Here is a 139,787-nt window from a genome sequence, read left to right on the forward strand (position 1 = left end):
TATTCCTGGCATGCGGAATATAACCACCTGTCTGTTCATACACTATTTCCCAATCGATGCACAGGACACTGCCAAGGGTGGTTATTTGGGGCCAAGAGCCCAGTGGCTGTGGAGTCGAGGTTGAAGGGAAGTTGTTGTAGACATGGAAACACACTATGAAGTAAAAACCAGTGTTCAAGCCCCCTTACATTAATGCCGCCAATGTCACTGGCTTCTCGCAGCAGCCTGACAAGGGGGAGCAAGCATGCTGTGGCCTGTTTTGAAGGCAGCCCTGACCCGACAGTAGTCACTAGCTCTGTTGCCTGGGGAGCCCTATGCTCAGGCAGGGTCCTCCACCAGGTGCCTGGGCTTGGCACTCTGGCGCCATCCCAGCTCCCTGGGGCCCTCCACAGCATTTGCCAAGTTACATCCAAATCATTCACTCAGGTGCACACCCAAGCTTCTGAAGGAGAGTGGGGAGTGAGTTTACCTGTCTTTGAAAGCACAGTGATCAGCGCTGTCTCCGAAATCCAATGTTACATCAGAACCAAAATTGTCTCCAGATGTTCGCAGCCAAAATTATCGCCTTCTATCCTACACCCATCTTGAAGTAGGACATGACCAGATTACAGCATTAATGTCTGGTTTATTCTGCCAAGCCTCTGTCAGCTTCCATGTTCCCTTGTGTGAAGCGGGGAGCTGTAGCCGTCGCTGCAATAATATTCTGCAGCGCAGAAAGAGCAGGCAATGCTTCGCAGAGGCGCAGCAGTGCCTGAGACACAAGGCAAGCGTATACCCCTGAACATGCTTATCAAAATATCCTCCCAGGCCCTGGCTGGTGTAGCTCAGTGGATTGAGCGTGGGCCTGTGAACCACATGATTGCGGTTCGATTCCCAGTCAGGGCACATGCCTGGGTTGCAGGCCAGTTCCCAACAGGGGACACGTGAGAGGCAACCATACATTGATATTTCTCTCCCTCTCTCCTTCCCTTCCCCTCTAAAGATAAATAAATAAAAATCTAAAAAAAAATTTAAAAAATATCCTCCCAGATTTTGAGCCAAGTGGGTGAAGTTATAAAGATTCTACAAACACATATACACTACTGTATGTAAAGCCCCATGTGGACCATATTTACATTCCATTGTCAACCACATCAACTCACTCTGTGGGGACCTACAGGGTGTATAACCCCTGGCTGCTTAGGAATCACTGTTTCCCTTGCCCAGCAATGCAGCGTTGTCGAACAAGAACAGCCTGTTATTGTTTTAAAACGTGACATCTTGCTCACTCTAATTTTTTCCACCAAATTTACTTTTTATAAATATTATCTTTATTAGTACTTTTTTTTTTCTTTTGGTGGCCACATAAGTTTTGCAGCCAAGGCAAGCACTGTCCTTACCTCCTCTAAAATTCCAGACTGAGTATCTGGTAAGTTATTCTGTAAATGGTGGGTCTTCTAAAACCTGCAGGGAAGGACCTCTTTCTTCTGCCCTTATGTCCTGAGCTCCTGCAGACCTAGGCACATGCTCCAAAAGAACAAATGGATGACCCCACACCTAGCTTGGTGCTATCCACATGGTCAATGCCATCTAAGACTTGAAATATAGGTGAATGATGCAGGCTACTAGAATATACAATCTAGCCTCCCCCATGCATTCTGAGCTGTGGTCAGAGACTGTGGTGGCCATTTGAAAGGTGCAAATGGGACCATCTTATCCTGATGTCTATCCAAACGGATGGCCTTGGGTGAGGTGACAAACCACAGCTTTGAACACCCTCTGCATTTTTGCGGTAGAGTTGTTGTCCTGGGCGCTGTCCATTCTAGGAAGCCTGGGAAGACAACCTGGATAGCACTAAGGGCCAAGAGAATCATGCTTCCCCTAAGGAGGCCCTCCACCCTTTTCCTCTCCAACAGTAAGCACTGTATAATTGACAGCGCCTCCTTTTTCTCCTAGGGCACCAGGAAACTCAGGTTGTCCTAAGGCAGTTCAGTATACCCGTCTCCCCACATTGAGTGTACCGGTCCAGGTTCAATAACCCAGCTCTCCAAGGATAGGGAGTGGGGGAACCCTGGTTTGTAGTGTTTGTAGAATCTCATGATGTAAATTCTCCCACCACGGCTGGCTTCAGGCTACTGGGTGTGGAGTTGGATACAGCCTCTCCCCCGGACCGAGGCAATGGAAGTAGGCTGCGTGATTGCAACTGAACGAGGGGCACCTTCTCCCACCCTGGTCTTTGGGAAAAGCGGATACTTATCCAGGTGCTTTGGGTTGGAAAGATGAGTTTGGTTGAGTTGCTCTGCTTCTATGTGGTAGCACAAGTTTCTGTTTATATTTGAATTCATTTGAATTAATCACATCTAAAATCCAGTCCCTCAGTCACATTAGCCACCTGTCCAGGTGCGCCGCAGTTCCGTCATCACAGATAGTTTTATTGGATGGTGCTGTAAAGCAGTTATTTTCAATTCACTCCCAATTTATTAAATAAAACAGTTTCTGTTTATTACCCAGGGGATTCTGCCTGTAATTGCAGGAAAGGAAAAGCCATCTGGCCAGGGTGTCTGCTGGCGGGAAAGGTAGATCCCAGAAGGCTGCACGCCTGTAGCCACAGGGCCAAGGCAAGATGCTTCCAATGCCACAAAAGGTGAGAAGGTAGCATCCGACGTGCTGTTTCAAAGCAAAAATTGAGACGCCTGATAAGAGCACACACATGTTGGGATAAACGACCATGTCCTTCAAAAATGAGTGCTTCTGTGGACAGCTGGATAATGACGACTCCCCCACCTCACAGGCCAAAAGAGACGCTGCAGCTGTGGCTAGGTTGTAGCTCCTGAGATGGAGGAGTGATCCCGGGTGACGTCATCACAAGGGCCCTTACAGGAGGGAGGCAGAGTCAGAGAAGGAGGTGCGACTACAGAAGCAGAGGTCACAGAGACAGATATTTGAAGATGCAGCGCTGCTGGCCTTGAAGAAGGAAGGAGGGGCGTTGAGCCAATAAACACAAGTGGCCTCTAGAAGCTGGAAATGGCTAGGAAGGTGACTGTCCCCTGGAGCCTCCAGAAGGAATGCAGCCCTGCTGACACCATTGTGTTAGCCCACTGAGACCCACTAGACACTTCTGAACCCCAGAAATATAAGAAAATAAATCTGTGTTGCTTTATGCCACTAAGTCTGTGGTTACCCGTTGCAGCCACAACAGTCACCTAGTAGAACCCTGACTCATTGATTCACTGGCTTGTGTGCAAGGCTCGAGGGCTAGCCATGCTTTGTGGTGACCCGGTGCCCTGTGCTCAGAGCTTACAGTCCATCAACGGTGGGCAGGCTCTGATGCGGGCAGTGTGGGGCTTTCAAAGTGCAAACTGCCAGTGATGTGAGGAAAAACAAACACCGCCACACACGGTCAGTGCACCCGGGGCAGCTCCAGTAGACAAGACCTGAGTAAAGGTACAGCAAACCCAGACTTGATCAGCAGTTGATAAAATAGAGCTGCTTATATGCAGATATGTGCAGTAGGGCTGAAGAGTGTCCCTCCGAATTCATGTCCACGGCAAGCTCAGAATATGACCTTATCTAAGAATCTTCGAGGTGAAATGTATGGGGCCCATAAATTCAAGGATTGGTGTCTTCTTAAGAGAAAGGGGCCCTGGCTAGTGTGACTCAGTAGATTAAGCATGGGTTGCAAACCAAATGGTTGCTGGTTCAATTCCCAGTCAGGGCACATGCCTAGGTTGCAGGTCAGGTCCCCAGTGGGGTCCGTGGGAGAGGCAACCACATATTGATGTTTCTCTCCCTCTCTCTTCCCCTCTCTCTAAGTAAATAAATGAAAGCTTAGAGCCCCCAGAAACTGCAAGGGGCCAGGAAGTACCCTCCTAGAAACTTTGTGGAGGTGGGGGATGCAGTCCTGCCAATGCCTTGATTTCTGCCCTCTGACCTCCAGAATGACAAAGAAGAAAATCTCTGTTGTTTTAAGCCACCTGGCTTATGGTAATTTATTACGGCAATCCCGGGAAACTAACATGAAAGGGGACCCAAAAAACAGGGAAACAAAAAAAAGTGGTTCAGGGTGAGATCAGGTGAATAGGGAAGGTGGGGCACAGGGGTCATGTCATTTTTGGTCAAAAACTGCCAAATACTCAGTGCAGTATGAGCACGTGCACTCCTAAATCACCCATCATGAAATGGGCAAACACGCTGAGAGTCTTCAAAAAACTTCATTGAAGCTAAACGCAGCCTCTCATAGCAACGCCAGCTGGTGTACTGATGCAGATGGGTTCCCGGAGCACTCACCTCGTGGGGGAAGCCTGGACTGCAAGGGGTCCGCCCTCCAGAACATAATTTTGTTTTTTCTTGGGTCCCCCTCATATGTATGTATTCATGCATGTATGTATATATATGTATGTATCAATCAACCAATTTCTGAACCTAATCAGGCACAATGTGCCTGTTTTTCATGGAGTAGTCACAAAAGCTGACAATATCATTGGCCACAAAGAAAACCTCAGTAGGTTCCAAAGAATAATAAACACACACACACACACACACACACACACACACAAGCAGGATATTCTGACTATTTTGCAATAAAAGTAGACATTAATAACAAAAATTTGTGAAGACCTTTAAATCTTGAAAAAAATTTAAAGGCATTGTTAATAAATACTTCTTGGATCAAAGGGGAAATACAAAGTGAGATTATAGAATTTCCTAGGAATAATAATAATGAAAACTCAACATATTAGTTAACAAAGAAAAGTTTATAGCAGGGGTCCCCAACCTCCCTCCTTCTGGTCCCGTCTGCAGACGCCGCTTACATTACTGCCTGAGTTCTACCCCTATCTTCCCACCTGCCCCCTCACACCCCTGTGGAAAAATTGTCTTCCACGAAACTGGTCCCTGGTGCCAAGAAGGTTGGGGGCCCCTGGGTTATAGTGCTAAATTGGTTTAAAATAAAAATAAATGCAGCCAACTCACACAACTACAAAAAGACAGTTAAGTAAGACACACATACAGACACACACAAATTGGAAATGAAGAATTAATGAAAATAGAACAGCATTTCATGAGTTATAAAATAAACTACAGGATGACTAACAAAACTAAGAGCTGGTTCTCTTTTAAAAGGAAAAATTTTTAAGTTAACCCAATAACTAACCTCCTCAAGGAAAAACAAAGGAGGAAACACAAGTACAAAAAGCTGGAAATTATGATGGGAAAAGACCCATGATTGATTGACCCATCAATCATTTCCATCAAAATGAAGGAAATTACAAAACATTCCTCTGTACAGCTTTCTATGAATAACTTGGGAAACATAGATAAAATGAGGCATTTTTAAGAAAAATAGAACTTACCAAAATTGGCCTCAAGAGATAAGTATAAAAAGCTCAATTTCCATAGAGGAAATAGAGAAAATTGTTTAAGGAGTCCCGAGTGGAAAAAGCATGGACCATACCCAGGTGTTTCCACAGCAGAATTCTCCCAAACTTCTCTTATCTGAGCCAAGAAAAAGAATAAAAATGGGCATGTTGGTTTTGTGGAGTATAACATTGATCACCCTGGCTGATAATACACTGAAAATAATTACAGAGTATGAATGCAAAAATAATAAATAAATCACTAGCAAACCAACTCCAAAGCACATTCCTATCTGTATATCATGACCAAAGAAGTTTATTTTACAAAAGCAAGGATTCTTCTCCATTAGGAAGTCCATTGATATAATCAATCATGTTTTTAGAGTTAAGGAGGAAGATCATATGAGCATCTTATAGAGACAGAGAAAAGAAATTTGAAAAAATCCAACATCCATTCATGTTAAAACACACCATGTTGTTAAAAACACAAAATTAAATAGACAAAAACCTGTCAAGAAATATCCAAAATACATGACAAAACAGTAAAGCATTCCTGACAGACACAAAATGAGTCTTCAACAAATGGAAATAAATCAGTTAAAAGAATTCAACATCATAGGATGTTAGTTCTCCCTAATTTGTACATTTAATGCAATTCTAATAACAATGTCATCATTTCCCCTCTGAAGCTAGATAAGTTGATTATGAAATTCCTCTCAAGGAATGAATAAGCAAGGATCACCAAGAAAACCCCAAAAAAGAAGAAAGGAAGGAGGGCCAGCTTAACAGGTATTAAAATGTACCTGTAAACGCCTCTAATTAAAGTAGCGTCGCTCAAAGAAAAGCACACTGACATCTTATTGCTCAGCTCTGCACGTGGCAAAGTCTCACTAGTGTGATAACATTATACTGGTGACATTGTGGGGAAACTGTTGCATGTATTGCTAGTGACAACGCAAAATGGTCCGCCCCTAGGAGGGAAAGGTGGCGATACCTGGCTGAATGCCGCATGCATTTTCCCTCTGACCGTGGGACCCCACGACAAGGCATCTATATACCAGAAACCCTGGCGAAACCATGAAGAGATGCCTGCACAGGCTTTGCATTGCTGAAGTCTTTTTAATAGCAGAACACCAGAAATACCAGGGATGGAATAACTTGTCCCCTCCACTAATGCAGAGTGCAAAGGCAAAGACAAATGGAGACTGTACATATGGCTCTGGGGATGTGGGAGCAGGTCAGTGGAATTTGTGTGGGGGATGAATATGAATTTGGGGGAACCAGAGGGCAGATGGTAGTGGTCGAATGATGACCATCCAAAACTATGCCCATCTGGAATGTGTGGATGTGACCTTATTTGGAAAAGTGACTTTGCAGAGGTCACCGAAGATTTGAAGATGAGATCATCTTGGATTAACTAGTGGGTCCTAAATCCAAGGACTTGTGTTCTCCTAATAGACGGAAGAGGAAAAGGGGGAGATAAGGAGGAGAGGGCGGTGTGGAGACGGGGGCAAAGGTTCAGTGATGGCTCAACAAGCAAGGGATCTCCAAGGACAAGGTGGCGGGGCGGGGGGGGGGGCAGCCCCAACACCTGGAAGAGGCAGAAAGGAGCCTCACCCAGATCCTTCGGGCAAGCCCTACCGAAGCCTTGATTTCAGGCTTCTGGGCTTTAGAACTGTTGACAATATTGAAGGACAAATACCATATGATCTCACCTTTAACAGGAAGCTAAACAACAAAACAAACAAGCAAGCAAAATAGAACCAAAGACACTGAAATAGAGAACAGGGGGACAGTGACCAGAGGGGAGAGGGGAGGGAATTTCAGGGGAAATAGGGGAGGGATTTAGAGGAACAAGTATAAAGGATACATGGACAACAACTGAGAAGGGTGGAAATGGGAGGGGGGAGCAGGGGGTGGGTGGGATGGGAGTAATAGACAGAAAACTACTTGAAAAATAATTAAATAAATTTTAAAAAAAAGAACTGTTGACAATAAATTTGTTGTTTTAAGCCACCAAGTTTGTGGTAAATTATCAGAGCAGCCAATGCAGATGTTGGTGGGTTGTTGAGATAGATCTTTAAGTGACAAAAGCCAGATGGAGAAAAGTCTGTTTGGTGTGATACCATTTATTACAGGGGAGTGGATAGAAACATAGACGTGTGTATATTCCTATATGTATGTTCACATGCATGTGTGTCCATTTTGTGTACATGCTTGTACATGTGTATATGTACATATATATGCATATATTAAAAATATGTGCAAGGAAAAAAATTAAAAATAATGCAAGGAAAAATATTTCTTAAATGATCTCCTGTAAGGACAGGGAAGAATAGGGTAGCGGGGTAAGAATCAACACTAGGCCCCATTGGTATGCTTTGTTTTATAGGTTTGCCTTTGCAACCATGTCACTATTTTACATAATTATAAAATTGTATTTTTTAAAGATTTTATTTATTTATTTTTAGAGAGGGGAAGGGAGGGAGAAAGAGAGGGAGAGAGAGACATCAATGTGTGGTTGCCTCTCGCGTGGCCCCTGCTGGGGATCTGGCCAGGAACCCGGGCATGTGCCCTTGCTGGGAATCGAACCTGTGACCCTTTGGTTCGCAGCCTACACTCAATCCACTGAGCTACACCAGCCAGGGCCATCATTATAAAATTTTAAATCCAAAAGAAAATGAAATATGTGTGTGTCTGACTTAGAGCTGAACCACACAGAAAAGAAATATTCCAAGTTATGTTAAAACACAGTCATCTGATGACATATTCCTAGTGAGATATGCCTTAAGGTCAAAAATAACTGCAAGAGAAATGTCAGTTTTCAGTAATTATGTGTATCAGTGGTCATATTGGTACCATGGTTCGAACACGATTGTGTGTCTGCATGATATGGGATAAAGCAAAGGAGTAATTGTGTGAGATTCTCTATTATCCTTTTCTTTGAATCCTACCTTGAAAAAAAGTATTGTCTACTGAAAAGACCTAAAAACAATGACCAACCCAGTGGCAGTGAGCACCCCACCACCGAACGACCAAGTGTCACTGGAGGTGATCATTTCCAGGTCAGAATCATCTACCTGGTCATGCAGGGTAGCAACAAAGCCATCCGAGACTCCTGGGCCCAAAGCGTAAAGGCCCACGAGCCCGCCAGGAGAGGTTCCGCAGCCAATGACAGGGGAATTCGAGCATGATTAAGGATAACCACTCCAGTGGATTGAAGCACACCAAATATATTGTAATTCATGGGTTAATGATATTTTTTTCAATCCCCCAAACCAAAACCAAATTGGTCACCACTGTACACCACTATGCAAACAATCCATTGTTTTTGAAACAGGCTGTCAGGGCCCAGAGGGGAGAGGGGAGAGAATCATAGGGGAAAAGGGAATGGACTCACATGAACAAGTATAAAAGACACATGGACAATAACTAAGGGTGGGAGGTGGAAAGGGGAGGGAGGCAGGGAGCATGGGGTGGGGGGCGGGCAGGGTTGGGATTATAGGACAGAAACCTGTACTTGAACAAGAATTAAATAAAAATTATATTAAAAAAAAAAAAGACAAGAAGCGAGCATTTATCTTGCTTCTCCCACACAAACTATCACTGGGTAACCAAATAGATGAGGAACCTTCTCTTTACAAATGTATATCCAAGTAAATAATATTAAGTTTTGGAAAGATGATAGAATTAGAACTATCAGCATTTTGCAACCCTTAGTGAATTAATGGATCAAGGTATTGACCGGTGTTGCAAACATTACAAAAGAGACATTATAAGCCGCCTGTCGGAGGAGCATATGGATGTCTTGCCACCCATTTCCCCCAAAAGAAAGGGAAAAAACGTGAGCTGGAAAATGGACCAAGCTCCCAGATTCAACAGCTTTTTTCCAGTATTTATGTATACGAAATAAAGTTCAGAGGAACAGGAATATAATCAGCAAAAGTCCAGAATGTGGGGAGTAAGAGGACGTGTACCCCCGTTTCTTCGACAAATGACACCTGTGTGTTGGGGGGCTGATCCTGTACGTTAAAAATAGACAAAACTCCAATGACCCACCATTTCGCACCTACTAGCATGGCCATGATTAAAATGGCATCACAAGTGTTGGCCAGAATGGGGAGACATTGGAACCTTCAAATACCGCTGATGGGAATGCAAAATGGTGTAACTGCTTTGGAAAACGGCCTGGCAGCTCCTCACACAGCCCCACACAGAGTTATCATATGACCCCGCAATTCCACTTTTAGTTTCAGACCCAAGAGAAATGAAAACATCTGTCCGCACCAAAACTTGAACACGAACGATCACAGCAGCATTATTCATAATAGCTAAAAATATCCATTTGGTAGATGCATAAACACAATCTGGCTCCTCCACACAATGCAATGTTATTCCGCAGGAAAAATGAATGAAGTTCTGACACGTGCTGCAACAGGGACCAGCCCAAAAAACGTGATGCTGAATGAAAGAAGCCAGACACACAAGGCCACGTGTTGCAAGATTCCATTGATTTGCAATGTCCTGAACACGCAAATCCAGAGACAGAAAGCAGATTAGTAATCACCAGGAGCTTGGGGAGGGGAAAATTGGGCATGAATGGTAGTGGGTACAGGGCTTTGGGGAGAATGATGAAAAAGTTTTAAATGGATTGTAGTGATATTTGCACAGCTCGGAATATACTAAACACTGCTGAATTATATGCTTTTACAAAAGATTTTATTTTTTTACTTTTAGAGAGGGGAAGGGAGATAGGGAGGGAGGGAAACATCAATGTGTGGTTGTCTCTTGTGCGCCTCCCACCAGGTACCTGGCCCGCAACCCAGGCACCTGCCCTGACTGGGAATCGAAAGGGTGACCCTTTGGCTTGCAGGCTGGTGCTCAACACTGAGCTACACCGGCCAGGGCTGAATCACATGCTTTAAAAGGGTGAAATGTATAAGTGAGTTCCATCTCAAGAAAGGTGTCACTGAGAAAACCAGGTTGGTGGTTGCCAGAAGCAGGGGGCGTGGGGTGGGAGAAATGGGTGAAGAGTTTAAAAAATACACAAAGATTTAAAAATCCCAATGTAACAGACCATATTTGGATTCTGTTGAGTTTAAAAAAGAATGATCTATGAAACAACTGGAAAGGTGACCCTCGGACAGTTAATGACATTGAATAGTGAATGACATGATAAGGACAGGGGAGGCGGGTGGAGGTGTAAACAAAACATCACCCACAAGCAGTCCATACTGAAGCAGGGGATGGCTGCGTGCATGTTCATTTTACTATCTTCATGCCTATATTTTTATGTTGGAAAGAAATGCTATGTATTTTTATATATTTGTCTCTGTAATTAAATTTTTCTTTGAAAAAATCACACATTTCCATTTTGTTCTTAAGGCAGATTAGTTTAATTTTTATAGAAGAAATAGTTTCAAGCAATACAAATGACACAATTAGAACAGAGATGACTACTGATTAGAACTTATTCCCACAACAGGTTACTGATTACAGCGGTGACAATTTAATGATCAATGAAGTGAAGATCAAATTCCCTTTTCCCCATCTCTGGACTACGACTGCTCACAAACATGGCAGACTGCTGTTTATCACAAGGCATAACATAGGCAAAGCTAAACAGAAGATGAAACTACCCCTTAAGACGACAGGGCTTCACTTGTCTGCCGCGTGGGTGATCGGCTTGGGCAGGGTGGCAGTCTTCACCACTTAAAAGCCGCAAAATCGAGTCATGAGCGAGAGAAGCCACTCAGGTGCTCAAGTCCTCCTGTGTGACCACCCCAGCTGTCACTGGCTATGTGCCCTTTCGGGACAGGACAGTAGGGGATGGGGGAGGGCCACCACAAGATTGCCTCGGAAAGATAGCAAAGCAGGCTCACGTTGGCTTCTGGGTTTCTTTTTAAAACCCTCGGGTGGGGAGGCCCTCTGACTGTAAATCTGTGCGTGCTGGGCAGTGGCATTTATTGGAAACCCTTGCTGGAGAGCTTTATGCGTGAGCATGGCAGGTTTCCCCCACAGTGCCACGTAATGGGGGGTGGCAGAAAAGGTTTCAGCCCACAGGCACACTGAGAGGCAGCTTCATGTGGCGGCTGCTGAAAAGAACGGCCAGTCCACGCAGCCAGGGGACTCTCCCGGGGGAGGGGCTGTGCACCCGAGGCCTTGGTGACTTGCCGCCCCCACCCCAGTCCAGCGGCAGACTGTGGTTGGCTCAAGTCTCCCAGCTGGGGCACAGAGAGGGCCTGCCGTTGTCCTCGCGCGCTCGGCAATGCTGTCTGCCGCAGGACCACAGGGCTCTGCGTGCCTCTCTCTCTGTTGTGGGTATGTTCACAGAGACGTTAGCCCAAAAAACAAAACAAAACAAAAATCCAGCGAGACTCGAGGCAGGAATACATAGCAAAAGATGACAACTGTGAAAAGCATAGAGGTTTCAGTCTTAACCACCACTGACAAAGTCCATTGCCCGTGACAGGTCGCGTGTCAATGAAATGCTTTTACAAAATTCACTTTTAATAAATGCAAAAAGGAAGGTGGATTATACAAGGGGGACAATTACAGACTAATGAGAAGAGAGACGTTGATTAAAAGGTGGCATTTCCAAGGGAGGGGCAGAGAAATCTAGGACGAGGAGGTTCTCTTTTCTATTTTATTTGACCACCTCGTTTCCTTCTCCGAGGCCTCAGAAAGGAGAGTGCATTCCGTATACAATAAATATGCATGAGGCAAAATAGGTATATCATTTGGCATTTTAAGAGAATAATGGTATTTTTTTTTAATTACATAAAACTTTTTTTTCATGAACTACTTCTAAGATTTGTTAAGAAATATTAGGTACATTCCAGTACCAGGGAGAAGGACTATGATTTAAATCAAATGAATCAAACACTCTCCTGTTAACTTGGCTGGGTAACCGCAGTTACCCGTGGGCGCTTCCTTCCGCAGGAAAGCGCCTTCAGAGGTCATCATGTCTATGGCAGAACTGCTGTCTACATCAGCAGGCTCACTGACTGATGCGAGGGCGCGTTCCTAGGTCCCTTTCACTTTCCTTCATGACAGAGCAGTAGAACGGGAGCCCCGGCACCGCCTTCCTGGTCGGTCACAGTCAGATGGGGCGCACTGGAAGGGCGGGCGGCTGGGTCCGGCACGGGGCAGGGTGGACAGCTGCCACCAACAGGCAGGACCCAGGCAGGGCACCGGGGGCTCTGTGGGGAAACGCGGAGGGGGCACAGAGCTGTGCGTGCGGACACAACACAGAAATGAGGGGCTCTCAGCACGCAGTCACCGTGGGAGACAGGGCTCTGCGACGCACACGCATGCACGTGTGAACTGCGACTGAGCCCCCAGGTGGGATCTTAACAGAACACGAGTGTGACAGTGGACAATGTACATGATAAAGGCACACATGAGAAGCTGGTACAAGTGACAAATGTAGCACAAAGTATTTGCATTTCCGTGTCAGAAACAAAACCGGCCCCAAAGTTCCATTCTACTGCATGACAAATACTGAAGAACAAAATTTCAGTCTTAAAATACATCTTAAAGTCAGTATTTTCCTTCAAGGAAAAAAAAAGTACTATAAATAAATTACAATACAGTGAATTTGCCTGAACTCACTTCGTTTCTGTCTTCCAGCCTTTAAGTCAAATAAAACAGCGTAAAAACTGTACACTCTTAACATGATAGTTGATCTTTTATAAAATAACTTGTCTTCAGAGATGTCAATTTCACAACAAGGAAAAACCAAGCCCTGTTGCCGTCACTATTATAAAATATATATGTATAGATATGTGTTTTTTTACAAAATGTGTATATTAATAGCTTTGCACAAATATTTTAAAGACAAATTTAGCTAGCCTAAGAACTTCATGCAAACAAGACAGGGAGATAAATACTTCATGTGTACAAAGCACGGCATCAAACGTCATCGGCGGGCAGAGGCGGCACGTTAATCCTTGGTCTGGTAAAGAACGCTATCTTCTCCCTGGGGTTGGAAAGGATCACGGGTTAGAAGCTGATATAAAAATGCACTGAAAGCCGCCAGGCAGCTCCCAATAGCAAGCACAGCTTTTCTTACTCACAGAACAAACTGAATTTAAATCCGAACAACACTACTGTTTGAATACAGAGCCTCGAAAGTGAATGGAAGTCACAAAGCCCCCTGGGGGCAAGGATTTATCTCTAGGGCCTAGAACAGCACCTGGTATATAGTAGATAGTAGGCACTCAGTGAATATCTGCTTTATTAATAAATTAATGAATATAAGGTACACAGTTGGAGTCGTTCCAAATCATAGTTGAAGGACTTTGTTCTTTATGCTGGGGATGTGAAAATTCAGGGTATAAAGAAATTAAGAGTAAAAGTCGGGCACATGTTATTCAGCTATAAAAAGGAAGTTCTGAGACATGCTACAACGTAGATGAACTTTAAAAACATTATCCTCAGAAGCCGGGCTTTGTGGGACAACGCCCAACCACCTGAGCCACTCCAGTCAGGACTAGAGTTGTTCACTTTAAATGCTTAATTTTATGCTATGTGAATAGATTAAGGAAAACTCATCTATGCTATTCAGATTCAAAACAGTGGTCGCACTGGTGTGGGAAGCCTGAGGTTGTAGTGTCTGTGATGATTCCCCGAACTAATTCACAGCTACAATGTGCACACTTCCCGGTATGTACATTATGCTGCAATCAGAAGGTAACGAAAAAGGCCAACGTGCTCCCTAGATGTGTATGTAAGTAAATCAACGTGTCATTTTCAATAGAAAACATTTGGAAAGAAGTGGGGTTATAAAATAGAATATTCATGTGCATTATATCCACTAGGTGAGCCACGACAGCCAACAAAGATAACAGACTGTGTGGCAACGCGGGCTATTCCATTTAAACAAAGCTAAGTGCACAACTGAACCCACATTATGATTATAAGTAGCATGCAAAAAAAAGTGTCTAGAAAAAAAAAGATTGGAAGAAAACATGAAACTGCTAATAGCAGTGGGGATTCCTGTTTCGTGGGGTTCACAAGGCTTTCATATTTCTGATGACAAGTAAGACCGTAAAGAGCAGGATGGCGAGGCATACGCCCTCCCTACCTGAACGTCTGCACTTGGATGGGCTCTTTGTGGTTCTGCCCACGCAGCTGGCAGACCCCTTTGGAGGCCTTCTTCAGCATCTTCTCAGCTGCCTGTTCTTGATGGAAGTCAAGTTTGGTCTGTCTCGTCTGGCAGGATTGGATGAACAAGACGTGTTACTACCACTTTAGGGAAGGACGAATGAAGCCACTCCCAACTCTGGGGACCCAGAGGGGACCCACTCCCCCCCAGGGAATCTTCAGAGCACCTACTCAGGATCCCTGGGGTCATGGCCTCAAAGACACGGGACACAGAACACCCCATCACAAAGGAGGGAGTGGGGGTGCTGGCAGGAGGAACCCCAACGCACCCAGCGCAGCAGCTGCAAAGCATCCAGGTGCGTGTTGGTGCTGCCCGAACAGAGGGAGAAACCCAGCTCCTTAATACAAGTGCCCGGATCGCTCAGGTAGTTTTCTCATCTGAAATGCTTACTCGTGGGCCACCAGCACTGGAGCAAAGGGCAGTGACAGTGTGACCAGGCCCTGGGCCTCTTACCTGCCTCTCTGCTTCCTTCAGCAGACTCCGGAATCGCTCATCACGCAGCACCCAGAGTGGGAGGTCGGTCTGGCCTCGGAGCTGGGCATCTTCCAAGCGCTGCCTCAGCTCCCGGAGGGCACAGATCTCCTCGTTCAGCTGCCTCTGCCGAGTTCTCGACGCCTGGAGGTCCAGCTCCAGGTCCAGGGAGGTGCGGGCCATGAGCTCAGCCAGGGATGACCTACAGGACTGCAGGCAACTACAGCCATGAGCACATGTGCTAACCAAGCATGAGAGCATCACATAGCCGGCTAGAAGCTGGCACCTTTTAGAAGGTTCTCCCACAATGAAAGAACACGGGTGAGCCAGTAATATAAAAGCTCCCCTTTTTAAAGTTTCTAGAAGTAACCCCCAGGGTAAGTATAGATAGACTCCATGTTAGCTTACACAGCACACACCTGCTTATAGCGAAGGGTTCGTCTTTCCAAAGTGTTTCGGACAAAGGGGGACTTCCGGGGCAGTGTGGAACTGTCACTGTCACTGCGATAGAGCTGCACCAAAAAGAATGAGGTTCACAAACACTTTCTTGGAAATTCAAGATTCCTTCCCTCTGCACTCTGAATCAGATTATTTTCTTTCTCCTCATAGGCACTCAAAAGTATTTATGAATTGTCGTTCTTTTACCAAGATTCCTGGTTTCAGTAACAAGACTTTTCAGTAAAACAGAAGACAAAGAAAAACAAGCCAATTAAGCATACCAACACTCCCCACTGCCCGCCAACCCGGCCCGCCTCGTGTCTATCAACCAAACCACAGGAACTTTCTAGGCCGACTGAGTCCACAATATTTCTGTTCCACCAAGAGCAACTGTGACTTGATATGATGTGTGATGCTCATGAAAGCCAGCACTGTCCTCAGCGCTTGGCACTCTTCGTCATTGTCATCTGCTGTGTTCCTGCTTTTGGCAAGAGCTGGAAAAAAAGTGCTTCCCAAAAGTGAGCCTCGTTCCTGCAGCGGACACGGCAGCGGCCCTCGCGCCCGCTCTGCCAGTCAAGGGGAGAGGTCTGCCTCGGAAAAGGAAAATAAATAACGCCTTCTTTATGGGAGCCAAGACATTATGTATTTCATTTGGTGGCGGGTTCTCACTTCAGGATCAATGTGGATCTGTGTGGAAGCCAAAGTCCTGGCCTTCATGGCCTTATTTTCCACGCCAATTAACCCAAAACACTCAGGCAGAACCGCGGCGTGGCAGCTGCCTCGCCTCATCATGACAAATACATATATGAAAACAAAGTGGCCTCTGACAGCGCCGTCAGGAGACGCGTGCTTTTAGGCAGGGCACTGAATGCAGACAGGCGCTGGACGCCTTCCTCCGGGAAGGAAAGGCTTTCCTCCTCCACCTCTCCTTCGCAACGAGCAGGCTTGAATCTGCTCCGCAGCGTTTGGCAAGAGTCTTAGGAAGGCCTGAGGATGGCCGTGGAGCTAGCGTCTGCAGCCGCCCGATTCACCAGCACTGGCACGCACAGGGCTGAATCCTTTTCCCCCCCGACTTTAAAAAGTTCCGTCACCTCTCTGAATTCAACATCATTCAATGCAAAAGTCCACATACTACCGCAGAATCTGTACATAGTGAGAGAACCCCTGAAATGGACTGCTCCTGAGCCTCTGAGCCGATGCTGAATTTACAGCCCTATCGAACCGAAGTAGAACTGGAAGGGCAGGTTGGGGAGTGACCTGTTGAGACTGCACGACCTCAGCGAGGCTTTCCTGATGACTGTTTCCCAAAGTGGTATTTCTGTGCGCCTGACATGCCACAACTTAGGAGGAAGAAACTGGTCTTCTTATCCGATCTTGCACTGAGGTCCTGTGGGGAAGGTGCCTCCCACTGCGGAGCAGACAGAAGCAGCAGGGCCGGGAGCCCGAGAGAGGAGCGGAACCCTGATGGGGCAGGGGTGCCTGGGCTTCACTCTGTGCACCCAGGGCAGCCGTACAGTCATTTCCGTGCAAAGAAGAGCAGCAAGTCTCACAAACGTGGCAGGAAGGCAGCTGTGGCCCCCTAGGCGCCACCTCCTGCTGTTCAGTGTATGCGGTAAAGGATTAACATCACCCCAAGAAAGGTCACTACTCAGCTCCTGGGAGGTCACCTGAAAGGCCCTGGAATGTGCTGCCTAGGCATCTTTGGGGACCTTGGGCCAGGCTACACAGTCTCTGCTGACAATGCGATTCACGGTAGGGGCCTGTTGCCATCAGCTTCACCTCTGGAGGGCCTGGAGACCACAGTGCGCCACTTCAGCCACGTAGCAATGGACCAGGACAACATGGCCAACCCCACAGAAACCCCGCACACCAAGGCTCAGGTGACCGTGCCCGGCGGGCAGTACCCCGTGTGTGCTGTCACCGCTGGGAGAGGTATAAGCTGTCTGTCTGCACAGCTCTGCTGGAGAGACCGACCAGAAGCTTGTGCCCAGTGTCTCCTGAACGTAGCCCTACGTGCCTCTTCCTTCTGCTAACTTTGGTCTATACTCCGTCACTGTAAACGATCATGATCATGAACATAATAATGGCCCTGCCCTAATGAAGCCAGCTCCTTGGCAGTCCCTTCAAGTCCAATTCAGAGGAGTGGAAAGGGTCAAACTTCTCCCCAGTCCAGTGTCCCTTTCAGGGCACTGTGTCGAAATCATTTATGCTTAAAAAATCCCTTCTCTGTCTTCGTCTGTGCGGTCACTATCACACTGCCGCTACCCGCCAACCTCCAAGATGCTGTCCCTTCTTTAAGAACCACAGTGGATTGGGTCTCCCTCTCCAGTTATTTGAGGTTCTCAACCCTGTGAGCACACTACATCCCAGAGCTCCAATGTCTAGGCCCCAGCATGACCAATGACAACCCCTGGGGGTGGTACCCAGGCACTGGCATTTGGGAAGGCCCCCAAAGTGACTGCGCTGCAAGGAGCAGCTGGGCTGGAGAGCCAGCCCGCACCTCCTGCCATCACCTGTGGGGCACAACTCTACACGTAGGGAGGCAGAACCGGCAGCCCCGGCCCCCGGGTGTTCAGGGCTGCCATCCTCCCTGGGCCTCCCACATGGCTATCCTTCAGCACTTCCGACCCAAAGTGAGCTGACCTGCCGATCTCAACCCCAGGATATTCCGTTCCAATTGATGAACCCTTGGACTGACGTACAAAGGAGGTACCCTGCTTCCTGACCCTGAGTCAGCGCATACATAGCACTGAAAGTCTCATGGGAAGGGGACTGGAATTCAGAAGAAATCCAGTTAGCTATGTATGGGACAAGGTAGGGCAGAGGACAGCAGCGTGGACTTCCTATCACAAGGATGCTGCTCACTGACTGGGATTAGCTATGAGTACACCTATGCCTTTTAGCATAAAGAATAAAAATAAAAACACAAGCAAGGGAGGGGGAAAAGCAAACTTTTTTTTTTTTTTGGTGGCAAAGGAATTCCAACTTACTCTGCAAACATACTGGCTTCGCGCCCCAGGCGAGAAAGTCTGGGAACGGACAATGGTGCTACTGCGGACAAAAGGTGACCCTCGGGCCCTGCGGCTGGCCCGCTCCTTCGGAAGACTGGCTACTTCTTCTGGGAAGAGGTCTTCGGTGTTGGTTTCCTTATCAACCTAGACAGTAATTCATTATTACCACCACTTTTTCTAGAACACAGCAGTAAACGTTGTGCGCACAACCACGTCCTTGCCTTCTCTACTTGGAACTCTGACTGCCATGGGACACTGAACACACCTGAAACTGAGTTTTGGTTATCTCCCAACCCGTCCTCCTCTGACAAGCATCTCTACTGGTCAGTTTTCATGCAAAAAAAAAAGCCTTTGTGTCCTCCTGGACTCTTGTCCTCCTTTGCACACCCTGTGTCTGGCCCAAAATCAAGTCCTGCTGGCTCTATATTCAAGATTACGCTTGTTGTGACCACCTGTCACCTCCATCTGGGTCACTGTGGTCTCATGCCCAATGAGTGCAGTAGGCACCTCACCCATCTCCTCCATTCCGAGCCTGCCCCCTTTCCATCTCCTCTACACACAGCACCCAGGAAGACCCCGCTAGAGCTGCAGCCAGATGCAGCCATTCCTTTCCTATGACTATATGGAAAAGACCTGAAAACAGGATTTGCTACTGAGAAAGGAAAGGCTGTGTAGGCTGCCCCAACCTGATCGGTAACCAGGGGAACAGCAAATTCCGAGCCGAGGCCTTCCGTGGGGCTGGTCACGTACACTCTCTAACAGTCCCAATTACAAAGATAAATGACTATAGGAGGCAAAGCCTGTTCTTTCTACATCCTGATAAAGGTTTCAAAATAATTGCTTCCAGGCCCATTCCCATGACTCCCTGACTCCAGACACTTGATGACCCCACCTTATCTGCACATTCCCTCCGCCTGAGGTCGTCCATTTCCTTGAATGTATGGGACTTACTCAAACTGCTGACACATAGCTGTCTTTCTGTGTCCTCCTGCCCACAGAAGCTCCTGTCGCGCGCTTGTCTAAAGCTGTTTCAAGGTTTCTTGGAACTTTGCTCTCGGGCATGTCCTCAGACCCACATAAAAGTCTTTTCTTAAATCTACAAAGGTTCAAGTCTCCTTTTCGTGGACAAAATAAGTATTTGCGCACGAATGTTTTCACAGCAGCATTATTCAGATAGCCGAAAGGTGGAAACAGTCCAAACATGCACAAACAAGTGAGCAGATAAGGCACTGTGGTGGGCCCACGCAGAGGAAAACTGCTCAGCTGGGCACAGGGCCGGAGTCCTGAGAGACACCACAATGCGCGCGGATGAACCCAGAAAGCATTAGGCTGAGTGAAAGAAGCCCAACATAAAAAGCCACATATTATGTGATTCTTTTTACACGAAACATCTAAAATTGGCAAATCCAGAGACACAGAGGCAGATTGGTGGTTTCCAGGGGCCGGAAGGGAGGGAATGGCCAGTGCCTGCTCGTGGGGACGGGGTTTCACTTTGGGGGTTCACTGCTTGGAACCCAGCAGAGGTGGTCACTGCACGACACTGAATATCTGTAATGCCACCAAACTGTTCACTTTGAACTGGTGCATTTCATCTTATGTGAATCGCATGTCAATATATGAGAAACAAATCAACCAAAAAACTGAAGTCAGATCATGTCACCCATGGGCTCAAACCAGCCACTTTTCCACAGATTTGAAGTGTTTTAAAATGAAAAGGTGGAGGCGTGGGCCACGCCACACTAGCTTCCCACAGCCTCTTGCCGTGATCCAGGCCAGTGCTTCCAAAGGGGCTGGGAAGTCAGACAGCAGCAACCCAGCAGCCTAGCCCTGCCGTGTACGCACCCCGGCCTGGAAGGTGCCAGGGCGGGGGGGGGGGGGGGACGTTGCACTTCCAGTATCTGCGTTGGGGCAAGCTGTACAGGTTGGGGACAAAGTTTCAATTGAGCCTTGGTAAGTTATCTTCCAATTGCACTGGTTCCCTTAGACATTTGTCACTGCAAGCCTGAAAGATGACCTCCCTAAAGATTTGGGGATGAAAAAAACTAAGGTCAGGTGAAGAGAAGAGGCAAAAGGATGCTTTGCTGTTCTTACCATCCTGAAGGGAGAAAAGCAAGTGTCCAAAACTGCGGGACCCCCCCAAAACAGCCTGCGCCTGGCTGGCCCTGGAGGCGGGACTGGGTCATCACCAGGTGGCATGTGAAAGGGTTAAACGCAACCCTTTTTAGTTGTAGTTGTCCTTTCTTTTCAATTTGAAGTTGACACACATTTCTATGAGCCTCTTTATTGATCTTAAGCCAGTGCCTGCTTTTCCTTGGCTCACAGCAAAGTAACGCCCTCACTACGGGCCCTAATTCAACAGCACTGCGCATTTTAGACCACACGCCCGCAGCCACTGCCAACGTTTCCTCCGTCGCTCAGCCAGGTGTGGCGTTTTACTACTCCTGCCTCTGAGTCTCTTGGCTCCGCTCTCCTGTAGCCCTTCTACCCACCGATTCCCAGGGTTTCAGCTGAATGGCACGGGGCGCGTGTGCTTTCCTGCCAGGCACGGGGTGACGAAGCATGTGGGGTTCCAGAGACCCCCTTGACCTTAACTACTTACCTTTAGCAGAGGGGGCTGAGGTTTCTCAGGGCCATAAGCATCTGCCTGTCCTGCAAACGGCTGTCCATGGGTGGAGTCCACAGTGGTGCGGCAGGGCTCTGGGTGCGGGGGGCTGGTCTGGGTGCAGCTGCTACAGCCGCTGTCCACCGAGTCGGCCTGCCAGCTCCTAAAGGTGCATATTGCAAAGCCCACAGAATGTTCACCCAAGGGACAATTCCCTGCTGCACGCAGAGCACAGCAGCAGAGACGCCCCATATTCGCTTCCAGTCTTCGCAGATAGCTGCTTCTCTTATAAAAGTGCACTTATGTTTTCTAGGAGGACAATGCTACAAGGACTTTCTTGAAGAGACTCTGTCTGTCCTCATCCCCCAATCGCACCTGCTGAAGATGCCAGGGTCCTGAAAATCCCACCCCAGGCCTCTCACAGCTTCCTGCCCAGCCCTGAACACAACACTGTCCCCCTCGGCCATGTACCTCCCTCTATAAAAGAAATTCTTCCCAAATAAATCCAGGAAGAGCTACAGGAAGAAGTGGGAAGCTTTAGAAATAGGACACTCTTTATGGAAAACCATGGAAGGAAAGCAACACGAAAGTGCCTCTGGAAAGGTTTAGACAGAAGCCAGTCCACTAGAGATGTTGGGCATTGCAATTATTCTCCTCTGGCAGGTGGGTCTGCACTGAATCCGGGGTTCACCCACAGGCCACTTCTGGCAAAACGGAAAGGAACGTCACATGGTTGCACTTAGATGAAATGCCCAGAGCAGGCAAGTCCTCAGACACGGCCAGCAGATGGGCAGTTGCCAGAGGCCGAGCCAAGGAGGAGTGGGGGTGACGGCTAATGGGTATGGGGTTTCTTTCTGGCCTGATGAAAATTGATTATGGTGATGGTGGCACAACTCTGTGACTGAACGAAAAACCACCGAATTGTCCACTTTAAATGGGTGAATTGTATGGTAAGTAGATTGCATCTCAATACAGCTGTTAAAAAAAAAACTTAAAGGGACCTTATTGTATTCACTCCTAGCAAAGTGGAGTCATTCAATAGTCCCGCTCTTTAAGAGAAATCCCGGCACAGAAGGAGAAGGTGAAAAGCCTACACGGAGAGAGGGGAGAGGGGTCAAAGTTCTGCCCTCATCCAGATCGGCATTCAGTTTCCCAGGAGAATCCCCACTTCTCTGATTGAGAAAAGCAACTTGCACCCAGAGGCTCCCAGAATCATGGCCGATGAACATAGCGCCGGCCTCATCCCCGACAAAAGGCACGTCGCCTCGCTGACAGTTCCAAGGAGCCTTACCGCTCAGATACGGCCTCCACCTGCTCCTCCTTCCGCTCCACGTCCAGGACCTCCTCCTCCGTGTACTCCAGCTTCACACGCTCCTCGGCCAGCTCTCTCTCCACGGCCTGCAGCTGGGCTGTGGTTCTAGCCAGCAGCACCGTCACCGCGTCCTGAGGGAGGACGGGGACATGTGTGAGAACCAGCTCAGACCGGCAGGCCCAGGGCCCAGCCCTCAGTAAGGTCCCTTCCTCCAGGCTGGCAGCCATACTTCAGCTGTTCTCCAGTGGGAAGAAATCCACCCCACTGTTAACAGCTAAAGGCTCAAATCTGAAATCAATAAATGTGCCATTCACGATCATGAACACGTTTGTGTTGAAAAACACTATCACGAATGGCCATGTACATCTACACCTTCCACTTTCATGACTTCCCTTATACGTCTGCTGCCTCACTGCTACGTTCTAATACTACATCTATACAGACTCTTCTTGGAGAGGGCCTCCCCCAGGAAAAGCCAGTCCCACGGCCAGGAAGCAGGAGGGAGCTGCTTTGTAGGAGAGACACACGCACCGTCTTCCCAGTGGCAACAGCGGCGGCTCCGGTGGCTGCTGCGGCGGCGGCAGAGGCAGAGGTGGCGGCAGCAGGGGCAGCAGGGGCAGCGGTGGCAGCAGCGGCGGCGGCGGCGGCCACAGTGGTGGTGGCAGCGGTGGCGGCAGCGGCAGAGGAGGCGGTGGCGGCGGCGGCAGCAGATGTGGTGGCAGCAGTGTGCACAGGGTCCCGGGCCCCACTTTTCTCAGCCCGAGAACTTTCCCTCATCCTGGGCAGCTCAGGGCTGGTGAACACCTGGACTGGGTACCAGCGCAGCTGCATTTCACTCAGGCTGTTACAGTCGGCCAAGTTAATTTGAGCAATGCCCTGCACGGGTGATTTAAAAAAAAGGCAGAATAGGCACAAAGTGATTTCACCTTAACAACCAATGGGAATCTTCTAAAAACATCAAGGTCACCCCCTTGATCCTGATCAAAAAGCAGGTAAGATGTTTCATTGCCCTTCAATTGACTGCAGTAAAACGAAAGTGGTCACAGAGGGGCCTAACGGGGATGGGACAGGCTTCTCGGTCGCTTGTTCAGCCTAATCAGAAAATGCTGGAGGGGGACCAGGGCCAGAAAACGGCCAACGGAAAATGGTGGGCTGGGCTCAGGGTCTGCCACGTGATGGGGCTGATGCTCTCGGGAATGTCTGCGAGCAGAGAGGCCTGGCCGAACCCTACAGTCCCTAATTCTGCGGCTGAGGGGCCAGAGCCAAAGGACAATACCCCAGCCTTGCAGGGAAACCACTCTGGCCTCCAAGTCTGGCCGGGCAGCGGGTGGCCAGGGGACTGAAGGCAAAGTGCCAGGGCAAAAATACAGGGCCATCCAGGTAAGTCTGAACTGCAAACGAGCAACTTTTTAAAAAAGCATCAGTATGCCCCAAATACTCTATGAAACATGCTTATACTAAAAAAGTACTTATAGTTTATTTGAAATTCGAATTTACCTGACCACCCCATATTTTTATTTGCCAAATTTGTGTACCCTACTTAGTTCCTTCAACTAAACATGGGGATAATTTAGAAGCTGCTGAATAGGAGGTGTGCAAGTATTCTTTGAGATAATATATTTAGAGTACAAAATACATGATAAGATAACTGGTTTTGTCAGGTTTTTGTAGTCCCAGTTACAGAGACCCTTCTTAACATGCTGATTTCTGAGCAACCCATGAATGGAAACCAGAAGGAGGGGACAGAGAGGACAGGGGAGGAGGGAGAAAAGCAAAGACACAAAGAGAGGAAGCTAGACTAAGACTAAGAAAGAGAAAGAGAATGAGGAAAGAGGGATGAAGAGAGAACAGGAGACAAAGAAAGACGGACTGATGCAAAGACAGAGAAAGGAAGGGGGGAGACAGAGAAGGGAGAGCTCGCACATGCGCAGGCCATACCAGCAGTTCTTCCTGCAGCTGCGGATTCACTGAACACACATACAGTTGAAGGGACTTCAACGTGCTTGAATGCACAGGGATTCTGAAAACATCGTTAAATACCAGGGGGGACTGGAATTCCACAGACTTGGAGCAGTAAGTGTCTGGTGTGCCAGAGTCCAGCGATGGCAAGTAGACACGGACATGTCTGCAAGCAGAGAGGAGAAAGCAGCAGACATAGTCAGGCTACGGACGCTCTGCAGACCACTCACGAACGCAGGTGCGCGCTCACAAGGAGCTCTCTTTGAACGCCCATGGGCAAAATTGCGAAGTCTTCTGGAGAAAGTCCCTTTCTCCGCAAAGAGTAAGGCCAAGGAACTTACATGCCCCTAGAGGTTAGAGGGAAACCCAGGCACAAAGAAAAAGACTTCAAAGGCAGTGGTCAGGCCTCAGGGGAGTCAGGCAGAGGTTCTGCTCTCCCGTCTTTTGGGGTAGACATCTGCACTGACCTCCCCAGCATGCCTTGGCTCCCTCTTCAAGCTCTGCCTGCCTAGCCCTTGGGGCTGGGTCTCCCGCCCCGTCTTCCCCAGCACAGATGCCGGCACACTGGGGAGGCTCAAAAATACTGGTGAACACACCAAGTCCACCATGGGGAGAACAAAGTCCCCGGAAGCCCTCAGCCACTTCCACCCCGACTGCTTCCGAGGCCTGTAGAAGACTAGTTTATGAAGGAGACTCACGGAGGGGAGTATGCCCTTGGACGTGAACGCATCATTCCAGGTGTGCTCACCCACCTGGGTAACCGGGACCTCCATCCAGCACCCACCTTCATCTGTGGAGCTCACAAAGGTAGCGCCTCTCAACTGGTGACAACTCGTATTTCCTTTTCCTCCCCTTAGACAAGGAGCCCTGTTTCCCAGCCAGAGGCCTCTTCAGGCACCTCATTGGATCACAGAGCCAAGTGGGGCTTCATTACCACCCAGCCCCGTGACCCGAATAGACAACTTAAGCCCAAATGTAGCCAAGACGGGCACTTGGCACTTTTTTGGTATCCCCACAGCACGTGGGCAGCCCGGCTCCTTTCACTTTGTCTGCCTCAAATAATAAAGCAGACTCTTCTTAAAATTACAGCCCTGCTCTTAAAGACAGACATTCCCTGGTTTTGTTGTCAACTGGGGTTCCAAACTGGTCATGTCCCCAACCCGAACTGCCAAGTGGAGCAGGCCAGCGAGCGGCAGTGCAGGGAGCAGGCCTGGGAGTCCACGGGTGGGAGACGGGACGTCCACTGGCCCAGGAGCTCACATTTTGCAGTCTTCCCTCACAACCACCCCGGCGAAGTTCTTTAGCTGGAGCACATTCACGAGGAAACATTCGTTGCCACTGTCGTGCCTAGAAAATGAAACACTAATTCAGCAACCACCAACTCCCCAAGGTGCATAAATGCTTCTGACTGACCTACAGCAGTGGCCCGCAACTCAGGGTGGTTCTGCCACACCCACCCCTGAGCCACACGTGCCATAGATGGAGACACTTTTGGTGTCACAACTGGGCAGAGGATGAGCTCCCGTCATCCGGTAGGTGGAGACCAGAGATGCTGCGCACCACCCCACTGTGCACAGGACAGCGCCCACAAAAGAATGGTCCAGTCCCGAATGACACTGGTGCCAACACTGAGAAACACTCAACTGGGATGACAAGAGTGAGCAAAAGAAAACTGAGGCCGTGAATGTCCCGCCTCGGTATAGTCTGAACACTATTGAAAGTAACTAGAAACCACAAGGCCACGCACTGCACACCAGCTAGCTGGTTACCGACTCTGGGGAGCAGGCGCAGGCCTGCCGTCTGCGCGGCAGTTCACACGAGCAACTCTGCACAGAAAAGCGAGAACCTCCCCAAGACCCCACCTCGCCGGGGGCTTTTAGTGTTTCTACATGATGGCCCCGAACCTTTGGCTCCATGAGGTGACAGTTCTCAGCTGTGACTCTCAGTGTGGGGGGACAGCCATGGAGCTGCTCTTCCCCAACTCTCCTTCCTACCACCTGTGTCCCCTCACCTGGGACTGCCGTAGTGGCCTCAGGGTATCTAGGCCGGTGAACAGCCTCCAATAGTGTAGGTCTGCCCACCCGTCCCTCCTGGTCCCTGCGTGGAAGTGTGAGTCGCTGGGCAGGCCCCAATCTACTGTAGGTCACCGTTACAGGCGTCAGGGGAGGAGCCTTCTACACTCACCAGAACCCCACGTGGATCTGGGGCCCTTCGACAACACAAGTGTCTCCATGCACAGGCTGCTCGGCATCTTCACTCCTGAGCACAACCAGAAAGGCACAGCGGTCACTCCACAGGCAACCGGTGACCGTGGGGTTAGCACATGTTCTGTCATGTGAGGGGTGCTTCATACTGAGAGAAGGTTTACTAAATGGTGACATAACTAAATAAATGCTTCAAGTGACTACAGGTCCCCAGGTCCATGACACATCTCACTGGGCACCTGCCTCTGAACTGGTATGTTTTCAAAAACAACTTTGCATACCTTTCCAAATCACTTGTGATACTTGGAACAAAGTTCAAGGATGGACTTCTAAGAAGTTTGCAATCAGTGAGATGAAACAATGACGGTAAAGATTCCAAGTAAAAGGCACCTCCAGATCCTAAAGGCACTTTGTCACTGTAAAGACATTCCTCTAGCTTGGGAAAGGAGGAAGTTCATTTCTAATGAGCGTTCTTTCTAGAAAAGCAGGTCAAGCAGGTCTCTCTTGTACATGGATTCTCCTTTTCTAGTTCTGCTCAGTTTAAGAATTAAACCTACCAGGGCCAGAGAGAAAAGCCCTAGAACCACATGATGAGGGCCAGCCATTAGACCCCACACAGAAGCCAGGGGAGTTTTTTCTTTGCAGGTTCTTAAGGCCCAACCGCCTGTGTGGAGAGAAGCCAGAAAAAGCCCCACCTGGGGACACACCAAGTCTCAGTGTGCGGGACTCTCAGGATGGGTCCCTTTTGCGCTTACCAGTAACACTGTAGGATGGCTGCTTAGGGAGAAAGAGATAATAAGATCAGCTTCGAACCTTTTGCTTGGAGGTTCAAAGACCCCACTATCCGTGGCCAGCGAGTAATCCGACAGGCACGCAGAAATGCGGCGCGCTCTCCTCTCCAACCTCTTGGCGCCGTCTTCTCGGAGAGTCACTGCTACAAACAAGAGACACAGGTCAGGCGCACCCAGCACGGGAGGCCAGGGACGACTTCTAGGTCAAGTACATACGCGGTCACTGTTCTCCAGAGACTCTCCGTATGTACACACATGTGATTAAACATGCCGTGCTCAACACTTTTTCAAACACTGAAAAATCAAAGAAATGCACTTCTGCCTACTTCTCTGAAAGCTCCTGGAACTATTACAAATCTCTTTTCACTTCCTAAATGAGAAGCAGAGAGCATGAGATGTCAGTCGGGAGCCCCTTCATATCGCGCTGGGAGACTGTCACACTCAAACGACTAGGAGAGACATGTTACCCCCAACGCAGGCAGCAGCCGCCTCTCCAAGGTGGGGCAGGTATTTCTCATTTCCTTCTTTATGCTGTTTGGCATTTTCCATGTTTTACACAATAAAAAGATACTAGCATTTTGTAATCACAAAACACAAAAATTTCTAAGTAGACTCTAACCAAAATGCAGTGACTTTCAAGTCAGAGGATGCAGCTGACCACAGACGCAGCCTTTGAAAACATGCCCTTGAACGTCCGTCCATCCAACTGCACTGCACTCCGTAGCCCAGGTTTGCTTCCAAAATTGTTTTCCTGGGATTAGAATGCAACTGTTTCTATGCCATTTCTTTTCACCTCACATCATTTTTAATCAAGAACCAAAGATAACCACTGATATCTTTCCTTTCAGCATTTCCTCAACTGTTTCTACTCCTTCCCTCATAACACCAAGTTCCTTTTAACAAAACCATCACCAGACAGGCCCATCATCTGTCACTATGTCCCCGGAGCGCCTCGATGTGCAACGGAGCCCCACTCTGACACGGCAGTGCCTCCTGTTCACAACACACCTCCTCCGTTGTGTCTGCGCTTTTCTTCAGCCATCTAAGTTCTAGAAATGGAAAACCTAGACATCTGTGCCCCCCCTAACTTGAGGGAAACGGTGAGTCTACATATGGCCATTGCCCTTTTCAATCAAATTACTATTCATTCACACACCACTGAAATCCGCACACTTCCAACAATACACAAAGCAGATGCAGCTATGGCCCTTGGTCCAACTGCAGACAAAAGCTGACCTTCCAAAGACCTGCGGGGCCAGGCCTGGGGACTACCAGCCCCTCTTCTAGTCTGGGCCAGAGCCGCCCCCATTCTGGGGTGGCCGGAGGCACGGACTCTCAAACTGAAGGTCAGGATTCCCAAGTGCCGCTCTTCTTGTCCCTCCTGCCATCCGGAAGAACCCGAAGTCCCCAGCTCTGAACTGTAGATGGAAACCCTCAGTTTAATGAACAGACCCTAGCAAATAAAAACTGCTGTTTCCACTGGCAGCCCTAACACTTGACACAGCTCCGACATGGCTTTGTGTTCCTTTAACACTGTGAAGTTAGCACTTCCAGTTAACCTGATGGTGTGACTCTGACCAAGTTTCTCTCTCATCGCAAGGAAGGTGGATGAAGAGACAAAGGAAATGAAGCAATTACTCTCCAGTAATCCCAGGATCAGCCACTAAAACCACGGAGCGACAGGAAGCAGAGCGGACTGAAGGAAGTGAGGCCAGCAGGTGCCCTGGGTGAGGACAAAAAGCGCACAGCAGACTCCCCTGCCCCCCACATGTACCCCACCTGTCAGCTCTCAGGCTTCAAGGCAATGAGATGGACCATGGGCACAACGCCAATGAACTCAGGAGTAAACAGCCTTCCAAACGGCCACTTTTAAAATCTCTACCTTTTTCATCATTAAAAAACAGACACACAGACACTGAGACCTAAGGCCATCAACACTGCTTGACAGAAAGGAAGAAGACAGAATGAAAACCACATTGTAAGCAAAGCTGCCACCTAGCATACTAAAAATAATGAAAGCAAAAAAAAAAAATGAAATCCGCCCTAGCTGGTATAGCTCAGTGGATTGAGCACGGCCTGCAAACCACATGATCGCGGTTCGATTCCCAGTCAGGGCACATGCCTGGGTTGCAGGCCAGTTCCCAGCAGGGGACTCACGAGAGGCAACCATACATTGATATTTCTCTCCTTTTCTCCTTCCCTTCCCCTCTAAAGATAAATAAATAAAAATTTTTTAAAAAATGAAATCCATTAAAAATCTAGGGGAAAGTATACAGAAAAAACAGTTTGAGCTTTTCTTTCTTATACAACTTTAGCCGGCGTGACAAGTACTAATGTTGAAATAATAATGACAATCGTTGAACTTCGTTGAAGTACAACTATGAGCTATGCCCTCTTGGTCACACCCCAACCATCCTGAGGACATCGATTCATTGCCCAAAGATGCGCCAAGCCTGACCAACAAGGTAAAGGAGAATTCCAAGATCACTTACAGTGAGCGTTTCTGTGGAGTCGCATGAGAAAAAGAGATAAAAGCACAACGTGAAAAAACTTCAGAATTTAAGCCAATAATTTTAAACAGTATGAACATCATAAAAGCATCAAGGAGTAGATAAGCAAACTCAAGGTTTTCATGGCTTTAGATTAGCAAATACCAATGGAAAATAAAAACTGGAAAGTATTTCAAAATGATGAAACATTTGATTTTTAAAACTCAGGGAAGATAAAACTGTAGTCAAATGTAAAAAATGTTCCAGATTACAATCTATTGCCGTACTTCCCTGTACCGCCTTCTGTTCCTTGAAACTGATTTAAGAGAAATTATCCCTAGGGCTTGTCTTGTAAGTTTGAGCAATTTTGAATGTTATCTTCCTAAAATTGTATCTGACTAAAACTTGCTGGAGGTCAAATTTGGACTGTACTGTTCTTAGCCAGACTGGAATGGAAAGTCAGAGGGAACTATGTGACCTCGGGCTTCATAAACGAGGGGTGGAGTAACATGGTGAGTGCTGAGATCCTCACTGCTGACTTGAGATCCCCTATGCTGACTCTGGGGTCAGGCATGCCCCCCAGAATCAGGGAAGCAAAAAGCCACTCTGCGTCCAAGTCTGAAGCTGGTTACCCAATCCAGCCCTCTGGGAGCTCCCACCAGGACCCCTCTGCTGGGTCATTTCTAGTCTGTAAGGATACAAGTCAACTGACAGTGTCATAAAGGAATATGCCACCAGGTGGCAGTATGTGACCACAGCACACACTAATACCTTTCAGTCTAACAAGTTGGAAGTCTTACAATGTCAGCCACACAGGGGAAAGAAAAAATTAAGAAATCAGGATTAGAAATTAAGCCAACTCTTCCCTACCTTGTCTTTCTCCTGGCCCAAAAGGGCCCTTGGGCCAAGCGTGGATTTTCTGCATAATGAGATTGACACTCCTGTATCTCAAACCTTTAAAGAGAAGTTTGCATGGAAGGCGGGGGCACTGAGAAAGTAAGCTTAAGTAACAACAGATTAATTCAGTCCCTATTTTGTATTTTCTTTTGAGAATGAAAGGAGTAAGCATGGAGCCCTGAACTTGTGATTCTAACAAACAAAGCCAATAAAGATCACCTGTTATGTGTACCCTGTGCCTGGGGATATAAAAGGTGTGTTTGCATACACAGAGGGGAAGACACAAAGTGATACAGACGCCCAAAAGCCCCGGAGCTGATGAAATGCATGTTAACGGAGACCATTCTTCATATTTATATATATGTAGTAACCAGCGTGGTTCTATATAAAACCTCATGGGTACGAGAATGGTGGGGAATGGAAGGGCCCATAACGATCACCTCATTCCAAGGCAGGGAAGCTAAGACTCAGCCACATCCAGGAACGCGCTCAAGGTCACCCAGGGAGCAAGCCAACAAGGCAGGAGACAGATTCTGGGTCTCTAAGCTGCTAGTCTAAAAACTGTTTCCACTACACTGCTTGCTTGAGGTCAAACTTGGTTTTGTACCCACGTTTTATTTCAGCCCTTTACTGTGTTAAACTATTCAACACCACATGGCCAGGGTTTCTGAGCCTCAATACTAGTGACACTCTGTGGTGGGCGCTGTCCTCTGCACTGTCGGGTGTTGAGCAGCGTCTCTGCTCTACCCCTCCACCACCGCTAGATGGCGGTGGCACCTCCCTACCAGCCCCCCCTGCCCCCCAGGTTGTGAACACCAAAAATGTCTCCAGACAGAGATTGCCAAGGACCTCCCTGGAACAAACCGCCCCTGCCTGATACCCATTGTGCTATACTAATTATCTGCTGCTCACCTAACAGAATGCTTAAAGCGGTTTTGGTGTGCAAATAAGGCCATCAAATGGGCTGAACTTCAGGAATGAGAGAGCTTATTCTCAATCTTCTCTCAAACCTGAGGAAGTTAAAAGTTCCTGGAGGTTGGCTTAGAAAAGCAAAAGGGGTCAAGATGAGGAGGGCTGAAGCCCAGGCCCTGCTTAGTGCACAAGCCACCGGCCGGAATATTCTCCAGAACAGCAGTTCCGTTTTCTACATGAACTATAAGCTAACAGGCCCTGGTACTGAGTAGAAGTTAACAGTGACTGGAGAAATGAAGCTCCCCGTGGCTACACGTTTCTCAATTTGAAGACCACCAGAGAAACTGAGCCAGTATGCCAATTATTTTCATCTCCACTTTGGAGAGATAGAACTACAACCTTCAAAACTATGAGGACGAAGGCTTAAGAAATGAAATCATAAAGACAAAGGAAGTAGAGCTTCCCCCCAGGTACAGGCAGAGGCCAGTGTACGTGCGGGTCTGGAGCAGCACACAGGGAACATTCCGTCTGGACACGCCCTGAGGGCTCACTGAGGCCCTAGAGCCTGTCTCTCAGCCCCTCCATGTGGAAGACTGTGTCATTCTTCCCCTCCTTGTCAACAATTAAGCACCTCCTGAAAACAAGCCTGGGAAAGACTACCTTGCCAATTTGGGTGACCTTTCCAGGATACAACCAGCCAGCAGCCTCCCTTACCCTAGCTATGGTCCAGGAATTAAAGCTCGCTGTGTCATTGAAACACCAGCTGGCTTCAGGTCCCTTACACATGACTTCTTCCCTAAATTTGAAGCCTCCCTCCCAGGTCCAGGAAAACCCACAGGGCTTGTCTATACTTACTTGTGCCGGTGGCAATGGCAGCCACTTGGGGTCCCCGCTCACGAGGTCCTTCCCCATCAGCAGGGGATGCATGCGGCGGAAGGGATGCCGCGCCCTGCAAGTCTTCCTCTCCCAGAGCAGAGGCCTGAGCCCGCAGTCTGTCCAGGGCACCCAGGCTTGGCACCTCCAAACCATCCCCCAGTGGGGCCAAGGGGGAGTCGCGAGAGGCTGGGAGGAAGGGTGTATCCAAGGGCGAGCTCGGGGGAGACAGGGAGGACAGGGAGGAACGGGAAGACAGGGAAGCCAGGGACTGTGGTGTATCCAGGGAGCGCCTCTGCTTGTGGAAGCTGGAGGGAACTGGGGGCTCTGAGTAGGGAGCATCCCGTCCCAGGGTGTCGAAGGGAATCAGATCAAAGCGCAAGAGCTGGCTGCACTCAGCGTCAGGTTTTTCATACTGTGGCAGGCCATAGATGTCGGTGAAGCTGACAGAACTCAAGGAACCCCGGCTGGAGGCCAGCGAGCCCCGGCTGGAGGCCAGGGACCCACGGCTGCTCCCCGAAGACATGGTCAGGGTGCTGGCAGACAGGCTGAAATGAGAGAACCCATGCCCTGAGGAAAGCAGCCTGAAGGTCAGCACTGGAGCCCTGCCGTTCGTGGCAAGGCTGAGCGGCGAGTCCGTTCCGGGTGGAACAGACTCCTGCCTCATTCTCGGTGAAGAAGAGCATGTCTTGAAACACCTGCGAACGCTGTAAGGCACCTTCTTTAATATTTCCTTTGTTTTCTTTGAATGTCAGTAGAGAGCAGTAGTTAACATCAAGAAATCCTGTCTGAGTTCAAGGTCCAGCTCAAAGGCAGACTGGTCGAGTCCATGGCCAAGTGATCTGCCCTTTCTCAGCTTCCCACTTTCTCACTGGGAGCTGTGACAAAAACAGTCCCTCTCACCTGAAACTCTTACAAGGAATAACTGAGAAAAGTATAACAGAAAGCCCTGACCATTACACTTCACGATACAGTAAGTACTTGAAAACATGAGCTACCATGGAGCATCCAAATTTTATTTTACAATATCCATAACCCCCAAAATACTATTCATAATGGTTTTTAAAAACCCAAAATAAAAAGGTCTGTCTCCATATATGTAGATGGATACACACATTCGGAGGCTGTGAATTGCAAAATCCTTGAATAAATGTGACTTCAGACTTGTTATTCTGTAGCCAAATTTGGTCTCCTCATATTCTTTGAATCGTATATTAGCAGCTCCTCTTGAAATTGCAACGTGCCCACTTTTGCATTCTGTGTTTCCACCCCTTCTGTTTCTAAGTTCTGGTGGAGAAAACCAAGCTAAAGGGAATTATGAAGCTCCCGGACATGTCTTTATAACATAACATCCATAACATGGTAATGAAGTATACTTTCCTCTTTTAAGGGTACTTACCTCTTTAACTGGGACTGGAGATAGGATGTTAAGCGAGTAGCCTCTTCCAGCTGCATAAGTAGGCAATTCCGTTTTTCCTGAAGTAGAATCCTGTAGGTAAGAAAATAGCCTATTGGCGGACTTCGAAGACATCAAATATATTTTCCTAACAAGAAATTCAACTATACATTCCATCCCCCACACGATTTCGGTTTGAATGGCTAAATACTAAAAAGCACACCGAAGTCATAAATGCCACAATAACAGAGGCTGTTTTCATCTTGCTAGAAAATGCACCACCGGCCCCCTGAACAACGCCTGATACGCTGCAGGAGCTCAACGGGTGGGTGGACAGGTAGACGGACAGAAGGTAAGGCACACACTCCCTCCACTTTCTCTCTGCTTGGCAAGGAAGCTGGCCAGGCAGTAGCTGCCCGGACAGACACCCTTCTCAAGCCACACACAAGTTTGCCAACGTAGCTTTTCGGGTTAGTTCTCCACTAGAAGCTGCGTCCTGCTCCTGGAAGTCTGGAGGCCGAGCGCACCTTTCCGTGGCGCCCTGCACAGACGTGGCGCGGGCACGCTGGATCTCCTCCTCCAGGCGCCTCCTCTCCCCCTCGAGCCGGGCCACGTCGGCCACAGGCCTCCTCTGCTGGACGATGAGCTGCAGCTCCTGAAGCAGGGCTTCCTTCTCCTTGATGAGCTGCAGCCGGTCCCTGTCGGCCTCGGCCATGCCTGGCCAGGACTCGCTATCAAGCTGGGCCAGTTGCTGCTGGATATTTGAGACTCTGCAAGAAACAGAAAGAGAAAAAGGCAGGAACTTACACACCGTCTTCACTTGTTCTCAGCACCATCACAGATTCTAGCAACTCATTCTACTAAGTACATACTGAAATTACTGCACCGAATGACCGTGAACTCATAGAAATAAATTTGAAAATACGTGTATAAAAATGAGTGTAATTACCCTGCATATGAGACTCGGGGTGACCACATCGTGCTTGTTTCAAAGAACTGACAAAAAGGCTGGCAGTCCTCCACACACCCATGTGCTGTGTGGTTTCAGATTCGTGGTTTCCTGCCTAGTCCTGTCCCAGAGCAGGAGGGAGCTGGCTCTTTGCTCCCCATCTCCCATCACCGCCAGCTAAACACCACTGCACACAGGAGAGGGGCTTCCTGCTTCCTGCCCGCTCAGCCGTGCCTAACTGCCGACACCCACCGTGAGAAAGTTCAGGAGAGACATGCACCCGTCACAGCGCTCCTAAATGAGAAGCCCCGAAGCCCGGTGCTCTACGGGCTCTCTCCTGCCCAGGAGACCTTGACTGTGTGTGAAATTCCAAATGCCGTGCAGACAGCAGAGAGTTGACTAGGGCGGAACGCATGGAGCAGTGAATGGACATACCAGCAAATGTATGGAAGGGCGCGAGTCAGCCCTGGTGAGTGTGCGCGTGGGCATGGCGCAAGCTCCTCCATGGTGCGCTGCCAGTGCAGCGCAGTGAGCTGCACCAACTCTGTTCGCACCACGTCCTCAAGGTGCAAAATACCGACTCTATCGTCATTTTCCGTGGGCCTACATGTCCGTGTGTTTGCCCGGCAAACAGACTACACCATTTTCCATGTCCTGGGGTGTTGGCAAAGGCAGATCAAGTGAAATAGATGTGGCTCATATTTTCAGAGCATCCTTTCAAAGCAGGGGTAGCATGTTTTTAAGTTTAAGTGTGGCTAGACATGAGCATTATCTATTTCCAGGCAGAAACAAGGAATGCCAGACTCAACCGGAACCCAGCGCTATGGAGGACGGAGGTTGGCGTGCATGCCCAAAAACCACATCCAAAGACTTCTCTGAGGTCACAGAGAGCTTCAAGGGCGGCCAATGTCAGGGGCACACAGTCCTGCAGCCTCTAAGGCAGCAGTTCTCATGGTGGAGTCCCTGATCCACAGCCTCTTCGCCACCTGGGAGCTTGTTACAACTGTGAACCTCAAGCTCCACCCAGACCTGCTGACAGTGGCACTCTGGGGACCAGGTGGGGCACTCTGGCTTTTGACAAGCCTTCCAGGTGCTTGTGATGCCTGCTTAACTTGGATACCCTCTGCTTTCAGGCAGCCGGACCTGATCTGGAGGATGCTCATTGGCCTTGGGGCCCTTCGGAACTTGCATTAGGCACCATGCGATGATCCTCCCCAAAACAGGAATGGCGAAACTGCTCCTGAGACTCCCAGTTCCCATGCCCGGGGCACATGTCACTAACCAAAGCTGGCATCCTGCCTGCTGGGCCCAGACTTCAGAATCCTCCTCAACATTGTGTTCCCTGCAGGTACCGACCATCAACCAGCACTGGCCCGTGTGTTAATGCCTGTCAGCCAGCCCTGAACCAAGGCGGTCTCCTCCTGAACCAGACATGAGCATGGGGGCCAGGCAGCCTGGCCAGAGGACCAGGCAAGATCCCGTCCTCAAGTACCAAAGCAACCAGAAAACCCAGAGTCGACTACTTTAAATGTATGCATTTACTCACCTCTGATTCCCCAAGAAGGTAAAGAAAATAGTTGAACGTCAGTAGCTTTATTAGACAAGTTCTTTTCTAAGTTAAAACTAATTTCCTGCAAATGTGTTGGAAAATGGTGCCAAATCATGTCACTGAAAAAACTAATGACAGAGGCAGCTGAATAGAGTTAGGGATCCAACTGCGCTTAGGCGTCCACCTCTGTCTAATTAGCGTAATGAAAATTTATGGCCATCATATAACCGGAGCCCGAGGAAAATACACTCCAAGCAGACCCATAAATAAGTTAGCGCCAAATCAGACACTATACCCAATGAAATTTCTGAAACATTCTACTATAGATCAGGACAAGTCGAAGGTAAGGAATAAATATTAAAATGATGAAGAACAATGAGCAAATCCATTGTGTCCTCATAATTTTTCACTTCCATTTAGTGGACCCACGGGAAAGCCTATCCAAGCCCAGCTAAAGTTAGCACCATTACCCTGTAATATATACTGACTCTCAAACATACACTACAAGCAGCCGTATTTTTAAAGCACTCCTTTTGAGGTTTCTGAAGTTTACACATGGGATCAAGATTCCATTTGAGTTGGGTCCAGGTTAGCCGCTGTGCTACAAGGATTTGAGTTGCTGAGGGTGACGGAAGAAGCAAACCTAGATAATCCTGCTCTTTCCCAGAAAATCTCAAGGAAGGCCCACTATCAGAACAAAGAGTGAGGGGGGAAAGAAGGAATTGCATGAGGGAGGGGAGGCAAAGGGCAAATTTCAAAAGGTCTGCCCACTGCAGGCACCAGAGAAGTCGTACCGGGGCCCAACTTAAACACTGTACTGTAACTTTCCACAGCTTGAGAGGAAAATATGCAAGGACATATGGTGAGGGACAACCTCGGGAGCAGAAACAGAATCTGGAAGAAGCTGAGTTCATGCAACCCATCTGGAAAAGCTGTTTGGGCTGTGCTGAACACTAGGCAAGCATTTCTGTGCTTAAGACTAGTGCTTTTTCAAAAATAATTCCATTTACCAAATGATGCAAATGGCTGTCCACTTCAGAGCCATATATGACTCTGGGACAATGCTGGCACCCATTGCAAGCTGCAATTTCTTTCCCTGTATCTACCTATGCTCTGGAGGCAGACACCCAGCGCCTGCTCTCGGCCAGGTCGAGAGAGACACATGTGTCCATCTGCACTGGAAGCTAAAAGCCCTAGAAGAGCTTTCTTGTACATTCACCAAGGGACAGGCAAGACAGCTTTGCCTTTAAAACAACATGCCTTGTCTAACACACCACTGGCCCGGAGACAAGCCACCCTTGAGGAGCAACCGCCACGGGTTAGGTTTGCTGGAGGAAACAGACTCGCTGCCTAAGGCTAAGGCTAACGCAGTTCTGACGCCCCTTCTGCTATATCCATGCCGAACAGCTGACCCCAGGATTGGAACCCCAATCCTGGACTACCATCATTCCAATTGTGGGTAAAACAAAGGAAAAAATGTCCAGAATGGTCCTTTTCTGAAATATCACTTCAGTGAAATTAAATACATGGGAGCAAAGCAAGGTCATGATTCAAGTTTACAAAAAAGAAACTTTTCCCAGTTCATTTTTAAAGAGAACTGAGAGCCACTTAAAATTGGCAAGGGTTCTTTTTTCCCTACAAGTCAACTGTATTTTTATTGATTCTTATTTTCGATAGGTAAGACATTTTATGGCCTATATATAATCTCTCACAAATGCCTTCAAAAGCTTTAAAATCTATGACCTCGTGCTCACGGCAGTGAAGAAATGAAAGCAAACCGTCAGTCAAGAATTCAGGTTTCATATTTATTATGTGATTTCCAAATTCTATTCCCTGAACAGGTCTAATGTGGACAGAACTAAAATAAGAATCATTTTTCCTTTCCTAGTTTTGCCCAAACACCTTTTCTGTTACAATCCAGGCACCATTAAACTGTGAATGGAAACCTGCATTTATACTGCAGACGTTACTTGGACCTTCACAATTCACATGAAAATCTTAAATATGATTTGCATTTCTCCAAGAAAACATGCACTTTCTATATTACACAGTTTGGAGGCATTTCTACACAGCCAGAGCAATCCCTAATTATTTGACTTACGGCAAATTCTGCAGTCTACTACATAATTTCACATGTCCCTAAAATACTGCTGCTTTCTGGAACAGAAGGGGCAGTCCAGGCAAGCCGCGGGCCCATGTGACAGTGATGAGACGTGACGGATCCCAATGCCACATTCCAGGACGCAGTGTCAGCTTAGAGCCTCGGGCCTTCAGACTTCAATTACAGCTACGGATTTGATACTCTAGGTTTCTCTCCTTAGTTTTCTTTTTGTAAATACCCATTTAAATAAAAATTTATAACTTCAAGAAAATCTCAGCTGAGATCTAAGATGAACGATGGAATCACTTCAGCTGATTGAACTAAACATCGATAAGCTAGCGTCCATTCAGCTCAACTCTTTATTCTACACTGGAAATCTGAGAAGTCTGAATCTAGAATACACGGCACAAGGGTCTACTAATACCCCAACATTCCTCCCTGCCCTCACATCTTTTCCCCTTTGAATGTACAGATCTTCGGAGAGCAACTTCCTTAAATGAAAAGCAGACCGTCTGCAGGCTTCTTTCTCTTGGCCTGAATGGGGAGAGGGAGCCACGACGTCAAGGACCCTTTCCTTTGTTTCCCGTAGCTGAGCCCCACCCCCAAAACCCAGATACACAGTCACTTGAGAAATGAAGAAAAAATCCAAGCGACTGATCAAATTCCACTGGAATCCTAACACTACCCTGATTCCTGACAACGGATGAACAGCAGGACCCATCCTGGCAACAAACACTAAGACACAGAGAAACTGGATGGGCCGAATGTTTTGTTCCTCTCTGGACGGCGAGTGTTTCTATGGAAACAGCTACAGTTTGTGCACAGTTCTGGAACAAGTGCTCTTAGGTTAAAAATAAGGAGCTATCTGCGTCACCAGGATTGCTTCAAGAAGACTCGCTCTTCCAAATTGGCCTTGAAAAATTCTACAATTTTTAACCAATAAAACCTAACCAATATTCCCATCCTAGAGTCTGCCTTGAGAATCCAAACTGATGTTCCTGAAGGGAAAGGAAGCAGCGGTTGTGCGAGTGCATCTCACATGACCCAGAGTTAAGAACACAAAGCTAGTCATGAGAGTGCTGGTTGGGTCTGGAGAATTCTCTAGAAATCACACCACCATTTGGAATTATGAGTGGCATTTCCACAAACACCCTCTAAATTCAAATATACATGGAACCTCTCACTGTCCACAACACTGCATTTTGGTGATTTCCCAACTGTGGAAAAACACTCACATCTAGATATACAAGGAAAGACTTCTCTGATGTACTTAAACACAGAAACTTCTCCTGCTTTAGAAATACCAAAGCCACCCTGACCAGGTTGCTCAGTTGGTTGGAGCGTTATCCCATAAACCAAGAGGTCGAAGGTTCAATTCCTAGTCAGGGCACAAGCCCGGGTTGCGGGTTTGGTCCAGGGCATGTGCAGGGGGCAACCGATCTGTCTCTCTCACATGGGTGTTTCTCTCCCCCTCCCCTTGTTCTCCCCTTCCCCTCTCTCTCTGAAATCAATAAGCATGTCCTTGAGTGAGAATTAAAGGGGAGGGATGGGGGAGAAAGGGCAAAGCCCTGGAGGTTCTGCAGAGGGGGTCGTATGATTTCTGATGACACTGAGCCCATCTGCATAATCCAGGATCATTTCACCATCTCAAGATCCTGAATTTATCAATCCCACCTGCAGAGTTCCTTCTCCACCTGCCCCTGTAGCCCCACGTATCTACAGACAGTAGAAATTTAGGAGCAAGACAAGAGCAAGATGTCTCAACTGCAGTGCTACTGATGCTCTGGGCCGCCTAAGTCCCTGCTGTGGGATTGTCCTGCGTGTACTGGGTGTTTGGTAGAGTCCCCTGGCTCCACCCACTCAATGACAGCAGTCACGAGAACCAAAAATATCCCCTAGGGGCCAAATATTGCCCCGTTAATGGCTGAGATTCACTATGAACAGAGGAATGATGGGGTCTCACATGCTTTGAAAGGATCACTTATCTGGAAAAAAATTCAGACACGGCAATTTAAACAGCCCCAAATCACACACAATTACAGTGAGCTGCACCACCAGTGCAAAACTGCACCATTGTGACCAGGGAAAGCATATGACAGCGGAGAGAATGTCTCCGCCCATTATATTAGTAAAATTTACAAAGAACAATGATATTTAATGATGCTAAGGAGACAAAGAAACAGTACTCTCGATCGTCATAGGTGGCAGTGTGAAGTGGTTAAGTCATTCTGGAAGGCAATTTGGGGACATCTATGAAAATTTTCTATGCACGTGTCTCTAGACCCAGACAGTTCATTAGTAAGTATCTGAGGAAACAGTCATGTCTGCAAGGCTGGGTCTGTTAACAGATGTGCTGTTTGTGAAAAGGAAAACCTGGAACCATCGAAATGTCCATCCATTGGCCGGTGGTTATCACGTGACAGAAGCTATGAATCACATTTAACTACACTGGTCTGAATTTAGTTAAATGTTCACATAAAAGACTGGAAGGTTTCACACTCAACCGTTAATGATGGCAGGTGGGATCAGACAGGGGAAGACGGATGACCTCTATGACAGTGCCTTCGACAAAAACAAGGTATGCATGTATTATTCACATAATAAAATTAAAATACATGTGGAGATATACACATATATGCAAACATGCACATGTTATGTGTGTACAAGCACACATATATACCCTGGCATATGTACTCATATCCAACCAGGAGTAACCCCACTCCCAGGCAGAACCCCTGGGCTCCTCACATATTTTTGTTAGTTGTGAAGGACTTTATCTCCCAAAGATATTAAAGACCACATGTGTGGTCTCTAACAGACTACACCACAGAAACCACTTGATTTCTTCGAAACACCTGCAACAGGGCAGGTATTGAGGAGACATGCAGTCTCTCAGTCCCTCAGCAGCTTCTCTGTGTGGATGAAGCTAGTGGGGTCGCCCACACAGATCAGCCATTGGGAAATCACACAGTGATGGCCCCGCTAAGATGCCACAGTTCTCCAGCACAGACCAGGGGTCCTCAGCCTTGGCACTGGTGACATTGGGGGTAGGTCATTCTTTGTGTGGGGCATCCTGGAAACTGTAGGATGGTGAGCAGCGTCACTGATCCTCACCCACCAGATGCCAAATGCACCTCCCCCGGAGTTGTAACAACCCAAACTGTCTGTAGCCGGAAGTCCCCCAGAGAGCTCCCCTTGCCCCTGCTGGGGACCACTTCGAGTGGGGAAGAGCAGGCCGGGCCGCCCCAGGACGTCTATACGGCTCAGCCCAGCAAGGCATTTCTGAGAGGCTCCCACTGTCCCACAAAGGCTGAAACACTGGGGACAGGACCCTCTTCTGTAGCTGCAGTGTTTTTCAAACCGAGGTTCCAGCAATCTTGAAATACCTCTTTTCATTTAACAGATACGAGGAAGTGCACTGTCCTCCCCTGAATAAGTTTCTCAAATACTCAACTGTTTGCCCAAATGTATTATCTCCACATACCATCTCTGGAAAACAAAGAAATCACTTGCTATGTTTGGTAAATGTCACAGCGAAACACGTAACAATTATGTTCCCGAGTGTAGCAACCACCTAGTTTCTGCGTTTTATACAACACAGCAAATTCCAGCGCCCACATTGTGCACTTCCAGAAGAAACATGTGAGAATGAGCAGAGGAACACTCGGAAGGGACAACCGCCTGACAAACCCCAGGCAGCTCAGGGGGGAAGGAATGAGCCTAGATGGGGAATCTGAGCTCGGAGATAAGCAGCGCGGCCACAGGGGCTTGGCCACGGTCCATGGGCAAATGGAAAGCCCACCACGGATACCTCGGGAAAAGACGGGAAGGATGGGGTAGAGGCCTGGGCAAACAAAGGCCCATGTCAGTCCCAGCCTGCCCTCCAGCGGGGAGTCAGATGATCGGCTTTTGTTGCTATTTTTACATTTTCTAAAAAGGCAACAAAGTGGATTTCCAGACATCCATGAATGATACAGTATACTGAGCAGACCCAACTACTAAGCTTCCAGAAAGGACCCCCTCACCCCACTTGGCATTCCACTCCTCTTCCCCCACCCCCTAAGTCAAAAGAAACTTTAAAAAGATATGCTTTATAGGTTTCCAAAGTACATATTTTTGAATCATTTGGTTTTAAGACTCTTTCTAGAATGCAAAAAAAAAACCCCACAGTCTCTAAAAGGAGGACACGGATGCTGGGCCAGGGTCAGGCTGTTGGAACCAGGGCCCCGCACACATGGGGCACGCTGAGAGTCCCGTGCGCCTGTGAGGGCTACACACCATCTCTCAATTTGGCCCGTGCCCTATAGTTAGGACTGGGAGGGGGACTGGGAGGGAGACTGCGAGGGAGGGAGGGAGGGAGGGAGGGAGGGAGGGAGGGAGGGAGGGAAAGACAAACTTGAAAATGCACAAACAAGGACAAGTCTCGATTTTCAAAAGGCCGATGATTCACAACACAGGTTAACGGAAATAATGGCCTTTCAATTCTCACTATCAGAATGAAATGGATTAGGTCACAGGCAGTAAACACAAGGCCCATGGGCCGAAACCTTGTTTTATCCAGCCCGGCACCTTGTTTCTACCTGGTGGCAGCACCAAGCTCCTCGCCCCTAGTTAAGGAGAAGTTACATTTATTTATACGGTCCTAAAATTACATTCAACCCTTTGAAGGCAACTGTGAGGCTGATGTGGCCCCCGGTGAAATGAGTTGGACACCCCTGGATTAGGTACTGCCAGCACCTGTTGACCTAATCCTTATTAAACTGTCTCTCAAACCAAGATACATGACTTTTGCCATTAACCTATGGAGTTAGAAGCCACATATTTAAGAGAGAAAACCATTTTGCTTCAGGCAGTCTGAAGGACTGACGCTCAGATAAAAGGGAAGGAGGGAGGGGTACGAAGGGAGGGAAGGAGGCAGGGTGGTAGGAAGACAGGGGGCTAGGGAGTTCCGAACTACCCGACAGGATAAGGAAAGCCAAAAAAGTCTCTATTTTTATTCAATCATATCTTTATAACTCTTTGCAATTTTGAGAGTTTGACCATTTTAAATGGACATGAAATTCTGTCTACAAGGAGGGACCCCCCCCAAAAAAACAGAATTTATTTACAAAAATTGTGTATTCATTCTTACATGTTTAAACTTCAGTCACCATCAAAGCACTCTCCATCTGATGCAATACACCTATTGAGACATTTTTTCCACTGCTCACAACAGTTTCTGAACTCATCAATTTTGATGCCCTTTAGTGCTTCTGCCCTTGTTTGTTTCACCTCCTCCACATGAGCAAAACGTTTCCCTTTGAGAACCGTTTTTCATCCAGAGAAACAAAAAAAAGTCAGTCGGGGCAAGATCAGGTGAATAGGAAGGGTGGGGCAGGGGGGGTCGTGCCATTTTTGGTCAAAAACTGCTGAACACGCAGCACTGTGTGTCCAGGTGTGCTCGTAAATCAGCCATCATGAAATGGGCAAATGCATTCAAACACTCTTCAAAAAAAAACTGCTGAAGCCCGAACGTAGCCCCTCACACCACCACCAACTGGTGCACTGATCCAGATGGGTTTCTAGAACACTTGCCTAGCAGGGGAAGCCTCTACTACGAGGGGCTTGCCCTCCAAAGGATAATTCTGGTTTTTTGGGGTCTCCCCTCGTATGTCTTAAGAAGTTCCTTTATTTTTCATTCTATCAGACACCCCTTTCCAATAAGAAGGGGACAATGACACAGTGGAATGCCAGAAAGTCTTTGCACAGGAGAAAGCAGGAAAGCAGAAAGCAAGATTTGAAAATGGAGCTTCTTACCTCTTTTTGGCTTCCTCGTACTGCCAATTAAGCCTGACTCGGTCTACAAGTCTTGTCTTATCGTCGAAGACAAACTTTCCAAAACAGAGTGGGGTGGGTGGGGGAAGGAAAGCATATTAAAAACATACTTTCAAAATAGAAAATTCATTTCAACTTTTAGCAACAATGAGGAATATCTGAATTTATCTTCCCATTTCCACTGCTCAAAGGTCTGGAAGGAAACACACCAAACAGTACTCGGTGGCCACCTCTGATCAGTGGTGCTGGGCGACTTTTGCTTTCCCAACACTGGTGGATTTTTTTTAAACAGTGAAAGTATACTTATTTATTGTGTCCTTTCAAACAATAAATTAAGTTTCCAAAGAAATGTGGAACTACTTGATAAAAATTGGTACAAAGGCAAAAGAATTCACCACATGTGCCGCAGATTCTCAGGGACCGAGGCAGTTCGCCACTGGCTCGGCTCAGCAGCACAACCAGCCATTCTCCGCGGCCGTTTTCACAGAACCAGGAGAGAACCCTCACACTAACCTGCTCCTCTCAAACTGGTTAAGAGTCTGTAAATTCTAATTCTAACCTCATGATAAGCAGCAATGACTGAGTCACACAATTCACTGAGTCTTGTACTTCTTTCCTTCCTGCCTGCCAACATCTCTGGACAAAAATGCCAGATATTTTTGACTTATAGATTCTTCTCATGGTCACCATACTCTTTAAACCAAAGATGCCTGGTCACAAATGCCCGATCCTACTTCAAAGAACAATGAGGGCAAAACTGAAAAGAGGGCCAGTCCAGAACATCCAACACATAAGAAGACATTATTTAAAATATTAGATTCCCCTCAAAGAGGCACTACCTACCCAAATTTGAAAATATTAGATAATTATTTAAAACCCAGAGGTTTCTGTCAATGGTCCTTCCCTTCCTTTTTCCCCCTCTTTATTTAATTTGAGGGAGGGCATTCCATTCCATTGATATTGCATCTTGACTTAAGCAGCCCAAAGGAAAAGAAGCCATCCAAGCTGTTTTTCCATTCATAACAAATAAATGATAAACGTACTCAACGGCATTACAGCAGTAGTGTTTTCAAGCATTTGTGGCTAACTCAAGGTTTCACTAATCAACAAAAAAGGGCATTATGAAATTCTTTCAAGTCCCAAACAAAATTAATTTTAATTCAATTCAATTTCCTGCCACTGTTTTAGAAGAGTAAGAAATAGCACCAAAGTACAACCCAAGGCTGATACAGCCACAAAGCCTTGGAAAATCACTGGTCTAAGCCAGAGATCAGCAAACTAAGGCTGGAAGGCTCCATCCGGCCTACCACCTCTTTTTTATAAATAAAGTTTTATTGGAACACAGCCCCACCCATTATTCACATATCGCCTATGGCTGCTTTTGTACTACAACACAGCTGCGTAGGTGCGGCAGAGACTGCATGGTCTACAGGGCCTAAAGAGTTTGCTATCTGGACCTTTACAGAAAAAGTTAGCTGATTCCTACTCTAGAAAGTCCTATGTGTATCAGAAAAAAACATCTAAACTCAACTCTCGAAAGCATTCTGCCATTTTCAAAAACCCAAATCACAAAAGTTAGAGGGAATAAGCAATTAAATGGTATCCCAGGCCACTGAACCTTCACAGCTGGATATGAGATTTTTTTCCTTCAAATTTAGTGTCACAAAAGCCAAAACATCTCTGAAGAGAAGGTACAAAATTAAAGCAAATGAGTGATGGCAACCCAAAAGCAGCCCTTCTCTCCCAACCCACCGGGTTCTCCCCCTGGGGAGCATACCTCTCCGATAATGTCCGTCTGAGACCCAGCATCGCAGAACTGGTGAGACTCGCCAAGAGCGCCCTGATGGTGAGGGGGCTCTTGTGGGTCGGTCAGAGAAAAGTTATTCCTGAACCCATCAGTGAGCTTGGCCAGGCTCTGCAACAGAACGAACAAGCCAGTTGAACAGAGATGGTAACGTGCCTCTCTTTCTAAAAGCAGCTGATTCACTCCGCTAGCAGGTCAGCCGCTTCTTCACTGGAGGGCTGGCCGCCCCAATTCCATTCCATTAGATTTAAAAGAAACGTCCAGCACTGCATGCACCCGTAACAAAACACTCAGCGATTGAAATCAGATAGCAGTTGAGTCCTCCTGGCACAATGTAAATAATATCGAGAACTGTGGTACCATTCTTATTGTTTTTCAAAATTTTGTGTCTCCTTTAAAAAAAAAAACAACAAAAAAACCATTCCCTCCAAAAAACCCCAAACTCCTTGAACCAGAGAGTAGATTCCGAGAAAATCAGTCTCTTTGGTTCTAAGCTACCTGGTTTGGGGCACTGTGTTCTGGCAGCCCTAGGAAACTCATATGTGTTATTTTAAATATATATGTATACATACACATACAAGATATATGCATACATAATATCATATATACACGTACATCTTAGAATACATATGAACTGTACATATGATAAATACAGAATATGTTTTAGTATTCTATGTGCACAGAACACTATGTACATGGTATGAATGAAGGAAAGAGAGCCAAGTGGCGGGCAGACGGGCAGGGCCCTGAAGAGCTCTGCCTCTCACCTGCATCAGGTCCCGCCTCTCCTTCTCGCCTGTGCAGATGGCTTTCTTGATGGTCCGGAGCTCATTCATTATAGCCTGTGCCTCATCCAGTTTGTAGCTGGTGTGAGCATTTGACATCTTACGGTCAATCCTGGTTAAAAGAGTAAAATATTGTCATTCTATGCGAGATGATCGCATTCATTAAACATTGTCAAAACCTCAAAAGCTTCACAGAAAGGTAGAAAGCAAGGTTTTGGCAAAGGAGGACAGAGACAGCATGGAGCCCCCTTGTCGTGGTGGACAGAGGTGAGACTTGTGCCATCGGGTGAGGACGACGTACAGCCAGGGTCCCCCTAGCGATAAGGCGACGAGGTCACCAGCCTGAACAACTGCCTGAGATTTTAAACTCCCCTCTCCGAGAGGAGGATCAGGTCTTACTCACTTATCCCCAGCATCTGGTCAAAACCACCTACTAAATAAACATACAACTGAGTTTTGTGTGCAAGGAGGATATATGGGAAACAGCAACAAGTAGTGACCTTTCACTAAAGATGCCTTGTACAAAAGTTGAAAACTTATGTCTCCTTTATGTATCTCTTTCTTTTATCTCATGCTGGTTCTAATTTATCCTTCTCTCTCGACTACATACCTCCTCAATTCTTTCCTTCAATTCAAACATTCCTTCCTTCCTTCCTTCCTTCCATTCAAACTTCCTTCCCTCTCACTATTCCTTCCTTCCTTCCTTCTCACCTGCCCGTGTGCACAGGCCTGCTTCTGGGTAGCAGAAGGACAGGAATGACCAAAATGAGGCTTGGCTCTGACCTTCCAAGAGCACGCAACGTCCTGCCCCATGCCCTTTGCCACATCTTCCATACCTAAGTCTTGAGTCTCAGAAGACCTCAGGGCTAAAGAAGTTGGAACCCTTTGTTCCGGAAATGGAATGCATTCCTCTGGAAAGTCACTAGCGCACATAGCAGGTTCCACCTCCACCATTACACTGCTTCTGGTTCTAAGTTACTGCCCCTATGTTAACTGAAAATCTAGATCATAATGGCCAGTCCAAATGCCCTTAATTTCTACTCGCAGGAAAGCATCCTGGCATGCAGGTGAGGACAGGTGACACTCCAGCTCTACAGTGGGACCCTGGGCAAGTCAATTCACCTCTTTAAACCTCAGTTTCCTCATCTCACATGCAGATACTAACAATGTTTCTCCCATTTAATACGAAGGTGTAAGGAAAGAGCTGATCTGGCAGAAGCCCGATGTGTGATGTTTGTGGTGATTATTGCTATTATCAGGACAATTCTGGATCTACTTACTCATGGGAGTAAAAGTAAATAATTCACCAACTCTGGTACTTTATTATCATTAACAAATTCCTGGCCACATGCGTCACAACTCACAGCAAAACTCAGCACCGGAGCTGATCTGAGCTGTCAGCGCCCTTGGAACGAGAGAAGGACAAATAGAACAAGCAGGAAACCATCCCCTCCCTTTGGAAATGGGCTCGGGGGCTCAGCGGCGGTGCTGTGACTGCCATCAGTTTCAAATCAAATATTTATGAAAACTGTTCCCAAGTCCTCTTCCACAGACAGCGGATGCAGGCGCACCATGGGACCCCACACATTAAATGGGGACATCCCTAAATCCCAACATGGCCTGGCCATGTGTTTTTCCACTTCAGCTTTTGTAGGAGAATCAAGAGTCTCTAACGCAAGACAGAAATAAAAGGCCATCCATCTCACATCTGCCAAGGAAGTGGCCTGACTTTTCTTGCAGAAAAAAATCTACTCATTTACATAATAATAATGTCTTCTTGTATTCATCTTCTGATCAAAGGCTTCCCAATACATCTCATTTATGGCATAAACCACAACCCACATAGGCTGATGAACTTTGTAGAGAAAGATGACGGCATTTCCAGACTGAAAAAACAACACAAACCTAAGGCCAGAAAAGTCTGATTTGTCTGCAACAGTCAGGGACCACGGCCCCTGCTCACCAGGTCTACCGGCTGCTCCAGAATGAAAACACAGCCGAGGGCTCACCACCCGACACTGACACCCAGATGGAGAAGTGAAACTTCACTGCCTTAAACGAAGTTGTTTCCATTGCCCGAAAATCTATGCTAGTCCAATAGCCACAGACACATAGCCACCGCTCAGGCTGCACCGAGGGATGCCAGCTACGTGAGCCCCAGCTTTGTACTTAAGTGTTGTGATTTCCTTTTCACTTTGAGCATCTATAAAGCCTAAGGGTGGCCACGAGGAAACCCAGGAACAAAGCCGGCAGTCTCTTAAGGCCCCAGCTTCCAAGCTGGGAACGGCTGCCACACAGAGGAAAATGGGCTGCATTTCCCATCCGGCAGAGGGATCGGCACCCTGTAATCCATCCTATCAGCGGACACTGCACAGTGCTTAGGAGAAGTTCAACTTCACTACCACAGACACTGGCTCCAGCCTTAGCTCTACTAGAGTGCTCTGAGACCTTGAAGAAGAAGAAGGAAGACTGGCCTGGAGCAGCTGTTTTCACTCAGTTCCAAGGGTATCCCCACGTGGTGAGCAGGAGTAGCTAAAGGGGAAGCACGCCAGGACTTGGGGACCATCAGCCCCGCTTCAGCAACTACCTCCCCTGCTTTGTGGTCTCAGCTATTCTGCGTCCACAGGAGATGGTGTTTGTGGGGAAAGGAAAGAGATGCCAATGTTGAAACAGTGCGAAAGCTGTTGGAGAATGTGATTTCAATGTTCTAGGAATGTCTGCAATATTGTCATTCAAAAATGGGTCTATATTACTGTAGAACATATCAATGTATAACAAAAACGCCATTATATAAGTATAATCTCATATAAACATCTTATATAGGATATATTATTTGATTACATTATATAACTATATAAATAGCATATTAAAGTAGTTTAATGTCTCAGGGACCTACTAGGTGACAAAGTGTTGCTATGTGCTTTACATTTGTCACCTCCTTTAATCTCCTCAATGGCTTTACAAGATAAGCATAATCTTCTGAGATTTTTTTTTAATGAAAAAAACTGAGTCTCAGAGAGATTAAGTGGCCTGAGATGACAAGCTAAAAGCCGGCAGAGCTGAGACTCAGACCCCCCACTCCTAATTCTCAACTAGGGGGCCCTCTGGTACCACAGGTGTACCCTTACTCAGAACAGCCAATGTATAATCCACAGGCTTCTATACAGGCAAGCAATGTTCCACAGAATTCAAGCCCATTCCATTTTTCAGACGTGTTGGATTTTCATCTAACAAAAACTTGAAAGGCCAGATAACCTCTTCCTTCACACCTGCAAAATCGTTTGGGAGTTTTCTTCCATTTTGTCAGGTTCTCTCTAGAACGTGTGTCAAATTCAGAGGGTGTGCGCAACGATTTGGTATTTTCTAAAATATCAACATATTACATTTCCTAAAGAAAATAATAATTTTTAAATGTTTTAATTAAGAGTTCAAGACAGTGCTTATACATGTCAAATCAAATGACTGGAAATTGATAACTGCCCAACAAAAGGCGGTCCTGGGGTGACCGCCACTATTACGCAGTGTACTATGATCTGGGTGTTTATCCTGCCCCCCCAAATTCCCATGCTGGAACCCTAGTGTCCAGCGTGGCACTGTTAGAAGGTGGGGCCTCTGGGAGGTGATCGGGTCATGAGAGAGACATTCTCGTGAGTGGGGTCAGTGTCCCTACAAGAGGGACCCAGAGAGCTTGCTGCCCCTCCCACCACATGAGGACGCAGTGGAAAGGTGGCCACTTTTGAACTTAGAAGCAGGCTCTGAGGAGACCTGGCCATGTGGGCACCCTGATCTCGGACTGCCAGCCTCCAGAACTATGGAAAATATAATTACGTTGTTTATAAGCCACCCAGCCTGTGGTATTTTGTTATAAGACTAAGCCAAATGGACTAAGACACACTATAAAAAAAAAGTCTAGTACTCAGAACGCTCAGTCTCTACTTTTCACCTCTCAACATTTTTCAGCAGCTTTGGGGAGGTTAAGTGACTTGCTGAAGGTCACTCAGCCAGTAAAGGGCACAGTGAGGTTCCCACTGAGGCCCCTCACACCAGCCCTCATCTGTTTCATCACCAGGGGGTTAATACCCTTCAAGTCAAGGCCTCCAAACTCACACCATGTCAAATCTGAAGGCCACCCACATAGCCAGCCAACTGTCATCCCAGACTGAACCTTTTGGGTCTTTATGGTCTGCTCTAGAAAGAAATGGTTAGCGAGAAGAGAGGCACGGCCCCAAATGATGACCGTAGTACTACTGAGAAGGTAGTTTTGAGATGTTTATCATCGACCTCTTCCTCCTGCTGCCCTCAAGTTCCCATATTTGTTGTTCAATTCAAGATGTCAAGAGAATTGCACTGGCAAAAGTAAAACCAAACGACTTCTTAAACCCACATCTTGAAGAAAGGGCTGCCAGGCCTCTAAAGATATTCCATGTTAATACCACACATTACAACCCAAAAGAATGAGAAGTTTTGTTACAACCCTACCTTTTACATCACCAGCTCTGGCAGGGGGCCTTGAATGAACCTCAGAAAGCTTCCGGCAGCTTTCTATCAACAGCAGGTCCTGTGTGGAGCGCCAGACCTGTCCCGCAGCAGGAACAATGCCCTTTTTGTTCCCGCCCCCATTCCTGTGTGTTTCACTGTTATCTGAGTAGTGCTGGGGTTGCGCACGGGCTGTACCTCATGTGCTATGTTAATGGGATATTGTTGGTCTAAGCCTGTTCTAACTGCGAACAATCTTACTCTCTTTTGAAAGCACTAAATCCCCTCGGACAGAAAACGCTAATTCCAATATCTAATAGTGCCTCGTTCTGGTGTTGAGTGCTCAGAAAAGAGTAGGGACTCTTATTTAAGGAGACGTGGATTTAACTTCACTCATACCACTCCAATCGGAAAGAAGTTCATCAAGTAATTAAAAGGCTTGAAGTGAAGAGGCCACCAGGCGAAGAATGTACCTCATGGAAACTGCTTATTGGAACATTTAGTTTACAGCCCTTTTCTGTGACTCGGAGAGCAGTAATAAGGAATAGAATTTCTTAAAACACGGTATGTAGCAGGGAAGGAAATGCTAGAGGGCAGTTAATGAGAAGGTGACTGGGCGATTTACGGAGACCTCCCCGACATCCTTGCAGCCCAGGCCCTCACCCCGAGGGTCCCAGTGCCCAAGAATGCAATGAATTGTGGGAGGGCCAGCGGGCAGGAGCGGTAACAGCAGCTACTCAAGCACAGCACCCATGCTACCCCCAAACTCAGCTTTGTTTTTCTTAGACCACCAATCAGTGCCTGACATAATGATTTCTATTTTGTCGTCTATCTCTTTGACTGACATCACGCTGCAGAGACCAGCAGGGTGGCCACAGGGCCAGGGGGTTGGCACAGGTGAGTGACGGTGAGACCAGAGGGAAATGAGGTCAGGATGGGGGCCAACGCCTCTAGAATGTGGACTGTAGTCTAAGTAAGAGTAAGAAGGCCACCGAGGGTCACCAGCAGAGGAGACGTTTTAGAAGAACCCCTGTGGCCAGAGTGTGACAATGGTGAGCCACCAACACGGCCCAGCTGAGCAGTCACAGTGGAAGCTATGACAATGGACTGGGTGCCAGGTCTGGAAACAGCACACCGTGAAAGACAGATAGTGAGAAGGGAGCAGGGACAGTGCCCGCCCCAAAGTGTCTTGGGCCATCGTGCCAGCACGCAGGGACGTTATAGGTGTCATGGCGGAAAAAAGCTTCAATGGCACATAAGCGTGGGAAACTCGGAGTGAAGCGAGTTAAATGAGCCTCCTGCCTGCAGGACAACTCGGAATCCAACCCGAGGTGCATTCCAGATCTGCAAGAGATCTAGCAGAGCTAGAGAGGGAAGTCTCCCTACACCCACTGGCACACTTGGCACATCCTCGTGCATCACCCATCTGGGAAACTGCACGCAGACTGGTTCTGAGTCCTCCCCCTTTGCCCCCGGATGCTCAGCGACGGTAAGATGAGTCTTCCAAACAAGCCCCAGAAACGTCAGAGCAGCACAGCCCAGCAGCTCCTTCACCGGGGAAGCCCGATTTTTCTGAAAACGTTCATTAATCAAAAATGTCACTCCTATTTTCTGAAGACTTTTATAAAGGGCCTCAGGAGAAATGCAAATGACAACTGCACTGAGATACTATCTCTCACCTGTGAGACTGGCAAAAACGCAAAAGCCTGACACCACATTCTGTTGGCAAAGCCGTGGGAACAGGAACACTTGCCTATTAGTGTTGGGAATGCAAAGTGGAGCGACCCCTAGAGAGGGGAATTTGGAAATATCTAATGACACCAGCGATGCACTGACCCCCTGACCCAGCAAACCCGGCTTCGGGAACTCGTGCTGAAATCTCTTGTATCTACACGTGCCCAGTGCCAGGTAGAACGCTGATGGCCAACATTATAAATGGATGTACCGAGCAGACAAGGACAGAATCTACCAATCATCTTCACACCAGAAAAAGAGACCACAAGAATGTACCTCCGGATGGAAGCAACACTCTCACCCACAAAACATATGTACCCCCCAAAAAGGGAAGAAAAAGAAACTGAACTTGAATCAGATCATGCCCTGCAAACTGATGACCCCAGTCTGGATAAATAGCTAAACAACACCATGTGCATTCAAGCAGCCAAAACCACTGTCGGGGAAATTCTAGTAGGAAAGCAAATCAGCTTCTTCAACAAAGTTTTCAGAGAGAAAAACACAGGAGAGGGGAGGAGAGATGAAGAGACACAGCAGCCGGGCATACTGTGTGGGCCTCATCTGAACCTGGACCCAAACAAACTAGGGAAATGGGCAAAGTTGCTAGACAAGGGAAAATACGAAGAGATAGATTACTATTGAGTGGGGTATAGGTATTATAGTTATGTTTTCCAAGGAGTCTGGAAGTTTGGGAGAGATTATTTCTGGATTAAATAGGATTCTGGGATTTGCTTCAATAAGGTACAGCTTCGGGGATGACGCAGTGTGAGAACAGACAAGACGGGCTGTTGTGTGTTAGTTGCTGAGGTGGGATGAGGGATGCTGGAGGGGGTCCATTACACTATTCTCCCCTCTTTTGTGTAGGGTTGACATGTTCCATCATTAAAAGTATATATATATACACACACACACTCACATATATATACATATATGTATATGTATATGTGTGTGTATATATACACACATGTATGTATATATTTATATATATATAATATACAATATAATATAATGTATGTATACAATACACACACGTACATATTCTATCGTTAACCCAGAGACTGTGCTCGTGGCCAGCTCCCACCTACAAAAATTAACAACATACATAGACTTAAAAAAAATACAAAAGGTTCTTTTTTCCTCACTTGGACCCAAGCGTAATGATGGATTTTCTTGCTAGCCAGGAAAGTTCACCAAGATAAACAAGTTGAGTCTAAGATGTTATAAGCGGCCAAACTCCTGGTGAGGTGCTCTGGAAAAGAACACACTGGATATTCTGGGAAGCGAGAACAGCAGAAATGTTTCTGGAGGAAAACCGAGGGTCTCTGCCTTAAATCGAGGTTGGCAATAATATCCTAGAAGCCCAATTATGGACAAGAGCTTGTGTATCCTCTGTTCTTAGAGTTAGAATCCAACAGCAGGGGTGGGGCAATCACCTTATCAATGCCTACCAAAGGTTTTCAAAATTTCGCAATAAATAATAGCAAGCTGCCTGATCGAATTGAAACATAAGGGCCCATCTTTAGTACCAAAGAAATAATGAGGCTGCATTCAACTCATGCATAGCCTGTGTCACTTGGAGGAAGGGACCAAAGAACTTTCACTGGCAAAGAAGTTGAAGCTGTGAGGCCGTGTCACAGAACAAAGCAAACGTGTACAATGACAACACACCATCCGATTAAATGCTGCCTCTTGAGGCTGCTCCATCTTGAAAGCTGGGGTGGGTCTCTCAGGACCAAGGGAAGGTCCGCAATTTCCCCCCATGCCGCTCAGCCTCCACCAGGCGCTGACAGGAAGTGACGACTGTCCACTGGGTGGGGGCCTATTTACCATCGCTGCTCCCAAACCTAAGATCTTACTTCAAAAAGTAGAAAGAAAATGCAGGTGGCACAGGTCCTCCTCTTTGCAGGAGCATAGCTCATACTCCATGCTGGCTGCAGGTGTAAAGTTACAATTCCCCTGTCACCGGCTTTCGCTTCCTGTCCAGTCAACCTGGAGAAACCGAGGCTGCCTTTTCCTATTCTTAAAACTACTTCAAGTATGAGCTGAATTGACTTTCTAGCAGTGGCAAAAGCCTAAGTCCTGGCACTTTTTACTTTCTTCACCAGCAATTTTCAACCTTTTTCATCTCAGGGCACACATAAACTCATTACTAAAATTCTGTGGCACACCAAAAAATACATATTTTTGAGAATATGACAAAAATAGGTAATATTTTGATTCATTCACACTGAGCAGCTATTGTAGTGCTGGCTGCTGGCATTCTGTGACAATCTAAGGGAAAAGAGGTCAGTGCGCCTCACCAAATACTCAGGTATTTCACGTTTTAAAAATTCTTACAGCATACTGGTTCAAAATCATTATTCCAGAGTGTTCGATCTTAGCTGACGTTGCAATATAACCTCCGTCTTCGAATAAGGAAATGGAAATGCCAGAGTGACTGCACCCAGGCAGAGGGACAGGCGCCTGGCCTGGCAATCCCGCTACAGAAGCCAGAGCCGGTGAGGGAAGGCGCCAGACAGACCCCCTTCTGAGGCTCAGGGGTCCTGTGCCCCCTTACAGCGCCCTGAGCCACCCTGAAGCCTGATCACCTTCACAGCCCACGTGATGCCTAGTGTGAAAAGTCGCCATCATCTAGAGACGTCTCCAAGTCGTGACCCTCCTTGGTAATGACAGAAAGCAATGGCCACGTGAGAGAAGGAAAGCAGACTCCAATTCCACAAGTGAGTCCTAGCAACGTTCAAGGACCTGCCAAATTCAACGATTGGTTCTGCTTACTTCTTATCCAGCCTCTTAGCAGAAGTGAACAGGAGGACAGGGCCACCGCACACACAGCAGCACCCTGGCAGGTGCCCGTGCTCCGACGGCTGGCTGGGTTGTACCTGGGGGTACCCCAATTTTGCCTTGGGGTAAAACTACTGAGCACGCAGCAGTGCCATGGGAACCACTGCCACAAACAGAAAAAGTGAGCAACAACCACCACCAACACCGGTGGTTGATATGGGAAAAGCTGCTTGATTTGCTTAAGCAAAACTTTTTACAAGTTGTAGTGACTGAGGCTAATTGAAGGAAGCCCCTGTGCACATCCAAACTGCAGGAGAATGAGCACACAAACTGCTGGGTAATGGTGGAGAAAGCAATAGGCCGGCTCTAAGGGTAAGACTCCAGCTTACGCTAAGCATGCACCAAAATCCACGCCTGGCAGGGCCTGCAGGGGGCAGGGCCAGGCATCAGCGCCAGAGAGAGCCAAGCCCCTCCAGACAGGACCCAGCTCACCTTTCTGTTGTGTCTGCCCAGGTGCCTATAACATGCCCTTAATAAAGAAATGGACAAATGAATCATCACCCAAATCAATCCTGGATGATTCAAAAAGCGAAGCTGAACCTAGTGTTAAACCGCAAGGTTTGACATGCCCGGTAATTACCCTTTATGTGAGACAGAGATAGCTACATTTGTCAAATGCTCACATTCACATAGCACCTCCCTACAAAGAGCAATAATGTAGTCACACCTGACACCGTCACTGCATCTGCACACGGCATGCATGACAGAGGCGAGCTGCCCGCCTCACTGAGAACACCCACAATTCCTGCCGTCTGCTGAGGCTGACTAGGTAGCAGGCGCTGGTGCTGCCTTCTGGACAATTGATCCCAATGATAGGGACTGGGTCGTGCCAGCCCCTCTCCAATGGAGTGGTGTTTGGAGATGGGGCCTTGTGTGGTGATTAGACCTAGATAATAAGGTCCTGAGAGTGGAGCACCAAAATGGGATTAGTGTCCTTAGAGGGAAAGGAAGAGATATCAAAGACCAGAGCTCCCTCAACACCCCCACCCTGTGAAGGCACAGCAAGAAGTAGGAACTGTGAGAGGGAAATGTCTCCTGTTTACATCCCCAGATCTACGGTACTTAGCAGCCAAGCTGGCTAAGGCAGTCCCCATTGGCCGTGAGAAGAGTAGGCACAGAAGTGGTGAAGCACATGCCCAAGTTCAGCACATGAAGCCAGGCTCTGTAGGAAGAGAGAACCTTCACCAACGAGCATATGATACCCTTTCTTAAGAAAATGAATTCTTGCAGACCAGCAATATCACCACTTACAAAATCACTTTCGGTCATTGAATTTGCTGACTTAATAAAGCTCACAAATAATAAGAAACCCATCCCCAAACTCCTAGTAGGGATGAAGTTTTCATTGTAAAGATGCCAACAGGAGGAAGACCTACAGACCAGACTGTCTAACAGAATGGTCTGTGAGGGTGGAAACATTCCATGAACTGTGCTGTCCAATGCAATAGCCGCTAGCCCACTGGTTCTCAACTGGGGGCAGGTGGGCCTTCCAGGGAATACTTGGCAAAGTCTGGAGACATTTTTCATTGTCACAGATGGGCAGGAGAGTGCTACCAGCATCTAGAGGGCCAAGGCCAGGGATGCTGCTAAACATCCTATGATGCACAGGACAGCCCCACCAGAGAGTTCTCTGGACCAAAGGGTCAATGGAGCCAAGGTAAAGAGAGTCTACGCTAGCCACATGTGACTACTGAGCATTTCAGACATGGCTACTGAAACTGGGGGATGTAATTCTTTTAATTTAATTAATTTGATTTTAACCTTTAGAATTAAAAAAGGTAAGAGACTAAAACTAACAAAACTGGAATTCAAATTGAAGCAGCCATATGCAGCTATTGGGAATGTACAGAAATATAAAATAAAGGTGCCATTTCCCCAGTCGTTTCATTTAAAGGAATGAAAACTCTTCAGGGAAAAGAGAGATTATGAGGCTCAGGGCTGAGAATGAAGGGGCATAAACAAAAGCACAAAAGCGGATGCCCCTGAAGCGTTAGGACTCATGTCCAGGCACCAGCGAGGTCAGCACAGAAGGAAATCACGGGAGTGCTCCCTTCTATAACCGTAGGCAACTCACTCTTGCAGGGTCTCCACCCCCTTTTCTTTGTACTGCAGTTCTTGCTTCATCTGGGTCAGCTCCCGTTTCAATCTGGAAAGCTAAAGACAAATAACATTTTTTTCACAAAAACTTGCTGTGAAAAATTATTTCTACAGTTGTTATCACTGTCATTGAGGTTTCTGATTAGCTTGCAATTCACTGTATCATCTACTGTCTCCATGCACTTCCATTCACACGCACAAAAACAGCCACCCTGGAAGAATGAACCGCTGTGCTTACAAACCAAGTCCCAGACTGTTCCTATGCAGGTGGAACGGCGACTATCTTCCTTTCCAAGGTATCGATTTGCTCGTTGCAATTAGCAAACTGTGTAACACTTTGTCCATCTTTCCTTTTACTCGCTACTCACAGAGCCCAGTATGAAGCCCTGCTGTTGAGAGCATGGTCTTATTTAAGCAGGTTCTGGTACCCGCCCCAGGCCTGTGTTAAAGCTCAGGAGGTGGGCCCCGTGGCTCGCCCGTTGGCGAACCAGCTCTCTGGGTGCTGTTCTTAGGTGCACTAGAATTTGAGAACCACGGCCCCAAAAGATACCCTTCTGCTTTGGGGACTGAGACACCAACCACAGCAGGAGGCTTCATCTCCGAGGTGTCTCCCAGGCTTCCATGCCAGTGCGACAAAACAGACCCCCTCCCCCAGCAACCAAGAGCAGGGGCTGAGGGGGAGAAAGGTGGGTACACACGGGAACACAGGCGACTCTTGTTAGATGGGCTGAGGTTTTAAAATGAAACATTTTCCCTCCTATTGGAAACAAGTGGAGAGTACAACCAAATACAATAATGGTCCACGAAATCGAAAATCTTATTAAACTACGAGTGTCAGACACACTGACCACCCCCAAATAAACCAGGATAAGTGATGTTACATAAAAATACATACGGGGCATGTCATTGTGAGAACATCTGTTTTACTCACCCTATCCCGGCGACTTGCTATTTCTGCTTTAATCTGGTGTGGGTCATACTTTGTATTTGCTGAATATCCAGAGAAGGCTAAAGAGAAGGAAAATATTTTATATTAGAATGGATCCTTTGAAATAAACACACACACATAGATAGGACCTTCTGATTCACTGTATTAAATAATTAAGTCTCAGATTTATAAGTTGGCACTGGCTCCTAAAGAATCAGCATTTCCCAACCTCAAGTGTGGATGTCTGATTTTTGCATGAGGCCTTTCTATAGGGTCCCACATAGTAAAATAGGCAGCTATAGGTAAATCGAAACTCTGCTGACTTCAACTGCAAAACCAGTAGGCTTAAAAACCACATACAGATGGGGAGGGAAAGGTATGATTAACTATGGAAAACTGCTCTTACTGTGTAAATAGTACATGTACTATGAATCATTTTTACTTTCTTTTAAAATGCACACACAAGGAAGTCTCTGAGAAGGACAGAGCCAAAAAGTCACCTGCGGTTATTTTCAATGGTTTCATTACAAAAGATTTAAGAGATGCCAATTTTCTTTTTATTTCCTTCATATCTATAGTCCCCAGATGAACAATTTTTGACATAAGAAAGAAAAAAATACTAAAGATCTGCAAAATGAAAAACAACTTCCTAGTAATGTGCCTGTCAGATACCAGCTGATAATAGCCATGGAACAGCTATTCTTCCAGGCTGTTCCACACGAACAAAAGGGAAGCACCCATCCTTTTATTCTGGCACCTTGTTTTTGATGGCTATTTAGCTACAGTACATCACAGAGCTAAACGTGTTCTTAAATGGTACAGTGCATGGGCCCTACCCTCCTTACAGCCATGGCATCTCTATGAGGAGCCAATATCTGGGAGTAGATGAGACACCAACAGACGTTCACCTGTGGGTGCTAAGCAGTTGGCCCATTTCCACCTGCACCGAAAGCTACAAGCCCCTTCTGCCATTTCAGCAGCTGCAGCAGCTAGTGGCTGCTTCTCATTCCACCCCTGAGCACGGCCAGCCCCTGATGCTTCTCTATCCTTGCTCTGAGGCTCCTCTATCCTTGCTCTGAGGCTTCTCTATCCTTGCCACCAGCTCCTGGACTACAGTGACGCATTCTATCCCCTCCTTGGGGGGTGCAACACTCCTCTGTCTGCATCTATGGTCACCCCACACTGGTGTCCTCTGCCTCCGGGTCAGTTTCATTTAATGTCACCTGCTCAGAATACCCATCCGCAGGGCCAGCATCCTTTCTTTTTCTCCTCTGATTGGGGAATGAGGGCTGTCATTCAGATAACTAGCTGCCAACACCTAGAAACTAGTTCAAAACCATGTCCTGACTTTCTATGGCAAAGGATGGCTTGAAGCCATCAAATGGCTTTAACAGCAAGATTGTTTAACAGCCCTAATTATATTCAAAGTTAATTTGGGCAGTTGAGATACCTCTTTTTTAAAAAAAAAACAGTTTTATGGCAAATCTACTCTTGTTGGAATTTTGAACCTCTAGAATCCACTGGAAATAAATATCTGGAGGATCTAAGTGTCTGCCAACTTTATGTTCTTATATTTAAAATCATAATCTCTCAAGACATGGAATAAAATGGTTTTTAAGTAGAATTCTTTCTTAGATGAAGAATGTCTATTTCCAAATCCTACAAATTCTATTTTGTCTGACTCCTTGGTTTCACTGAAGATCAGTAATGAAAGCAACACCTCAAACAATGCCCTGAAGAGGCAGAAATCATTTCTATAAAATCTCCACATTAAACTCCTGGGACTTAAAAGTTTCTCAGACCTGAGCTTAAGGGGCTTTCACTTGGAAGCCAGACAATATGCAAATGAGCCTAAGGTTTGCTGACTCCTCATTTCCACTGTGTCAACTTGTCACCTTGCAGCTGAGGAAGACCATGCCAACAATTACCACACAGGATCTTTCCCACTGAGGTAGAAACTAACCCCACCACCAAAGCCCAGGGAAGTGAACTGCAATGTTAGCACCAGTAACAATGATCTGAAATCATTGCCACAAAACTTGAAATGCACAGGGGAGGTGTGGCAGGTACACTTGGACAAATACATGGCAACCTGCCCCCCCTTCTCCTTCCTAACTACCAGTACCCTGGGGCTGTTGGGTATCCGCCACTCCTCCCTAAGGAGTCTGCTCATGAAACACGACATCCCTGAGCCACCAAATCCACCAACAGGAAGCCACCCCACCTTGGAGGACTTCCTTATTGTCTAGGCCCCTGGGAGCTAGTCTTGTCTGTGACTTAACAGCTGAAACCATCCTAAATGATAGACTAGGTTTTACCTCTATTGATACCATTCATGCTAGCTTTGCTACAGCCTCTAAAATTAAAAAATTCCAGGACTGGGATGAAGGAAAAGTCTGCTCAGGCACCTAAGACCATGAGTACACCTTATCTTCAAATGCTAAGGAGAGTTGTGAACACTGGCCTAACTTTTAATAATACAATTCGATTTATGCAAATTCTCAGTTCCTTATGTCTGCCAGTAAGTCTAATGGAATCCATTTCTGGAATCCAAGAAATAGCTCAGGAGTCTAGACTCTGTTTTTAACAGCATGTGTTGTACATCATTTAGAGAAAAACTATCTTCCTCTGTTAAGACATGTCTCCAATCTCAGGGTTTACGATAAATACCAGACTTTCACCTCTGAAGCTTTCTTCTCTGTTGAAGAGCTGAGTGGGCAGAGCTGTTAAATAGCTTAAGGACTCCACTCAGGTACACACTTTGTTTTCGATGACATAATAACAAGGTTTCCGTTCATCTGGACCACAACAATGTAAATTATTGGTCCTTGCTATTACAGGGTGCCTTTCACATTTATTTCATCTATTCTCATAAAAATCTTTGTGAGAGGTGGCGATGATGCTCCCCCACTTTATAGATTCCAGACTGAGTGTGCAGTGACCTGATCTGCTTTATGCCATCAGTCACAGAGGGACCTGTGTCTGGAACTCGGCCTCCTGTGGGTCAGCTATCCAACATCCTCTCACCAGATTGGCTTTTCCAGTGGAAGAAGAAATGGCCCTCTGGCTCTCTAAAGCCCGTCGCCTGCTAGCTGAACTGGACTTGTGGATTTAACACTCAACGTGCTACAGACCACAGTGCTTACCATGGATTTCAACTGTACAGGTTACTGAAAGAGGGAAACTGTGTGTGTCTGTCTCTGTCTCTCCAAAGACATCCTCTGGACAGATGGCTCAAGACCAGGGGCACCCCCCAGCATCAGCACTGTAAGGGGTTGCTCAAAAGAGCCAGTGAAGACTGGCAGAAAGGAGGCAAGCCCTGACCGGCTCCATGCTGACAGGTACTAATTACCAGAGCAGGGATAACTGAGGCCAACAAAGGAGGGCATGAAAACTTTTAAAAGGCACCATAAGCAAAGGATCAAAAAAATCAGGCCCACTCAAGAGCTACAGAAGTAATGCAAGAAGCCATCGAATGCAAAGAGAACAGACTGGGGGATGATCTCTCCGTAAACACGTGTGCTCCACTACAACATTCAAGACTGAGTCTTGCCAACTAATACCTGTGAAAAATGCTGTGTGATCCATTTTTCCCCTGCCTGCTCCAACATGCTCCAATGAGGGAAAACAAAAGGCTAAATGGATGGACTTTGGCCCTAAGCCTAATCTAGATAGTAGATGAGAAACCCTTTACCAGAGAAGTAAAGGAAGATAGTCTTTGTGGGAGGGCCTTGGGGCTTCAGAAAGAATGTTGGCAGCACTGATCACTGATAAGGTCAAGCTTCACCACCACCTAACTCAGGAATTCAGGGTGGATCAGCACTTTCCCAACAGAGATAAGGCTGACTCTTTCCCAGCCACCCAAAGAGACTTCTGGTGCGGACTTCTGGAAGCTCCTAGGAGCTAAGGTAACAAATAAAGCCATATTCCTGCTGCTAAAAGAATCTATATCTCAACTAGTGGATCTCAACTCTGGGAATCACTTGGGGAGCTTTTTAAAAAAATGTCTGGCCCCACTCAAGACCAATTAAATTGAAATCTCTGCCCAGGCGGCAGGGGGTTTTAAAAGTCCTTCAGGAGATTTCCATGTGCAGCCAGGCATCATTGAGAACAATTGGTGTGCACCAGGGGCTGGGAAACTTTCTCTGCAAAGGGCCCGGTTGTGAATATTTTTGGGTTTGTGGGCCATACAGTCTCTGTCTCAACTCAACTCTGCCATTGTAGCTGCTACAGACAATAGGTAAATGAACAGGCGTGGCTGTGTTCCCATAAAACTTTATTTACAAATACCCTGAGTGGACAGGCTTTATAGTCTGTGAGCCATCCATAATTTGGCGAACTGTGGTTAAGACTATAGTTTACCCCACGTAAGAATCCCTTCCAAAAGATGCTGTGAATGGTCATATACTTCATCTGAACACATCCGGAGGCTAGAGTTTCTAGGGAAGAATGAAAGAGTAACTCCAGAAAACAAAAAAAAAAGTTTCTGAAATAACAAATGTATCTGATGTGAAAAGGAAGGCAAACAGAAGAACATGTTAGCATAAACAAAGTAGACAAAAACTCTGCAAAATGAAGCTGTGGAAAACCTATCAGGACCGGGTACCAACCAGCTAGCTCACAAGTTCATACAAATCAAGTTGGGTTCTTAACCTTCTGGGGACACCCATGCTCAAATCCACCAAAGTGTCTAAGTCTGCTTTGGTCAGGGACAAAAAGTCGAGTCTTACATATTCTTAGATACCAGGTGGCACAATATTCACACAAAGTCTTTTATCTCCGATGAATGGAGTTTTATTCTGGTGATTCCCATAACCCGGGAAAATCCATGAAGGTTGCGAGCAAGATGCACTTCCCCTCCCTCCGCCCTCCTCTATACCCTCCTGCCCCGATACAAGAAATGGCTGTTCTAGCTCATTCCTTTGTTTACCATTATTGCTTCATTTCCCCCTATAATTAGCCATTAGGCATAAATGAGGTCCCCAACATTTAATGTATAGCAACACCAGGTGCTACATAAATGTCTCCTGAAAACTAAATGAACAGTTTAGCAATCCTACCGTGGACCATGAGAAAGTCAAAAAGTAGAAAGTGCTCTGCCTTCCACTTGCCCCATTTAGTGTTGCAAAATAGATGACTTGTCAACTTACAACCGGTCTTTATATCCAGATAACTTGAACAATGGGAGGGCAAGGTGTTCCAAAAACACAATCGGCTCTTGTAAGCTGCCTCTTCCACATCTAGGAAACAGTACAGAGCACTGAAGACTACATACACAACCAGATCTGGATTCAAATCCACGTTCTACCATTTACTGGGTATGTAACCTCAAAGTAATTAAGCCTCCCCAATATCAGCCCCTTGTGTGTCCAATGAAGATAACATTGCAGTGTGTGCTTCACAACGTTACAATCATAACAATGCACAGAAAACAGTAGTTCACTGAATATTGCTTCCCTTAGCTGCAAGTCATTAACAATGAAGGAATAATGGGAAATGAGTCCAAATGTTACTCTGTTTCTAGGAGCAGAGCAAGGGCACACCTCCCCACTTTAGAGGACGAGCGCTGACGGTGGGTTAGGCTGTGAGAGACCTGGATGTCCTGGCCATGTGCAGCTCAGGAATGCTTTGAATCCTACCACCAGCAGCTCTGACGTGGGCCCGGATCTCTACAGGCGGCATCGGTTAGATCATGACGATTCAAGCCAGTGAGATCACGCTCTTGAACTTTATTTTGTGGCCAAAAAGAATACATTTGAGTCATATCTAAGAATTCTCCTCATTGCGACTGGTAGTTTAGGTTAAATGGCAAATTGCTAGAGCTTGATCAAAACTCCAGGGCCAGCAGAAACCTGATGAACTGCCTGGATTAACTGTAGATTCCATTCATAGTCTCTGACATCGGACCCGGGTGGCATCTCCAGCCCTTCACGAAATCGGGCAGGCCCGGCCTGACGTCCAAGGCAACCTACACGAGTAGACGCAGGGGTTGCCTCTACGCAGAGACTCCTAGTGGGTCGGGAAGTGCAATCTGATGAGCATGTTAGAATTTCAAGGCAGCTCCACAGGGTCACCTGCTTCCTGTACCGCAGGTTTCCTCATACACCACTCTGAAGACAGCATCTTCAGAGCTTCTGTTTCACTGGGCATTAATAAAATTCCCTGGAGCACAGGAAGGCATGTAACTGACTGTGATTCCCTACTTGCCCAAATGTGAAGGGAGTACAAAGCCCATGAAAATATAAAAATGGATGCCGATGGACGTCCCAGCTCCACAGGACTACCTGTTCTGAATGCCCTTAACCTAGAGCCTCGCTCCCCCTCGGGCTGGGTGTGGAATCCCAGGGCTGCAATAAGGTCCCCCCATATTTGCATCCTCAAGGGCTCCAGCCCTCAGTCCCCAAGCTCCCTGCAACTGCTGCCCTGACTGCACTGGTATTGTAGCCAGTAGGTAAGACACACCTTCCCTGGGCAATTTTTCCTTTCCGTCACTGGCAAGAAACTTCCTTTCAAGTTTTCCTGATATGTCCTTCTCTCCCGTTCCATCCTTGGAAACACTGATTGGAGAGCCTCTTTGGAGACCTATCCAAAAGGGACCATGGAACAGAAAAGGTGTCTCAAGGTTGAATCATATGAAATTACCAATATTCAGCCCATTTTAAACTACAGAAGTGACAACTTTAGATGGTTCAACCTAGCTTCTACTGAGCAACTTTCGGAAAAGTTTAGAATCGCTAACTATGTGTTCTCAGAAACAGTTCAAAGCCCGTGCCTCAGCTGGGTGTGACTTCGAGGAACCAAGTCCGTATGGGTTTCCAACCCTACGAGACCACTTAAAAGAGACCATGTGCTGGGCCATAAAAGTTGTCTGAATAGATTTCAAAAAGCTGAAATCTTACACAGTGTAGTCTCCAACCTCAGTGGAATTAAATTAGAAATCAACACCATGACACCTTTCAAAAGTTCCCACGACGTACTTTTACAGAACCCATGGGTCAAAAAACAAATCACAAAGGAAATGAGAAAACTGCTGGGCTGACTGCAAAGGAAAACACCAAATTTTGAGGAATGCAGTTTCAATGACACTTAGAGAAGAATTTATACCTTTAGAGTCCATGTGAGAAAATAAGAAAGATCTAAATCAATGATCTGAGTTTTCACTTTAGGAGGCTAGAAAAGGAAGAACAAATCAAAGTCAAACTAAGTAGAAGGAAGGAAATAATAAAAAGGAGAAAGCAATCAAATAAAAAGAGACAAGAAATAGGAGGAAAAGGTAAACCAAAAGCCAGTCGATTGTAAAGATAAATACAATTGATAACACGTCAGCTATGATGATTAAGAGAAGGAAGAAGACACATACGATAAAGATCAGGAATGAAAGACAGAGGACACCACCTCAGAGCCCCCAGGAATGAAAAGAACTATAAGAGAACTCTGAGAAAGCTTGACAAACCTGACTAATTCCCTGTGGGCTAATTCCAGCTTGTTACCTGTTTTTATACTTCTCTCAGAACAAGCCACACACATGGTCTCTGGCTGCTTTTGCAGCATAACAACGGGGCTGAGTAAGTAGTTGCGACTGAGTCCAGGTGGCCCAGAAAGCTGAAAATATTTATTCCCTGACCCTTTAGAGGAAAGTTTTACCGACAGTAGGATCCGATGAAGTAGACCAATTCCTTGACGAGTACAAATACTAGAACTGGTTGAAAAGGAAACAGAGAATCTGAACGGACCTCTATCTATGAGAGGAACGGATTTTGTACTTACAAACATTCTCACAAAGAAATCCAGACCCAGATGGCTTTTGTGGCGAATCCTAGCAAATGGCCAAGGAAGCGTTAATACCACTCCCACACAAACTCTTTCTGAAAAGAGAGGTGGAAGGAACACTTCCCAATTCGTTCAGTGAGGACAATATTATCCTGATACCGGAATCAGAGAAACACATTTTTAAAAAAAGAAAGAAAAACTATGGCGATAAGAAACCAGCCCCTAAAATTTAGCACGGGGCTGACTCGTCACATTCTGATGAGAAGTTAAAATAGAAAAACAAAAACCAAAAAAATGTCTAGGACATACCAATATCTGAAGAACAAGAGTGAAAACACCCTGGAAACAACATACCACTATACCTGAGGCCCCACATTCTCTTGAGGCCTGTGGTAAGAAAACAGTCTGAAATTCCTGTTACGGGCCGGGGGAGAAACCTCACCTCTCTCTCTCTCCCTCACAGCTTGTATGGCTTATTTGCCTTCAACAACAGCTGCAATAAAATAAAGACCTATGGCCGCTTAGCCTTAACTCCATTCTGACTTGCAACACAGAAGAAAAGCTCTGACCATGTCTCTAATATTCAGAGCTGTGTCACCAGGGCCAAATACCTGGTGATATGGCTGCCATGTCACAGGTAAGTCTTTTCGTGTCTCAAGTACACTTAGGTTTTATAAAATAAATCCTAGTGGTAGCAGTTACATTCATTCTCCCCAGGCTCTCTGGCACCCAGGACAGTCACGGCCATGCGTACCTGGGGCGGGCTGTTAAATGTGGCCAGGGACTGACTCAGGCAGATTGACGGAGTTAATAACAGAATGCCTTGACTTCCGAGACTGGACCTGGCTCCTTCAATACCTGAGTATCTACTGAGTACTAACAAAACAGGAGCCTACCTTTGGCAGCTTCCTAAACTAAGAGCGGTTCCCTTTGAGAACATCAGTGCATGTCTATCTAACTAGAGGGGCAGAAAGGTAGAGGGGCAGAAAGGGTTCCCCGGATCCCCGAGTTCCTCCACCTTTGGTGGTTGCCCAAGAAAGGACCCTACAAAGAGGCAGGTACATGACATTGAACCATTGTGTACATTTCCCAAGGATCACCCGGCACAGGCCTAACTGCAGAGGTCTTGGGTAAAGGCCTTTTCCACACTGACAAACAGGAGACACGAGGTCATTTCATGTCACTACCTGAAATGTGCTTGTTTTCCACCTTCCCCACCTGAATGTAAGCTCCACGAGGGCAGGGGCCCGTCGTCTCTTAGGCGCCACGGTATCGCAGTGCCTGGGCACAAAGTGGGCACTTGATAAGTATTTGCTAAAGGAGTAGCTAGCAGATGACCATCTGATTCCACTGCGGCCTGCTGATGACCTAATGGTACGGGAATAAAAAATGGATGAAGCACTCTTGCCGGAGTAAAGTTTGGTGTTTGCAGATAACCTAGCAGAGAAATGGCTTTGAAATGGCACATGTTAACTGAAGGAGTCAGTCAACTCACAGCTGGCGTATGAGCGGCCGTCGTCTTCACACATTTTGTGCAGCTGCTGGTACTCCTCCTGAGCCAGCTCGAACCGCTGCTGCTTAATCTGGTAGATTTCTTTCTTGGCATTGAGAGCCTCCTGGGCTACAATCAAATATTCCTTCAACATCCGTTCCTGCTCTCGCCTCCACTGTTCTCTGGGGTCCTCAATCTGGGTCAGCTCTGAAATGAAAAGCGTGAGATGTAAGTCAAACACACACACGCAAAGAATGCAAGGGACTTCAAAGTCAGATCCTGAGGTTGACTAATAGTCATGCGGTTACGGGACGCGTCAATATGAAAATGAATTACCAAGATACACATTATGAGGGAGTCTTCATAACGAACCTCCCCAGAGTATGCAACACTTCTATTTTTATATCCACAGTTAAAATAAGGAGAAAACGCCATAAATATGAAATGGGTGACTGGAGGGGAAGACAATACTAGATAACTTTTCAAACTATAAACAAATGTTGGCAGAGATGAACGATTTCCAGCCCTCTGCTCACTGACCTCTTTGACTGGGGTGCCGGCGGCCCCGCTGCCCTCAGGCCCAGGCCGCTCCCACACCACACCTGCAGCCCATCTGCATTCCTCATGGACTGGCTTGTCTCCTCCGGTCCATGAACTCCCCTTCCCCGTTTGCCTTTCTCACCCTACAAGCTCCTGTAAGGGCTCATGCTGCCTTCCTACCTCTGCTTGAAATTCCTGAACACATGAACCTCTTTTAAAGCACACAGTCCAACATCCTCCGCATGTTATGTGAGTCCTGAAACTCAATTGCCAGCTTCTCTGTCCCTTCCCCCACAAACATCCTCTACACAGACTGACTTTTCCCCCACGTCCCCATCTCTGGCATTGCTCACCTGCGCATTTGTTCCTGCTGCTCCTGTCCTTCTGCCCACTGAGGACCTCACCCTCTTCCAAGTCCCTTTGCCAAGACACCTCTTTTTCGAAGCCTTCTCTGCCCTCAGGGAACACACGTCTTTATACAATAGCTAACTCTGCTGTTCTTCCCACTAGCATGTAATCATTTTTATATTTCTTTGTTTCCTACATAAAGTGCGAAGCCCTAGAAGGCAGGCACACAGCCTCAGTCATCTTTATATTCTCAGGACCCTTCGTCAGCCTGAAACCCAGAGAGCCATCAATTGTTGACTGCGGGCTCACTGAGTGAGGAACAGAAGAGACAGTCTGCTCCGAGGACAGAGGACTATAGTCCTGAAATCAGATCCTTACACTGAGGGGCGAACTGAGCAAAGAGGCAAGACACCCGGACTCAGGAAAGGCTAGCTCCCCTCATGCCGGAGCGCTGCTGGTGGTGGTTTCAACACAAGTGAAAAAGGGAAAGCAATGTCCCTGCTCCATGTTTAGCATCCCCAGGCTATGGTGCCTCTGCTATAATGTTGACATATTGATAAGCACGTGCGATTGCTGGCAGCCAAAACAAAATAAGAGATAGTTCACAGGAGAGGAAGGCTGGTCCAATTCCCCCCGGCCGCCCAAATTCTAAATAAACGTGCAAAATAATCCCTGCAGCGTGTGCTTGAGCAGTGCTATCACAACCCTAATTCCGCCATCTACTGAAGAAGGGATGAAAAAGTGTAATGTATCCACCGTGGAGTATTATTCAGCCATGAAAAGGAGTGAGGCACTGACACGGGCTACCACGTGCTTGAACCTCAAAGCCATCGTGATGAAAGAAGCCAGATACAAAATATCACATAGTATCTGGTTCTATTTACATGAAATTCCAGAACAGGCAAATCCATAAAGATGGAAAGGAGATTGATTGGTTGTTGCCAGGGGCTCGGAGATGGAGGGGAAATGGGGAGTGCCTGCTCATGGGTTCAGGATTTGACCTTGGGGTGAGGAAATGTTCTGGAACTAGACGGAGGTGCCATTTGTATACTCCTGCAAAGGCACCAAACCCTACTGGACTGTATATTTTATAATGGTTAATTTCATATTCTGTGCGTTTCACCTCAAAATGGTTAAAAAGTTTATGTCTAGTTTACTTTAATACACACACACATGAATGCTTCCTAGGATGTTTCAAGTAAGTTCTTTCAAACCCCCTCCCACCAACACCCTCACCCTCCCTTCACACTGCCACCCCGGGGCCCTCCTAGAAAGCCATTCCAGGCTTTAAAAGCTTACATGGGGAAATAAGAAACCAGGAAAACAGCAAAAAGCAGGGTCTGGCCCTAGCCCCGGAGTTCAGATTCAGCAGGCTTGGGGCAGTACAGTCACAACTGTTCGTAACTGCCCAATGTCTCTGACATTTATTCAGCTGTGAGACCTGCTGCAATGACCAAAATTGTCAGCACTCTGTCCAGTGCACCAGAGGGTCCTGGGCTCCTCAAGGTGGTCAACCCAGGGCCCCTCTGGTCCCTACCCCACTGCCGACCTGCACAGTTCCAGTTTCATAGAATTGCCTCCTCGGGTTCTGCGCTTTCTGAAAGCTGTGCTACCAAGAGTTGGCTTCTCGGGAGTGAGTTTTCTGGAATGGGGTCTTTGGCCCCCTATGTACAAATTATTACAATGATAATAACCTTTCTTGTTCCTGGAAAAAAAAAAAAGGTGGGTTGTCTGAAGACCTCAGAGGGAAGAGGTGGCGTGACCCTGGAGGTGATGTGTTTACTCGTGTCCCCTCTGGGTGCCGTGTCACCCATTACGCTCAAGGTGGCATTAAGAAAGTCCTTAATGTCTAGAGTGTGCTGTCGAATTCTTGAGGGTGGAGACTGGGTTTCACTTTCCTGCGTCCCCAGGGCCTAAAGAGGGGCCAGAACACAGAGACCTCTACAACACTTGCTGTGATTCAGCAGCAGATGAGCAGGGGCCATGGAGGGATGAGTTTATGAGGGACGAGCCAAGACAGGTCCTGGGCCTCCAGCAGCAGGCAGGCCAACTTTCCAGAAAGGTTGTGTAAGGCAGATAGATGCCTTTGCTGCTCAGTCACACCACCTGGGCCCTAGAGGCGAAAGCTTGGAGATGAAGCTATTTTGTGCGCAGGCCCATAACACAGCGACCTGGCTGAGCAGCCCGCACCTGTGGGAGTGGCCTTCACCTGTGGGAACTGCCCTCCCCTGTGGGAGTTGCTCTCCCCTGTGGGAGTGGCCCTCCCAGTGGGCGTGGCCCTTCCCTGTGAGAACTGCCCTTACTTGTGGGAGGGGCTCTCCCCTGTGGGAACTGCCCTCAGCTGTAGGAGCTGCTTTCACCTTTGCCAGCTGCCTTCACCTGTGGGAGTGGCCCTCCCCGAGGAGAACTACTGTCCCCTCAACTGTGGGTGCTCCCACCAGCAGCTGGGAAAGCAAGCCCAGATGGCCAGACACCCCCAAAACACACTAGCGGGTCAGCCAGGGTGGTGAATCCACCTAGAAGCCCTCTTGCCACCAGTACCCGTGCCGAGTGCCCAGTCTTTGGGTGAGAGCTACGCTAGCGCGCAAGGCCGAGTGCCACGTCTCAGAAACGACACTGCCCCAGGGCTGACATGGGAAGCCTGGCCATTCAGGTTTCTTTTTTTTTTAGCTCAAATTTTTTATTATCTGATTCAATGAACATAAAATTGAATTTCAGTAAATAGAACTAGAACAAACATAAAAGGGAAAGAGAAAATAATGACTAAAAAACCTTGTTCATTAAAAATGTGCATTTAAGATTAATACTGAGAATTTCTACAACCCATTTCTTGTTCTTCAATTGTAACTGAAGAAATTATGCTTGAATTAGTAATTCTCTACATTAGACCATTTTTGCATACTTTGAATAAACACCATGCATATTAATATTTTTAAGTTTTTAATGTGACAAATGAGCATGTTTCTTTCTTGTTTAACTATCTAATCCGGATTGGGTGGACAACAATGCTATCCTCAGGGAATGGTGTGTATCTAAACTCCTTCTATGTTTTGTTTTGTTTTGTTTTTCAATTGCAGTTTACATTCAATATTATTCTATGCGAGTTTCAGATCAAATATCAGGAGGACCACTCTGTAAAGTACATGACTGCCACTCACGTCTGCCATTCAGAGGGTGGCTTGGCAAGTGACAATGAAGGAACTGACCCGAAAGGCACCAACCTGGGCCAGTCACACTAAGGGGACATGCAGAGCCATGGGACTGGAGTGAGGGAAGAGCTTCGAAGTCATTCATGTGAGGGGCACGGGGCATCGTCGGGCTCTCTAGCCTGCCCCGCACTTAACACACCAGAGAACACGGTTAGGGGAAGCCATGCTTTATGTCCCTGCTAGTAAAAAGGACAATGACAGAAACACAGCAGTGAGTCAGTGGTGGGGAACAGGTCTAGAGGGAAATGGGGCCTGTGAGGCAGGGTGTGTCACCCTCGGCACACCCTGACATTCAGGGTCGGCGCATTCTCTTGTGGGGCCATCCTGTGCTGTGCACTGCAGGTTTGGCAGCATACCTGGCCCCTACCCACTAGACTCCGGGAGGCCCCTCTGCCGTGTGTGACAGTTGACTATTACCAGATATTACCTAGTGTCCCTGGAAGGCAAAATAAGCCCTGGTGAGAACCACTGCCCTAAACAGTCCTCCAAAGCAGGCGGGTGTGGCTGGGACCCACTGTTTTAGCCGTAGTCTTTACACCACCCCCCTTCACAGAGATCAAAAAGGTTTGATGGATTCCAGTCACACGTATAAGCCAAAATGAAGTTAAGGTAACCACTTGGGCAGTTAATTATTCCAAGAATGTGTAAGCCTCCACTTTGTGATAACCAAACTTTTCATTATGAGAGGTATTTCTAGGCCCAAACTGTCTGGAAAAGATATTCCTTATGTTAGATATTGTGACCCTCCATTAAACGTATGTCATACAGTCCTCAGCAGCATACAAGCAAAGCAGCTACATACTGCTTCATTTTTTTTAAGGAATCAGCTAATGAAAACTTCAGATTACATTTATAAAGTCCAGTTCAATGACACACTGGGCAGTAAAGATTATTTTGCTCTACAAAAAGAGCTTTTAGCATCTCTGAGATCAACGTGAAAACTCACTCATGTATAATGACTCAAATGTGGCATTCTACTTACTATTTATGTGGTCCATGTAATAAATTCCAATTTGTTTATCATATACAGTTTCCCATCCTAAGGGAAGTTCATCTCCAACACAATCAGCAAAGGTTAGTGGCTTTGTTATCCTGCAAAATAAAATTACAAAAGCAAATGTGAATATCAGGTCAATTTTGTGCGAGTTTGCTGAATCAACTCTAGAATCAGGTTTTAATACGAAATGATATATATTGTTTCATTGACTGGTTTTGCCCCCAACTTTCGGAAAATTAAATCACTGATTTCGCCTAAGTAATAATCAGTAACAATATCAGTACACTCACAGTTAAAATCATTGCTATCTCATACTGCAACTTTAAATACCAGCAAAAACATATCAAAAGTTACAAAACAGGTAAGACAAGCATCTTCTTCCAAGCACTGCATGTAATGAGGTGATGACAGCGGAATGCGGCTCTTCCACAAGCACAGGACAGCAGCCCCGCTTTGTTCTCCATTCCTGCGAAATGCTCCCCCCCCAACTTTCCAGACATTGCAGCTGCGATCTAGCCAAAATGTAATCTTTCTATGGCCAGTGGTCATAAGTTAAGGAGTTAAACGTAACAGTTGACCAAGCACAAAAATCCAAACACACATGGTAACACCACAAGGAGATGCCTACTGACTACTGCCTCGGTGCCTGATGCAGCTGGAATCAAGATTGGAAAGGGTCCCTCTTGTTTTCTGGAGAAAAACAACAAAATCAAGTTGTCTACAGACCTCTCTCCTCGAAGTAAAGCTAATTTAAAACCTTGGTTTGACACAGAGAGATAAAAGAAAGGTTTCCAGATGGGCTTCTTTAAGGAGAACTCCCCCTCCCCACACCTCACAATCACACTGATTGACAAGACAGCTCTTGTATGAAATGGGCCGCACCTATAATTGTCTGAGTCTGGGCAGCTATCTATTCCGTAGTCTCCATAAATGCACGGACTGACATGCATGGGAAGCCAATAACCTAAATTTCACTAACTCGATCCTCCCACAACCTCTGTTTGAGTCCCTGGCCCCAGGAAAGTGAGAAGCCACAACCATGGCCAAACCCCACAAGACCACCATAAATTCTGAACCTGTCAGTCTCCTAAACTGGTTTGGCAACAAGGCTTTGTCTCTCCCAGTAGCGCTTAGAAATTGATGAACACCATCAGAAAGGCCCTGGTTGGAATTCATCTTCATTTTAAACATATAGTTTTAAGAAATTAGAGCCTATATCAAAACAGAAATATACAAAAGGTAGCAGTCACCACGGGCATCCTCCCAAATATGATATACTCAAAACCCCACGACATCACACGAGCCTGTTGTGTGCTGGTCGCATCCCACAACAACACAGCGTCCACAGCACAATTCCTTTAAGGGGAACAGTGTGCCGGTGGTCTGGCCCCAAGTCAAGCAGGTAACAGGAGGATTCTGTGTGTGATTCAAGTCGTAAATGGGACAAAACCACAACACAGACAATGCTGCTTTAAGATTAACTGAGTCCTGAGCACACCTTTGCTATCCTAGATTCACGAATAGGCCTAGAGAAAAGTGCCCAGTCGCAGGCATAGTCTAAGCATGTTTGCATATGTGATCTCACTTAATTCACTGACACAGGTGGGAGACCTGACCTCACAGTGCTGCTGAGGCTTCCTCACTCACTTTACAATCCAGAACTGTTATGAAAATATTCTAAGTTCATATTTTTCAATTTTCTGTCCAATAACCAATGCAGGTCATTATAACAACACTTCCATACTCCTTGCTCCAAAAATAAACTGATACATCTACCATTTTGGTGAATGTTATTTTAGATTTCTATAGAGTCCATGTCTCTGATTCCACTTCCCTTCTAAACAAAACACGGGGTTTGCACGACCATCCACAGCATCAGTGCCTCGAAGCAAGCAGTGAGGAGTCACGGCTCTCGGTCTCTGCACCCACAGAAAAGTCACCAACCTCACAGGCCCACACTTTGAGCTCGTTTACTCTCGCTTGCCAGCAGCCTGGACAGTGATGAAGTTTTCTGGCTAAGATAAAAGTGGTGCACTAGAAGGCAAGGACAGGGGTCCCATGCCGCAAAGGGGGCAGCTGCCAGCACCGAGGAGCACATACACCCACTCACTAGATTCATCTGTCGCACACGAAATACAGCGCCCGCAGCAGCACACCCACGGCAGCCAGCTTCTGAGATGGCTCTCGACACTTCCTGCCCCTGGCGTCTGTGTCCTTGGAACCCCCTGACACACTGAATAGGGCCGACCTGTAGGACCAGCAGGATATTGTGGAAAGGACCATGTGTGGCCTCCGAGGTAAGCTCATAAGAGACACTGTGCTTCCACCATGTCCTCTTGGGTAGCTGGCTCTGGGGAAGAGCAGCAGCACACCACTGGGGACACAGCAGCCCAGTGAGGGGACCCGCATGGAGAAGGACTGAGGCCTCCTGCCAACAGCCAGCACAGACAGCCAGCTACACGAGCAAACCTCCTTGGACATGGCTCCACCAGCCCCAGTTAAGCGTAGGAATAAAGTCTAGGAATAAATGACTTCCATTTTTTACAAAGAGTTTGCTAAGGGGATTGATATAATTTATCTAAACACTCTCCTACTATGGGATAGCTACTTTATTTTCTAATTTCCACTAGTATAAATATTCATGAGAGCTACTTGGGAAACAGTTCAGTGATTTTTTAAAAGATTTTATTTATTTATTTTTAGAGAGGAGAAGGGAGGGAGAAAGAGAGGGAGAGAAATATCAATGTGCGGTTGTCTCTCATGCACTCCCCACTGGGGACCTGAGACAACCCGGGCATGTATCCTGACTGGGAATCGAACTAGTGACCCTTTGCTTCACAGGCCGCTGCTCACTCCACTGAGCCACACCAGCCAGGGCAGCAATTTCTTAAACAGTTAAACAAACAGTTTCCTTATGACCCAGCAATTCTATGCCTAGGTGTATACAAGAGAAATGGAAGCATGCCCCCCCACACAAAGAAATGTCCGTAACAACATTACCCACAATAGCCAAAAGGTGAAAATAACTACAGTCAGCAAGTGGTAAATGCATATATAAAACATGGTCTATCCATACAATGGAGTATTATTCGCCCATTAAAAAGGATAAAGTACTGACACAGGCTCCAACATGGATGGACCCTGAAGTCATTGTGCTGAGTTAAGCCAGACACAGAAGACCACATGCTGTGTGGTTCTATCTATAAGAAGAGTCCAAAAGAGGCAAATCTATAGCCAGGTAGTAACCAGTGCTGCCGGGGGCCGGGGGAGTGAAGGGCTGGGAGTCACTACTAATGGGTGCAGGGCTTCCTCTGGGGGTGGTAGAAAAAGTTCTAGAACTAGATAGTGGTTACGGTCACACAACTTTGTGAATACACTGAAAACAAACTGTACGGCACTGGCTGGTGTAATTCAGTGGACTGAGCATGGAGTGCGAACCAAAGGGTCACTGGTTTGAGTCCCAGTCAGGTCACATGTCTGGGTTGTGGGCCAGGTCCCCAGTGGGGGCCACGTGAGAGTCAACCACACATTGATGTTTCCCTCTCCCTCTCTCTTTCTCCCTCCCTTCCCCTCTCTCTAAAAATAGTCAAATAAAACTTTAAAAAAAACTGTACACTTTAAATGGTGCATGTTATGGTATATGTGGACTGTATCTCAGGTTTTAAAGCTACAATGAAAGGAACATATCTGTATGTAAAGCTCATAATCTGTATTTACAGTTATTTTTTAAAGAATCCCAGAAGTAAATGTACAAAGTCAAAGATGTGAAGCTCCCTTAACCATATCTTAAATGTAATGTGAAAAATCCAGGACAGTCAAGGATAAAGGACATGAAGTTGCCCATAATCCAGAAGCCCTGCTTATTTTCTCTCCTCCTGCTCCCTACATTTTTCCACAGCTGATATCATACTAGATACTATTTCATACACTGATTTCTTTTGTTTGTGTATTTCTTCAGGCTCTTTAACTCTTTGTTAGCATCACTTTCTATCACATTGGAACCTTCCATTGTGTGCAGTAAACCATAGTTTATTTACCAGACACCTCAAGTCATCTATCTAAGCATGTTCCAATTTTCTGCTCTTTATCGTAAAGAACAGATAGGAGCTTATAGTAAACACTTGATGTGTATTGCCAAGGTGCTTGACCATCATCAGCATACACGCCTACCACCGGGGTAAGTGGTGGTCTTTTTCACCGCCCTCTGGGGATATCTTTAACACATTTGTTCAAGGGCTCAGAAAAAATCCATACAGCACAAGCATGCTTTACTTTCAAGGAACAAGTTGGTAGGGAGTACAGTGTAAGTTTAATAGCATTTTCAGAATGTGGAGGAGTTGGAAAAACATGGTGAGCAATGAAGTGATAAGCAGGGTACCCACTGTTCCCACGCTTCAAAGTGTGCTTTAACATTGTATCTCAAGGTCCCAGGGCCAGCTCTCACTGATCTCCTTGTTCCGTCTCCCTATCTGAGCAGCCTCAACCGGGAAAGACGCCCCCTTTCCCTGCTCCAACCCCCACTCAGAGATATTCCCATTCCTGGCCTCAGCACAGAAAATGGATACATTTTGGATTTTTACCAGAGTTGGTCCACAGAAGGGAGAGAAGGATGGGTGGCCCCAACACTGGACTTCTTCTTTTCATTCCCTCTTGCATGTTGCATCCTATGGGGCTCTTTTAGAAGCAGCCCTGGGCCATTTCAGTCTGTGCCCGCTACGAAAGAGCCCAGTTCCCTCATCTTGAAAATGGGGCTGATCAGACAAACCTCACAGGGTCATGTTCGCTGGGACAGCCTCTTCGGTTTCTGTAAAAACCAATTCCAGCCACTCCACCCCCCGCCTCCCTCTCACTGCCCTAGTACGCTTGCTTCACGCTGGATGTGTTTCCTTTTGCTGCTTAACAGAGGACCCCAACCTTGGTGGCCTTCAGCAACACAGACTTGTTATCTTACAGTTCCAAAGATCAGAAGTTTGGGCTGGTTTCTCTGAACTTAAACCAAAGAGTCAATAAGGCTGCGTTCCTTTCAGAGGCTGCAGAGGGGAATCCATTCCCTTGCCCAGCCCAGCTTCTAAAGACTGCCTATCATCCACAGCAGCTTCCTCTGCCTCCAAAGCCAGCCATGGCCGGCTGAGTCTTTCTCGGGAGGCCTTGTCTCTGGTTCTTCCTCCTCTGCCTCCCTCTTTCACTTACAAAGACCCTTGTGATTACATTGGGTGCCCCCTGAATAATTCAGAATAATCTGCCCATAACGAGATCCTGCAGTTAGTCACATCTGCCAAGTCCCTTCTGCCATGTAAGGCAACATATTCAACAGTTCTAGTCCTGAGCAGGACACAGACATCTTGGGGGGCCATCATTCTGCCACTACAGACAGCCTCCGGGCAGACTGCAGGGCCAGAGGCTGGGCAGAGCGCGTGGCAGTGCAGGGCCTCGAAGAGCTCGTCTTCCTGGCCGGGCTCCGGGGCCTGGGATACCTGGCATCAGCTCCACCACACTGCGGCAGATTAGAGGCGGGCAGCAAGCAGTGGGAGCAGAGACAAAAGTATGGACACTGATTCTTAACATATTTTCCTTATCAAAAAAAGGCCAGGACAAGCCTATGGCAAGTGGACTACACTCTCCAGTTTCCTGGAACAAGATGACCTTTGTATTTCCACATTCTGCTCGTTTTTCAGTATTCTATTCATAGAGGATCCTCTTCATTTACAATTTCAGTTACAGACCAACCTTCAAGAAATTTTAAAGACTTCCTTCACCTTTTCTAACATACCCGGCTCACAGTGAGCGTCAGAGCCTGCCAGAACTGGACACCCTGAGGTGACTCAGGCCCCATGTGCTGTGCTTTCCCAGCTCCAATGACCTAACGTTGACACTCGACGGCCAGGGTTCTCACTTAGCACTGAGCGGGTCCCTGAACTCCCTAAAACTGCACTAAAACTGATAAGCACAGTCCAGGACTTCCAGCATATTCCCAGAGATGATAATCACCCCCCAGAAACAAAGCTGAGAAACTCTTTAAGTTTTTTAAATTATTTTATTGTTGTTCAAGTACAGTTGTCTGCATTTACCCCCTACCATTCCCACCCACCCCAGCGGTCCCTACCTCCCTCCCCTGATTCCACCCCCCCCCCTTGGTATTCTCCATGTGTCCTTTATAGTTGTTCCAGAAAACCCTTCCCATCTTCATCCCCATTGTCCCCTCGCACCTCCCCTCTGGTTACTGTCAGATTGTTCTTAAGTTCAATGTCTCTGATTCTATTTTGCTTGCTTGTTTGCATTATGCTGAGTGAAATAAGCCAGGCAGTGAATGACAAATACCATATGATCTTACCTTTAAGTGGAACCTAACCAACGAGAAGCTCTTTTAGAAAGATTCCTCATTTCTCTGTCAAGGTTAAAAGAGCAGTGAATGCACCACAAACCTACCACATTCATCTTGAAAAGTCACTCGAATAATCCCAACATTCACATTTTAACTCCACACATTTATTTTGAATAACATATCGACTGGCAATTGTCATCGAGTCTCAATTCTAGAATTTAGGGTAAAGACGAATCACACCTAGAACTCGGTCAAAGCATTGCAATCGACATCTCAGTGTATTGATGTAGCGCAAGGGACCCGATTTTAGTGCTAAGAGTCTTACAGTCATTCTTGAATTACATTCGCAATTTCTGTGTGAAAAGATTAAGTATTCTTGAGAATAAAAAATAAATTATACATCATCAGTCTTTTCATCAACTTCAAGAGAAAGCTAACAGTTACGGTTCATGGACAAATTTCCAGACTAATCTGAAGAGCAAACGGCTCCTCAAACACATCTCGGGGAAAGAAAAGACATGGAGGTTTTATGAATGGCAGTGTAGCCACGAGACAAATGATCACAGAGAATAGGATGCGGGCGAATCCCTTTCCCCGAGTGGCCCAAAACTGCATTTGTGGGAGCCCTCCAGTCTCCATGGCTTCATTTCAAAAACCAAAAGGTCCACCACCAGACTCGCTGCTTTAGTATCGACAGGTTTTCCCACTAGCCTTTATGCCTCAACCAGGTACATCTCACTCAGCTTCTCCCAGTGTCATTCCTCAGAACAAAACATCATTTACGGGTGCATTTGTTTTCCTGAACTTCCGCATGCAAAGCCAGGGGCCAGCACATTCCGAAGGGCACAGCTTTTCACGGTGGAGCCACGGACTGACTAGCCTGAAGGGAGATGGATGGTAGAGTCTGTTCACAATCAATTCACCTGAGTTAGAAGGTCAATGCTGCTGATATTTCAATGGGGATATTAACCAGGTCACAGCACTCCACTTCGAATCACACCACGTGCATCTTTTCATAGTCACAGTAAAACGGCCATGCCCCATCAGGCTGAACTGATATTTAAAGGCTGCCTCTGGTAAGTTAGCATTCGTCCCCCCAAAGCAATGGAGGGGCAACAATGCAACAATTCTACCAAACCCCTACTTCATGTCCTCTTGGGCACACAGAAACAGCCCATCTCTCCACTTCCTGGACAGCCAGGTGGAACCATGAGACTGGGCTGGGGGACCGAGGTAATGTACATCCTTTCCTGGCCTGACCCATAAGCTTCTTGCAGGACCCCCCATGCCCAAAATCAGACAAGCCAGTGGAGGATGGCCACTAGGATCTGAATGTTTGTGTGCCCCCAAATCCGCACGTTGAAACCCTAACACAGGTCACCCAGCAGGGTCCCTCTGTCACACAAATAACAGAAAAAGGATTTCTCATCAAGCCCATCAAGTGCACAGTCCGAAAACACTGCTCATTTCCATATGGAAGCTCTAACGATACAACTTAGAGTAAAATAAAGACACACTTGGACCCAATCCGTAAAGAGATTTTCTAGGGCAGCATTAGCTAATAAAAATACAGTAAGAGTCACACCATTATTGCAAAAACTTCTAGTAGCCACAGTTAAGAGAGTTAAAAAACAACAGTGAAATTAAATTCAATAACATAGTTTACTAGACCCGAGATACTAAAAGTACTATCAACATGTAATGATTATAAAATTATAAACAGGGTATTTGGCATCCTTTGTTCCTATGAAATGTTTGAACTCCAATGTGTATTTTACACTTAGATCCCACCCCAGTTCGGCCTCACCACGACTCAGGCTTTCGGTAGCCCATGTGGCAGTGCCAACTGCGCCAGACAGCACAGCTCAGGGGCCTCACCTAGTTCTACAATTGACTCTATGAAGGATCGTGGCAAAACCCACCAGCTGAGACTGAGAGCACTTAAGAATTATCTGGCCTGAGAACCATCTTCCACAAGCCTATACTGGGAACCTTAAAGAGTCAAGTTTCTAAGACCATAAAACCTTATGCAGGGAAGTCTCAGCTTCCTGCCCCACCCGCTTGGGTCCCTGTGTATTTCCAGCAACCTGCGAAACCCACTGTGGCCTAAAGGGGACTATCCTCTCCCTTTGTCAGGCTTTCCTCCCCCAATTCATGTTCCAGTCCTTAGGCATCTTCCCAGATGCGGCCCAGACTCCTCCTGCCCAGGCCCAGTCCACCCCAGTGGGGGAAGTAAGCGGTCCTTTCTCTGGCCAGCCTCAGCACTTTCTCTCTCCTCCTGGACTTTTATTAAAACTATAAGCAGAACTGTGAGTGGTTATCTGTTCATGTCACATCTCCCCTAGTGTTTGTTCATTCTGGGCAGGAATGGCCTTTCCTCCAGCTCTATCTGACCTGCCCAGTAGGCATTCCGCTTCAACACAGGGCGAGCCACAGACTCAAGAGCCACATGACCTGAGCCATGGCAAGGGGAGTCTGCCACCAAATCTATAACTACGGCAGCTCTAAAGCTGTTTTGGGGTGGTGCTGTCTTAAGAGAATATATGCCCATGAGCAGGTGTGCAGATCTGGGGCTTGAGAGACTGGATCTGAGAGTGGGTTGCAGCGTGACGGATACATTGCTTCCTCTTTGGGGATGGGACTAACAGGTGCCCAGGATCTGCCTACCAGTGCGATAGGAAACACAGGCTTGTCGGGTTAGGAACGGCATCCTGGATGGACAGTACTATCACAGAAGAGCCAATGCAGGCTGGAGGGCCCTCACAAGGAGACCCCACAGTCCGCTCTGGACCAGCCAATATCCCACAGCTGCCCGCTCTGCACACAGGCCAGCCCTCAGTAGCCAGTCCTCTCCGGATGAGCCTACGTGGGTCCTCCTCCCCGGGCCCCCAACCGCTGGCCACCAGGGAGAAGCCTAGCCACTGCAGTTCATTCAGCAGGGGGGAGGCGGGGGGGGGGGGAGAATGATGACTCCCAGGAGAGCCTGACTCCTGGAAGCCGCCTTTCCCAGATATACACAGGCAGAAAGCGGATCAGTGGTTGTTGGGGAGCAAGAAAGGGGACGTGGAGGGGCAAGGATGATGGGAGGTGGGGCTGTTCTAACAGCAAACCACAGTGATGGTTGACCAGCCATACAGATTTACCAAAATTCATCCAACTACACAAAAATGGGTGAGTTGTGTGTTATGTCAATGACACTTCACTAAGCTGTATAAAAAATGCACTCACATGCACTCATATGGAGGTTTCTGGGTCTTTTTTTTTTAAATCTTAATTGAATTTTTTCCCATTACCATTTTGGCCCCTTACACCCCCCTCCCATTTTGAGGTTTCTAGTAAGAACTTCATTTACAGTTGGAAGAAACGATTTCAGGATGCCAAGTCATCTGAAATACTCAGGAACCAATCAGAAAACGTGGGTACTATCGTTAGCTTCACTGCCACCTCACTCAGGTTAGGCCGTCACACACAACTGGTGATTCTGATCCACAACTATCAAGTCCTACTGTCATGAAACTGCTCCTGGTATATGAGACGGACACAAAATGATGTCCTTCCTTTCGGAAGCAGTCAGCAGCACTTGGAAAGGCAGTGCTCCGGGCTATGCCTACAGGTGGACGTGTCCAGTCACATAGCACGGAAGAGGTCAGTGCACAGATTTCGTAAACAGGCCTAAACACAGGCAGCCACACCCACCAGCCCTGGGCAAAGCCCGCACTGAGCTCAGCCAGACGAGGAGAGTTTCCTTTCATCCGCACTGTAGTTTTAGGAGGTGGGTCCGTTATCCCAACCCTACTTTACCGAGAAGGAAACTGAGCTGGGGGATACACACCTAAGAAGTGGTGAGTACCAGGCACAAAAGTGGGCAGTGAAGACTCAGAAGAAGCCCTCTCGGGTACCCAGCAGTTCTCTGTACTCCCACTGAACTCAGGGAAGAAATTTCAAGCAAAAATCAATCAGTTTGAAGAGCCAATGAGTCAGGAAACCACCATCCCTGAGGAAAAGGAGAAATAAAGATACTGCATGGCTGCTATAGGAAGAAGCAGACACGTACCACTTTCCTCCCTTTTTAATAATTTTGCACCTCCCTTGCCCCCCTGACAAATTTCTAATGATTCCTCTGATGAGGGTACAGGTAGGGAAGTCATGACTGCTGCCTTTTCACCTGTGTGAAGCGCTAGATGAGGGTCTCCACACGGTCCTTTAAAATAAACTACATGGTTACTGAAATAGAGAACGGGAGGACGGTGACCAGAGGGGAGAGGGGAAGGAACTTCAGGGGGAAAGGGGAAGGATTCACAGGAACTAGTATAAAGGACACATGGACAATAACTAAGGGGGGTGGAAATGGGAGGGAGGTGGGGAGCATGGGGGGGTGGGCTGGGATGGGAGTAAAAGACATAAAACTGTACTTGAAGAACAATTACATTTAAAAAATAAACTACATTGTTATAAAAGTTTGGTTACCTTACTACTGAGTATAATGGACAGGAAAGGATATATAAAAATTAAAAGGGGAGGTTTTAAGGAAGGATTTTGGGGAAAGAAACAAATAGTGACAATTGACGGAAGAAGTAAAGTCAGCTGAAATGGGAGAGGAAAGAGGGCCTGGCCAAGGGGAGTGAAGAGGCCCAACAATCACATTCTTTAGAAATGGCATCACAGAAGGAGGCGACCCAGACGGTTCTGGCCATCTGTTCAGACAAGCGGCACACAGCAGCAGGGACGTCACAGTCCTCAGGGCTCTGTGATCTCACTTTGAGCTTTGCAAATAGCGCCAAGATCAAACTCTCCCTGTGTGTTGTACCCAGTTGCGAAGTCCTGCATTAGGCTTCTAAGAGTAAGAGCAAAAGGATTTTACTGCCCGCCCTTTTCTGCATTAATTCACTCCCCTGCCCCACCCCTCAAAAACAACCTTCAGCAGTCACTTCATCTGTTTTCTTTCTGGCATGAGAATTCCACTCTTTACAGATGTCATCTTTGCATACATCACCCACTGAATCCATAAACCAAAGCACAGGGGGAAATGCCTGAGCATCTAAGACACTCAGTCATCCATCAAGCTCATGAGAAATACCACGTGCCAGGGAAGGAGAGCTTGCAGGGACGGTGGTGCTTTTATGTCTTGGATCTCTCTGGGAACCTCAGATAAGCCGTCAATCTCCTCCCTAGAAAAATGTGCCTACACATACACCCAAAATGCTGCCCTCGTGTATGTGCAAAATGCTGCCAGTCCGGCAAGTCCAGTTTCGGGGTGCCTGTTTCCAGCTCCCCGCCCAGGGGAAGAGGCACCAGGTAGAGAGCGCAGCTCTGGTGGGGGAAGGGCTGGTTTCACCAGTGGTGGGGTCAAGGTCTCAAACCCACCAGAGAGAGCCACTTATAACCTGCCCAGAAAGGGCAGGGGATGACACTGATGGACTGTGGACCTGCCCTGGCCCCATGCAGATGGGGCAAGGGTGCAGGTGGCCCGATAAAAGAAAGCCTCCCCACACCCCCCGAAGGTGTGGGCTGTCCAGACAAAGATCAGGGAATGGGAGGCAGGGCGGGGGCTATCATCAGATCTGCTTTGTAGAAAGATCTTTGGGCTGCAGAGAAAGTGGATAGCAGGGAGTGGGGCCGGAGTTGTGGGCAGAAAATGATGACACCTGAAGACTCCTGGGTCAGGGAAGCAGTGACAGGGCCTAGGTCCTTAAGCTGTTGTGAAGCTATTCACCAGGCCCCTGAGCAAGGCAAGGTGTGCATCATCATCTCAGGTGTGTGCCGTGGAAGCGTGACGGGAACACAAGCATCCTTTGTAACCATTTGTGCATACTTCCTTGACCCTAATAGTTTCCCTTCAAAGGGCCATGACGGAGGCACTGAGTCGAGGTCTTCTGCAGTGTATCCGCTCTAACGCATGCCTGCCCAAAGGATAACTCCTTACGGGTGTAAAGGTTTCTGCCCACACCAGCCTTCCCTGAGACTCTCCAAGGAGGCGGGAACAAGGGGCTGCTGCCTTTCTCACAGCATCCCCCACAGGGCCTGAGACATGGCTGCAAGAACGAATGAATAGGTAAGGCAGTCCAGGTGCGACCAGGCTGGACTCGGGGTGTCCTGTACCATCTGTAAAACCCCCACTAGGGAGCCTGTGGAATCGTCCCTTTGACCCTGCAAAGATGCGTGTGGCTGCACCTGGGCTGCCCCTCTCTGCTTGATGCACATGGCTACCTGAAGCTCTAGCCCCGAGGTCTGGCTGGGTAGTGCTCCCAGCCCATTAAAACAAAAGCACAACACACAGCTGTCTCCAAACCAGAAAGAGACACTTTGAACACCTAACCCATTATTTTTCTGAAAGACATCTGTTCTGTCAAACTTACCAGTGCCCATCCCTGAGACCATGTCACCTGGAGCCTGAGCCATCTCGGCAGGATTCAGTACTGTCGTGAAAAAGCAGTGATAAGGTAAATGGGACCTGCTTAATTACCCATGCAGAACGATGTGGTCCCTCACACCAAGGGAACACTATCAAGACTCTACAATGAGTTCTTTCGCTGAAGCAAAACTCATGTGCCAGAGATCTGCTTCAGGGTGGCAGAGAGATGTGAGGAAGCGAGGGGTTATTCCAAGGACCAGAAACCAAGGAAGATCAAAGGATCACACCTGCCTGGCTTTTGGACATAATGACCAGGCAACCCAACTGTAGATAATGAGACTGCAAGGACACAGGCCCATCTTTGTACCCTCCAAAAATCTGGCACAATGCTCTGAATCCAGAAATGATCTTAACTCATCTTCTGGCTCCAAGCATCCACAGCCCCCTTTCCCTGGAGAGGCTGCCTCACCACAAGCCCTCAAAATTCTGCTCTGCTCTGAATCGTCATTGAAGGGCAAATGTCTTCAGGTGCCCCAGCTAGACTTTGCCCACCACTAAGTCAAGTATTACAGTGGTCTTGCCCTCCCCCCTCCCCTGCTACCCAACACAGGCCCTGACCCTGTGGCAGGAGTGAACTAGGCTCAAATGGATGGAGAAATGGTGTGACAGAGAGATGAATGGATAGATGGAGGGAGGGAAGAAAGGAGGGGTGGACAGATGGAGGGAAAGGAGGGAGAGAGGAAAACTTTGATGGAGGAATGAATAACAGGAATAAGGGATGAACTGAAGAATGGACAAAGGGATGGATGCATGGACAGATAAATAAAAATTTGGATCAGTGGGTGGGTCAGTGGAAGGATAGATGGATGGCTAGGCAAACAGAAGAACAAAGGATGAACAGGAGGATGGATGAAAGAATGGATGGGTGGACAGAAGGATGGATGAAGTATGGATAGAAGAGTGGTGGGGGAAAAGGGAGGGAGGAAGAAAGGGAGGGAGGAATAGATGGAGGGGCAGGCAGACAGATGAAGAACCCATCTACACAGGCCAGTGGGGAGGAAATCTCTTGAAAAGGAGGAAGCAAATGTTTATTAGTCAAGAGAAGACTCCCACCTCCTATCAGGTCTCTCCTATAAGCAAGAATTCCCAAAGCAGGTCCCTCAGGATTTACAGGCAAACATTCCCCTGTAAAGGCAAGTTTACAGGGCCAGAGGGCAGACCAGTTCCTTCCTATCTCAGTTGTGCTTTCTTCCACAGATCACTTTCCTAACAGAGACGCTGGAAGGTAGCAAAAGAAAGGGCCAAACCCAATAGCAGCCACAGAGAAGTTGCCCCCAAATTTGCTAGTGATTTGATTTTCAGCAGGGCCACTGTGAAAATTGGTGGGTTATTTTGGGGTGCCACAGAGAGAGATTTTCCCACACTGCCAATGTGGCAGTCACTAGCTACACAAAGCTATTTAAAATTAAATGAATTAAAATGAAGGAAAATGGAAAGTGCATTCTTTAGTTGCACCCGCCACAGTTCAAGTACTCAAGAAACAAGCAGCCAGTGGCCGCCATACTGAGTACTTCCCTCATCACAGAGTGTCCTACTGGAGAGCATGGCTGCACACAGTCCAAGGGCAAGGAGAGGACACTGGTCTCTCATGGGAAGGAGAGTGGGGAAAACAGGGGAGTAGGGAGAGGCAGCAAACAACAGTTCACTGAAAGACTTTCTCCAAGTAGCACATATTTTAAGGTTCAAAATCTTAAACACGTTGGCATCCTTCAGATCACAAACCCCACTAGCATAGTGGTTTTCAAACCAGGAGCCATTTTGCCTCCTGTGGACACAGGGCAATGTCCGAAGACACTGTTGGTTGTCCCAATGGCTGAGGGGAGGTGCTCTGGGCATCTGCTGGGTGGAGACCGAGAATGTTGCTCAACATCCTACAGTGTCCAGGACAGACCCACCACAAAGAATGACCCTATGAAACAGTACACCTGTGAAAATGATCTAAAACATGTAAAGACTTAATGAATCAGGAGGTGCATCACAGTACTATGCACCATAACGAGAAAAAGGAGACAAGCCAAGTAGCCAACAATAAGGATGGGATCCAGAAGAGTGCCGCAAACCAACAATCATCTGATAGTTACTCACTGAGTACCCACTATAATACACACTAGGCTCTACTCAGGCACAGTGGATGGACGGAACAGAAACTAAACTGAATTCCCATCCTTGAAAGGCCTGGGATCATTTTTAAAGTGTGCTTAGTAACACTTTCATACACTGTGATAACTCGTAAGTGCTTTGGTTATTGATCAGGGAGGAAGGATAGCCATAAAATTGCTTGAGATGTGATCTAGTTTGGGACCCTTTGTTTACAAAAACAAAACAGCCCAATGAAGACACCCAACACAGCAGTAATTGTAGGTAGAGAGCTGGAGAAGACTGTTAATGTAAATAAAATGAGTCTTTTTTTTTTAAAGGAGTTTACCCAGAATCCAGCATAGACTCTTCCCCTCCCATGAGCCTCAAGGACAAATGTGGCCACCACTGCATGCTTCCTGGGTTCCTGCTCCTCTCTGCCTCAGAGGAGGGCAAACCAGGCAGTGAGAGCTGGAAGCACATGACTCCAAGACTGCCCAGGGCCATCTCGGCCTACAGACGTGTTCTTTCTGGTTTGCCGTGCTGGCCCTAGGAATGTTCTCCCCAAACCCAACAGGTTGCCAACACTTAAACTCAGGAGATTTCATTACAAACACCTGGATGTCTAACTCTTGAAACTGAGAAGAGCTGGAACACAGGGATTATAATCCCCAGAGACAGAAACTGGCTAAAGCTGATCACAGCCACTCACTAGCCTTCCCCAGTCCCCACTACTCTGTTACCTCTGACATCTGGCCAGTTGGTTGGGAGCCCAGCCCTGGTGGGCATTTGAGCCTGCATCACCACCCCAAGGTGAGGCGCAGAGGTGGGGAAATCCTTCCTCAGGAATGGCCTGGAAAACAGAAGGTACATAAGGGAGCCCCTGCCAAGCGGAGGCAGGCATGAAGCCTGGTAGAAATGATGCTCACGGTCTCAGGCATGTAATCTTGGCTAAGGATGAGAGAACTTGGGGACCCCACCCTAGGAGAAGCACTATGAAAACTGTAAAGTGCTATTCATTTGTTTAGAAATTCACTGCAGGAACGCTATTTGAGATGCTAGATGCCAGGAGTTAACCTCAAGGAATTCAGCTCAGCCAGGGAGCAAATAAACAACAAATCACCACTACACAATAAATTCCCTGAATGGCAGGGGCACAGACAGAGGGCTGTGGAAACTCAAAGGAGGAAACAATTCATCATTAATATAAACTATGTTTATGGTCAGCAAAGTATCAAACCCGTATCCCCATCTCATACTCCGAAACAATAAGGCAATGCCATTTTATAACTATTTGACCTTTCTTTCCCCTTTTACAAACTTCAACATTCCTAGTTTCCAAAGTCAAGGCTCATCTGCCCAAGTTTCATGCAGGGGTTGAAATCATCAACAAATATTCATTTATTCCTGTGAACAAGACGGAGTCCCATAAGACAGTGGAGTCCCGCACTGGCTGCAGTGAGAATCACTGGGGACACTGGGATCGGCCCAGGGAGCTGGGCTTCAGTGATCTGTGGTGGAGCATGAGCAACAGTAGTTTTTAAAGGTTCTTCAGATCATCATAACTTAAAGTCTGGGTTGATGCTCAAAAGTAAACGGTCACCTGCTTCCTGGAGCAGCACGGCAGCTCCATGGGGAGGGAAGGTGGCAGGTGGTGGAGTCGGGAGCCATATATGGGGAGCCCATGATCAGTCACTGTCATCAATCTCTGCTTTTCGAACTGAGAATTCCACCTTAAATACTTAAAATATCTTTAGGAACTGTAATCAGATAATTACTGGTTCATGCACCCAGGGGTGAGTGATGGCACTGCTGCTTGCCAAGTGCAGGAAAAGCTCTGGGAAACAAGAGAGATGAGGACGAGCCCCAGAAGGCCTGTCAAGGTGGGGGAAGGAAAAGTACCCGTGAGACCCATGGATGCGATGCACTTCATGACGGTGTGTGTCAACCTGGCAAAATGCCACGCCTGCCTCAGGAAGGGCGATGGTGGTCCTAAAGTAGTCGGCAATTTTGAAAACTGGCACAGGGAGCACGTGCTAAGCATGAGATGTACCGCTAACCAGGAGAATATTCGAACCAGGCTCGTTTGCCTTCTTTCTCTAAGGTTGGACATGATTTGGCACATGAAATGATCTATAGAAACTGCCCAGGCAAAAATACCCTTCACCCTGACTTGAAATTTCAGAAAACATATGCACTTCTATGGAACTGAATCCCTGAGTGGTACGTTTTTATTCCCCCGTCTCACCCATCAAAATCTGTTCTTAGGAATCAGGGATTGTTTCCAAAGTTTGGGTGCGATAAGTCATTTTAAACCTGCAGGAGACAGGGGAGGGCATCCAGGTGGTGGGCTGGAGCAGGGGGTCTGCACAGGGAATGTGGCAGCCCCCAAGCGCCTAGGAGCCCAGGTGCCAGAGGGCCCCACTGGGGTGATAAAGGATGCCGCAGGACACACTGCCTGGTCTGTCAGGGTCTTTTCTCTTAAGAGACTCCTAGAAGCACAGAATCTGGGGGATCCCACACTCTCCTGCTCCCATACCCAGCTCCCTACCACATGAGACCTTCTTTCACTAGAAAGCTCCCCTACCAGCCCCAGAGCCATCCTACCCTGTCAGCCATCCTCTGAAGCTAAGGGTACCTGGGGTAGGGGAGGTAGGCTGATGTTGTCTTTCTTCGGAGGACAAAGCCACAACATGCCACACTCACATGATTGAAGTGATGTTTCTGCCAAGCAGCGCTCTCTCCATCAGAAGAACGTGAAAAGAAATGCGTGTAGAGCCAATTCTCTCTGGAAGTACCAGATTCTGCGTTTTGGGGTAGAGGAGGGGCTTATGGGAACACCCTGGGCAGTTGGAGGCTAAGGGGCTGCATTTGGGGTTGGTTTGTTTTTTAAGAAAGCCTCCCAGGCATTTTGTAGGAAACCCCAAGCATCACTGGTCCAGATCAGGGGTTCTTAAGCCTGGTTGCTAATCAAACCCACCAGAACATTTTTAAAAGGGACACCGGTTGCAAATCATACATCTGATAAGGGTACAGTAACCAGAATACATAAATAACTCCTAAAATCAACAACAAAAACGGGCAACAAACCAAAGCAAAAATGAGCAAAGGGCTTGAGTAGCTACTTCTTCACGATCTATATATTAGTGGCCACCAAGCGCATGAGAAGACAGATGCCCACTGTCACTAGTCATCAGGGAAATGCACATCAAAACCACAGGAAGATGCCACCTCACGCCTGAGAGGATGACCATTTTTTTAAAAAAAGCAAACCAAAAAAAAAAAAATCCAGAAAATAACAATTGCTATCTATACTATAGTGAAATGGTATTCAGCCATGAAAAGGAATAAATCCTGATCCATGGTACAACATGGATGAACCTAGAACACATGCTAGACACAAAAGACCACATATTCTCTGATTCTATTTGTATGAAATGTCCAGAGTTGGCAAACCACGGAGACAGAGAACAGACTGGTAGTTGCCAGGGGCTGGGGAGGAGGGAGCAATGGGGAGTGACTGCTTAATGGGTACAAGGTTTTCTTTTCTTTTCAGTGGTGAAACTATTTTGGAACTAGATGGAGATGGTAGTTACACAACACTGTGAATGTACTAAATGCCACTGAATTAACCATTTCATATGGTTAGTGGTTAACTTTATGTTATTGAATTTTATCTCAATCTTTAAAAATGGGAGAAATTGGGCCCCTGGCCAGGTAGCTCAGTTGGTTAAGAGCATCGTCCTGATACGCCAAGGTTGCGGGTTCAATCTCCAGTCAGGGCACATACAAGACTCAACCAATGACTGACTACATCAATAAGTGTAACAGGAAATCAATGTCTGTCTGTCTGGCTCTGGCTCTGGCTCTCTCCACCCCCACCTTCCTTTCTCTCTCTCTAAAATCAATAAATAAAAAATGTGGAGAAATGGATATCAGCGGGCTACCTGGACCCTGCTGATCAGAATCTCCTGGGGTAGGGCGGGGTATGTAGGTGTGTATACAAATGCAAATATAAAGCTCCCCAGGAGACTCTTACATGCATCTAGGACTGGAGAGCATGTAACCTGAAATTTTTATAAAAATGAGAGTACTTCTGTGGCTGAGACCTCAGAAGCTTACCTGATGCAACACTCACCATGGGTAAGGAGGGTAAAGAGTATGGCATGCTGCCCCGTCCTCGCTCTGAAAAACAATCCATGCATTGTAGAAAAACAGAATAGATGTGTAGCATTCACAACAATGAAGGCAATCACAGCTATGAGGCCTGCAAGAGCAACATATCCAGGAAGTTATATGAATTCAAAGCCACGCTCCCAGAATGATGGAGGGGCCCATAGTTTAGTCCACAAAGATGAGCACAAAACAAATGAGAGAGGCGTCCTCAATATCAAGGACATGCTGTGCTGGTTACAAACACCAAGTCAGGGCAAACGTCGACAGACTTTTATGAGAAACAACAAGGGCCAAAGGGGTAGGCGAAGCTGTAGGCAAGACCGGCTCGACAAAGAAAAAATGAGTGAACCCTGAGCTGGCTAACAACCCATGGCTAGAGATGTCATTGGGCAGGAAGGCCCAGGATGCCTGACCACTGACGGTCACTATCTAGTCTGTGATTCTTGTGGGAGCCTGACGAGCAAGACTGGGCTTGAAACGGAAATGGGGCCTGTAGCTTCAAGCCTATGAGGTTCCAATTCTGTTCACTGCAGACGGTTCCTATAGGTATTTCAGCAATCTGGCTTTACTCATATCGATCAGAGATGATGAGCCACTGTGTCACTCCACGAGTCCATTGTGATGGAGGTAGTCCTCACTATTCATGGTATTCCTTTGCTCCTTTGTAAAGGAGCTGTACTACAGTTGACGCTCTCTCTCCAGCGCGTTCTTTTTCTTGCTTGCGAAGAGTTCTGCCTTTGATCCTATCTTTCCAGTCAATGTAAGACCTAATTCAAAAGTCCGATGGCCTAAAAGTCACACTTCTGTCTCACCTTTACTTTCATGGGAGGGAAAAAGAACGGAACTTCCGTTTCTTCAAAACCCATTAATTAATACAAAAACAGAAACTCTAATGTAGGACTGCTTTTTCGGTGAGAGAAAAAAAAAAAACTCAACCACTTCTTAACACCTCCCAGCTTTGCCAACATTACCAGCCAACTGCTTCCCAAAACCAATTCCAGTAACGCATACGTCTGTCGTACCGCCATGTCATTGGTTTGCTTCACAGAAAGTTTCCCAGTTTTCCTTTATTTTAGTACTTTGGAACACGCCGAGGCACCTTCTTTACTCCAGGTGGAGAGAGGTAAAGCAACCGAACACCCCTGAAACATCAGAGACCACATGAAAGAGAGGAAAGACACGGACGCATCGTGTTCTCTCTCTCACAGTCCACAGCCTCTCCGCCGACACTGACTACCTGCTGTGGAGTCCAGGGTTCACTCTTGCTCCTGCCCCACCACCTGGTTGGGATTAGTTCACAAGGTTTTAGAACTCCGAAAAGGATTTTTTTTTAAAAGGTAGCATGTGTCCCCAAAGTGACATGCTTGGGTGTTAAATAGGGTTGGCATCCACTCCACCCACTGGGACAGTGGCTACTAGCCACCGTGAAACAGATGAAAAGCCAGTGATATGTTTCTCTACTTTACTTAACAAGATAAAAATTAGCCCATCTGAAGGAAATGCAGACTTTGGACTCCAAATATTTACTGAGCTGGCACTAGATTTAGAACTGAGTTGTTGACAATGACTCAGGAAAAACAAGTTATTTTATTGGTTACATGTTTCTATAAAACCGTATAGTGATCCATATTTTTAAAGGAGCTGGGTGATAAATGGCAGAAGAAAAAGAATTCTCTCTATTAATAATTTCAAAGGTATGATAAGTACATGAGTTCTTATTTAAAAATTGAAAGTATGTCTAAAGCCCCGAGATAGAGCTGAGGGTTGGGAGTTGCTCCAACAGGAATTATTGGTTCTGGCCACCATGGTAGCACTTAAAATGCAAATGCTACTCCGTACTTCTCCCCTGAGTACATGTGAACTCAAGAAGCTATTTTTGGTAATCCTTGACATTTTTGTCAATATGCCATCTGCATGGTGACATTTTGGAGGTTTATAATATTGGAGGGGGAAGGGTTTGATTTCTGGTGCCTTGGCTTTTAATAGTGAGATTAATGACATGACAATTTGGGATTGACCTGAGCCAAAGCGAGCACAGAATGATCTATCTGAGATGCCTTCTGAAGCATACAAAATGGTGTCACAGTGCTTCTGAAGGAAAGTCACAATGGGAAAAAACTCTGTGGGGTTGGCCACCATGTGCTGGAGCTGTATCAGTTTAGATCCCAAACCACCCAACCATTCAAAAGCAACTATCCGCCACTTTTTCTTTAAATAATAATAAAAAAACATCGGTTTCTAAACACAAACAAACTGGGACATTATATGGGCATTCCAAAAGCATATCTAAATCTTCTCTAAAGACATATTATTAAGGTACACAGTTCAACTGCTAAAAGAACAAGAATGAAATATAGCCATCACACATTTCCTGTTCCAAATTGTCCTACCCCCAAATTCTCCCAGCAACTAAAACTCTTTGTAGCATTAAACCATAACTTTTAAGGGTGTATTTTTTTCATGTTTATTGAGATACAATTATACAACTGACATAGAACACTGTGTAAGCTTAAGGGGTATAATGTGTTGATTTAATACACTTATTTGTTGCAATATGATTACCACTGTAATTAGCTAACACTTGCATCACATCACATAATTATCATTTCTTCTTTTGCAGTGAGAACACTTAACATCTCCTCTCAGCAGCTCTCACATACACATTACCAATATTCACAATCAGATCCCCAGAACTATTTTTAATGAAAATCTTTCTAAAAGTGGCTCTTTTCCTGCCTTATTATATAAAGTAGTCTTAATTTGCCTGCTATTTAAGTGATCTAACTTCCCCTGAATGTCTTAAGACACAGGCAACATCTCTTTTTGGGGGGAGTGGCAAGAAGTTTCTACTGAGGGTTCCCTGACCAACAGGTCCCCCACTGGCTCCCGCTAGCTCTTATGATTTTGAGTCCCTTCTCTCGTTGGTTAGACTTCCCTCTGGGATCTTCTCCTGAACCACACATCCCATCCACCCCCACTGACCAATGTTTACCTTGATTAGAACCCGTATTTCCCTAAGATCAGGGGTCAGCAACTGTTTTCTTAAAAGGCCAAATAGTAAATATTTTCAGCTTTGCAGCCACAGGGTCTCTGTTCAGTGACTCAACTCTGTCCTTGCAGTACAAAAGCAGCCACAGACAATAAACACATGAGCGTGGCCATGCTCCAATAAAACTTTATTTACCAACACTGAAACTGGAGTTTCATATAACCTTCACAAAATACCACTCTTCTTTGGATTCTTATTCAACCATTCAAAAATGGAAAGCCCATTCTTATCTTGCAGGCTATACCTAAACAGATGGTAGACTGGATTGAGCCCCTGGGTTGCTTTCTGAAAACTTTGTCCTCAGGCCCTCTAGGGTCAGCCATCATGACCACTTCGGAGAGTTTCCACCCAAAACTGGTTCATCGACTGATGATAAGCATTGTCATTCTCATAGTACATGGACGGAAACCTAGCCACAAAGAAATTCAGGAACTTGCGTGGTGGCACGGTGCAGGCGGTAGGAGCTGAGTATCCCATCCTGACTCCAGGGCTGACGTGCCCCCATCACTGGGTCACTATTTTCTGTAGGTCTTTTGTTTCTGGCCTGCCTTCTCGCCTCCTTGAGGAAAAGGCCCAGGTGAGTTTAATGATTTTTTATGCCCCATCGCAGCATTAATATCTTACCACACATTAGTTTGGGGGCTTCCTGTCCCTAATTTCAGAAAGAAATGTGAAATGCGTTATATTTCTCTCTTTCTCAAAGTAACAAACTAAAAGCTAAATTAAGTTGATGTCTTTCCTTTGATCCTCAATTCATTTTTCTTAAAGGGTGCCGGCTGCTTCTGTGGGCAAAGTTCGCACAGCTGCCCTCAGTTAGGATCACAAGATGGTGTGTCCTCTGCATTAAACCAAAAGCAGAAACACAAAACCAGATCCCTACAGCATGGATGAACCTCAAAAACGTGATGCTGAGTGAAAGCCGACACAAAATGGCCACATACATTGTGGGATTCCATTTACATGAAACGTCCAGAATGGGCAAATCCAAAGAGCCAGAAAGTGGATTGCTGGTTGTCAGGGGCTGGGGAGAAGGGTGGGCAGGACTGCTAATGGTTACAGGGCTTCTTTTTGGGGTGAAGAAAATGTTTTGGAACTAGACAGGGGTGGCTGCAAAATACTGCGACTGTACTGAATGTCATGGAACTGTTCACTTCAAAATGAGTAATTTTGTTAGGTTAATTTTACCTCAATAAAAATAAACTTTTTAAAAAGAATGGTGGTTGCCCTTGCTGATATGGCTCAGTTGGTCGGTACATCGTCCCATACACCATAAGGTTACAGGTTCGATCTCCAGTCAAGGCACAAATGGGAGGCAGCCAACCAATGTTTCTCTCTCATATCGATGTCTGTCTGTCTGTCTGTCTCTCTCTCTCTCCCTGTCCCTCAAAAATCAATATATTTTTAAACTTTTTAAATAAATAAAAATAAAAAGAATAGTGGTAGATCTGTGGATTCTATTTTCTTCTTTTTTTAAATTGACATGTAATTGACATGTAACACCATTTTCATGTCAGGTGTACAACATGATTTGATATATGTATACACTGCAAAATGATCGCCATAATGTTCGTTAATATCCATCACCACACATAGACACAAAAATGTTTTTCTTGTGATGGTAACTTTTAAAATCTACTTCTCTGGTACCTTTCAAGTATACACTATAGCATTGTTAACTTGTCACCATGACATAGCTCTCTGTATTCTGATGCTGGAAAGAGCACCTAGACATATTTTTCAGTGAAACTGGCAAGTCACAGGAAAAAACAGTAGTAGTATAATCCCACTCATGTAAAACCCCAAACAAAAGTCTGGGTTTATGCATGTATAGTTAGATAGAGGTGCAGAGGAGGGACTAACATGGGTGTCCAAACTGCAGCCCATGGGCTGCATGGGGGCTGGATGGCTGTGAGTGCAGCCCAACACAACACTGTGAGTTTACTGAAAACATGATGATATTTTTTGTGTGTGTTTACGTGTCACAATGTATTTAATGTGTGTGGCCCAAGACAACTCTTCTTCCGGTGTGGCCCACAGATGCCAAAATGCTGGACACCCCTGGCCTAGAAGGACACAAAGCATGGTGTTCTCATGTATCAAGAATGCTTCCATGGGTCTCTGTGTCATAGAAACAATACCCCAGGTCCCTGTGGACCTGAGCATTTTAAAGGGCACCCACAGTCGGTTCCAAGCACATCCGCGTTGGAGCACAGCACCAGCCGAGGATTGAGAGTGAGGCCTGCAGGAGACAAGCACAGCTGGTTACAAAGAAAACTCAAAGCAGTTCTTTGGACACCATGATGCCGAGCAATTCACCATAATGCTTTCTCTGCACCATTTGGTTGATCAGTCACATGCAGTGCATTAAACTTCATAGACGAGTATAATGGGCTTTGTAAGAGCGGCTCTATTAGGACCGCATCACCTCCTCTTTAAAAACTTTAATTTTCTGTTAGAAGTAGGCCAGTATGCATGGAGGACATTTCAGAACAGAAGAAAATGGAGGGGAGGGTGTGAATGTGAGCACTGCAGCCAGATCATTCCTGAGCTGCTCCCCCAGTGCCAGGCCCCATCCCGAGATCGAAGCCCGGCAGACCAGTGGGACATGCCCCTGGCCTGGCCTCTGACCTACAAGCAAGGTCTGCCAGTCATCTTGGGCCAGGAAGCCCATTAATTCCCCCATTCCAAACCCTCACGGGCTTCACTCAAGCATGCCCACCTGTCCCAATATAACTGCCACTTCCAAAAATTACCAAAGACCCAGGAAAAAAGGGGCAACAAAAAAGTTTCAAAAAAGATGGGCCAAGCAATTCTCATGTAGTATGCAGTAAGTTTTGGTTACAATATTGAAATTCCAAATGCACAGTGACAAACTGAAAATATCCACCTAAGATCAACATTGTTACACTGTACTGAATTGTTCCTATAACCGTCAGAAACCCAGTGTACTCAAAGCTCAAGTTAGGGAACAATAACCCGCCTGAGAAATTTACCTGCAAGTGGCAGAGTTAAATGAAGGAAGGGGCAGTGGGGGGTGAAGGAGGAGCAGCAGCAGCAAGTGCTTCTTAAATTCTCGTGTATAATACCGCCGTGTCCTGTGCAGATTTTGTTTTTCATCTAATTCTTTGAAAAGTTCATGTATTCACATGGTTCAAAAAGCAAGAAGGATAAAATGATCTATTGCACACCCCTGGCCCCATCTGCCCCATTCCCACCAGCATATCCCCCAAATGGGGACACAAACAAATTTGGATATAGACACTCATTCCTCCCTCTTAAGGCACGCATGCCCAGCCCCTTCTGCACCTGCACACGCCACGGACTTCCTCATCTCTGTCCTCCAGACCAGCGACTTCCCAACCCGGCTGCAGTGTGGTGTCCTACAGGTGAACCACTCAAGCTGCCTTGTGGCTGGGGCTGCTGGTACGTGAGATCCAGGCTCTGGGCACGGCCCCCCTCACTCATGGGCCTTGACCACAGCCCACACGGGCCCCAGTTTCTATGGGAAGAAAGCGAAGCTCAAAGAGCTTTGAAGGAGGCCCAGTGAGATAAATGACAGCCACAACTCTAAGGCAGGCTGTCCAGCTGGTCCACAGAACAAGGGAACCTTCTCCTTGAAAAATAAACGAATAATCATCTTTGCCCATTCTGCAGCGAAAAAAAATCGATCAACTCATAAAGTCTCTCATTTTAAGATTTCCAACTCCAATTTGGTTAAATGCCAACACATCCTATATCACTCTTCCACTAGCCCTGGCACAAAACGGTTGTGACTCGGCTGCACACTGTAACCCCCGGGGAGCTTAAAACACAGGGCTGCCTGGGCCCCGAGGGCAGAGGACACAGGCATACCTGAAGCTCCCAGGCCAGGTTGACTGCGCACCGACTGCCCCAGCAGGAAGGCCCAGTCCTGGTTATCAAGGAGCCGAAGCCAGCAGCCTACGAACAGGGCAGACAGCTGACCATAGCCAGCCCAGATCTCGTTTTTTCCATTGAGTCCACGAGGTCATGTTTATATTTTGACATTGTAAACATATGAATGGTCATTTTTCTGTGAGTAAAACAGTTGGGAGTTGACATAACGGAATCCAAGACATAGCTATTTCCTGTATTCTGCGGGGAACGCCTCAACAGGGAGGGCACCTCGGGGCGGCTTCCAAATGTGTTCTCGCCACACAGTGGAACAGTGCTTGGCAAGGAAAAGAAATGGAGCATGATCCATGCTGCGACACAGATAAACCTCGAAAACAGTATGCTGAGTGCGCTAAGCCAGACACAAGGCCACAGACTGTATGACCCCACTTATGCAAAAAATCCAGAACAGGCGAATCTATAAAGACAGAGAACAGATGAACGGCTGCCAGGAGCTGAGGGAGGTGGGGAGGGACTGCTCACGGGCACAAGGTTCCTCTTTGGGATGATCAAAATGTTCCAGAACTAGATAGTGGCAATGGTTGCACAACCTTGGAAATGTATTAAAACCCACTACATTGTATATTTTTAAATGGTACATTTTATGATATGTGAATTTCACCTCAATTGTTTCAAATAGATGGTGATAATTTTCAAGGCAAGTCCAGTCTACCCACACACTCAGGGCTCCCCCACGCTGGAGATGAGCACCGTCCCACAAACAGAGCTCCCAGAGGCAAAAAGAATCCATCTCTTGCAATGGCTACCTGGTGTCCTGCCCGAGCTCCATGCGGCCTGGAAACATACTTGGCTTGGCCGTGCTCTGTCTCCTGGTGGCACTGGGGCTAGTGTGCAGGGTCACTCGGAAGACCTCCGCAGTCTGACTCCTGACCCACCCAATGGACTGCAAGGCCTGTCCCCTAGGAACTGGCTAGCTCCCTTCCCCCTTCCCTCTCTCCCTCCGCCCCACAAGCAGCCTTTCAAGACACCCCTGTCCTGTCCTAGGGCTTCTGAACAAAGGTGGAGGCTATCCTCACACGGCTCCTTCGTGCACAGAAGAAACTGGAATGTCTCGGGGCACCTCAGGCAGACAGCTTCCCCCACCCATCCACCTACCCAGCCCCCCACACACACTCAGAACGCCAGGCCGGCACTCTGGGCTGCTGCAGAACACTGCGGCTTTCACAGATTCCTTTTCTTCTGTTCCACCATGTATGTGTACACACTTGACACTCAGGAACAACCTATCAATTGAGAACATTCTCAAAACTGAAGACCATACTCATACTACAATACAGCCCCAAAGTTTCATATGCTGGTATTACTATTTGTTGTGGTATAGTAAATTCAGGGTTTTTCATATAAGTATGTTTAACATCCATTCTTCATGGAAACATGCAAATCAGGCTTTTGAGGTCTTCCCCTCTCTTCTGCAACAGCTCAGAAACTGCTGTGTCAATCTGCTTGAAGCAAACTCAGCTCCTAAACACGAATCACTGTAATCAAGTAGACAAAAGTAGTTCAAGGTCTGCAACCAGGCTGTACTGCCCCCTAAGCAGACACTTAGCAATGTCTGAGGGCAGTTGTGGACGTGCTCACTTAGAGGGGCGTGCTCCTGGCACCTATGAACAGAGAGCACGGATGCCACTAAACATCATACACTAGACAGAACAGCCCCGCCACAAAGAATTCTCCAGCCCCGATATCAAGTGTTGAGGCGGGGTTCTCTGCTCTAAAGCAGCACCTGCCCAAGCTGGGCCACATTTTAGGCCACTGCCCATCAGCAATACAGTAAGGTGAGCAACTCAACACACTTCCCTAGGTAACCAGGTCCCTGGACACACAGACAATCAACAGCGGCGGCCAAACAGCAAAGATTTATGAGAGGGGTTAATAGAAGGCCTTCGGGTTGACCACTGGTAAGTCTCAGCTCCTCCTAGGGTGTCAACAAGATTCCCTTGGCCCCCTTCTGATTCCACCTGCCTTCATTCTCGCATCAGCTGAATCCCAGGCACTTCTCGCTGCTTTCACAATTCCTCTGACATAATCCCCGCCTTTTCTAGGCCTAGTGCCCCGGATCTCTCTAGCTCAGGCCCATCACCATCTGTGAAAACCGCTGACAATTTCCAACTGGCCTCTTCTGTAGGAAATCTACCCCACCCACCGTCCTGTATTAGGCTAGCTCATCAGATCTCACTTGGTGCCTAACGTGAGCAAGACTCCAGGCTCAGCCTACAAGGAATGAGGACCCCTAGGGGTGCTGTGAGGAGCCAGGGAGAAATGGATATAAAATGCTTAGTATGATACCCCCTAAGCACACAATGAACATTAGCTACTGTGGTTGTTATCAAAGGCACCGGGCTGACCAGATGCTTCCATGCTCACCGGGAAACCATCACACGTAGTGCATTAGTTTCCCATTGCTGCTGTAACAAACCGCTACAAACCGAGTGGCCTAAAACATCACCAATGTGTTATCTCACAGCCCTGGAGGTCCAAAGTCCAAATTCAGTTTTATTCAGCTACATCGAGGGGTCAACAGGGCTGGGTTCCATCTCCAAGCTCTAAAGGAAGAATCTATGCCCTTGCCTCTTCCAGCTGCCAGAGGCTGCCTGCATCCGTGCCTCACGGCCATGTGACTCCTAACATCTGCTCCGGCTGTCACACGTCTTCTTCCGACTCTGACCCTCCGGTTTCCCTCTTGTAAAGACCCTTGTGATTACACTGGGCCCACCGGATAATCCAGGATAATCACCAAAATTCGTAACTTAATCCCACCTACAAATGTTATTTGCCATGGAAGGTAACTTATTAACAGGTTTCAGAGACTGGGACATGGACATCTTTGGGAGGCCATTATTCTACCTACCGGAGGGAGGGGTTAAATATCAACAACGAATGCAAGGTGAAAACAACCGGTGGGTATAACACCGTGCAAGGCGCGGGGACCTATGTAGCCAAGGGAGGGCTGAACTCTGGAGTTGGACAGACACTGCCCCTCACTGGCCATGGGAAGCAAGGTTACTAAGTCACAGTCCCTTGGCCTAGTTTCATCACCCGTCCACCTACACTTGGGCAGCCATTGTGGGCTTTCAGTAAAAGCATCCACGCAAATGCCTAGAGCACTTAGCACCTGGTAAGCACTCCACATATGTCCACCATAACCACAGACCCAAGGGGTTCCAGTGGGGGAAATTGGGAGGCAGCAACAGCATGGTGAGGCCTCAGGGAGAAAGACACCAGCACGCTGTAAGCTCCATGGAGGGAGGGACCTGTCTGCTGGTGCACACCACGGAGTCCTGAACCCTGGGAGAGTGCCTGAAATGGAGAGGCTGTGCAAGTGAGTGGAGGGAGGGAGTGAGGGAGGGAGGAAGGGTTAGGCAGTTGGGTGGAATGGTGGAAGTTCCTGGTCAAAAGGCACAGCTCAAGTCCTTGTCCTTCCAACTCCCTGAAGGACGCACCCTTTGACTGTGGCCCTCTGGTGAGAAATGAGGAGTTCAAACAGGACAGCCCTAGCTCTTCCAACCCCAACATTGTACGATTCTAAGTTATGTGTGGTCTTGCCCGAGTCTTACCTCTCTCTCTTACAAGGAACTCTGGAGCAAACTCTCCGATCCCCTCATTGACCCTGAACACACCAAGCACTTCCTCAATTCCACTACTTTTCTCACATTCCCACTTTTCTTCCCTAGCACTTAGAAAGCACAAAAAACCCTAAATCCAGGGGGGGATGGACAACAATAAAGATCCCCCCAGGCTCAAGTGAGCCCTCCCTCCATTTCCTGGAAGCCAGCACCAGCTGATAATAGCACCTGGTAACTAGCATTGTCTTCATTTTCTTTGTCTCTTATCTCTGGGACGAAGTCTCCACCTACCATCCCAGCACACAGGAGGCCAAGAATCTCTGTAAATAGTTCTTCATTTTACTGGATTGAAAGGGAATAACTGAACTCAGTAGAATTTAACTCTGCTTTTATTCCATCAGATTAACTTTATTTTAATTTATTGGAAAGGCAGCCAACATTAGCAAAAGGACCTGGGCTAGAAGCAGCTTGCCAGGCTCACCAGGTGACCTTTAACATGTCACTTGACCCAAGGGCTCCTGAAGTAGAACCTACCAGAGAAGGTGAAGCACATTATTTTCACTTCCAAAATCAGAGTGAAAGGGGAGAAAAGGAAACTTAGAAATTTCCAAACATCCGGGAGCTATTTTTGGAAATGAATGACTTTTCCATTCACTTAAAAAAGAAAAGGAAGGAAAGAAAAGGAAAGCTATTAGACCAAGAACAGACCGAGAATTGTTGATCTAAATGGAAGAACATCCTTCTAGGATCCCATCCCCATGTCCCTAAAATTAAGACACTCCCCATGTTCATATAAACACTACCTGTAAGCGGAAAATGGAGAAATCATTACTTGTTTATCAGAGTTTCTATAATCCCAAAATAAACTCTGTGAGGTAAATATAGTACACATCATATTAATTAATACTAAATAAGGGTTCCAAGAAGGGAGCAATCAATGAGTCATGTGGCTCTGATCAGTGGGGCTCCAACCTGGCAAATTCCTGAACCAAGCAGGGATTGTTTTCTCCTTAAAGCAATAGCCTGCCCAAAGGACTTTTAATATGCCACAGAACTCCTTTATGTGACGCAGGTCAAGTCCGTCACGTGAACAAATAGGTCCCCCAAAGCTTCTGCCATGGTATCATGGGGGCCTTCCACCAGCATCGTGACCATTCATACTCTGCTTTGATCTCAGATGTGATAGGGTCCCCATCCTTCCGCTGCTTACACTTGGCGTTCCAGTAGTGCGCAGTAAAAACTGAGCTAGAGAGCCCTGGCCAGGTGGCTCAGTCGGTTGGAGCATTGTCCCATACACCAAAAGGTCGTGGGTTCGATTTGAGGGCAGGGCACATACCTAGGTTGCAGGTTCAATCCCCAGTCAGGGCACGTACAACCAATAGAGGTTTCTCTCTCACATCGATAGTTCTCCCTCCTCTCTCACTCTTGCTCTCTCTTTCTCTCTCTCCCCCTCCCTCCCTCCTCCTTCCTCTCTCTCTCTAGAAGGAAATAATCAATAAACATATCCTCAGGTGAGGAGATTAAAAATATATATATAAATAATAAAAATAAAAATAAAAATGAATGAGCTAAGACAAACAGAACAAAGTTCCAACCACCCAGTCCATCTACAGGATAACTAACACCAACACAACCCCGAAGGACGCGCACATATATGTACACAACCATTGAAGGCACTGGATTTTTCCAAAGGAAGCAAAAATGTTCTTTCCATATTTTCCGCCTAAATGCTAAATACCTTTTTATAAAGTGGTCATTGAACTCTGAGTTAATATATGTAGTACACATATGTGCCACTCATGTGAGCCACATAAGACTCACCCACAGAAACTACCAGCCACAGAAATGGTGAATTAACTGTTTTTTAAGAAAGTTTTTGGGTACAGTCCCAAAAATGGTGAGAGTTATACTCACAGGACTGATCTGCAGAGACAGTAAATTTAAACCTAAGGGGGCCTGATCATCAAACTAAAAGAATTCTATTTTGAAAATAGTGGGATGTTTATAGCCACATCTGTAAAGATGTTTCCTTAGGCTTGGAACCTCTTTGTTGTGACTTGAAAAAGAAAGTACAGCTACAATAATTCACCAACACGCCCTGAGCTGGCAATATCAAATGCTGTTAAATACAACAATGAATGGAATGAATAGAAAACTCTAGAAGAGATTGTTTACCACCCTTGGCCCTTGGTTACTTTGCTTACAGCAGTATATTTTATGCTATTACAGTTCATGCTGAATTATATATGAAGTGTTTTAAGTCAGCAACAATTTGCACCTAACCTTACTACATTGAAATTCCTCCATAATTTCAATTTCATTTTTCATTTTCTTTAAAACCCTATTTATTTGCCTTTCTCCTGTCAGTTCTCTCTTTGGGAGCGGTTTGGGGGAACGTCCTCATTTCTTGAACACTGTTCTCTGATTGTGTGAATCAAAGGCGACTCAAAGGGGTTTTAACTGTCAGATGCACATGGAGAAAACATGCCCCAACACAGTTTTTTCCATATAATAAAACAATTCCAACTTTAAAGGATACCCAGTCACCTATAAAAATCGGCAGGGTTCTGTTTTGAAAGAAGAAGAAGAAGAATGACTATTACACCATTTACACCCTTCAGAGACTCCCCTTAAATGTTTGTGGCTTGCCGAACATTCCATACATATTTCGGGCAAGGTATTATGGGAGCTGAAGTGCAAGCTGTCCCCTGCTGAATTTTCACTCACTATAAAAACAATGTCTCATAAAAGTATACACATGTTTTTACTTTACAAAAAATGTAAAATATCCACTTTTGTTCACTCGAACGACACTTTTAGCATTAGAAACAAGACTTTTTAGTATATGTGCTGCCGAGGCAAGCTCTGGAAACAAGACTTTTTAGAAATCTCTAACATGAGCGATGTCTGCAAACGGGGAGAATGTCATTGGGTAACACATTTCTGGAAGGAGAGACACAGGAAACGTGCATGAAATGTGCGGAAAGGAGGGTTCTGCGAGCTGACTTGTGTAGGGTCTGCTTACCTATGTCCTGGGTCATACCATAAAAAGGGAAATTCTTACATTTACACTTTTCATCATGAATCCCCACTCCAATGTAACCACAACTGTTTTATATTACCCTCATAAAATGAGCCCTAGCCTTTTCTAAGCAAAACGGTATTTTTAATTGGTTCATTTTCCAGTTGTTTGGGTTTTTAACACACATACAGCATAAAAGGGCACCACATTCCAAGCAGTTCTAACAATTCCAGAACCATCCAAGGCTTGATCAAACAGCTGTGGCTCTGGCCTTTGGTTAAAATTACAATATGATCTCACCTGATTTTCAAAATAACTAAGCATCCTTTTAACCCATAAAACTGTGCCAGCATTATCTCAGTTTCTGAGTTCCGAGTTTGCGATGTTCAGAGAGAATATTAGGGAACCACAACGCTTTTGCTTTGTTTTGCTTTGTTTTGCTTTTCCCTATCTGAACCCAGAGAAATATTCAAACAATAATTCGGCAGCTTCCCTCCTCCAACGTTTATTTTCAAATGCTAGTGCCATGCAGCGCTGCCTTTCCTGTGCAGGTAGGAGGAAGTAGGTGCAATGTCACCACTCTTGGCCTTTTCGAGTCTTAAAATCACTGGGAAACCTGGAGTGTATTTCCTTTCTGGCACCCAAGCAATGGACAGGAGCTGCTCCAAACAGGACAAGATATCACATAACCACTGGAAACACTCAGGTTCAACAGAGCTCCCAATCCCACGAAAAATGCATCTCTCCAAAAGTGGCTGAACCACTGAAAGAGTTTAAGAAAAGCATCATCGTTACATGAACATAATTAAATGCAAGAATCCGGGTTTTTTACCGCATAGGATTTATTTACATGAATAATAAGATAACATAGTGCCCTATTCATATCTTGCACAAAGAGGAAACGTAAAATCCAACTCTTGTTTTTCGATTTTTTCCAAAAGCATCTGGGTCTAATCATAATCCATTCTGGCCACAATACACAAGGCTGTTTCAATCAGAACTTTAACTCAATGTTTAAGGCGCTACAGAGTACACTAACCATCCCAGTTTGGGAAGGGGCTCTCCCAACTCGCAGAGAACTGGGAACCCCGGAGGTGTCCCGAGCGGCAGCCGTCTTTGGACGGAAACGAGGGTGAGCCCGCCAGACAAGGAGCCCACGCCACCAAGCTAGGGCGCACGTTCGTGCTCCAAGGTGACAGCTCATCTGGCCATCGCGGGACCGGAGTGCTCGTGGGGCCACAGCCGGGGGTGGTGGGCCGCAGAGGCCCGGCAACGATGGGCGAGGCCGCGGCGGAAAAAGGAAAAGAGGGCCATCCGTCAGCCCCGGGAGAGGAAATTCCAGGCGCCCAGCTCCCAGGCGCCGGTCAGCGGGTGACGTGAGGGAACCCAGTCAGTGTGTCCGCCGCGGCGAGGACCGGGCGGAGGTTGGAGCTCCGCGTTGCGGGGCTCGAAGCCGGGAGAGGAGGCGCCTCGATCCTCGGCCAGAGCCCCGGAGATGGGGGCGTGTGGGCTCCCTGTTCGTCGCCCAGACCCGGAGACCTCCCTGTGTCCTCGAGCCTCTCCCAGAGCCCAAGAAATGGGACGTCCGGAACGGGGCCCCGGCCCGCACCCCCGTCGGCGCCCTTACCGGTCTCGGGGGTCGATCCACGACGTCTGGCGCGTGTTGTGGTCGATGTAAAAGACGCGGCCGTCGTAGTCGCGCGCCTCCTCCCAGCCGGCGGGCAGCGGTAGCTCGGAGCTCTCCCGGGCCCGCAGCGGAGCCCCGCAGGGTGCAGTGGGCACGGGGATCCCGGCGGCGGTCGCGGGCTGCGGCGGTTCCCGCGGGGACTGCACGGACGACGGCGGCTCCCGCGGGGCCTCGCGCGTCTGTACCCGCCGCCGCCGGCGGCCGCCGCTCAACCACGGCATGACGGCGCGGGCCCCGCCGCCGCCCGGCCGCCCCGCGCGCGCCGCCTCCTCAGCCAGCACTAAGGCCCGGCGCCCGAGGCGCGGGGGCGGCTGCGGGGAGCCGCCCGCCGCGCCCGGTGCATCCTCCGCCCGGCGCCGGTGTACCGGCGCCCACCCGCTGCTCGCTGGCCGGGCGCGTCGCTGTCTGCGCAGCCGGCCCGCTCCGCTGGGGTCGCTCGGATCGCTGCCGCGCGTAGAGTCACAACCTCGAAGCTGCCGCTACCGCTGCTGCCGGCGACTCCTCAGTTCCCGCGGTGCGCCCGGCCATCTTCGTTCCTCGGCGCAGCCCGGCGGCGATGGGCGGGGCGCTCGTAGGCCCCGCCCCGTGCCCGCCCTCGACCCCGCCCCCTCCTGCTTCAGTCCCAGGCCCGCCGCAACGCCTTCCATCTCCCACAGCTGCTCCGCCTCCATTCTCCCCCGGGGCTCCTCCGCTCTCCCCTCCTCTGCCCCCAGCCCCCACCCCATGCGCCGCTTCTCCTCCTCCGCCCAGCCCCGCTGCTCCTTCTCCCCCCCACCCACTGCTACTCCTCCCCACCCGCGCCCCGCGCGCTCCCCCTCCCCTCCCGCTCCACCACCTCCTCGGGCCTCGCCGGGAAACCGCACGGGGGCCAGGATGGGCGCCACCGCGTCCGTCCGCCCCCGGGCCACCGTGGAGAGGAAGGGGGGCCGGGAGAACGGCGTCCCACCCGGGCTGCAGGCGCGGCCTGCCTGGGGCTGACTCCTGGGGCCCAAACAATTCCCGGGGGAGAGGGCGGTCACCTCACTTCACCCACTGCCCGAAGCCTGGGATCCTACGCTCTGTCCTTTTGGGTGTGGGGGTGCTGTGCCCTGGGTCTTCCCCATATCCAAGATGGTCTCACGAATGTGGATAAAGCCCCCAGGGGAGATCAATGGAGTTCGTAGCTAGAGGAGGAACCCGAGGCCAGTCCTCTTGGGTGGGGCAGGGAGGACTACCTGGAAGTGGACAGCTGGGCAGGTGGCCACTTCGTGTCCCTGTCAGGAGAGCCCCAGAACGACTCATTCTGAGTCACCACTATGGGCCAGGCCCCCTCACCTGCCCTAAGCATTCCGACCTTCCAGTCTGGAGGATCCCATAGTTTGAGTAGAGACCCAAGTAGGCCCCTGCTGGGGAGGAAGCCAGGACAACTCCTAAAACGTGAAACCTCAGTGATAATTTATGTTCCACTCACATCTCGTAGCTGGGAAACTGAAGTCCCAAGTTAGGGTTCTCTCCTGCTCCAAAACCCCCAGCTACTTAGTGCTCCAGATCCCTGGCCGCAAGACTTAATGTCAGGAAATGCCGGAAACTATCAGGGAGGTTACAAAAGTATCTAGTAAAAACTCCAACAGGGATCCAAACGGAGATGCACAGAGAAAGAGACTAGAGGGAGGATGTCTAAAATGCTCACAGTCATTTGCATTCTTTTAGAGGAATGGATTTTTTTAATTATTTACCTTCCCAATTGTTTGTAAAATGGTAATATTACTTTTAGAAGGGGAAAGTTGTTTTTTAAAAGGAAGAATGTGAAGGCATGGAAACTGCTCATTGGGACATATCCAAGGAAGGCCTTTCCTCCCCTCCTCCCACTACAACACAGAAACTCCCTTGCTGCCCGAGTATCTGCACCCCCCCCCACCCCGCCTGTTATGTGCCGGAAATTCCATCACTGGAGTCCTTTTAGTGAAACCTGGACAGTTATGAAATGTCCAAGGGAAAGTGGGGAGAGTATCAAAAAACCAAATACTTGGTGATGGTGTAGTTCCAGGGAATGCTCTGACATCGGCCTTGCTGGTTGGCATGATTTATGGCCCAGAGGGCTGCCACTGCCTTCTCTTCCCCTCTCTTCCTGACCCCCTGCAGACACCTTACTACCTGACGTGGCTCTCCCAGGCATCATGTCATTTCAGAATGTCACAAATCTGGGCGCTCTCACTGGAAATTGCCCTGAATGGGGCTGGAGCATATTGGAGTGCAGCCAGCCTCCACAGAGGAAGATGGAAAGAGAGGGAGAACACCCCCACACAGCAACAACTCCCAACTCCCGGAAGAAAAGGCAAGCTGAGAAGCATCAATAAAGAGGAAGGGGCCCTGGCCAGTCCGCTCAGTTGGTTAGACCATCATCCCCAATACACCAAGGTTGTGGGTTCGATCCCTAGTCAGGGCACATACAAGAATCAACTCATCAATGCCTTTTAAAGTGGAATAACAAAGCAATGTCTCTCTCTCCCCCACACTGCACATCCTCCGAAGCTCCATCCATTAGGAGCTGAGGCCTTTCACTGAGAGTGACAGGTGTGATGCAGTCATTCAGACTGGCAGCAAGGATGCACTGCAGATCTACTGTGTGCAGGCATTGCGCTGGTGTTGGGGTGCTGCAGAGAACGGGACAGAGTCTGTGCACCCCCCACTGCCCAAGTCTGGGACTACACAAAGAAATAAGCACTTATGACTTCAACTTGTCTACAGATGAGGCCAGAGTGCCAACCTCAAATTGGAGATTCAGGAGGCCTTGTAAGGCCAAAAGGAAGGTGTCTCAGATAAGAAAACCAAGGCACTGGGGCTCAGGTCTTCAGATTCCTGAGTTCTGAGCCCTTATTCCTCTACACATGGGGCTGGTGTCATCAAACACTTGTCAATTTGCTGAGCAAATGCAGCGCCCCACCCAGATCCCCTTCGCTGGGGCTTCACCCTTTCAGAGGGTCACCGGTGGCTGACAGATGTCTGAAATGGTCCGCCCACCCTGCAGGGACCCATTCTGCACTGTGAGAGCCCAACTCCCTTGCCCTGGTCAATCAAACGCTAGTGCACTTCATAGTCCAGAGCTGCCAAGGACTACCCGTGGCTTTGCTAGCTCCTCCCCACCCTAGCCTACCTCCATGCCCGCAGCAGCCAGCATCCCCAATCAGTCACTCACTCGCACGAGAACCCCCAGCTCACGTAATGCTCTGAGGAGGCCTGACGTAAGAGAGCCTGCTTCCCTGGCTCTCTTCCAGGCACTTAGCAAATATGAATCGTTTGATCATCAAAACAACATCTACATACCTGTACCCTCTAATGGCACTTGCCTGCCAGAGACGACAGACTGTAGACGTCACCGAAGAAGCTTTATCTGCAGCTCCTGGACCGCTCTGACGCAGATAAGTGAAGGAGGCTCTTTGCATTTGTCTTCCTAAAATGAGCCAACTTAAAAGATGCCAGAACTTGGGGTGACCAAGGCCTGCCTACTGGACCATTAATCCTTTTAATTTATAATGTTTATCCAGGCAGCTACTGATTGTCCCTAAAGACCTGTGCCGGGCGGGTTGGGGTGGAAGAGAAGTTGGGAACGGGTAAGGGGTCTCTTAACTCTGCAGTTTTGCCATAAGTTGGGAAATCGTGTGTGAGTGTGTTAATTGTTAGGGAGAATAAGGCCTGTCTTTCTTATAGTCAAGTGGGGCTTTCCGTGTTGGACAAAAAACACAAGCACACACAACACACTGTAGGGGAAGGAATCTTTAGTTTTAGCTGAATGCACAATCATGCATTCTTTATTGCCTCCATATGAAAACCTCAGCCTCACCAACGACAAAAGTACAAACATTGTAGTGACCTCTCCTCCCACCAAGATTTCTGATGGAAAAATGGCTCAGGAAAAATCCACTTGGGCTCTGGGTAATCGAGATGCAAATACTTGTCCTCCTCGCAGACCCTCTGGGAAATCCCTCGCAGAATATTTTCTTTAAAAATGCTTGTTAAGGAGTCAACCTAGCACACTCCTTGCACGTCAAACAAACAAGTACAGAGTTTGAAGAATTTTTATATTTTTTTAATTTAATTGTTGTTCAAGTACAGTTTTCTGTCTTTTCCTCCCATCCCAGCCCACCCCCTGAAGAATTTTTTACTTTCAATTGGATTCAGCCTTTTCTCCCTGCCCCTCTTCCCAAAGGGTAACCTTTCTTTTAAAAAGGAAGGTAAAAAATTCCATCCATAAGCCCTGGCTGGTGTAGCTCAGTAGACTGAGCGCGGGCCTGCGAACGAGGCGATCGCGGTTCGATTCCCAGTCAGGGCACATGCCTGGGTTGCAGGCCAGTTCCCAGCAGGGGACTCACGAGAGGCAACCATACATCGATATTTCCGTCCTTCTCTCCTTCCCCTCTAAAGAGAAATAAATAAAATCTTTAAAAAATTGCATCTATACACATTCGATACTTGAGAGTCAAGAGCACCGTGAAGGCTGCAATCATCGCATCTAAAATGAGAGAAATAAATACTGCCAAAGAAGTTCTTGCTTACTTGGGTAAACAATCAAGTGTTCTAGGAAGTGACACATTGGGTAATTCGGTACAATGTGCTAAGAGGAAAACGGAAATGGGCCAGATTGGGCCAGATTGGGTCTGAAGAAGAAATGGCTCATTGTTTGGCATTCTTCAAATGCTGTAATAATTACTCGGTTATGGGTGCTTCTCATGTATTTAAATAATGCAAATCCACACACTTGGGAAGAGATTAAATGTCATTCTTGCTAATTCCTGTCTTGCTGGTTTAGGGACTGCAAAGGAAGAGAGAAAAGCCGAGGTTCCTAGGTCCACACCTCTCCCCTCCACCCTCAGGCTCAGGAATTGGAATGTGGAAGGCCTGGGGTTATCCCTGGAGCCTTTATTTCACGCCTTTATTTTTTCAACTTAGACACTTATTTGACTTGTGATCGGAAAAGCCGTTGTTTAGATTTGATGTGTGGACAGGGAGACTGGGAGCACTTTTCTCAAATGGGACTTCCTTGATTTGTATAGATGCATCCCGTCGTGTGGAGATGAAGGGTTTTTCTCATTTGGTAATCTTCCGCTGCAAAGAGATGCAGGGTATTCCGGAAGAGTCAGCTGTGTGGCTAACCAGGCAGTCTGTGTTTGGTCCATTTTAGTGTTTCATCCTGCTCTGTGTCAGCTTCTCAGAGCAGAGCAATGTCCTTGGAACCGGTCCATGGCCGTCATATTGTAGGCGGACTCCATTTGTACCTGGGTGATTAAAATCCAGAATTGAAAAAATGCTAGACCAATTTCTCTCCCAAACTTAGAACACTCCTAGTCACCCTCTTCCTTCATGTCCAGGTCTCCTCTCCTAAAGCTACATTTTTACTTCTTTTCCTTCGCAACCCGGGGGTTATGTTCAACAAAATGCTAACAAGCCCATTGGAAATGGATTCCAGGCAAACCATCATTTCAGGAAGACACAGCTGCCATGAGCCAGCATACTACAAAATGCTTCCTCCTGGCTGCGTTCTCTCCTGTTTAGGATTATGACTCTGGTCCCCTGTGTATTTGGAAAAACAGATTCTTAAACTGCAGACCTCTGCTTCCTGAGCCAAGCAGAGCAGCTTGGAAGTCTCAGGCTTACGGAAACAAGCAGGAGGATTTAGCCAACACAGAAATGAACAGTCTCTGGGTCATTAACAATTTTTTTCATTTGATGACACTAGCGTTATAAATTAGTCTCTTTTGTAGCATGAATGGAACAGTTTTGGAACACATGTAACCTCACTAGATCCTAGAGCAACAACCCGAGATGGTGGTTATATATCAGTGGTTGTCAACTGGGCGACTGTGGCCCCCAGGGAACATTTGGCAGTGTCTGGAGACATTTTTAGTTGGCCTGACTGAAGGGAGGGGTCCTACTGGCAAGTATTGAAGCTCAGCTATCCCATCTGAGCTCCATAGTGGTCATTCATGGTTCTCCAGAAAAACAGAGGCAATAGGGTGTGTGTGTGCGTGCGCGTGTGTGTGTGTGTGTGTAAATTTCAAGATTCATTATAAGGAATTTGCCCACGTGATCCTGGAGGCTGACAAGTCCCAAGATCTGCAGTCAGCAAACTGGAAACCCAGGACAGCCGATGGCATAGTTCCAGTCCAAGGCCGGCAGGAAAAACTGACGTTTCAGTTCAAGTCCAAAGGCAGAAAACACTGATGTCCCAGCTGAGTCAGGCAGGCAGGAGCAGCTCTCCCTCACCCGAGGAAGAAGGGATCTCTCTGTGTGGTTGGGGCCTTCCACTGATCAGGTGAGGCCCCCCCAACTGAGCGATCCTTAGTCTACTGATTCAAAGGTTCAGCTCATCCAGAACCACCCTTACAGATGCACCCAGAATCACATTTGGCCCAAGGTCAGGTTGGCACATGAATGACCCTTCACACTCCAACTCCTTCACCAGCTGCTCTGTTTCTAGGACTCATTCCGCTCACAGAGCGGTTCATGCAACAGCAGCACAGCGGAGGATCTCACTAAAGCCTGGCCCCATTCATTTGCAAAGCCCTGTATTACAGGTCAGGGACGTGGCAACCAAGACAAGTGATTTGACAATATTGATTCAGAGAGCCGCCTGGGTAGTGTCCTCACTACTCAACCTCATAATCAATAGGGGCATATGTTTCAGCTAAGAGGTACCAAGCCCTAGCTGTGCCACCAAGGAAACCCTCACACTCATTCTGCAAAAGCACTTTTAGGAACCTGGATCTGTTTGTCACTCAGCTATGGGCCATGTCTCCACGAAGTTCAGCCAGACTTCCCTATCACAGAAGTAGAAATGGGCAAAAAGCCAGCTCACAGCCAACCATACTGTAAGCAACACTGGAGTCTTGTCTGATTGGATTTTCTTGGTGTCCCCACTCAGGACTGGCTGCATAATTTGGGGTCTATATTTTGTGGTACAAAATGAAAATATCAGCCCCTGTCTTAGTCTATGCGGGCTGCTTTCACAACAGAAACAACAGAAATTTATTGCTCACAGGTCTGGAGGTTGGAAGTCCAAGATTAAGGTGTGGGCAGGGCCCACACTGGGTCACACACTTGTGGTTGTGTCCCGCATGGCGGAAGGGGCAAGGGAGCCCTGTGTTCTCTTTTAAAAGAACATTGATCCCACCCTGGACAGTGTGGCTCAGTTGGCTGGGGTTCACCTGGTATGCCAAAAGGTCGCAGGTTTGATCCCCAGTCAGGGCTCATACCTAGGTTTCGGGTTCAGTCCCCAGACAGGGCTCAGGGCATGGTATGGGAGTCAACCAATCCATGTTTCTCTCTCACATGGATCTCTCTCTCTCTCTCTCTCTCTCTCCCCTTCTCTACATCTAAAATCAATAGACACATTTTTAAAATTTAAAAGTAAATACATAAAAGAACATGGATGTCATTCCTGAAGCCCCATCATCATGACCTAAGCACCTCCCAAAAGCTCCACCTCAGAAAGCGAGGATAGGGAAGGGCAAGGAGTATTCTGATATTTCAATATCCAAAAACGTACGTGCTCCCGGGGAAGTCATAAGAACAGGGACACTGAGACATGAATGCCTCCAAGGAAGAAATATCACCACCTATGAGTCAATTTTGCCCTAAGATCCAAACCCAATCTTATCAGAGCATCTAGAAAGATTCCGGGGATTCCGAAGGTCTTATTAGCAGATAAAAGGGTATCTTAGGATTCGGGGAGAGCAAAGGTCTTTAGAACTGGAGGGAAAAGTACATATTTTGAGAACACGTAAATGCGAAATCCGGTCCAGGGGTCAAGCCACCCATCTTACAAATGTCCCTGGGTACACGGAAGAGTCAATAATGGGTACAGCTTCAGACTAAGGGTCAGGGTCTTGAGGCCGCCCCCTGGGAAGTAGAGCATTGTGGACACAGCAATCATTAATAGGCTTCAAGTGGCCCATTAGGGTCACTGACAAGAATCTAGCCAGGGGCCAGCCCAAATCCAGGGGTGTGTGCCGGCCACTCACAGGATGGTGACTACCACCATGATGGGAGCGCCTCTCCAAACTCCAGGAGCATTTAGGAAAAGTACAGAAGCTTCCAGAGAGTCAAAACTATAGGTTTCACATTTGAGGTGAAGAAGGAATGTGTGCATAGTTGACATTTCTTGCTTTTGTAAAGTCTCAAGCAATTTCTGAGCTCTGGAAACCATTGTAAAGTGTACAATTGAGTAATTAGTATAAACTTGTGATTGCAGTTGAAAACTAATTTTATATAGAAGAGTAGCACATTTTAAGGGAACTTAAGTTTCACTATATTTATGAGTTTAATTCATTGGATTTAAAAGTTATTTGTAGCCCTGGCTGGTGTAGCTCAGTGGATTGAGCGCAGGCCTGCGAACCACAGGATCGCAGTTTGATTCCCAGTCAGGGCACATACCTGGGTTGTGGGCCAGTTCCCGGCAGGGGACACACCAGAGGCAACCATACATTGATATTTCTCTCTCTCTCCTTCCTTTCCCCTCTAAAAAGAAATAAATAAAATCTTTTTAAAAAGTTATTTGTTTACTTGGGAGTGTTTTTGTTAATTGAGACAATCGGAGTGATTAAGAAGACAACGGAGCGCAGTACACTAAGAGTTTTAAATGCACTTGGAAATTCATGGAAGTATCGAATTAACTAAGTTTGCAAGTGGAGTCAAGTATTTTCCAAAGGCCCCTTAAAAGTCATTGCTATTGTTTGCTAGACTTAAAAATGAATTTTAAAGCAAAGAAGAATGAAGATTCTAGGCTGAACTTAAAAGGTTAAAGAAAGACTAGGCATCTGAATGTGTAACTTAAATAAGTTGACTATAAAATTTGTAACACTAAATAAATCTTCTTGTGTGCATATACACACACCACTTTTGAGAGCTGTAATCACTACTTCTGAAGGGCAGTACAATGTCCAAATTACAGTGCTTACATTAAAAAAATCACAAGTCCATCTTTGCAACCCTATGTCAATATGATCAAATACCAATATTGTTTATCAAATACATTCCACCCAAACTCGGAAACCTTGCTTAGCCCTCCAGAGTCTTCTCAAAGCTGATAAGGTCTGATATGATTCGAGTTGCATTCCTCCTAAAGTGCTTGCATTTCTGCTTTTGTGCATGAACCTGAATCTAATTTTCTGCCCTTGTCATGTTCTCATCCATTTATAGATTTGTGCATGTGTATGTGTGTGTGATTGGTTGTCATCTGAATACATTATTTCATCCCTAACTGACTGATTTATGTTTCTTATAAAGGACCAGCTTAACTCTAAGCCAATTTAACCAGGGGGTGTTTGCACCAGTGTGTGCTTTGGAAGGTACTGAACTCCAACTGATTGAATTACAATGTGGTCTGATTGTGCCCAACCATGGTGAGCGTCACACTCTGTGGTCCACAGAGCAGCACAATCAGGCCTCACTCCACACCTACAGAATCAGAAAGTGCTTTTTAACAAGAGCCCCAGGTGATTCCCATGCACATTAAAGTTTAGGAAGCATTGGTCCAGACCAGAGCTCAGGCAGCAGCACTGTTATGGTAATGCTGTGTGTTGCTTGGGTTTCACGCTCAACAGAGTAGATCATGGCATTTATTTTCAATGGAAAGCTGGCAAGTTCCAATTCAATTAATTCCATAAACTGTCTCTACAAATTATTAAATTATGTGTGTATTTGTTACTGAGTTAGTGCAAATGGCACTTGGATGGTTGGAACATAAACATGTTACACTCATGGGTTGACAGAAGTCTCCCATACTATGGAAGGGGCAGGGGATATTTACTATAATGAGTCGAGGCTCTAGCACCCTAGAAAGTGTGGTAAGTTCCAGCCAGCTCAGCTTCTATCACCCTATATGAAGCTCTGGGTGGATTCAAGAAGGTCACGAATGCATTTCTGTACTTCATATCAAGAAAGGGGGTCTATTTGCCTTCATGCTGAATGAGCACACCTCGTGACTTCCTTGCCCGATCTAATATGGTGGAAGTAATGGTCTAGGACTTCCATCTTCAAACTTAAGAGAACAGGCACTTCCATATTCTTGCTCTTGGAAGTTAGCCACCACGTAAGGAGACTGAATACTCTGAGCCCATCACGCTAAGGGCTGCCCAGGACAGCCATGTGGGAAGGAGTACTGAGAAGTCAAACTCTGTAAGTTAAGGTTTCTTGTGTCTCCCATCCTGGACAGCTGTGCAGCCCAGGGCGTGACTACAGCAGAAGCATCTCTTAGCTGAGCCATGCCTGACCCACTGAATCATGGGTAAACAGCAAAATATTGTTGTTTAAGCCATTGATTTTGGAGGTGATCTGTTACACAGCAGTAAATATTTGTCACAAATGGATAGACCTCTATAATACCAACCTAATTCCTAAGAGGAGTTCCTCCCCCTAACATGGGGGCAAGGGGAGGTAGCAAGGATGGAAAGCAATGAAAGCTGAAATATAGAAGAACTAAGAAACAGAAAGTGAGGAAATGCAGAAGCAATATTGGCCTGCTTTGTCCTGGCCAGTTAGCTCAATGGGCTACAGCATCACCCCGATATGCCAAGGTTGTGGGTTCCATCCCTGGTCAGGGCACATACAAGAAGCAACCAACGAATGCAGACATAAGTAGAACAACAAATTAATGTTCCTCTCTCTCTCTCTCAAAATCAATCAATCAATCAATTAGTAACTATTGGCCTGCTTTGATTTAACTATGTGTTCCCAGATGTGACCAAGGGGTGCCCCCTACCCCCATCACTTTTTTTTCTTTCTATACTTTTTGTTGAAGTATCACTTGCCTACAGGTAAATGTACAGATCATAAGTGTGGATCTCAATGAATTTCCATGAAGTGAACTCACCCATCTAAACTGCACCCAGATCAGCACTGGTGATACCCCCTCATGGCCTCTTCTGGTCACTGAACTGTCCCTCACAGGGTTACCACTCTCCTGACTTGTATCAGCGAAGGTCAGTTTTGCCTGTTTTTAAATGTTCCATTGACAGGATGCTTACTACATGTATTATTTTTGTATCTGGGTTCTTTTTTTCCAACTTTATGTTTGTGAGATTTTTTCATATCATTGTGTGTAGTTGTAGTTCATCTGGGCTCAGCCATGGTGTCAGTACCATCATCTGACTGTACTACAATGTATCTGTGCACAGGCTGATTTTATCCAGAACAAAGGCTCGCAAACCTTTTCTCAAAATGGACTGACTGTAAATATTTTAGGTGTTTCAGCCCATAGTCTCTATAGAAACAACTCATCTGCCACGGTAGCGGAAAGCAGCCATAGACAATAGATGAAGGAATGGATACTTTCGTGTGCCAATAAAACTGTCTCTATTGGCCCTGAAATCTGAATTTCATGTCATTTTCACATGTCACACAAATGTATTCTTCTTTTAATATTTTTCTAACCAGTTAAAATGTAAAAAATAATGTTTTCACACTTTATTTTTTATCTAACTAAATGGTCATTTTTTAAAGTTCCCAAATGTCAGAAAGGGTGCAGGAAAACAGGAATTCACAGGGAATGTAAAGTGGGGCATTCTTTGGGGTTGGCAATGGGACATTATATATATCAAACACCTTAAAAATGTTCATACGCTGACCATTTCTAGGCTTTTCTCCAAAGAAAATAACCAGAGATGTGCATAAAGATTAATGGGCAAGGATATTCATCATAGCATTATTTATAATATTAAATAATTGGAAACAGACTACAACTTTCAGTTCTGGCAATTGGGCAGATTGAGTAATGCATCCCATGCCCCTCATATTTCTGCAAATACATAGACATGTTGTATAAAATAGAATGCAAATATGAAATACACAAACTAGCCGGAGAGAAACAGCTCTTTCCTGGATCTGAAAGGGACTGTACCCCAATACCGACCGCCACTACTAAGGGCTGGGGTTTTAATACTGTCATAGGAATAAAAGATGTGGCACTGACCTACCGAGACAGGGAGTGGTTTTACCATTTTACACTTTGCTACTGTGAACGGTCTGGTTTCTTCCCATCCTAGTCAGCAGTTGGCGCTGCCACTATTTTTTTTATGTTAGCCTTTCTGATAGCTGTGTCATGATATCTCCTTGTCCTTTGAATTTGTATTTCCCAAATGGCGAGTGATGTGGAACATCTTTTCATGTGTTTGCCATCTGTTTATTCTCTTCAGTGAAATGTCTCTTCATGTCTTTTGCTTATTTCCCAATGGGCTTGTTTGTTTCCTACCGTGGAGTTGGGAGAGTTAGCTTTAAGTTAGTCTCCCCTGTAGTGGAGGCTTTGGGCTGGCTACCCAGGATCCACTCACTCGCTTTGCTACCTAAAAGAATCCAAATGTTGCTTGTAGTGCACCCCCCGCAACTGCGTGACATGTTTCTGAAAAGGCACAAACGACTCCTTCTCCTGCTTCAAGAATTAACTCAATGTGACTGATTTGTTATCTTCTGCCTTGTTAGTGATGTTTTCAGAAAAGCCAGTGTGACCCAACTCTAGCCACTGAGAGATGAGGGGAACCTGATAGGAGGGCTTCTGGGAGAAGTTTCTTCTCTTTCTTTTTTTAAATTTTATTTATTTATCTTTACAGGGGTAGAGAAGGAGAGAGGGAGAGAAATATCAATGTATGGTTGCCTCTCGTGGGTCCCCTGCTGGGAACTGGCCTGCAACCCAGGCATGTGCCCTGACTGGGAATCAAATCGCGATCCTCTGGTTCTCAGGCCCACGCTCAGTCCACTGAGCTACACCAGCCAGGGCTCTTCTCTTTTTAAGAGCATCATTCAACAACAATATTTATCTCATTGGATGACGTACCAGGAATGACTACAAATGTCTTGTTCCCAACACGATTAAAACAAGAAGGACGACAGAGAAGAGAAATGGTCAAGTCCAGGTCCATCACACCAGCAGGAAGCTGGTGATTCCACCAACTTTGGAGACAGCCACGTGTGGACTTCTGATGACAAGAGATCCACATGTCCTCACTGCCTGACCCAGAGAAGTCACGGTTTCTGACACTTTCAACGGCAGACAGTGGGACTCCTGCATGTTCTTATTGTGGAGTACTGTAGCTCCACTCTTCTTCTTTTTTTAACTAACCCTCACGCACACCCTGCTCCAATTAGTCTCTATTACTCTTGCCATTTATCTTGAGCTAGTGGCCATACTCAGAAGCCAGCATACGACAAGTAGTCAATACACACATGGAACATTTACCAATATGGACCAGCTACAATACATAATGCAAGTCTGAATGCCTATCAAAAAGCCAGTATCAAGCAGCCCATCTTTCCCTAGGAAAGGCAAGCCATAGTGTGAAAGAGGAAATTTGCAAAGCACCAGACCATTTACTGTGCCTGAAGGCTTTCCTGTGCCCCTGTCCAACCTCCACTTGTCCAACCTGCTCTGCGCTTGTGAGGCTGACCTGTGTGACCCGAGCCAGGTGCTCCAGTCCCCTCTGGTTTCCAGGTGGAACACCCGGATCCCAGAAGGCAGGTGGTGTGTGTTTACTGCTCTGGGTCCTGCCCTGTGGACAGAGCTGCCTGCATCCCACCACAGAAACTTCGCTCCTGCTAACAGTTACATTCCCCTGGGCTGTGCTCACTTCTTTGACGTCAGAAACCATAAGGGCTCTGAGGTTTTGCCCTCTTGCAAGCTGACCAGTCAGCCTGCCCAGCTTCAGGGACATACCCTGACTGAGGGCACCAGAGTCCTGGTCAGAGACACAGGCTGTTACAGCAAAAAGCAGCAGCCAGAGTGATATCTTGAGTTGGTACCCAGCTCTACGGTCTCCTCAGGGCTACGTGACAAAGGGCCCATGTTCACCTGCTCGGGGTGGGAGGAGGCAGGTCGGGAGAGGAGCTCTGAGTTAGGAAACTCAGCTGTTATCAGGACTGCTGCAGGCCTGCCCATCCTCCCTTGCAGACAGATGCCGCCATCCGGAATGCAAGCAAATCTCCTGAGGGGCCTAGGGGAGGGCTCTTCAGGTCTGTTTCCCCGGGAGGTGAGCAAAGGTCTCACGGATGGGAAGGAGAAGGCTTTAGGATCCTGCAGTGTCTCCCCAAAGGGCTAGTTCTTTATCTTTATTATGTCCACTATCTCCAGCTCTCAAGGCTGGCTGTTATCCAATCATCTTTGAACAAAGCTTCCCAGCGCCCTTTGCTCAGAAAAGCCGGACCAGGCGGAAACGCCCAGAAACCCTGGGAGAATTGTTGCCCAACACTTACCGGGCCACTCGGGGCCCGAGCTGGTGAACACTGCCACCTGCTGCCCACTGTGGATACTGCACTGCCCCTCGCTGGTTTCCTGAACCAGCCCCTGCTTTTGTAAATAGTTCACCTTAAATTACCAGACCCTCCATTAAGTTCACCTTAAATTACTGGGTCTGTGCACACCACATGCTCCCTTTAAGGGACCCCGTCTGAATCAGAAATATCTAAAAAAAAATTTATTGTACAAATCCGTGAGTAAAGACGAACAACTCAAGTGGATAAGCAAAGGGTACGGAGTGGAAATGCTCAAAAGACAAAACTTGCTGGCTAATGAGTGCGAAAAGATGCTTAACTTCGAAGACACTGTAAGAAAGCCACGCCTCACACCACACATGGGATGTGAGGAAATGGGACTTGTTTCACGACTGGTTGGATTATAAACTGGAGTACTTTGGCAGGGTGCCTCAGCAGTGTGCTGCCGAACGGAAGAAGCTCACCCTCTTGAATGAGCCCTTCATGCTCTAGGCACAGCTCCCAGACTAACCACGCATACCTGCCCCATCAGGAAAGCAGTGGTTCCCAATTACTAGAAACAACCTAGCCCTGGCTGCTGTAGCTCAGTGGATTGAGCGGGCTTACAAACCAGAGAATGCGGTTCGATTCCCAGTCAGAGCACATGCCTGGGTTGCGGGTCAGGTCCTCAGTTGGGGTCGTGTGAGAGGCAACCGCGCACTGATGTTTCTCTCCCTCTCTTTTTCCTTCCCCTCTCTCTAAAAATAAATAAAATATTTTTTAAAAAGAACCTAAATGCGTACCAATAGGGGAAGGTTAATGAATTATATTTATAGACAATAATAGAGCATGTAAAATTAACTAGGTCTGTATCAACATCCTGAAATCATGTTAAGTGAATAGTGAATATGCACTCATAATTACATTTATGTGCAGAATTTAATACTCAAATAACCCTATATTGCTTACGGAACAAACTTTTGAATTAAAGCCTGAGATCAAGGATGGGAAAATGAAAAACCAACTTCAGACTAGAGGTGACAGTAGCATGGAAAGATAGAAATTAATTGGATCGAGATTAATTGGATTGGATTGGATTAATTAATTGCACCAACTCTACCTGTTAACTTTTCTTTCTTAAAAATATGTGAAGCAAATGGTAATAATTAAAATGCATCATATATGAGTGCTGATTGGGCAGCTATTATTTCTTTCCATGTGTATTGTGTACCTGGGAAAGCTTTTATAATTTGATGCCAGTTTTAAAAGCCTACCTGGCCAATTTAAACCTGTCAAACAAGTCACAATGTGTCCACAGGCTGGTAACACCAGGCAAACTATAAAAACTACCATATCTAATAATTTAAGGAAACAGGGACATCCTCAAGACACATTTAATGAGAAAGGGTAAATTAGAAAACAATTTTATACAGGGCACATTGTATTTAAAGCTGTGCAACTTCCTCTTTTCATTACATATCTATAAACATGAAGATAAATACCAGATTATCAACCTTGTCTACATCCAAGTAATGTGACTAGAGGTGATATACTTTCTCCTATATATCAGTTTTTACAATTCATATAAAATCATCTTATCAGAAAAATAAACAATTTAACAAATAATTTGTTTTTGCAAAAAAAGTCAAAATCAATGAAATATTCATAAATAGGCAGATTCCATTTCAGACCAAATACACTAAAACCATTTTTTGCTATTTATTTAATGTTCCTATGCTGCCATCCAGTGGAAAAATAGAGAAATGCTCCATGAATGTAGAATAATTTCAGTTTCAGATCCAATACCCTGAAGCCATTTTTGCTATTTATTTCATGTGCTTATGCTGCCACCCTGTGGAAATACAGAGGAATGCTTCATAGATGTAGCATAATTTATAAAATCTACATGTGTTCTATACATGGATAAAAATACCACCTATAAGTCATTAATAATTAACTCATGCTCATAATAGAAAATTTAGAGTACTCAGAAAAGCATAAAGAATGAAAAAATCACCGATAATCTCACTTTGCCCTTGGTTCAGCCCTCTGAGTTCCTGGCACAGGAGACAGAGAGATCAAGGTGCAGTTGTTCTTCCATATAAAGTCAGATTTTCAATTACTTGGGTGCTAAATTTGAACCTAGTCTCGATGCTTGATTCTTGCTTTGATCCCATATCATCAAGACTCTTAAAAAAAATACTGATTTGACCCTGTTCAAAGATCGGTTGCTTCAAGTGTCGTCTCTTGGGTTTGGTTTTTGTTTTGTTATTTGCTATGACGAAAAATTTTTTCAATTAACATCTTATCTATAATATATATGTAAAATTACATAACTATAGTGCAAATTCCAAACAGGATCTTCCTCAGTAGGTACATGCATTCATAAACTCATTATATATTACCCTGCTTGGGGAGTTCATTTACTTAGAGCAAAGGTGGCAAAGACAAGGCCCACGGGCTGAGCCCGGCCCTCCGCCTTGTTTTATCCGGCCCCGCACCTTGTTTCTACCTGGCGGCAGTGCCGAGCCCCTTGCCCCTAGTGAAGGAATTGTTACACTTATACAGTCCTAAAATTACATCTAGCCCTTTGAGGGCAACTGCAAGGCTGATGTGGCTCCTGGTGAATGTGAATTTGACACCCCTGACTTAGAGCATCATCCTGATGCGCCAAGGTTGTGAGTTTGATCCCCAGTCAGGGTACGCACAAGAAGCAACCAATAGGTGCATACATAAGTGGAACAAAACTCACTACTTCCCTTTCCAGCTCTCACTGCCTCTCTTACTCTCGCTAGCTCTCTCTCCTTCCTCTCTCTAAAACCAAACAATAAATTTAAAAATTTGGAAAATCACTGAGTTACATAACAGGCACATTTGACTTCAGACAAATATGTTGAAACCATTTTTATTATTTATTTGACGTGCCTATGCTGCCATCCTGTGAAAAAAAAAGGAGCTTCATGAATGTAGAATAATTCCAATTTCAAACCACCCTGAAGACATTTTTATTACTTATTTCACAGTCTTATGCTGCCACCCAGTGGAAAATAGAAGAATGCTTTATGAAAATAGAATAATTCATAAAATCCAGATGTGTTCTTTAGTTATTGATAAAGGTACCACATATAACTTCATAAAAATTAATACATGGTAATTTTAGAAAATTTAGAATACAAAAAAAGTATAAACAAAGAAAAACTGCTGAGAATCTCACTTTGCCATTGGCTCAGTACTCTGAGTTCCTGCGCAGGGGAGATAGAGAGATCAAGGTGCAGTTGTTTTCTGTGTGTGTGTGTGTGTACACACACTCACACATATAGTCAAGATTTCTGCTATTTGGGTGTTGACCTTGAACTTGATTTTGATATTTGATTCTTGTTTTTCCACCTATCATCAAGCCTCTAACAAAAAAAGATGTTAGTAATTTGGCTCTATTAAGAGACTTTGGTTCTTCACATTTTCTCTCTAGTTATTGGTTTGGGGGCTTTTTTGGTATTATTAAAATATTGCAACCAACATTTTATACATAGTTTGTGAATCTATTTGTACATATATCTTGGAGAAAGAGCAAGAAATTGGAAATTTACTTGAAAAAACAATGGGGAAGGGGAAGATAACAGCAAGATAGGTGGGAATGGAGTCCACTTCCCCCTGCACATGGGTGAAACACCTAGCTGGTCTTCTGAGGAACATAGTGAACAGCCAACAGTACCCCAGCATATATGAGGATTGGAGACCAAAAATTGTAAAGGACATTGAAAAATCAGATGAGTAGGTGGAAGCTGTGAACCAGGATATCTGCTAGAAGAGGAAACCCACCAAACAGAGGAACCACCAACAGATAACAATAGAAGAAGGTGAAGGAGGGCATGGAAGCCACACTAACTCATCCCAGGACCTATCTGGAAATACAACTAAATGGTGGAGAAATTACTCAGAACAAACAGCTGAACAAGAGCAAGAGAGAATCCTCCAAACCTTGTACACATGCAAGAACCAGCTTCAACACAACCTGCCCACACCTGCACAACAGAATACAAGAGGTGGTGGACAGAGTGACCCTCAGTAAAGCAGCTGGAGGGAAGGACCCACCAAAGAAAGACTCAACAACATTCAAAACCCAAAGACAAACACAGAGCCAACATAAATGACAGCCCAAGAGCAGGGAGCTCAGGAGGTCAAGGAAACAGCACCACTGAATCTCACAGGTATTCTACCATAGAAATTCACACCATAAACCCAGAGAATCAGAGCAGATCAACTTAAGAAGCAGAGGCTAACAAGAAGAGTCTCACAAACAATGGGAAAACAAAGAAACAATCTCCAAATGAAAGGAAAAGAGGAAGCCTCAGAAAGAATGCTAAATGAAATAAAGGCAACTCAACTATCAGATACTGAGTTCAAAGCAATGGCTATAAAGAAGCTCAATGAGGTCACAGAATTACCAAAAACTACAGGTAAACTACAATGAACTCACTGCAAACTACATAAACATGAAAAGGGAAATAGAAATTATCAACAAAAGTGAAGAGAAAATGAAGAATACAATTTCTGAACTAAAGAACACAGTAGAAGGAATCAAAAGCAGGCTCAGTGAAGCAGAGGATCAGATCAGCAAGCTGGAGGACAAGGTAGAAAAAGACACCCAGAAAGAGCAAGAAAAGGAAAAGAGGCTCAGAAAGAACAAAGAGGGGTTAAGGAAAATGCAGAACAACATGAAATGTAATAATATCTGTATAAGATGAATGCCAAAAGGAGAAGAAGAAGAAGAGCAAGGCATAGAAAACATGTTTGAAAAGGTAATGATGGAAAATTTCCCTAATATGATGAGAGAAAGTCACACAACTCCAGGAAACAACGAGAGTCCCGATCAAGAGGAGCCCAAAGAGGCCCACTTCAAGAGACATCATCATTAAAATGGCAAAATTCCAAGATAAAGAGAGGATCTTAAAGTCAGCAAGAGAAAAACAGGAAGTAACATACAAGGGAACCCCAATAAGACTAGCAGCAGACTTCTCAATGGAAACGCTCCAAGCCAGAAGGGAATGCCAAAAAATATTCCAAGTAATGAGAACCAGAGGCTCGCAACCAAGACTACTTTATCCAGCAAGGCTCTCAATTAAAATGGAAGGCCAAATAAGGACTTGCTGGACAATAGAATCCTCAAAGAATATATCTCCTCCAAATCAGATCTGCAAGAGATGCTAAAGGGTGTCCTTTAAGAACAGGAAGAAAAACAGTAAAAAGGAGGAACACAGGTATGAAATAATGGCAATGAGTAAGTACCTATCAATAATAACCTTAAATATAAATGGATTAAATGCTCCAACCAAAAGACACAGAGGATTGGATAAGAAAACATAACCCACACATATGCTGCCTACAAGAGACCCACCTCAAAACAAAAGACCTACACAGACTAAAAGTGAAGGGCTGGAAACAAATCTTCCAAGCAAATGGACAGGAAAAAAAAGCTGGGGTAGCAATATTCATATTGGACAAAATAGACTTCAAAAAAAGAACCATAAAAAGAGGCCCAGAAGGTCATTTCATAATACTCAAGGGAAGAATCCACCAAGAAGACATAAACATTGTAAATATATATGCACCCAACATAGGAGCACCCAAATATATAAAGAAAATCTTGGAGGACTTCAAGAAAGATATTGACAGCAACACAATTATAGTTGGGGATTTTAACACCCCACTGTCAAAAATGGACAGATCTTCCAAACAAAATATCAACAAAGATATCGTGGCATTGAACAATGTGCTAGATGAAATGGACTTAACTATATGTAGAGAGCCCTTCATCCCAAAGAAGCAAAATGCACATTCTTTTCAAATGCACATGGAACATTTTCAAAGATAGACCACAAGATAGGACACAAAACGAGCCTCAACAAATTCAAGAAAATTGAAATCTTATCAATCATTTTCTCCAACCACAAGGGACTGAAACCAGAAATGAACCCCAAGGAAAAAAAACTCCAAACACTCAAACTCATGGAGATTGACTAGCATGCTATTAAACAATGCATGGGTCAAGAACAAGATTAGGGAAGAAATCAAAAAGTTTCTGGAAACAAATGAAAATGAATTCACAACAATCCAAAACTTATGGGACACAGCAAAGGGAGTCCTGAGAGGGAAGTTCACAGTGATACAGGCTTACCTAAAAAACATAGAAACATTTCAGATAAACAACCTAACCCTATGCCTACAAGAACTTAAGGAACAAAAACAAACACAGCCCAGAGCAAGTAGAAGGAAGGAAATAACCAAGAGCAGTGCAGAATTAAATGACATAGAGACTAAAAGCATAATGCTAAGGATCAATGAGTCCAGGAGCTGGCTCTCTGAAAAGCTAACCAGGCTCATCAAGAAAGAAAGAGAGAGGACCCAAATAAATATAATCAGAAATGACAGAGGAGAAATTACAACTGATATCACAGAAATACAAAAGACTGTAAGGAATTACCATGAAGAACTATATGCCAAGAAATTTGAAGACTTAGGTAAAATGGGCAAATTTCTAGATCTTCCAAAACTTAATGGAGAAGAAGCAGAAAGGTTGAACAGACCAATAACAGCTGATGAAATTGAAGCAGTAATCAAAAAGCTTTTGACACACAAAAGCCCTGAACCATACGGTTTCACAGGAGAATTTTACAAAGCATTTAAGGGAGAGCTAATCTCCATCCTCCACAGATTATTCCAAAAAATTCAAGAAGATGGAAGACTCCCAAACTCTTTTTATAAAGCCAGCATCACCCTAATTCTAAAAACAGATAAAGACATAACAAAAAAGGAAAACTTCAGACCAATATCACTGATGAACATAGATGCTAAAATCCTCAATAAAATATTGGCAAACTGCATCCAGCAATCTGTTAAAAAGATCATACACCATGATCACCATGATCAAGTGTGATTCATCCCAGGGGTGCAAGGATGGTACAATATTCGCAAATCAATAAACATAATACACCATATAAACAAAAGACAAAAATCACATGATCATATCAATAGATACAGAAAAAGCATTTGATGAGGTACAATATCCATTTATGATAAAAACACTCAGCAAAGGGGGAATAGAGGGAGCATTCCTCAACATAATAAAAGCCATATATGAGAGACCTACAGCCAACATCATACTCAATGGACAAAAACTTAGAGCTTTACCACTAAGATCAGGAACAAGACAAGGATGCCTGCTTTCACCACGCCTGTTCAACATAGTACTGGAAGTCCTAGCCACAGCAATCAGACAAGAAAAAGAAATAAAAGGCATCCAAATTGGCGCCCTGGCTGGTGTAGCTCAGTGGATTGAGCGCGGGCCTGCGAACCAGAGGATCCCGGTTCGATTCCCAGTCAGGGCACATGCCTGGGTTGCAGGCCAGTTCCTTGCAGGCCAACTACCAGCAGGGGATGCATGAAAGGCAACCATTCATTGATGTTTCTCTTCCTTTTCTCCTTCCTCTCTAAAGATAAATAAATAAATAAAATCTTTTTAAAAAATGAGAAAAGGCATCCAAATTGGAAAGGAGGAAGTAAAACTGTCATTGTTTGCAGATGACATGATAATGTACAAATAAAATCCTATAGACTCCTCAAAAAAACTACTTGACCTAATAAATGAATTTGGCAAAACAGCCAGATACAAAGTCAATACTCAGAAATCAAAGGCAATTTTGTATACCAACATTGAAATATCAGATACAGAAATTGGGAAAAATCCCATTTCATATAGCAACAAGAAAAATAAAGTACCTAGGAATAAACCTAACCAAGGAGGTAAAAGATCTGTTCTCAGAAAACTATCCAATACTGAAAAAGTAATTAAGGAAGACACAAACAAATGGAAGCGTGTACCATGTTCATGGATTGGAAGAATTATCATCAAAATGACCATACTACCCAAAGTGATTTATAGATTCAATGCAATCCCTATTAAAGTACCAATGACATATTTCACAGATATAAAACAAACATTTCAGAAATTTATATGGAACCATAAACAACCCTGAATAGCTGCAGCAATTTTGAGAAAGAAGAACAAAGTAGAAGGGATCACAATACCTGACACCAAACTATATTACAAGGCCACTGTAATCAAAACAGCCTGGTCCTGGCATAAAAAAAGGTACATAGACCAATGGAACAGAACAGAGAGCCCAGAAATAAACCCAAGTCTCTACGGTCAATTAACATTTGACAAAGGGGGAAGAAGCATAAATTGGAGTACAAATAACCTCTTCAACAAAGGGTGTTAGGAGATCTGGACAGCTACATGCAAAAAAAATGAAACTCAATCACCAACTTATACCATACACAAAAATAAATTCAAGGTGGATAAAAGACTTAAATATAAGTCATGACACTATAGAATCCTAGGGGAAAACATTGGCAAGAAAATCTCAGATATTCCACATAGCAACATCTTCACTGATGTGTCTCCTAAAGCAAGGGACATAAATGAAAGAGTAAACAAATGGGATCTTATCAAATTAAAAACCTTCTGCATGGCTAAAGAAAACCGCATTAAAATGAAAAGAGAACCAATTATATGGAAAAACATAATTGCCAATGATACCTCAGACAAGGGTTTGATCTCCAAAATATATAAAGAACTCAATTGACTCCACTCCGGTAAGACAAAAAAAAAATTAAAAAATGGGCAAAAGACTTGAACAGACACTTCTCCAAGGAGGACATTCAGGGGGGCCAGTGACATATGAAAAGATATTCAGCATCACTAGTCATCAGAGAAATGCAAATTAAAACCACAATGAGATACCACCTAACACTGGTCAGAATGGCCATCATAAAAGATCAACGAACAGTAAGTACTGGAAAGGTTGTGGAGAAAAGGGAACCCTAGTGCACTGTTGGTGGGAATGCAGACTGGTGCAGCCACTGTGGAAAGCAGTATGGAATTTCCTCAGAAAACTGAAAATAGAACTGCCTTTTGATCCAGCAATTCCACTACTGGGATTATACCCTGAGAGCCCTGAAACACCAATAGAAAAAAAACCTATACACCTCAGTGTTTATAGCAACCCAATTCACAATAGCCAAGTGCTGGAAGCAACTTAAATGCCTGTCAGCAAATGAGCAGCTCAAGAAACTATGGTACATTTACACAGTGAAATTCTACACAGCAGAGGAAAAAAAAAGAGGAGCTCCTTCCTTTTCAACAGTATAGTTGGAACTAGAGAGCATTATGCTAAGTGAAATAAGCCAGGCAGTGAGGGACAAAACTTCCATGATTTGGTGAAGGAAATAGATAGCAAGTCCAGCAAGCACAGAAAGCCCCAAACAAGATGGATGCAAACAGACCCACACCAAGACACATCATAATTAAAATGCCAAAGGTTAGAGATAAAGAGAGAATCTTAAAAACGGCAAAAGAAAAGCAGTTAGGTACCTACATGGGAATTCCCATAAGACTGTCAGTTAATTTCTCAAAAGAATCTTTGCAGATCCAGAGACACATGAAAAGATGCTCGATATTGCTAGCTATCAGAGAAATGCAAATTAAAACCACAATGAGATACCACTTAACACCAGTCAGAATGGCTATCATAAACAAAGAAACAAACAACAAGTGCTGGAGAGGTTGTGGGGGAAAGGGGACCCTAGTTCACTGTTGGTGGGATTGCAGACTGGTACAACCACTATGGAAAATAGTATGGAATTTTCTAAGAAAACTAAAAATGAACCTGCCTTTTGACCCAGCAATTCCACTCTTAGGAGTATATCCTAAGAACGCTGAACCACCAATCCAAAAGAACCTATGCACCCCAATGTTCATAGCTGCACAATTCACAATAGCCAAAAGTTGGAAGCAACCCAGATGCCCATCGGTCAATGACTGGATCAAAAAACTATGGTACATCTACACAATGGAATTCTATGCTGCAGAAAGGAAGAAGGAACTACTACCCTTTGCAACATCATGGATGGAACTGGAAAGCATTATGCTGAGTGAAATAAGCCAGGCGGTGAAAGACAAATACCATATGATATCACCGTGAACAGGGATCTAAACAAAACAAACAAGCAAGCAAAATATGACCAATGACACTCAATTACGGAACAGGCTGACAGGGTCCAGAGGGGAGGGCGGAGAGAATCACAGGGGAAAAGGGGATGGACTCACATGAACAAGTATAAAGGACACATGGGCAATAACTAAGGGTGGGGGGCGGAAATGGGAGGGAGGCGGGGAGCATGGGGTGGGGGGCGGGGGGCGGGCAGGGTTGGGAATATAAGACAGAAAGCTGTACTTGAACAAGAATTAAATAAAAAAAATTATTTAAAAAAAAGAATCTTTGCAGACTAGAAGGAATTGGCAGGAAATATTCAAAGTCATAAAAATCAGGATCCTACAGCCAAGATTGCTCTATCCAGCAAAGCTATCATTTAGAAGGGAAGGGCAGATAAAGAGTTTCCCAGACTAGAATGAACTAAAGGATTTGATCATTACTAAATCATTATTATATGAAATGTTAAGGGAACTTATTTAAGAAAAGAAGATAAAAACTATGAATAATAAACTGGCAATAAACATATACTTATCGACAATCTAATCTAAAAACAAAACTAAGCAAACAAGAAGAACAGAGACAGAACCATGGATATGGAGAATGTTTTGATAGTTGCCAGATAGGAGGGGGCTGTGGGGGTATGTGTCAAGAGGTGAGGGGATTAAGAAGTACAAATTGGTAGTCACAGAATAGCCATGGGGATGTAAACTACAGTATAGGAAAGGGAGTTATACACATGACCCATGGATCTGGACAATGGTGGGGGGATTACCTGAGGGAGTGGGAGGGATGTGTGCAGTGAGGTAAAGGGGAAAAATCAGGACAACTGTAATAGCATAATCAATAAAATATAATTTAAAGGGGAAATGTGCAGTTGTTATTACATATGAAGTCAACTTTTCTGCTATTTGGTATTAAGCTTGAAATTGGTTTTGTTACTTTAATCTTGCTTTGTTCACCTATCATGAAGCCTCTTTAAAAAAAGAATAGTAATTTGATCCTTCAAATTTCTGCCTCAGAAATTTTGGTTTTCTTCAAGTTCTTTCTCTTGTTTTTGATTATCGTTTGGTTATTTGCTATGATTTTAAAAATGGACTTATGGTCAAGATGGCACTGTAGGCAGACATCGCTCATCTCTTTGCACAACCACATCAAAATTACAACTAAAATGTAGAACAACCATCACTCAGGAACATCAGAAATCAAGCCTAATCAAAATCTGAACACTATGAAATTGAGTTGAATGGAAGTCTGACAACTACAGAATTAAAGAAACTATATCTATCCAGACTGGCAGGAGGGGTGCTGATGCAGAACAGGCTGGTCCCACATCCATGTGAATAAAAATTTGGTAGGGATATCTTAGGAGAGAGGAGACCCAAGTCCCACAGCCCATGGCTCCAGTGCCAAGAAGAGAAGTCCCCACAACTTCTGGCTGCAAAATCCAGCAGGGATTGAGTCAGTGGAAGAAACTTCTGGAGCTTCAAGCAGTTCCTCTTAAAGAACCCACACACGGACTCACCTACCCAGACTCACTCCCTATGAGTCCAGCACTGAGGTAGCAGCTTGAAAGGCAGCAGTGGTACGCAGGTAGAAAATGAAGTGTCTGGCAACAAGGCAAATAGGGGCCATTGTCCCTTTGCTAAACACTCCCCACACAGAGACACAGAGCTGGAGCCATATCATAGACTGCATCAATTTGGCTCACACTCTTTGACCCATCATGGAGGTCCCCAGATGCTCTGCCCTACCCAAATTACATCCCCACCCAAGTTGCTTTTCCTTAAGGATAGCTGGTCTTGGCTCCTAAATCCCAACAAACAAACAACAGCTGGCTTCAGTGAGCCCTACTGGCAGCCAGATTAGATTCACAGCTTGACTTACCCTGGGAACCTCCAAGCCCAGCACAAGTAGCAGCCATCTCAGATTGCTTTATAGCTCAGGCAGGGTGGTCCCAGGCAAAACACAGGTGGGGTCTGACCTTGGTTTGTACCATCTGGGAAAACCCAGGGCCAGCGCACCCACTAGACAGCTACAGACCATGTCGGAGCACCACCATGCTGCCCCTGCATAGCTGATCCTCCACAGAGGGTAGAGGTTGGTGGTATGTGGTCACAGCCAGTCCTTGCAGCTGACTAGTCTGGGCAAATCCTTCCCATTGATCTTCCAACAGCAACTAAGACTCATCTACAAGAGAGTGTACTCAGCCCACACGAAGGACGCACCTCGTGTACTCAGCTTGGGTGATAGGGACCTTCCAGGGGTCCCTGTGCCACAGGGGTCCACCCTCTTGTGCCACTGGACCCTCCAGGACACCTACTACATTAGGCCACATGACCAAGACATGGAGTCAAAGCAGATCTCCCTAATACATAGAAACAAACTCAGAGGGGCTGCCAAAACAAAGCGACAAAGAAACATGACCCAAATGAAAGAATAAATCAAAACTCCAGAAAAAGAGCTAAATGAAATGAGATAAGCAATCTATCAGATGCAGAGTTCAAAATACTGTTTATAAGGATGCCCAAGGAACTTAGTAAGGACCACAGCAGCATAAAAAAGTCCCAATCAGAAACAAATGATACAGTAATTGAAATAAAGAACAATGTATAGGGAAACAACAGTAGAGTAGATGAAACCAAGAATCAAATCAATTATTTGGAACATAAGGAAGCAAAAAACAACCACACGGAAAAACAAGAAGAAAAAAGAATCCCCCCCCCAAATTTGGATAGTATAAGCAGCTTTTGGGACAATTTCAAGAGGTCTGACATTTGCATCATAGGGTTGCCAGGAGAAGAAAAAGAGCAAGAAATTGAAAATCTATTTTTTCAGATCTTTTCTGTATTTTTTCAAATACAGAAAGAAAATTCCCCTGATTTGGTAAATGAAATAGACATCCAAGTCCAGGAAGCACAGAAAGTCCCACTTATGATGGATGCAAAGAGGCCCACTCCAAGACACATCGTAATTAAATGCCAAAGGTTAAAGATAAAGAGAGAATCTTTTTAAAAATATATTTTATTGATTATACCATTACAGTTGTTCTATTCCCCCCCTTCATTCCCCTCCACCCTGCACACCCCCTCCCCCACCATTTCCCCCCCTTTAGTTTATGACCACGTGTCTCAAGTTCTTTAGATTCTATATTTCCCATACTATTCTTGTCCTCCCCCTATCTATTTCTATTTTTTACCTACCGTCTATGCTTATTTTCTGTATCTTCTCCCCCCTTCTCCTCCCACTCCCCTGTTGCTAACCCTCCATGTGTTCTTCATTTCTATGGTTCTGCTCCTCTTGGTTTGCTTTTGTTTTAGGTGTGGTTGTTAATAACTGTGAGTTTGCTGTCCTTTCACAGTTCCTATTTTTTATCTTCTTTTTCTTAGATAAGTCCCTTTAACATTTCATAAAATAAGGGCTTGGTGATGAGGAACCCCTTGAATTTGATCTTATCTGAGAAGCACTTTATCTGCCCTTCCATTCTAAATGAAAGCTTTGCTGGGTAGAGCAGTCTTGGCTGTAGGTCTTTGGATTTCATGACTTGGAAAACTTCCTTCCAGCCCCTTCTTGCCTGGAAGGTCTCTTTTGAGAAATCCACTGACAGTCTGGTGGGAACTCCTTTGTAGGTAAAAAGATAAAGAGAGAATCTTAAAGGCAGCAAAAAAAAAGTCACCAGATGGTTGCCAAACAGGAGCAGGGAGCAGGGAGGGGTAGAATGGGTGAAGAGGTGAGGAGATTAAGAAATACAAATGGGTAGTTATAGAACAGCCATGGGGATGTAAACTATAGTGTAGGGATTGGAGCAGTCACAGAATTTATACATAAGACCCATGGCCATAAACAATGGTGGTGGATTGCCTGAGGGAGTAGGGGGCACTGAGTGGAGGGGAGGCAAAGGGGCAAAAGTCAGGATAACTGTAATAGCATAATCAATAAAATGTAATTAAAAAACATTTCAATGAACATCTTATATATAACATGTGTGCGTGTATGAGATATGGTCTATCTGAAAAATGTCCAGCCATTGTTAATATAACAAGAATGGTTTGCATGACATCGATGTAACCTGGCAGCCAAGGAGAATGGACCAGAATGCACATGCATGAACAATGATGACCTCACTGTACTAGTCAGTGGGGGTGGTAGATGTCATCAAGTGAGCATGTGTACTCTGTGGCTGTTGCATTCAAAATGACTGAGTGAGTAGAGTAATGAATCTACATCAAATTTTATGTTAAGCTTAAGCATTCCTCTGCATAAATTATTTGGATGATTCAGAAGGCCACAGCTTGGGAAGCTGGTGATTGGCAGCTTAATCACAACGACACACCTGCTCATACATCACATCTTGTGCAGAGTTTTTTTAGCAAAACATCAAATCACCCAGGTGACTCAGCCCCACTACAGCCCAGATTTGGTGCCCTGGGACTTCTTGCTTCTCCTAAAACTAAAATCACCTTTGAAAGGGAAGAGACTTCAGACCATCAACGAGATTCAGGAATAGAACGGGGCAGCTTATGGTGACCGGGAGAATTGTGTAAGGTCCCAAGGTGCCTACTTTGAAGGGGACTGAGGTGTCATTGTCTATGGACAATGTTTCTTGTATCTATATCATCTTCAATAAATATCTCTATATTTCATATTACATGGCTGGATACCTTCTGGACAGACCTCATATATATCAGTAAAATTACATAACTATACTTATAGTGTAATTCCAAACAGGGTCTTGCTCAATGGCTACATGCATTTATAAATTCAATAGATATGCCCTGGTCGAGTAGCTCACTTAGTTAGAGCAATCCAGATACACGAAAGTTGTGGGTTCGATCCCATAAAGGGCTAATACAAGAGTTAACCATTGAATGTATAAATAAGTGGAACACAAATTGACGTTTTACTCTGTATAGCTCTCTCTCTCTTTTCCTCTAAAATCAATCAATCAATAAAACGTTTTTCAAAATTACTGAACTGTATAATTAACTCATTCAGCATCAGACCAAACATTCTGAGACCTTTTTTGCTATTTAACATGCTTATAATTGATGCGTTCAATTTCAGAACATACACCATGAAACCATTTTTGCTATCTATTTGATGTGCTTCTGATGCCATCCAGTGGAAAAATAGAGGAATGCTTCATGAATGTAAAATAATACATGAAATCCAGATGTGTTATTTCTATATTGATAAAGATACCACATATAATTTAATAAAAATTAATTCATGTAGCTGTACTTGAACAAGAATTAAATAAAAAATTATTAAAAATAAAAAGAAAACTATAAAGAAAGAATAAATCATCAATAATGTCACTTTGCCTTTGTCACTTTGGTTCGGCACTCTGAGTTCCTGTGTAGGGGACATAGAAAGATCAAGGCGCAATTATTTTTCCATCTAAAGTCAACTTTTCTGCTGTTTAGGTGCTAACCTTGAACTTGGTTTTGATACTTGATTCTTGCTTTGCTCACCTATCACCAAGTCTCTCTTTTTTTAAAGTAGTAAGTATTTGGCTTTTGTTGTTCCAAGTTCTGGCTCTAATTATTGGTTTTTGGTTTGTTTTTGTTTTTTTGTTACAATACAAAATGTTGCCATGAACATCCTTGCATTTAGTACATCATGTTTATTGCTGGGTTTTTGAGTTTGTTGCTTTTGTAAAGAATTTTGCTTCCATTCTGATTTTAAACAGCCTTGATTTTTGTGTACTTAGTATCCAGCTGTGTACCTGAGCTTTCTTGGGGACTAGAATAGCTGCTCCTGGCATTCTCTTGGGCTTTTTCAGCATGACATCAGTGCATCTGAACAGTGATTTATACCCCCATCTAGCACGGTTATACCTCTTTGCTTTGTCTCCTGACTTAAGTCACCCTGGCTAGAACTTCCAGAACCATCTTGTGTTAACAGTGCTAATGGCAAGTTTTCAAGCCTGGGTCCTTATTTTCCAGGAGTTGCTTTAATATAGTGATTCACCGATGGGGACTCCAGGTTCATCAGAGCTGAGGGAGGAGCCTTACTCACTTGCAAAAGCCTTAAAGCGATTCTGAAAAGGCCCCCACCACACCGACCTTAGGAAAACCTGTATCAATGTTTCCTTCTTAAATATGTACATGTTTACTTAAGATAGAAAACATTAAGTAAAGTATCTTTGTTTTTCTTTTGAAGCATCTTTTCTTTCTTAGTTTACACAGTGTTTATCAGTAATTACTCATGTAATAGTGTTCATGTCTGGCTCTCCACATGATAGATAGATAGGTAGATAGATAGATAGATAGATAGATAGATAGATAGATAGATAATAGGTGGATAGATAGATGGATGATAGATGGATAGATAGTATAACAACTTTACTGAGCTATAAGCTACATACAGTACAATTCACCCATTTAAAGTGCACGATTCAGCTGTTTTTAGTACATGCGTATTCACAATGAACTGTCTCCACAGTCAATTTTAGAAGTTTTGTCACCACAAAAGCACACTTTCTCCCCATGAACAGTCACTGCGAATCCCATGTCCCGTCTCCCAGGCCCTAGTTGCCAGTAGCCCACCTTCCTCCTCTCTAAATTTGCCATATTTGTGCTGTTTCCTGCCAATGGGACCCTATCATTATGGCCTTTCGCACCTGTCTTTTTTCCCTTCGCATCATGTTTCCAAGGTTCATCCGCATAATTTTATCAGAAAAATAAAGCCATTTCCTGACTTCCAACCAAGTTCAGCTGGTTCAGGGAGCTGGTGATGAAAACAGTGTGGCAGTGGATATCCTCATGGATGTGGGGCACCCCATTCCAGTCTGGCAGTATCCTAGATGAGCTCCATTCACTGGCCCAACAGAATTCTTGCCCCCACTTTGGTTTGGGATCTATAAACACACCCTCTGAAATTACAGTCTGTTCAGTTACCCAAACTGGCGAGTCCGTAGTCCCCAGGCAATCGGAGACTTCAGGTGCATTTGTCAGCCATGATCTTCCAAGTCTAGTTTTGAGTGGCCTCACTCAAAGCTCAAGCACAACAGGACAGGACAGTGAGTGCATGTGTTGCTCAAGGGGGACGCATGGGTTTTATCTTTTGTCACCACACTTGCTTACCCTCTATTTCTTTTTTTCCCCAATTTTTTTATTTAATTATTTTTCAAGTACAGTTTTCTGTCTATTACTCCCATCCCGTCCCACCCCCGTGCTCCCCCCTCCCTCCCATTTCCACCCTTCTCAGATGTTATCCATGTATCCTTTATATATGTTCCTCTAAATCCCTCCCCTATTTCCCCTGAAATTCCCTCCCCTCTCCCCTCTGGTCACTGTCAGCCTGTTCTCTATTTCAGTGTCTTTGGTTATATTTTGCTTGCTTGTTTGTTTTGTTGTTTAGCTTCCTGTTAAAGGTGAGATCATATGGTATTTGTCCTTCACCACCTGGCTTATTTGACTCAGCATAATGCTTTCCAGTTCCATCCATGATGTTGCAAAAGGTAGGAGCTCCTTCTTTCTTTCTTTCTTCAGCATACAATTCCATTGTGTATATGTACCACAGTTTTTTGATCCATTCATTTACTGACAGGCACCTAGGTTGCTTCCAACTCTTGGCTATTGTTCAGTTACCCAATATGGCTGCTATTGTTCAGTTACCCAATATGGCTGCTATGAACATTGGGGTGCGTAGGTTCTTTGGGATTGGTGTTTTAGGGTTCTTAGGATATAATCCTAGCAGTGGAATTGCTGAGTCAAAAGGCAAGTCCAATTTTAGTTTTCTGAGAAAATTCCATACTGTTTTCCATAATGGTTGTACCAGTCTGCAGTCCCACCAACAGTGGACCAGAGTCCCCTTTTCCCCACACCCTCTCCAACATTTGTTGTTTATTGCTTTGTTTATGATAGCCATTCTCACTGGTGTAAAGTGGTATCTCATTGTGGTTTTAATTTGCATCTCTCTGATAGCAAGCGATATTGAGCATCTCTTCATGTGTCTCTGGATCCTCTGTATGTCCTCCTTGGAGAAG

General features: G+C 46.1%; 1 protein-coding gene across 9 annotated transcripts; it reads right to left on the reverse strand.

Moving 5' to 3' along the window:
• Nucleotides 1-10,706: 10,706 nt before the first annotated feature.
• Nucleotides 10,707-108,076, reverse strand: WWC3 (WWC family member 3). 9 transcript variants are annotated; one of them, XM_037053869.1, is made up of 26 exons: nucleotides 107,472-108,076; nucleotides 73,277-73,386; nucleotides 68,201-68,404; nucleotides 67,924-68,073; nucleotides 65,398-65,517; nucleotides 64,086-64,175; nucleotides 58,939-59,015; nucleotides 57,985-58,064; nucleotides 46,842-46,971; nucleotides 46,048-46,185; nucleotides 44,253-44,326; nucleotides 34,385-34,627; nucleotides 33,861-33,950; nucleotides 32,444-33,009; nucleotides 27,313-27,433; nucleotides 26,480-26,554; nucleotides 25,556-25,642; nucleotides 24,275-24,461; nucleotides 22,868-23,212; nucleotides 22,316-22,467; nucleotides 21,022-21,187; nucleotides 18,402-18,566; nucleotides 15,393-15,485; nucleotides 14,956-15,183; nucleotides 14,422-14,549; nucleotides 10,707-13,314 (listed from the first exon to the last, which is right to left on the reverse strand). In XM_037053869.1, exons 1-26 carry the CDS (start codon nucleotides 107,750-107,752, stop codon nucleotides 13,248-13,250), a joined length of 4,167 nt encoding a protein of 1,388 aa, XP_036909764.1. In that variant the 5' UTR covers nucleotides 107,753-108,076; the 3' UTR covers nucleotides 10,707-13,247. The 9 variants fall into 9 exon arrangements, with proteins under 9 accessions (XP_036909764.1, XP_036909766.1, XP_036909765.1 ...); XM_037053871.1 differs by lacking the exon at nucleotides 67,924-68,073; XM_037053870.1 differs by lacking the exon at nucleotides 65,398-65,517.
• Between the last annotated feature and the right edge of the window lie 31,711 nt (nucleotides 108,077-139,787).

Source organism: Sturnira hondurensis, unplaced genomic scaffold (assembly GCF_014824575.4).
Source record: "Sturnira hondurensis isolate 20B ecotype Veracruz unplaced genomic scaffold, ASM1482457v3 Scaffold0008135, whole genome shotgun sequence".
Classification (NCBI taxonomy): domain Eukaryota; kingdom Metazoa; phylum Chordata; class Mammalia; order Chiroptera; family Phyllostomidae; genus Sturnira; species Sturnira hondurensis.

Excerpts from the sequence above, each read along its gene's own strand:
- WWC3 (XM_037053869.1), bottom strand. The coding sequence starts at position 107,752 with ATGCCGTGGTTGAGCGGCGGCCGCCGGCGGCGGCGGGTACAGACGCGC. Across the intron at positions 59,016-64,085 it reads TCTGGATATAAAGACCGGTT|CCTTCTCTGGATATTCAGCA; the intron begins GTAAGTTGACAA and ends CCTTCTCTTTAG. Across the intron at positions 15,486-18,401 it reads GAAGCCAGTATGTTTGCAGA|CTCTATCGCAGTGACAGTGA; the intron begins GTAAGTTGGAAT and ends TTTTTGGTGCAG.